The following is a 144,179-nucleotide window of genomic DNA, read 5'->3' on the forward strand; positions in this document are numbered from 1 at the left end:
AGCAAGATATCTTCAAGGTTCAATCATGTTGTCGCATGTATCCAAACCTCATTTCTTTTTCTGATGGAAAAATATTCCGTTGTATGTATAGAACACATAAGTTTATCCGTTCATCGGTTGACGGACACTTGGGTTGTTTGCACCTTCTGGCTATTGTCCACAGAACGACTTTTAATTACATTTTATTGTTCAGAATTTTGTGACAGGGCCACCATTCTCTTCACGGAAAACTGAAAGATGTAATTTTCTTTCAAGTAGACAAAGAGCATCCCCAACTACAACTGGAGTTTTATTAGTTAAAAAGAAATGAAGAAAGGTCATCAGGGAAGCCACTAGCAGCCTCTGCAACAGTCTACCCCTTTGCCAGCAAAAGTCTTTCCATATGTAGAACACACTCACCTTTCCCCAAAGGAAACAATCCCAAGAGACCCCCTGAGAGGGTAAGCATTCTGGACAATGTGTAGTCCTCTTCATCAGGTCTGGGTGTGTATTATTTTGGTCTAAACTAAAAGATAACATACTTGCTACCAGCACACCCATTATTCAACTGGGCAGATGGAACCAGATAACCATTAAGAGCTTCTTTTAAATGTAGAGACTGGGCTACACAGAGCATCCACAGGTTCATAGAAATTATCCAACCCAACTGAGCAGGAATAACAAAATTTCTCTTTCCTGGGAATGGAAGAAGTTTCCTGGCTAGCAAGGAGGAACTCCCTTATCTATTATTTTCCATCATCTTCTCTCTGCCCTCTGGAAGATTCTTCTTTGTCCATCTCTCTCCCTGGATCCATCTGAGGTGGAACTGGGAGAGAACAGCCTTCCTCTTGGGCTCAAGAATCTTTCAGGGGTTTACCTGTTTAGAGGTGTCATAGTCACAGGTTGCTACCCAAGTTTGGGTCATATTTGGCAAAATAGTTCCTCCAAAATCTAATAAGCTTCGAATATTTTCTGGAAGAGTATTCGTGGACAAACATCTCATCTATACATAATATGCAAGCACAAAAATCTGCGACACTAACCCCACATCACACTCCAGCCATACTAAGCTACCGTCATTCCCTCAAGCTCATCACGTACCAGGGCTTCGCATGTACTGGTCCAACCGCCTGCAACACAGTTTTCCCTCATCCTTACTTGGCTACTCGTCCTTAAGGGTTCAGTTAAAACGGAACTTCCTCTGTGAAGCCTTTCTTGATCACCCCCAGTGACATGAATTGTCCCTCACTTGCACCTCCCTAGCAGAGTACTTACCAGACCTCCATGATATTTTAGGTAGCATTCCCTAGAAGCAGAGCCTGAGGCAGGGAGTCAGGTACATGTAACTTCTAGAAGGAGTGATCTTTAGGAAAAACCTGTAAGGGAGTATGGGAACAAGCATAACGAAGGGCAGTGAGTCTCCACCTGTGACCTCCCAGAGGAGCAAGCAGCATTAGCTTTGCCAGGGACCTTGCTAGAAGTGAGAAACTCCCAGAACCAGCCTAGAAACTCTGGGAATGGAACAAGTAAGCTGTTGTTTAACCAGCCTTTTATTTTTTTTTTCGGTAGGCGGGCCTCTCACTGTTGTGGCCCCTCCCGTTGCAGAGCACAGGCTCCGGATGCGCAGGCTCAGCAGCCATGGCTCACGGGCCCAGCTGCTCCGCGGCATGTGGGATCTTCCCGGACCGGGGCACGAACCCATGACCCCTGCATCGGCAGGGGGACTCTCAACCACTGCGCCACCAGGGAAGCCCTTAACCAGCCTTTTAAGTGATGCTGATACACACTTAAGTTTGAGAACCACAGGGGAAGGGGCCAAAGTCAAATAAGGATGTGGTCCCAGGTAAAATCTAGCCTTGGCCTGATCCATGGAGGACTCTGGAGCATAAATTGCACCACAGAATTGTCCCTGCCTCTGGCAAGAGGGAGGATTTTTGCATCTCTGTATCAGCACTCATTGACAGTAGGCTGTCCCTTGGGAGAGGGATCCCTTGGGTGAGGCAGCTCCTATCAGCTGAGAGCAATTCTCCCAAGAAGGGGCAACCAAGGGCTGGCAGAGGGGGTGGGAAGGTTGGTGCTGCAAATACACCAACCTAGCAAAGGGGATCCAGGCATCTATGGGATACTAGCAGCATCTACTACAATTTTTCTTCATTTGTTCAATTATCTCTGTTCTCTCCATCAGACTGAGTGTTCCAAGTGATCAAGAACAATGTCTTGTAATTTAGATGTGAATTCTCTTGCTCTAGTTGGGGAGGTGGCAATAAACACACAGGCACATATACATACATGTGTACATATGTATATATGTACATAGGATGATGTCAGATATTGATAAATGCTATGGAGAAAAGCAAAGAAGAGGGAGAGGACAGAGAGAAGTACGAGGTGTTATTTTAGAGCGGTTAAAGAAGGATTCTCTGAGAAGGCGACATTTAGCCGAGATATGAATGAAGCGAGGGATTGAATCATGAGAAAGAACATCTGGGTAAATTCAAAATTATTTCAAAATAAATGTTTTCTTATGAGAAGGATATCTCAGGGGAGAGCATCCCAGGCACAGGGAATGGATGGATGAATCACAGGAAACACCTGGCATTTCTATACTGATAAGGCAGGAGGTGGCTGGAAAGATGGACAGGTGGCATGTTGCTTACTGTTTTCATTTATTTTTTAATTGACTTTAAACATTTATCAAAGTATATATGCACAAGATTTTTTAAAAAATCAAATAGGATCAAAGGGGCTGTCATGAAAAGCAGTTCCTCACCCCACTCCAGCCCCTCTCCCCAAAAGTTACCACAGTTAGCCATTTCTGTCTTAGTTTAACTTATTTCACTCCAAATACAGTTGTTGAATATTTATGGTTCCTCTACTGGTTATCTTTGTAACTTTCAATAACAAGCCTCTAGTGCTTCCATCAACTATAGACAGTATCTCTTGGCTGTTGTCTTTGTAATATCGGGATGTTGCATTCCTACCATTCCTCCCCTCCTTCAACCATCCAACTCCTATCACTGTTGTAGACAGTAGGGACCTAACTTTCAAGTATTTGGGTGTGACAGGGAGAATAGTGGATTTCGGTTACTGAAAGAAATTCAGTAAGGCTAAATTTTAAGTAATAAGATGAGGATATGTTTTATAACCATATTTCATTTTCAATGCTTTTTCTATAGGTTGAGTCTAAAAGTAGAAAACTAATAACTAGACTGTGTGAGAACACAGTCAAGGGGGAATTACGGGATGGCAAACAGTACACCCTCGGTCTGTGTCTGCTTGGTCTTCACCATCTCCTTAACTTACACTCATGTGGGTGACTTTACAGCAGAAAAGTTTTTCTCTTTCAACTTATGTTCCTTGGAAGAAGAGCATAGACAAAGGTGAAGCTGGTTCCCAGCCCAGTTCTACCTCTAGCAGAGACTCCAGTCTCTTCAGAGCCCTCCCATGTGGTCTCTCATTCATGATCATGTTTTACTGCTGAGTACCTGGGCATCATCAGAGTGGCTCCAAAAGTGAATCACATAGACTTTTCATAGCAGTCTTCTGAGATGTCTCGAACATTCCTCCTACTTTGAGAACTGTTCTCCCTCCCTCAACTCACAGAGGCTGGTCCCAATAGCCATGTCTATACTACACGACCCTATCTCTATGACCACAGCAGTATGGGCCAGGAAGTGGCACATGACACAATCAGTTTGTCTCCCCTGGAAATTTTAGATTGAGGCTAAAACTGCCCAGTTGAGTCTGGGTGGATCTCTTGGATAGAGGAGACATAAAACCTCAAAATCTAGCTTCCATCTTGAAGATCAACGAGTAGAGAAGGCAAAACAATCTTTTTCAACTAAAAATATGGAAAAAGGCAGAGATGAAAAATAGAGTGACTGTCAAGACTCCTGATGGCTTTTTTCCCCTTGTTTCAGCTCCTTGCTGAGGACTTTGCTTGAAGGTTTCTTGAAACAGCACCACATCCTTATACCAAAACCCCAATTTCTTAAACTAGCTCCAGTGAGTTTCCGCTATTTACAGCCAAAATGTACTAACAAAATATCCCCTACTATGTAATCGGCTCCTTGGGGGGTAGGAACTATATCTGTGTATTCTCCAAACTGCTAAGCAGAATGCTTTGTACATAGTAGGCACTCACACAGAGCATTTATTGAATTGAATCAGCTGCCGGTACTCCTTCCTAAATGACACAGCCACTTTCAGGGGCACTGATTCCTTCTGACATGAGGGTAGTTCCGACCTATGAGAGGATGAACAGAAAAAAGCACAAATCCACCTTGCCAGCTACTCTACTACCTAAGAATCCAATGGAGGAGGGGTGGAAAGTAGCCTTAATAAGAGAATCAAACATCAGTTTCAAACTGCTTAAGTGCCTCCCAGTCTCCTGCCACATTAGTAGGATCAAAGAAGGTCATCTGCAAACACAGAGAAAGAGCCTGGCTCCATCATTATAAGGCAAGATGTGCTTTCAATCTCTTGGGTCCCTTATGGATCTGGTGAAAGAGCCCTCTAGTGGTGAAAATGAGCAATTACATCTAGGCTTAGACGTCTATTCTACGCACACATGTACACACACCCACACATTCAATTGAATGAAAGGATGAGGTCACCCCCTAGTAACTGGGGAGGCATCATCAGGAACTAACTGACGGCTTCCCTGTCTCTGCACTTCCACTCCAGTCAGGTGTTCTGACTCTCTCCAGATGCAGGTTCAGGTCTTCCCATTCTCTGTGATCAGCTTTGGCCCTGGGCAGGGGTTGTAAAGGATAATCCTGCCAAACCAAGCCAGAGGCTCAGTATAAAGTTTCATTCTTGTTATGTTGATCCCTTTCTCTCCTTCAGAAAAATTGTCCACATCCTGACCCATGATTGTTGCCTTCATCTGCCTGAGTTCCTGACCCTTCTCCCCAACCCCACACTGTCTACCTGGATACCTGATTCCTTTCTTCTGGACCTTCTGGGAACCATACCTTGTCTACCTGGGCTTATATTACAGACCAAGGAGATAGAGCGGGGGCTGCTTTTGTTTTACTGTGCGTCTGGTGAATGGAGTGATTGGAGCACACTCTTCCAAAGCCCAAACCCATTGACTTTCCAATCACATGATCTTGTTTTGGGAAAAGACCTTTCTCACTCTTATCAGAAGAAGAGAAAAAACAAACAGATCCTGGAACAGCTGCTTTGGTCATTATTAATTACTTCATATTACTTAAGTTTCAGAGATGGGGAAAGAAAATTTCACTAATTTAGTAACCCTTCTCAGGAAAGACCAACTTCACCTCCATGTTACATATGGCCTTTTCCTTTTTTTAAAAAATAAAAGGACATTTACTGAGAAGCAATTTTTCTTTTCAGGAAAGAAAAAACAATAAGTAACTTACAGAAGGCCTTGTACATGTTCCCCCATTACCTCCTATCATTCTTCTGGGATATGACTAGCTGTGGTCTTGGCCCCAAGTTTATCTGTTCTATTTTGGTTATGTGGCAAAATTTCAGTATTTCTATTTCCTGCCCACAAATCAGTGTTTGTGATCCATGACACATGCATATGCAATTAAGTGCATAAACCTACACTACACCTATACTTAAGCATGTACACCCACAAATGCACACAGCTATGCATTTGCAGTAAACAGGCTTACTGCAGTTTGCTTGCAGCAAACTGCAAGCAGGTACAGACATATCTTTACATACCTGCTTCACTTCTACAACAAATTCCCAGTCACTCAGAACTCATAACTAAATTGAACATGGCACAGGTAAATATTCAAACACAGTCACATGATGGCTATATATTCAAACATACACATGCCTGCGCAGGTATATCTAACACCAAGAACCAAGCCTTTAAGTGAACTTGAGACCAAAAACAAACCAAAAAAAAAAAAAAAGTAAAAAGTAGCAGAGTCACCAAGCAGTTGTGAGCTGCATTTGAGAACTCTTCCATGCATTGCTGCTAACTCATTCACCTAGATAGAAGCTCTCAGATGAAGAGCCAGAGATGGCACCATTATCTTTTTTGTCCAGTTAAATAACATTCAAATATGACAGTTGGTTATGAACACATCTCGGGGACGGCAGAAACAACCCAAGCAGCCTCAATTCCAAACACCTGACCTCTGGGTATCTGTACCATCATGCCAAAGGAAAGAAAATAATGAGGGCATTCTGTGGACTGTCCTTAGTGTATTCGGTGTGCTCAGAATACATAGTAACAAAAAGCTAGTTAAATTAAATGCTGATCCTTTGCAACATTGCAACATTGGCTATTTCTAAGGAAGCATCTCACTAGCTTTCAGGTATGAACTGACATTTGCACTTTGGACTAACAAGGAAAGCAAACCCAACTTCATCTGCCTCCTGGTCTAACTTAGACAAGGATGTTAACAAATGAACATCCCAGGGACCTTTGAAGAGAATCTGACATTTTCAGCGACTCTCCATCCTTGAATCCATCACCACTGCCAACCCCAAAATGTAGGGTTGTTAAAATATATGTGTTTTCAGAGACCACAATCTCACACCCCCTCGGCCCAAATCCCTAATATATATACAAGAGAGTCTACACACTTCTAGCTCCTTCTGTCTTTTAGTAATACATGATCATATGTATATGAACAGTTCCGGGTCTGGTCTGAGCCCGTTGTCTCCAGTGTAAACCAGAGCTCCAGAGAAAGGAGGGTAGACATATTGGTTTATTTTCTGGGGAACCAAATTGAGACAGACTATCCACAGATGTGCCTATGACAACACTTTTTGCCCGCCCAAGTGAGCCATAGAACCGTCGCCCGGAATCGCCGGCCCCTTTAAGAAGACTCGGTCTTCCCCGATGGGCTCCAGCGGCGCCCGCAGCAAAAGGCAAACTTGCCTGGCTCCTTGGGGGTGGGGGTGTGGGGGGGAATGCCGCGTCGGGTGGGAGCGGCGGGAGCGCCAGAGTGCGCTGCGGGCTCCTTTCCCTTTCCCCTTTCCTTAACCCTTCCGGGAGCGGGAGAGGAGGATCAGGGTCGTGCTGCAGCTCTACGGAGCCGGGGCGCTGACTGCCCTGGTCTCCCGAAACTTTGCGCGGAGCGTGGGTTGACTAGGCAGAGCCGAGCAGGCTGGCTGGCCTGGGAAGGGCGGGGAGAAGACAGACCCTTCAGTACACCAGGTCTCTAGCCCGGGCGCTGGAAAGGCGGAGGGTGCAGCCGCAGCGGAGGAGCTGTCCCTTCAGCACCACGGGCTTAAAACTGGGCGTTAAGAAGGCGGAGGCGGGGCAACAGGCGGGGTGCTGTCCCTTCAGCACCGCAGACCTTTGCCCTCCAATGCAACCTCTCGGCCCCCGCCCCGGGACTGTCTTTTCTCCAGTTTGAGCGGGGGTGTCGGGAGCTGGCGGAGAGCTTTCCTGGGAGGCTGGGGAAGCAATGAACACTCTTCTCAGAGACTCGCCTCCCAGCAGCGCTATTTTTTGCCATCCGCCCTCACCCCCAGCACACGCGCTCGCACACACACGCACGCACGCACACACACACACACACAGACCTCTCTGGATTTCTTTGCCTTGAGTCTCCCGGGGCTGTGAGGAACCAGGCGCATCTCAAACCGAGCTGGCAGCTCCAGGCTCCAGAGCCATGCCCTGCACGGACCCTCATGCTCACCAAGCTCCTGAGGAATGAAAGGAACCCAGGGACCCTCAGAAGGCAGCAGTGATGTGGACCAACCTCCTGGAGCCTGCACCCTTCCGAGGGCCATAGGCGACCCAGGGAACTGGAGAGAGCTCCAGACAGGAAATCCCAGCTTTCCCAAAGTCCCTGTGGATGCTGACACAAGGAGACCTGAATTTTTGGAAGGGCCTGTCCTAGGTTACCCAGCTGCAGAGTGATTTTCCCCTCTGGCATTGAACCTCCCTCTCCAACCCCCAGCCATCTAGAGTACCATGAAGAAGTATGAGGATGTGTGACAGAGGAATCCAGATGTTGATCACTACTGTGGGAGCCTTCGCAGCTTTTAGTTTAATGACCATTGCAGTGGGCACGGACTACTGGTTATATTCCAGAGGTGTGTGCAGGACTAAATCTACAAGTGATAATGAAACCAGCAGGAAGAATGAAGAAGTAATGACCCATTCAGGGCTGTGGAGGACCTGCTGCCTAGAAGGTATTTACAAATTCCTCTCAATGGCCCTAAATAATCCAGTTTCTGATATTCTGCTATTCCAATGTGTCGTTGGGGAGATGGAGGCAGTGATGGGGAAAGAGAGATAGTTCAAATTATTGCCGAGAATGTGCAGACGTCCAGATTGTTCCAAGCAAGACTAATCCTGTGTGGGATAAAAGGGTTGGGTCTTGTTGATTGTTTTTGGTATAAGCTTCATGAGATGAGATTTTGTGGCACTCTAGGCAGCTTCTGCAGTGGAGAAAATGTCTTCAAATCTAAAATCTCTAGGTATATTGTGAACTGCTTTGCTTTGATCTCTGGCTTGAGATGGGGTCTTTGGCTCTGCTTAAGTTGCATTTCAGTGGGGGAGAGGTGAAGGAAGAGAAAAGGAGGGAAGGGGGAGGGGGAGAGAGAGAGAGAGAGAGAGAGAGAGATTCTGACCTAGCCTGGCACACTCTGCGCTATTTCCTTATTTCTCAACATAGTCTTATCAGTTTCTTCTGAGTTTGGTCTAACTAGACATTTTCATGAATTTCCATTGCCAACAAGTTCCAGACTAACATATATGAACCTCTAAACACACACACACACACACACACACACACACTTATTAATACATCTCCATTTGGGATCAAAAAACAAAACTGAAGCCTTGGTATTTGGTGTCCACCTGTCTTCTTCCCTAAAGCATCTGCAAACCCAGCAAATATATTTCTATGACATTTGCATAAGATTGATTCTCTGAGAATCACAGCATACCACTTCTCATTCAAAAAATTGAGGATTCATTCTAAATTATAATGAAGAGGACAGACCAATTTTAGAATGTCAAGCTCTTAGGTAGCCTGTCTCACTACTAAACTTGCTTTCAGTACACCAGGAGTCACTCCTAGCATCATTGGGCAATGCCTGCATGTCAGTAGGAGTAAACAGAAAAATAGAGAAGGAAACCAAATCTCTTTAGAGCCTATGTGCCTGAGGGAAGGCACTGGATTAGAGGGGCAGAAGGGAGTTTTCTCAGGCTTCTGAGGAATCTGTGAAGCTTGTCATAGTGATGAGCAAGGAAATCTGTGTTTCCTATGTGCTCTCCTCCCCTGCCTGCCATTGGTTCTCCATGCCTGCATTCCTACTGGCTGGCATTCGTCAGAGCTTCTTGAGAAGTTGCATTTATGTAAATTGCTTAGGAAATCATGCTATTACATCACTTGCTAGTGTAATGTTGCATCACTGCCTGGCCTTCCTCCCATGTTCTGACACTCTGAACAACTGCTCTCCTGACTGTAGCACTACTAGAGTTGATTCTCTTTCCATTGCAAATTTGCAACTGGTGGGAAGCCCAGGTAGGAAAAGACTACTTTAAATGCAACAAGGATTACTGTATTTGATGTCTGAAGACCTGGGTAATGCTGCAAACTATCTGTGTGACTTTGGCTAAGACATTTACCCATCCAACCCTCAGTATATTAGTCTGGTAAATAATTAATTTGGAATAGGTGGTCATGAATTAGCACTATGCAAAGCTCTTATTGTATACAAGGTACTGATGGAAATTCTTTTCTAAACATTGACAAAAATCTAATATCTGTAATTATTTGTGCTCAGATATGGTGAAGTCATTTACCTTAAGGAAATATCATAATTCCCTTTCCTATGTTAACAATAAAGAATTGAGTCATCTTTTATAAAGTTGAGATTTGGTGGATGTTTCGATGCTTACATGGTTCCAGGGTTGGCATAAAAAATCTGAGGTGCCTCCCAATCCAGAAATGGCACATACGTAGACCAAGTGTCAGTTATTCCCAATTCTTCTGCCCCCTTGACCTAAACCTGGGAATTCAAAACTAATCACCAATTTTGACCTCCCCTCTTAGGGCCTGAAATTCCTGAATCCTTGCTCAGAATTTCTCAACTGATGGTTTCTCTTTTCTCCAACATCATCTCCTACACCCACAGTTTGTACAAGGAATTGGAACCCCACCCAGGTATTCTGTGGGCTTAGTGGGAGAAGTGAGAATTTGAATCAAGAAGAAATTAGATTAATCTAAGATATGTTCTTGGTCAGGTGAATTCTTCTGAGAAAATTTCCTGCAGTCTCCATACAATTTGGCCCAGCTATTTTTTTTTTTTACATTTCGAAGTATTAATACAGTAAGATGCATAAACTTTAATGAATCACAATAAAATTTTAGCTATGTGTACACCCATATACTCAACACCTAGATAGGCCTGGCTGAAATCTGAAGCCAAGATTTTCCTTCATGTAATGAACATATCAAGTGTTCAAGGAATTTGCAGGAACCTCTGCTTTCTGCATGGGAAGACACATGCAGTAGGCAGCATCCATCCTCTGCTGGAATGAAGGTGTACAGCCATCTCCTGCTCAGTATGTCCTGTCTCCCAAAGCCTTAGCATCCTCATTTTTCTGGTCCTTTAAGTGTTAAAGGATAACTGGGGCGGTGGGGGCAGGCATCCATACTTTTTTAAGAGTCATGAGAAAATGTGGCTATTTCATACAAAAGAAGAGAATGCTCCAAAGGGACATGACAGCTGTCTGCAAATATCTGAAGGGCTGTCATATGGAAAAAAGATTCAAAATGCTCTATGTGGCCTCAAGGGGTTAGAAGTGGAGCTAGAAGAAAACAGGGTTTACCTCAATATAAGTAACTATCTAATATGGCATGGAGAGCTTTCAGAAGTTATGAGTTGTCTACCACCAAAGATATTCAAGTATAAGAAAACTACATCAGTTGTTTCCAGTCTTAACTAGTCAACAGAATCATATGGGGAGATTTAAAAAATAGATTATCAGGCCCCCACAACTAGGTTCTTTGCCTCCATGGGTCTGTGGTGGATCATTTGGAATCTTAATTTTCTAAAATTCCTCCAAGCAATTACAATATTAAAGCCAACACATGCTGAGCATTTACAATGGGTCTGGGAATGACCATGTGTGTTAGGAAGGATCACGTCTCTCAAGTGAGAGAAGAGATATTTCCAGTTTTCATTTCTATAACTCACCAGAAAGTCATTTATATTTAGCACTTATTATGTGCTAGGATTGTGCTAAGAATTTTGAAAAAATAACTTTCATCTTCAAAGGCGTTCAGTGATGCAGGTAAAAGTATTAGCCTCATTTTACAGATGAGAAAACTGAGGCCAGGAGAAGTTATATAACTTGCCCAAGGTCACATACCTAAACTCAGCAGACACTACTTCACCTAAGCCATGTTGCTTCACTGAACACTTGCTAGGGAGCATTAATTCATGCACTAGTGGATAGGTTGCTACTGGTACAAATATTAGCTTGTGAGAATGCCCTGACACATGGGTTTTTCCATTCAGAAGTCCCAGATCCCAGAACACTCAGCATGCCTGTGCAGCCTCTGCAGGGGGCAGGAGCCACCAGACAGGCAAAAACTCAGAGGCAGCAAAGGACACTCTTTGAATGAAAACACAATCGACCTATGTAGAGACACCCACAATGAGAAGCCAGAACGAATGCCTGACTCGTTAGCTGGAAAGCACGCAAGGCATTCACAAAGCAGTGCCCCTACCTGCTGCGTGCTTTCAATGGTGGTGCGTGAATTTGAATGAGAACATGTTCAATATGTGATTCTCTCATTAAGAAACCTCTTGAAGTCCTAGTTATAATCAAAGTGATGTGTTTAGATCATGGAAAGACCACTGGCCTAGTAGCAAGGAACCCTGGGTGCTAATCACATTTCTGTCACTGACAGCTATGTGAATTGTGTACGTTATTTCCTCCTTTGGACCTCAGTTTACCCAGTTCTAAAATGAGAGCTTCAGATAAGATTAGGAAGTAACAAATCCAAAGGTCCCTGTGGACTTGGCAGGTAATGTAAAGTGTGAAACAAACATTTCACAGTCCTCTTACCTCAGTTATATTGGGGTTGGGGAAGGAGTAAGAGTGTGTTTGAGAAGATATAAGGTAACTGAAACTTGGTCTCAGTGTGTGGGCAACAGAGAGTGGTGCGGACTGTGGCACATTGGAAACAATTACTGTGTGGCTTGAGTCGATCTTTACTCTGGGGAAATGTATACCAAACTTGGCCCAATATTCCAAATTTTAAAAAGCTAGATGTTAAATCTCCTGATTTTTAAAATGTGGGCAACTAGTTTAACTTTTTAAACATGCAGTGCCAGCCAAGCCAAACTCACTTTACGGCTGAATTTGACCCATGGGCTGCCTTTTGAGCCCAGAAAATTATCTAAAAGCCCCTTTAAATCCAAATTTCTGATATTTTCATTTTTGATTCCTGAATTGCTCTTTATTAGTCAATAATCACTTATTCAATTCATTAAAAAGTTGCCTACTAAGAAAAGAAAGCCCACTTAGGATTTTAGGACAGGGAACTTAAAATTATGAAAAAGAGGTTCAATAAACTGCTATTTCTGCTACAGATGGGCCTGGATGACATCAAACATCTGGCTGAAAAACTGAAAAAAAAATTAGCCAGTCATTAGAAATTCCCCCATATTTCCAAATCTCCAGATGGTTGACTTTTTCAGCCAGATGGGGTTCCAGCTTTATTTATGTGTTCAGAAGCCTTCAGGGAAGCTTCAAAGGCGCAGTTGAGGACAAGGCTGGGATAAGGACATAAGTATTTTCTATGTGCCAAGCCCATGCTAGGTGCTTTCACATATATTAACTCATAATTTTCACATCTCCTATCTGCCCCCAGCAGAATATAAACTCCATAAGTACAGGGATCCTTGTCTGTTTGGGGCACTACTATATCCCTAGAGCTTAGAAACAGTACCAAGTAGTCACTTCTGCTCCCCCTGTCCTAGATTTAATGCTGCACCTTCCCTTGGACGTGGGTGCAGAATGCATTAGAACACTCTAACTCTCTTCCCTACTCCTGACCTTCTCCTTATTCCTTTCTCTCCACTCTTCTACCTTGACCCTAAAGCCCATGAGGCAGATAGAAGAGAGAAATGGGCTGAAGTCTTAAGACAGGATGGGGGAGACTGACCATGACTGTGTTTGGGGGCAAGTCAGGATGGGGAAGGTGGCAGAGGTTGAGGTGTGAGCATGACTAATATTCAGCCAGAACATGTTTGTATAGCCATACAGTTTGTTAAAATGTTGAAATACTTCCCTCCCTGTTGATAAACAACAACTGGTCCAAGTCCCTCACCAAACCCCCACCACTAGCCCTAAGTCCTTCATGGAACCTCTCAAACATCCACTAGATCCACCAAGTAAGAGGTTAAAACCTGGCCCAGCAGGGCCATCAGGATCATGTTCCAGCCCTATGGAAGCATCCATTCTAATTGGCTCATCTCTGTCCTACTTGTGGTTAAATAGTTTTGAATCTTACTCTTAGTTGCGTCATCCTTGATGGAAAGCACTCCTCTTTTTTCTACCTCAAACCCAGCCTCCTGACCCTAGGATTCTACCCATCTTAGAAAGTAGATAGCTTGGAAATACTTTTTTTTTTTTTTGCTTAATTATTTGAGATGTTATCTCTGGATTGGAATAAAGGCAAATGACGGGCAATCCAAGGTTGGGTGACTAATGTAAGCTATTAGCATGGATGATTGGTGTGGGTAACCAGCACACATCAAGAAAAAATTAAAACAAGAATCAGGCAAAAAGATGAGTGTGTCCTTTTAATGTTTAATGTCATAGAGCAGTATCTAACAATCTTACTTAAGTGGTCATCTAATTCTCCGGGGGAATGTACCTTTGTTTGACTCAGCTTTTATTATAGATTCAGGCCCAGTTGTATAGTTAGATGTTTACTTGTCGAAAACTTGGGAAGATGCACATATATTTTTTAGTTCAGTAGAGGTACAAATGATTTCTGTTCATTAGAGGAGATAACGTCAAATGTTGTGGACTATTGCTCACCCTCTAGCACATTAATCAGTTTTATATATAACATAACGATATTATTTCAGATTTTCTTTTAAGATTTAATTTTATTTATCTTTGGCTACGTTAGGCCTTTGTTGCGTGGGCTTTCTCTAGCTGTGGCAAGTGGGGGCTACTCTTCGTTGCGGTGCGCAGGCTTCTCAGGCTTCTCTTGTTGCGGAGCACGGGCTCTAGGAGCGCGGGCTTCAGTAGTTGTGGCACGCGGGCTCAGCAGTTGTGGCTTGCAGGGTCTAGAGTGCAGACTCATTAGTTGTGGCGCATGGGCTTAGTTGCTCCGCGGCACGTAGGATCTTTCTGGACCAGGGCTCGAACCCATGTCCCCTGCACTGGCAGACGGATTCTTAACCACTGACTCACCAGGGAAGGCCCTCAGATATTTTTCTTTGAAAAAAAAGTACATAACATCTTCCTTTGAGCCAGCTTTGTCATTCTGCTGGTTCCCTCACTGATGAATAAAACTTGACGTAAGCTCGCTGTGTATTTTATGAGAATTATGTTTTTAACGATTTGAACATTATACTCCGACATGTGGAAGTACCTGCAATGAAAACCAATGTTTCTAAGGTTAAAAAAAGCCTACAAAACTCCAAGGTTGTTTTCCTTTTCCTTCATCCCATGACCCTGCCAGAGTCTACTTTTTCAGTGTAGGAGCAAATGGGCCTTTAACAATTTATGTGTGGCCACAAAGAATATCAGATAGTAGGACGGGCTTTGAGGTCAGGTGGAACTGGGTTCTTACCTGAATCTGCCATTTACTGTCTACAAGACTTTGGAAATTGCTAAACCTCTGAGCATGAGTTTCCTTACCTATACAACGAGGAAGCAAAAGTAGCAAGCACTTTCATCTCTTTCTGCCTTAGTTCTTAGTTGTGTCTTGTGGTTCCTTCGTTCCTTCGTACCTCTAAATAATATGTTGACCAGTAGTCCTTGATTCATGCATTTTAGACAAGGTCCCTTTGCTAAGACAAATGATAAGTCCACTTTCTTATGCCACTACCCTTTCTTCCACTACTTATAGTCCCTCAGTGAGTTTCCCTGTGGCTCCAAGAAGAATCATTCATAAAGACTGAGGGTGGCTGGAAGAGAGACCGGCATCTCATTCCTGGATTGGATATTAGCTTAGGCAGCACAACTGCTCATCTGCTCATGTGCATATTTTAGCAAGGAAGCTGGGAGGCAAGACCAGGGCTGAGAGAAGGAATGGCAGCAGGTCCGCCTGTTTAGAATGGAGAGGTCTCTGAGTTGAGTGGATCTATGGTGGATACTTGAGAGCTTGAGCCATTTTGTCAGTATCCCACCCAAGAGAGCAGCCTGTTAGGCAAGAAGACCCTAGACAGGGCTACATGATGTTCATGAAGGTGTTGTCTTTTTTTTTTTTTTTTTTTTTTTGTGGTACGCGGGCCTTTCCCTGTCGTGGCCTCTCCCGTTGCGGAGCACAGGCTCCGGACGCGCAGGCTCAGCGGCCATGGCTCACGGGCCCAGCCGCTCCGCGGCACGTGGGATCTTCCCGGACCGGGGCGTGAACCCGTGTCCCCTGCATCGGCAGGTGGACTCCCAACCACTGCGCCACCAGGGAAGCCCATGAAGGTGTTGTCTTGCACAGAGCTACCTGGCCTAGGGGTCAAGCAGGGGCTGAGAATCAGCTCATGCTCCGCTTCCCAAACCATGCATGTTGGTCCAGAACTGAGTCCACCCAAAGGGAGGAGAGCCTGTAAAAATGTTCACAGGGTACTGTATGGGCCAACTGCAGACCCAGCAGCATGGGGGCTGTGGGTTGCCAGTGATGGGAGCCAAGGTGGGATGGAAAAGACTGACCAGACTCAGGCACCTCACATCAGGAAGGAAGTTGCAGTGGGAAGACCCCACAGGGCCCTCCAATAACAAATGCATGTGCCTCCAGCGGAAAGTCAACATATAGACTCCTGTGTGCAGAGAAACTGACCATTAATGTCAGCTGGAGGAACAGTAGCAATGAACAGTAACGGTTTGCAACCTCACCCAGCTAAGTGAAGTGGCACTTCTGGCCTTTTTTTTCCTACTTGTTCTCTGCCACAACATATTAAAGGTATTCCCTTCTAAAAGAGGGAGGAGTAATAAATAAATAAATACAGTGAGAAAAATAAAATAAAAGAGGGAGGAGTAGGGATACAGCTTTGCAATCAGATATGCAATTGGAAGTTTTAACAACCAAAAGTGACTGTAAAGTTATGAAATCGGCCCAAAATATCATTAAGAAAACGAGGGATTGGACATAACACAGTTGAAAGCCAAAATAAAACAAGTGCCTGTTTATATACCACTTAGTTGAGACTTATCAATAAACGGATATATGTCATTATGTTTTGTCTCTAAAATTCTAAAAGTTGAAAATTTAATGATGTATGTGCACTGTGATATGTAATTACCTCTCAGGGGTTGGCAAACTACAGTCCATTGGCCAGATTTGGCCCATTGCCTGTTTTTGTGCAACCCACAAGCTGAGAATATATTGTACGTTTTCAAATGGTAGAAAAAATTAAATAACATCTCAAAATATTTCATGACACATAAAAATGATAAGAAATTCAAATTTCAGCATCTATAATTCTGAATGTTGTCAATTTAAAAACTATGGAAATTTGTTTTCTCTACTGTTGCATTAATATCTACATAGTATCCTTGATTTTGCTACTTGATCTGCAAAGACTAAAATATTTACTGTCTGGCCCTTTACAGAAAAAGTAAAGTTAGCCAATCCCTGCTATATCTCATTGCAGGAATCGATAATAACATTTTATTTCTAGAAGTACCCTTTGTTTTCCCAAGAATGTTGAATTGTTTTCTTTTTTTCTTATACCTTTTGCCTTTATCATAGACTCTTCAGATCAGGTATTCTGTTGGGTTCTCTTTTCTTTCCTGAAGAACTCTCACTTAGTTCTTTGCCCAGACAGTCCTTGTCCTCTTTCTGAGCCATGGAGAGGTTGAAAGAAAGTCAATGAGATCTTCCCCTCTGATGGTCTCTAGGGAAGGCAGCCCCTGGCCAGGTACACAGGGAACAATATCTGTTGGGGTAGACAAGAGAAGAAAGCTTTGGTAACCTGTGTTCTGATGACAATGAAAAAAAAAAGACCCTAGAGACAGATTGAAGGTAAACTCTATCAGACATGGTTACGGGGTGGGTGAGGGTGAAGAAATTGAGGTCCACAACAGGCGGCTGGTATTGGGAGTCTACTCAGAGGTACTCATCCATATAGTTCCACAGATGAGGTTCATATGATTATGAAACTTCATGAAAAATATGATGTGAATGGGCACTTTTATAGAAAGAGTCTCATCCTCCATAAGTGTTAAGAATCACTAATACAGAGTTTAGGACAGAGATGAAACCTGGGTTGACACTTAGGATCATCCAAGCATAGATGGTAATTGAAGACATGGAAGTACACAAGAAGTGCCACAGAAACCCCAATGACCACAAAGAGGGAAACTGACAGAACCCTAAGTAACATTAACATTATGGGGCAAGGAAGAGAGGAACCTGTGAAAACTGAAAAGAAAAAAAAAAGAAAACTAGAAACAAAAACAGAGATGAAGGAGGAGAAAGAATTCAGGATTTAAATACCATTTTGATGGTCTACTGAGGCTTGCTCTAAAATAATGCAGATGAACAGAAATGTCTGGCACTAGAAGCTCTCTGGCTTAAGACAGTTCCTTACAAGTAAGTTCCTTACATCATCTGTGGGCTACTTCCTGAGTTTGCACAAGAGGGCCTGCTTCCAGGGTAGATCTGCCCTTCCTCCTGGGATCGGTAAGCAGGTGAGATGATAATATGGATCCTGGGGGTTGCATCTAAGGAAGCTGCAGAAAGAGAGAATGGGTCATGAGAACCCTAGGAAGAGGTGCCAAGGAAATAGTAAAATAATAACTAGCTGACACTTAATGAACACCTTCTGTGTGCCATGCTACAATTACTGGGGCAGACTGCACGTTCATTTCTGGGCTAACTCCTGAGCATTTATTTATTTATTTAACAGACACATACTCTATGCCAAGCACTGTTCTACGTGAGCACTCGACAAACGTCATTTAATCCTTGTGCCTTATTCATAAGGTAGACATTATTATTATCCCCATTTTACAGATGAAGGAATGGGGACGCAGAGGGCATGTGGTTAGTAAGAGGCAGAGCTGGGTTTCCAGCCCTGCCCTATGCCGTCTCTCATTACTGTACTCTACTTGCTTGGATAAACACTAGTATAAAGAGATGCAACTGATTCTCATAATAGCCCAGTGTACAACTAGCAGGGCTGTTCCACCAATAAGGAGACTGAGGCTTAGAGAATTAAAGATCACCTGCTAGGTGGTGGCAGGGCTGGACTTGAACCAGAAGCTTCACCTTAATCACCACACACTGCACTGCCCAGGGCTGGTGGGCTGGGTTTTTCCAACCTGCCCACTCCTATATCCAGGAGAGTTTGATGTCAGTCACTGGCTCTGAACCATTCAACGACTGGAACTATTGTGAAAAATAATTAACCCAGCCTTTGTCAATTTTTATTCCACATCCAGAAAGCAAGGTCAAGGAAAAGATATGGTAAAGCTAGCAAGATTTAGACGTTATAGCAGTAGGTTGTGAAGAAACACCGCCTCTGGATCAAATGTAAATAAAAAGTAAAAGGCAACACCAATCATTTGGAAGAACAGTGTTTCTTTTCCAGAGTCTAACTAGACGCAGGTGAGCAGACTATTGGAGATTCTTGCATCTTCTACATTGGATTTGGGGTGTTTGCAAACTTGAGGGTGCCATTATGTTCGTGGCTGTCCCACTTCCTGAGGACTAGACTTGGGCGCATCATTCATTTGACTTCTTTGAGCTTTATACTCTGTGTCAGGCAGGAGTCAAGTTTTCTGGGTTGGATAATTCTCATACTTAGGGCTCTGCAGCCTGATTCTCATGCAGCAGCCAAGGCCAAAAACATCTTGGAAGAGCACCCAACCCACACGAGACATGGAATAGACGAGTGTACCACCACGTCTGGTTCTTAGCGACCTTGGGCCTGAGTAGGCTAGAAACGGGCAGCTGAGATGAGCTTGGGGCAGCATGACTTAACACCATCTATCCACATTTTAACCTGCATGTTGTAAGAACTACTATCACATATGTTTTGCCATCCAAATACTCTTTATCCGCCACATTTCCCTGAACCACTAATCTAGAACAAGAGCCTGGCACATAGTCGATTCTTAATAAATATACGTTGAATTTATTGCTTGTGAGTAGGTAATTTAATTACCTTGAGTTTCTCTTAGTGAATCCATGCTAATCCCTAACCATCATTGTTCTGCCATTATGTGCTTACAAACTACTTTTAAAATAATTTATCCTATAATCCCTGCCACAATGGATGGTAATTCAGCAGCCTGTATTTTGAGCAAGTATGACTTGAAGATCTCAACATTGTTTGTCCATCACTTTTTTTTCCATTTTTTTCCCCCTCAGAAATGATCCAGAGCAGTTTAACAGTCTCAGTTAAAAATTCCCTCAATACCCTGGGTGCAAACTTGGGGAAGGAAAAAAGAAAATACATGTTGTGTGGGATATATTGTGCACAGATCTGGCAGGCACTGTTTCTATCCTTTGTGCTTCGGATTCTGTATATATTTGGATACCTGCATGTTTAGGAAGTGGAATTTCCACCACTCTGTATTCCACAGCATATGGTATTCAGCATCATGCATAGCTGCCTTGGAATACAATAATACCTACCTGCTAAATTAAAGTGATTCAGAAACTCACGGGTAACTGTTGAGGTGCCTTCCATCACCTCATCTATTACAAAATTCTACTGTCACCTGTGGAAATTGATTTTGGCATTGAGCAGTTAATACAGATGCATATTTACAACAAATCATTTTGACCCTTTGCAAATCACAGGACAGCAGAACCAATTAGCTGTTTATCAGCTTAAAATGTCTTAAAACATGTACTATCAAGTAAGTCCTGGTTTTTCAAAATATTACTTTTCACCAAAGATGAATCTGGCTTGCAATCAAAATGCCCTAAGTGTTTAGAGAAAAATAAAAAGATCAAATCAAGAGGCAATGATGTTAATCTGAGTCAAAGTTCTGCTGCACAGCATAATAATTGCTCTTTTCTGCTGTTTTACTCTGTGGTGAGTGATGGCTTAGCTCTGAGCAGTGGGAAAATGGCAGGGGTTGGATTCTAAGAGATAATAAGGTCTGAACCAAGGAAAATTCAATCTGGGCCACCCCCAGCGATGATTTTCCAGTTGGAGTCCCTGGGGCTGAGCATAGGAAATGGAGAGTCCTAGCCCAAGACCATGGACTTTCTCCAAACTCTCTTAAAGTAGGCAGAAGTACTGGGGAGGGGAAGGAGGATGAAATTTTAAACAGTGTGGTCAAGTTTGGCTTCCCTGAGAAGGTGACATTTAACCCCAAATCTGAAAGAGGTAAAGAACCAAGCCAGGTGGGAAGAGCATTCCTTCCAGGCAGAAGGAACAGCAAGTACAAAGGCCCTGAGGTGGGGAGGTGCCTGGGGTGTTTAAGGAGCAAGGAAGCCAGTGAGGTTGAACAGGATGAGTAAGGAGGAAAAGAGAATAGGTGAGGGTGTTGAGGCCAAAAGGAAGCTGTAAGAACTTGGACTTAGAGTGAACTGGAAGCCTTTGGAAGAGTTTAATCCCAGGAATGACGTGTTCTTGAATTTGCCATGTCTGAGTCTTCTCCTCACCTGCATTATTTGCTGCTTGATAGAAAGAGCAGTTTGTCCTGTGACCTTCCTTGCTTCCCCCGGGCAAGAACTTCAGCCCTAATCGATAAAGATTTTGCCTCACCTTGCCCTCACGCTTCTCTAAGACTGGGCACAGTGGAATAGCATCTCTTCAGCACTGCCTTCCTTCTTCCCCTGAAAACAAGCCATGGTCCCTTACTGTCTTCAGTATTGTATTTCTCATTATGGGGAAATGGGGTTTAAATGAAAGGACAATGACGTGGAAGTTTCTAATGCTTACCAGATCTTACAAAGCTCTTGGAGTCATCATTCCTGTAGGGCAACCTCTTCCTGACTCACAGATTCACGCCCTTCTCCCTCTCAAGCTGGCATCTTCTTCCATGCTGGTCCCTCTTCTCAGTCTGGAGAGGCAATAGGAGCTGTGAAGTAAGTGGTTTGCACTTGAGGGGGGCTCCAACCTGGTCCTCCTGCTCTATGAGGGCTTATTTAGCACCTACTGTGTGCCAGACACTGTGCTAGGTGCCAAGGATTCAGCAGAGAATAAAGTAGACACGGTCCCATCTTTGGTAAGTTCACAATTATGTAGGGAAGAAGCTGAGTGCACCCAGGTGAACAGTGCAGAATGCTCCTGGTGCATAAGGCAGGGGGTCCTGGATTAGTCAGGGGGACTCATCATCACAGAAATGTTCTCTTAGGGCTTGTGCGTCCCCAAGGTGCCTGGCCTACAATAGGTGCTCAGAACACATTTGCCGAATGCACGAGGAGGGCTTATGTAGAGCACACAGAGGAGAACTGACCTCTCCCATGTGCTGGGGGCTGGAGTGGACATGAATTCAGAGCCCCTGGCTTCTTATCCTTAAGCAGAAGGGAAAGAGAACAGGAAAACAGCCTACCTCTAGAGATCCATGGAGACAAACTGAGTGATGACACATTTCTCTATCTTTTTTAAGTTTTTGAACTGTATTTTTGTTTTGTTTTACAGATAATCCTGGATATTTGATTTTTGTCACGTTTTTGAGTGGCATGTTTTTCCTACTGTATTTTCTTAATTAAAACTCTCTTAACATAAAAGTAATACAAAAACATATTCTTAATACCAACTTTTAAAGTAAAATAGACAAGGCAAGGTTTCATCCCCTAACCCCCAGAACCACTGCTACTCCCAGTTTGGTGAATCTCTAATATATATCATTTCCCTGTTTTTCTGCTCTACTCTGTCAAGGAGATTAGGAAGGGTATGTTTTTCTCTTCCAGGTCAAATTACTCATAATTTACTCAAAAGCTTTAAAAAAGTATCTTACAATTTATTAAGACATTTAATCATGCACACTATTTTTAAAAATCAAATCATATGGAAGGGCTTTTAATGACAAGCATCTACCTCAAGGGGGTTCACCCCTCCCTGCTCCAAATACTACTCCTCAGAGCAAGCTTTTTCTTTTTAGAATCATTTCTGATTCATTTCCTCTGGTGGTTACATCCACATCTCTAAATAATATGTTTATCTTCTATTTCTTGATTTATAAACTATTGACTTCCTGCCATAATAGGTGAGGATTTAGCTAACTCACTCCACCCTCTGTATTGATTACCTTTCCAATTTCTAAAAATAACATTAATCTTCATTTCTTTTTCGAACCACCTTGGGTAGAATGTCTTAGCTTCCCACTTTGTAGAATGAGGACGTCCACATACCCTCCCCCACCACACACACCTACCCATGTCTATTGGTTATATTTTTACTTCTTCATGGTCAAGATTCACTCCTTTTGCATTCTATTCTATAAATATGCTAATGTCTTCCATGCTGGAGCTATAGATTGATTCTGGAGTTTGAAAACCACTGAACATTATTATGATTATGTAGACGATGTTTGATGCAAAGCTAAGTTGTTTTCTAGGATTACATGTTTTCCTTTCTGGTTTCAACGTCATTGAAATCTCTGAGTCATTCAAAGATGGAGTCTCCTTTCTAACACTTAACTAGTTGTTCAGAATCCTGCCATGTATTTGCTTTGTACAGTTTTCATTTTTCCTGGTGTTTCTGATTGATTCAAAGGGTTTTTTAACAGGTCATTTAGAGCAAAATTAGGCTTTTTAAACATAAGCCCTGTGGTGGGGAAAGGAACCTTTTGGAAAAATCACTCCTCCCTCCCTTTTTGTCCTGCTTCCTCAGTGCAGTGTAGTAGTTAAGAACTCAGCCTATACAGTCAGATTGCTTGGCCTCAAATCCCAGGTCAACCACATAGAGTTGTGTGATTTTGGATGCATTACCTAATCTCTCTGTGTCTCAATTTCCTCATCTATAAAAAGGGGATTATTACTCATAAGGTTGTTATAGGGATTTAATGAGTTATTCTTTGCACAGCACTTAGAGCAGTGCCTGGCACACGTAAGTACTAATTTGGTGTTGGTTTTTACCATCTTCCTGTGATAAACAGACCAGACAGAATCTGCCAGCAGCAAGGATTCATCCTGGCCATGGGTACCACTGTTCTGTGAGTCCCCGAGAAGCTTCACAAGTCTTTGCTTCCCTGAGGCAAAGCCAGTGACATAGCTGATAGAGAACTTACCAGGAAACAAGATTCACGATCTTTGGTGATATATCTTCGGCCCGATTCCTTTCATACTCATTGATGAAGGTGGTCAAAACCTTAGGGAACATGTATTCTAGAATATCCCCCAGCTGAGCCACACTGGGGAACAATTGGCACTCAGTAAATAACTGTAGCAAGGGCATACTGAGTGCTTGTATGCATTATCTCACTTGGTCCTCTCAAGAGCCCTGTGGGGTATTATACCCATTTTACCGATGAGCAAATGGAACTCAGAGAAGTAACTGTCCAAATTCTCATAACCAGTGAGTGGTGGTAGAGGGAAGATTCAACCCCAGGTCTTTTAAATCTGAAAACTGATGTCCTTAATGCTGATGTCATAGCCCAGTGTTCTCAAAATGTGTTCTGTAAAGCCCAGGAGTAAGGGAAGCCTCCCAACACCACTTCATGGGGGTCTGCAAAGTCAAAACTATTAATAAGATGTGATTTGCCTTTTTCACTATGTTGGCACTTGCACAGATGATGCAAAAACAATGGTGGGTAACACTCCTGGAGCCTGAGCATGAATAACAGCAATGGAACCAAATGGTTCTAGCTCTCGTCGTATTCATCACCACCACCACTCACTCACAGTGAAAGAAAGCGCCAGTTTCACTTTGAAACATCCCTGGTGAAGCAGCAAAAAGGTATTAATTTTATTAAATCCTGAACTTTGTATGTAACAAAATGGGAAAGACACGTAAAGCACTTCCGTCGTAAACCAAAGGCCACCGTGGGTCTCCAGCAAAGGCACTCGTGCAACCGAGTTGCGAGCTGAACTAGCTGCTTTTTTCCCATGAAACGCCATATTTACTTGAAAGGACAACTGACAGGCAAATTATGGTTATTCAGGCTTGGGTATTTGGCAGACATTTTCTCGAAAATGAGCTAAGCGAGCCTGTCATTTCAACGGAACAACTGACAGTATTTATTGCCAAGGGAAAAATTCAAGGTTTCAAGTAAAAATTACAATTTGGCTCCTATCTGCCCCCATGAGTGAATGTAATTTTTTTTTTCTACTGTGTAATGTGCCAAGTTTGGAAGATCTGTATGACTCAGTTGATATTTTCCAAATGACCGATGCATGACGTTAAAAATGATCCCTGGGTAAAAGATTCATTCAAGATGCAGAATTAGAAAGAGCAAGGGATTTTAATGTACTAGAGCATAAAAAGTTAATGAATATGGTTTCAAACTCCACAATGCAATTGGCTGTTAAGAAACTACCGCTTGTCGAGTTTTGGTGTAATATCAAAGGAGACTATCCACAATTATCTTCAAAGGCTATTTAGATTCATCTATCTTTGTCAACCACATATTTGTATGAGGCTAGGTTTTCTTCATATACCTCAACAAAACATTTGGCAGCAGGTCAAATGCAGAAGCACATATGAGAATTTATCTGCCTTCTTATTAAGTCAGATGCTAAAGAGATTTGCAAAAATGTAAAGCCAAATGCCACTCTTCTCTCTTTTTTTTTTTTTAGAGAATATAGCTATTTTTCGCATAAATATGTTACATATGTTAACATGCTATCGGGTCTATCATTATTTTCAAATGATTTAAAAATAAATATTTAAAAATTTTTTGAGTTTTGTTTTCCAACAAAGTATTGTTAGATTTAACCCATAGAAACATCTCAATAATTTGCACAAGTGTAAAGGAGTCCTGAGACCCCAAAACTGGAGAATCTCTCTACAGCTGAATTTTCACTCTGTTGACAAACTTCAAGAGGTTGAGGAGAGAAACTAAAGAAGCCATTTTCATACTTCTATCAGAAGATTTCCTTCTAGTTCTGTCTTTTCTTCTCCACTGGGAGCTGAAACACAGTCCCTTGGTGGGTTCCCATCTCTCTGTTTTTGAGTTTTCTTTAGTTGCAGCTAAGCTCAGCCATTGTTCCCCCATCACTGGAATGTAAGAGGCAACGTGAGATTTCGGCAGGTGCTGAAAGAGGTGTCTTGGATTAAAATGCAGCCCTGCTGGTATCAAGTTTGACAGGACCTGAAGGATTCACCGTGTCCTGTGTCTTTGTTCACAAACACCGACAAAGCTTAGCTATGTCCCTACAAAGAGGTCGAAGCTCTGGATTTGTGGTGAGATTCCTTACATGTGAGACAAAGCAGAGGGTAGGGAAACTGAGCTGTGAGTCCTCACGTTTTTGGTGGATAGGGGTTTAAATTTACAAATTGTCTACCTTCTACCTCAAATGATCAGTTAGAGAGACTGAGTGTGAAGACGAAAAGTTTAGGGAATGGAAGGGACTATTGGGGCAGCCACTGAACAAACATTTCTCATGCCCAGTCCCCCTGCTAGGCACTGGGAAACAGAGAGAAATGGGAAATAGAAGGGAGGCTTGGGGATGCTGCCAGGAATGTCTGCTCCTGTTTGTGTGTTGTTGTCAGCCCCACATCTATCCCCCTTCTTCTGGTAACAGCACTCTGATTTTCTTTTTGGGTTACTATGTCACCCTATCACTCGATCCTCTGTCCATGTGGTTTGAGTGGAACTGACTCCAGTCTGGTCCTCAGGATGAGCAGGAATGACCTGGACAATTATCATAAGATATCAAGAATTTAGGCTAAGTGGTGGTTCTCAGTATGGGATAATTTTGCCCCCCATGGGACATTTGGCAACATCTGGCAACATTTTTGGCGGTCACAACTTGGTAGGGGCATTGGGGAGTACTCCTGGCATCTAGGAGCATCAGGGATGTTGCTAAACATTCTGCAATGCGCAGGAAAGCCACCGCAATGGAATTTTCTAGTCCCACATGTCAACAGAGCCGGGGTTGATAGCCCTGGTCGAAAGATAATGGGAAGCCATTGAAGGGTTTTAAGCAGAGGAGTGATGTGATCTGAACTGACGTTTTTAAAATTATAGTCAGGTGCCATGTGGAAACAGATTTGAGAGATGTAAGAGTGGAATAGGGAGATAAGCCGCAAGAGGAGGGTGGTGAGTGCTACTGCAATAATCTCAGTGAGAGACTCTAGAAGTTTGGAAAGAAGTTTGATTTGGAAATACCCATTTACAAATCATCAGTGGCAAAGGGTAGAGAATAAGAGAATGAGAACAAGAGCCTCCAATAAGGCTGTGAAAAAGAAGAGAATGGAACCAAAGACAGAGCCTTTGGAAGCATCCTTGTATGGCATGTAAAATAATGAAAATACCTAACATTGTCTGACAGTTTATGTACCAGCCACTATGCTAAGTCATTTACATGATCACATTTAACCCATTTAACAATGCTTATCTTCACCATTTTACAGATAAGAAAACTTAGGCACAGAGAGGTTAAGTAACTGGCCCAAAGTCACACAGCTAGCTAATGTGCAGAGACAGAATTTGAACTCAAATGATATGACTACCTAGTCTTTCCCCTTAACCACCATGCTGCATCCCTGGACTAAGAATTTTCCAAAATAAAAACTACAACTCTCACAAGAACTGAAGGATGAATGTGAGTCAGAGAAATGAAGGGATGAGGTAGTGTTCCAGGAAGAGAGAACAGCACATATGGATGCCTGGAGGCTGAAGTGAGCATGGCATAATAGGGGAGCTAAAACACTCAGTAATGGCTGTAGAAAAGTATACATTCATAGGTGGGGTGAGTGCAGAGAATGGCAGGGGCCAAGTCATGCAGATCCGTGGAAAGTGTGTTAGGTCAGACTTTATCCTGGGGCGCAACAGGAATCCTTTAGAAAGTTTAAAATGGTAGTTAAAAAATCTGACATGATAAAGTTTTCATTTTTGAGGCTCATTGCAGATGGAGTGTGGACTGTGGATGGGCGAATAGAAGAGGAATATTTGAAGACCAGTTGAGAGGCTTTAATGCAATAATCCAGGAGCAATGATGGATTCCCTTGTTAGGGAGATGGCCGTGCTGATGGAGACATTGGCCATCACTTTGGGAGGTGTGTAAAAGCTGGAATCCAGAGAAGTTCCTGTTTGTTGTTTGTCAAGGGTGAAGAAAAATAAAGTCAGGGGACTCTTGTGTTCCTGGCTTCACCTTTGGATGGGCAGTGATGCCTCTTACTGATGGAAAGTTTGTAGGGGGAGTTGGAGAGTTTGGTTTTGAACATGTTGAATTTCTAGCTTCTCATCTAATATTCAAGTGCGGGTGTTAAGAGGGCCATTGGATACACTGATCCAGAACTCGTAAGAGATGTCTTGTCTAATTGCTTCCCCATATATGTAGCTATGCTTTTTGATCAGAAAACAAACATGTACATTCCAAACTCTGTTAATTCTAATAGGGACACCTAGTGACAGGTCATTAGATGAGGTTTGGTGTGACAGATTAACTGATGTTAAAAGTCTGAACGCAACTTCAGGAGGTCACTGCCAGTCTAATTGGGCACAGATAGAGTTTACTGGGTCGTGGAAAGCAAGTTGTGCGTAACCATTGTTTCAGCCCCCCTCCTTCCATTTCTGACTTATCATCTGGTTTGGGGTGAACATTAAAGAATATTTTCATAAATGGTGACCTTTTGAAATTTGAAATGCTGGTTTCTGGTTCATTTCCATTCCAGCCCTGGGGCTGCTGCTTGAAGGTCATGAGCTGGAAGCTCTTGACTTGTCTCTAGCACTGTGCTCTCAACCAGAATTGGAAAAAGGCAGTGTGGTTTTTATCTTTTAAAGGCCCATCATTTGGATAAAGGATTGTCATTCATAATTGTGTGACCACACACTGAGGATGAAAAATGTATGAAGTGCAGAGTTTATGTTAACGAGACCCAATCTGTTCTGTTCTGGAGAATTGGGGAACATTTTGTTTGATGTCATAATAGTACAATAATACTGTTGTATCACCTAAAATTCATTCAATTGCAAGTGACAGAAAACCCAATTCTAGCTGACTTAAAGAATGAGAGAGAAAAAGAGATAGAGAGATAGAGATAGATGAGCGAGAGAGAGACTGAGTCTATTGGCTCACAAACCTGGACAGTAAAGGTATGACTTGATGTATCAAATTCACAAATACACTATTTCTCTCACCATTCTTTCCCCTGCTTCCTCTCTTGTTGACTCCATTTCAGAGTAATGGATGAGAGACTCGGAGATACAGATACTTAACAGCAGCTCTCAGGGCTATATGCTTCTCTGCTTGAGTTCAACAGAAGAATATAAGTTTCTTTCCCAGCAAATATAAGTCTCATAGTATTTCACTGGCTCTGATTAGGTCTATGTCTATTACTGAACCAATCACTGTAGATGAGGGGTCCCAAAGGGTGGACTGGCCTATGTGCTCCAACCTTGGAGTAGGAGAGGCATAGATCCCCAGAGATAATTATGATGATAAACAACAAGCATCAGTTACTACATGTCAGGCGCTGGCCTAAGCAGTATGCCTGCTTTTTCATTTGCTGCCTGGAACAAACTTTGGGGTAGGTACTGTTGTTATTACCCTTTTAATGATGAGGAAAGCCAAAATACAGTGAGGTTAAGTAACTTGCCCAAGGATCCACAGCTGGTAAATGACAAAACCAAGGTACAGAAAGGTGAAGGAACCTTCTCCAAGTCCCACAGATGGTAGATGACGAAGCCACAATGCAGCAAACCCAGGCAGCTTCTCACCACAGCCTGGGCTCCTAACCCCTGTGCTGTGACACCAGCCTAAATTAGAATAGGGTTACCAGATGTCCACTGTGGTTCAACATTTCACAGTTACAGAGGGCTTTCGTATATGATTTCATTTTCCCCTCACAGCTTTATGAATGAGTCAGGACCTGTGTGCATTATCCCCATTTTCTGATGAGAAAATTGAGGTTCAGGTTAATTGAGCGATTTGCTCTAGGTCAAACATCAAGTAAATAATGGAATGGGGACTAAAATCCTACATCCATCCTTTCTGACCCTGTAATAATGTAGCCTATGAGTTTATTAAATGTTTAAGAAGCCACATGGGCCTGGAGACTTGTATGGAGCCCAATGCAGGCTAGTCCTGTGCACTTTACCCCTCAGCTACCACCATGTTAATTTCCTTCTGTCTTTCATTGTTGGCAGATATGAGAATCTCAAGAACTTGGACACAAAGTTGCCCTCAATATTTAAACCACAAATTAAGCTATTTATGAAATAGTTCATCCACATTGGATTGAATTATGACCTTTTTCTTTGATTAAATTCACACACACACATAATAGATCTGTATCTGACTTTCTATTCTTTAATCTATACTTCTATTTCTGAGGTTCTGTCACACTTGTTTGAATTAATACCATAGGTTTTAAGATTCTTAATACCAGAAGTGCTTCCTTACTATGTGCTTCCTTAATATGCTTCTTTACCAACATGTTCTTAGTTCTTTTGATTTTCCTAGTGAATTTTCTGACCATTCTGTCAACTTGCCAGAGAAATGGAACATTAATAAAAGTTTAATTAATAGAGTTATTTGGGCACAATAGACATCTTCAGAATATTGAATCTTCCTCATTTAAAAACATAATAAATCTCCCGTGTATTAAGGTTTCCTTTTATGTCTTTTAGAAAACTTGGGCCATTTTCCTCATTCAAGCCTGTGCATTGATTGGGTGTATTATTTTTAGGTAGCTGTTATATTCCTGGTTGCTAATGTTAATGGGTATGTTTTCCAGGATATTTTCTATATATTTCGTATTACTGGTATGTGAGGAAGCTATCGATCTGTAATTATCTATTTATAAAAGCTGCTTGAACTTCCTTATTGGTGCCAGTTGCACAGTAATTAATTTCATTTGGTTTTCCAGGTAAAAAATCATATCATCTGCAAATAATAGATGGAACTGATTTTCTTCCTACTCTCTTTTCTTTGACTGAGCCTTAGAGAATGGTGGTCAACAGTGGTGGTGCTTAAAGACCACCTTTGCCTTGTTCCTAACTATAATTGTGATGCCTATGGACAGTGTTTCTCAAAGTGTGGTTACAGACCTAGGTATAAATCCCAGAACTTATGCAAACCCAGTAATCTTCATTTAAGAGAATATATTTATTTATTTGGCTGCGCCGGGTCTTAGTTGCGGCACGTGGGATCTTCGTTGCGGCATGCGGGATCTAGTTCCCTGACCAGGGACCAAACCCAGACCCCCTGCATTGAGAGTGTGGAGTCTTAGCCACTGGACCCCCAGAGAAGTCCCAGTAATCTGCATTTTAGCAAACTCCTAGGGTGATTCCTGCTCCCCTAATCCTCCTCTTCAGGATTTCACCAAGAAGCATGGTGTTTGCTATTGATTTAGAAAGGTTTTCTTTATCATGCTAGGAAGGTTTCTATCAATGTCTAGCTAACTAAGAATCTTAAGTGGGTATGGAGGTTTACATTTTTGGATATCTACCGAGATTTCACGCTTTTTCTTCTTTGGTTTGTTAATAGGATAAGATGTGTTAATACCTTTCATAGTACAAAGTATCTTTCATTTTTGTAATAAATCCTTTAGGGCTACATTTTATTTTTGATAATATAATGCTGATATAGGTCTGCTACTATGTAATTTAGGACTTTTCTCTATATTTTGTCAATAAAATTTATCTGTAGTCTGCCTTCGATATGCTATTTGTGTTGTTTTGATATCAGAGCTGTAGTAGCTTGATAAAATGATTTTCTCTGCTCTGAAATAGATTCAACAACATGGAAATTCTCATGTAAAACCCTCTGGGCCTGGGGCCTTTTGAAAATAGTTATTTGACAACTTCTTTCATGTATTATTTGTCTATAACAGGCCTTTTTCTGGAGTCGTTTTTGTTTCCTCGAAAATCATTCACTTCATAGGAACATATAAATGTTTTGGTATAGAGTTGAACAGTGTGATTGCTTAAAGATTATGTTCTTCCAAGTCTATCTTTTTTCTTCTCTATTTTATCATTTTGTCTCCAACTGCATTTATAGTTGGTGTTGTTTCTTCCAAGATTGTGCCATTGAGTTGTCTTTCAGTCTTTAATTTTTAAGCTTTGGGTTTTCATCTCTTTCTGGTTTTTTATGTATTTTTTAAGAAGCTGGGAAAAGCTATTTGAAGGCAGCTAGCCAAATGCATTTCAAGCAACATGTTTTTGCTCTTGGGACTTTTTAACCCAGATTTAAAGTTTCCTCTTGTTCAGGTTGGCAGGTTTTAATGCGAAGAAGTCCTTTTGGGGATCCCAACTCTCATCCAGCAAAGGCACTAGAGTTCCCAGCTAAGTTCCCTGCCAATGTGATTGACTAGCTTGCCACTGCAATTCTCACAGAGTCATGGATAAAACCATTGAAAAGGAAAAGTTCAAAACCGTAGCTCTGTGGTAAAGAATTAGCTAAGCAAAGTCATAATCAGGAGATGCGTCTGAGCATAAACTCACTTCAAGTGCAGCGAGCTCACTGAAAAGTAGAGCCCCTAATGCCGGCTGAGTAAACGTTACTCACTCATACATTTCACACTCACTGAGTATTTTCTCTGGGTAAGGAAGGCACCTTGCTGGTCTTAGACGTACAAAGCTGAAAAGATGTGGCCCCTTTCCTCAGGCGCTTAGGCTGTGAAGAAAATACTTTCTTAGTTATGTGATCTCACAGGGTTACCTCACACCATTACTTTTTTTCTTACATCTGCAAACACAAAGTTCCCTCTTCAAAAATTACAAGAGTAACGTGTTTACTGTAACCAGTGAAACTATCCAAAAACAGAAAAAGAAGTAATATACCCTGCTCAGTTCCCACCCTATCCCCACGCCGCCCTACTCCAAAGTAGCCAATGATAACAGCTAGCTGTGTTTTCTCCACATCTTCGTCACCCTCAAAACACACACATACATGCACAAGGGAGGGGACATCGTTTGATTTTAAAAACTGAATCACACTGGAGATGTTAGCCGCCACTTGCTTTTCTCCCTCATATATTATGGATATCATTCCAGGTCAATAGACACAGATCTAACCCGATCTTTTTAATAGCTAAATAATATTCCACAGAATGGAATCACTTCAGTGTATTCAACCAGTTCCCCATTGACGGGCATTCACCTTGTTTCCAGTTTTGTTTTGTTTTGGTTTTGGTCATTCTTATGCATATGCCCTTATGTGCTGGTGTTTTTATTTCTACTTTAGATTACCCAAAAGTGAGATTGCTGGGATCAATAGAGATAGGGCCTTATAATCTTAATAGATATTGACAGATTATTATCTTGATAGATTATAGCAAGGGGGGATTGGTTATCAGGTAATTATTAAAAATAAAAGACCGCCCACCCCCACACACAAATTCAAAGACTTTTGCTTTGAAAGGAGACTCTCTAGATTGGGTTGGATACACAAACAGCCCTGAGTTGTCTGTAGCACTGGCTGTTGCCATCTCCATGCCGGCCTTCAGGGGGCACTGCTCTGAGACCAGTCAAAACAACAACAATGCCGTTTACTGAGCATTTTCCATGTAATCAGCCAGTGCCTTAAGTGGACATCTTTCCTTTCACTCTCGCTGCCATGGAAGAGAGAGATACTGTTCATTACCATCCTCAATTTCCAGAAATGGAATCTGAGGCCTAGAAAGTTGAAGTCACTGACTCAAGGTCACACATCTAGTAGGTGGTGTAGCTGGGATCTGACTCTAGTTCTGCATGGCTCCAAGATCTGTGCTCTCAACCATGTGGGATTTCTTTCAAGCCATTGTTGAGACTGTTTTATCAGAGCCCCAAAATGACGTTTGTGAGCAAACGTTAAACAAAGTAAGCTTTGACATTCGCCTTGAACAGGCCAAGCCCTGCCTCCTGATGGGGATGAGGTACACAGCAGTGAGCCCGACATCCAGGTAGGGCTTCCTATTCAGAGGGAGCTGAGTGAGCAAGTGGGCTCCCAGAATACTAGGTGGACACGTTTGTTTGCCCTGCACACAACTCCAAAGCCAGCTTTCTGTTCCTCCTCTCTCTCTTCTCTCTTCTACCCTCCCGTCCCCACTCTCTTTCTTTTTCTTTCTCAAAACAGAAAACTGAAGCAACTAAAAGAAACTGGGAAACTTTGACCTCTCTCCATTCTCTCACGATAGCCAACAGATAGTCATGGTTAAAAGTATAGGCTCTGGAGTCAGAATGACCTGGTTTTGGAAACCAACCTGCTATCTACCCTTGAGCAAATTTTATGAGACTCTCGAAGTCTCCTGGTCTCCCGGGCAGCAGAACCATTCCACTCAGCACTATTTATATATATATAAATTTATTTATTTATTTTTGGCTGCATTGGGTCTTCGTTGCTGCGTGCAGCTTTCTCTAGTTGCGGCGAGCAGGGGCCACTCTTCATTGTGGTGCGTGGACTTCTCATTGCAATGGCTTCTCTTGTTGAGGAGCTCAGGCTCTGGGCACGTGGGCTTTAGTAGTTGTGGCACGTGGACTCAGTAGTTGTGGCATGCGGGCTCTCGAGCACAGGCTCAGTAGTTGTGGCGCATGGGCTTAGTTGCTCTGCGGCATGTGGGATCTCCCTGGGTCAGGGCTTTAACCCGTGTCCCCTGCATTGGCAGGTGGAATCTTAACCACTGCGTCACCAGGGAAGCCCCCACTCAGCATCTTGTCTTACCTGTTAGAGCATCATCTCACTGGGGACCGGTCAATGCCCATGCCTCTTGGTTTACAGGTCCTGAGGGAACCTGCCTTATGCTGGGCAGGTATTGATTCTCGATAATTAAATACAATGATGTTTTATAGTAAGGCTGAAGGCTAATAAGGGGAGAAGGAAAATGAATCCAACTTTGAGGACCTGTGTGTTGAGCACTGTCTTGGAACTTGATAAACACTAACTCAACTCTGTGAAATAGGCATCATCATTCCCATTGTATAAAGGAGAAAAATGAAACTTGGCAGAGTCAGGATCATCTTGCTAGGATTGCAGAGCTAGAAATGGTGGTGGCGGTGGTGGTGATGGTGATGATAGCTACTGTTTGTTGAACGTCGGCTATGAGTAGGTCCTATGTCAAGAGCTTGGTTTGTACTCTCATTTAATCCTAACAACAACCCAGCAGGTAGATCCTTTGATTATCCCCTTCTACAGATGAGAAAACTGAGGCCCCAAAAGGTTAAGTGACTTTTAAAGGGTGCCCAACTAGTAAGTGTGGGTGCTGGGATTTGAACCCAGGTCTTTCAGATTCCTTAGAAGCCCTTCCTTTGGTAGTGAAGTTATTCAAATTGAAACATTCAGCTTCTTGGACCATTTCCAAATGTAGTGTCATGCTGCTGTACAGAAGGCCAGGCCTTTGGAAGAAGGAACCAGATTCCATCCCACCCGTCTTCATCCCTTCATCTTCTGGGTTGTGTGGGCATCACTTTCATCACAAGATCCTGCATCCTGTCTCATGGCCACACGTACCATCTGTGCTTGGCACGGCCTGCTGCCTCCCTGGAACATCTGTGGCTCCCTACTACTGTGAGTGATTCTATTTTCCACACATCTCCAGCTCGTTAGACAGCAAGGCTCCTACTTGTTGTTGGATGTTTGCAATCTGAAGCTGAAACACTGCAAAATGATGATTGAGCTGATTCACACCAGGGGAGAGTCTGTGACACACAAACACACACACACATACACACACAGGCATGAGACACTTAATTAGTGGGGATTGAGCTGGTGGTACCTGGTGCAGTAACTTTGCCCACTGAGGGCCATCTGGCTCCTGGTGACAGCTGCTGAGCTGGAAGATTTTCATGCAGCAATGGTGGTCTTCCCTGGCCAGGGCTGCAGTCCAAATGTCCTCTGGGCCACCCAACTAGCTGAAGTGTCAGTGTCCTAGGGAAACACTCTGTCACCAAAGGGAGTGAGAAAGCTGAAACCAACAGCATCCACCCCAGCAGAACCGGGGCTCTGCAGAGAGGAAAGAGCCTCCCCTCTGAACGCATCTCAGAACTTCCTCAACATTCCTTCCAGAGTCTCCACTTCTGGTCACTGGCCAAATGCAATCTTTAAAAATACACATTTGGCAAGAATCTGAAAAAAATCCCTTCAAATTGTTATGTGATGGTGGGGAAAAGACACATTTTTTTTAAACTCTAAAAAAAGCGCCTTAGCATTTGTAGGCTTTTATAATTCTGAAACAGCTGAAATGCTAAAACTTTCAAGTTGGCAGGGTTGAAACTGAAATCTGCAAAGCCCGTTCAATTTGACAAGAGTGGGAGCCTTGCATTTCAGAGGGATTTGATGAAGCCTGTGGGCCTGAGCCATCAACACAATGGGTGGCCACCCACTCACAGGGAGCCCTTTGTGCCTGGGTCCTTGCCTCTCTTCCAGCTTCCTGCAGAACTCATTCTCAGGGGCTCTCTCAGCTCAGTCCACCAAGGCTGCCCCGCTGCCCTTGGAACAACTGGGAGCACAACATAGTGGTTAAGGATTCAGGCTGTGAAGCCAGACCACCTGGGTTTGCAGTACTGATCCCATGACCTATAAACTGTGGGACCTTATTCAAGTTACTTGATTCCTCTGTGCCTCAGTTTCCTCATCTGTAAAATGGGGACAATATCTATCTCATGGGATTGCTGTGGGGGCTGAACTATGTCTTGAAAATGCCTTAGAACAGTACCAAGCACGTGGGAAACATTAAATCATCCTGGCTATTATGTAGCAGAGAAAACTCAACCACAAAGAAAAATCTGGGATCGGGGCAAGAACAGTGGGAAGCCTGATGCTGGGGGATCAGAGAAGTTTAGCATCTAGCCAGTCAGGAGTGAGATTATGACAAACATCATCATAGATATAATCGAGACCTACTGTGTGTCAGACGCTCTATGGGGATTCATGTTTAACATACTTGTCGATTTATACTCATCGTCTTCCAGAAAGAATTTAAGGCAGTTTCTAGGTACACAAAATAAGAAAAGATAGGTCCAATTTTCTAACTGGACTAAGAAAGAAAACATGGGGACAGGACCGAGCCAAGAATGAGAGTAAAATGCATCTCATAACGAAATACGTTCTTGCCGAGGAGGTTCATAGGCTGCCTGTAAAGCAGGCTTCCTTGAAGCCCCTGGACTAGGGGAAGCTTGGTCAAGTGCGCGGCTGCTGCAGCACTCACGATGCAGGTGGACCCTAAGCAGACCTCTGGTCAGGTCTACCTGGGCTCCCAGACAGGCTCCAAGGCTTGTCTCTGAGCAAATTACTTAACCTCTCTGAGTTGGAGCTCCTTCACCTGTCATGGGATACTAATTGTAGTCATGGGGTTATTTTGAGGGTAAAATGAAATAATAGACATAAAGCATTTATCACAGTGCCAGCCACTTAGTAACTCTTAAAACTAAATAAATTTCAGAATATATAGATACATACCACTCTCTTTGGTACCAAGATCAGAAAGGACTATCTCTATCCCTAACATGGTATCTTCAACGTGGGCAGATGGAAAAGTCCCCAAAGCCACAGTGCACGGCACTGAGGAACACGATGGAAGGACAAGTTCAAGTTCTAGCTCTGCCACTACTGGTGGTGGGACCTTGGGCCCATCACTTCACTTTCCTGGGAGTCAGGTTCTACGTCTGTAAACGGGCAGAACACTAGTACCTCCCTTATATAGGGTTGTTATGGAAATTAAATGAGATGATAATTGATAAGGTATCTGGAAGGGTTTGGGCATGTAGGTAGCATTCTGTGGCCGTGTTGTTTGTTGCTGATGTTGACAGCACTGTGATTCATCTCTGCTGGTCTGACTTCATCCAGATGGACACTCAGAATACCCGGGAGGTGGGTGGTGGTCTGCATACCCTGCTGCCCTTGCTGGGTAGTCTCCTCTGTGTGATGACGCACTTAAAGACTGCATTTTTCAGGCCAACGTTCAGCTCTTTTATCTTGTCAATTGAGGACAAACCACACAGGCTTAAATAATCAAGTGAGGGGTAGAAGGATCCTTTAGGAGAAGACAAGGTGCCCTCTAAGGTCCTGGGCCTGAATAAGAGGCCATTTCAGTATCGTCCCTAGACCAGTCATGTTGGTGAAAGCCGGCTGCGCAGGGTTGAGTTATTATGGCTTCATGGTTAGGAGCATGGCTTTGGGGGTCAGACTGTTCTGGGTTCAAGATTTGCTTCTATCACTTACTGGCTGTGTGACCTGGGACAAGTTACTTAACCCCTCTGTGCCTCAGTTTCCTCATCTGTTAAACAAAAGGGGAGAGACAATAAGAGCACCAGCCCCACATGATTGTGATAGGATTAAGCGAATTGGTACCCGGAAGATGCGTTGAACAGGGGCACGCAGTAAAACCAGCCTAAGTGTTCGCTGTTCTTATCACGGAGTGAGCGGAAGGTGAGAACCTGAAGACGGTATGGGAGTGGAGGAAAGGGTTAAGGAGGTTGTATTTCTGAAGAGAGGCAGAGTGGACTTTCAGGGTGAGCCGACAGCCAGAGAGACTCGGGTAAACGAGGGGTGGCCATTGATGAGGTAAGGACATGGGGGCGACAGACCAGACGGGGCTCCTGGGCACAGGTGGAGCGGATAATCGGGTGCGCGGAGGTGGAAGGCATTCAGAATGAGCAAGGTGGTTGCTAAGTTTAGCGCTGGAAGGGAGGGATTTGAATATGCATGAACTGTCCTCCCGCGGTGCCCTTCGGCTGGGTTTTTCAATCAGCCTTCTTGCGGAGTCATGAATGGGGAAACAGAGTCAGCAGGAACCCCCGTGTGGAGGGCTTTCTGTGCGGGTTTCTCCTGGGTTCAGGCCACTGGCTTCCCGCCCCCTTTAGGAGACCAGAGAGGGACCTTCTTTCCCCTTGTCCAAGGAAACTAGGCGTTTAGGGACAGTGGATCAGCAGGGAGCTGGGCATGGATTCCTTTTTGACATAGACGAGGCCTGGTATTGGGTCGAAGCTTGTACACAACCAGAAATGGGGAAGGGTCCTGGCTCACTTCCTGGCATCATCCCTGGAGCTCACCCCCCAGTCCTTCCCGCCCCTCCTCCATCCCATCCCCTCCCCCGCCTCTCTCCTCTCCCCTTCTTCCTTTCTACCCCTCTTCTCCAGTTCCCTCTTTATCTCTCTCCCACAAATCTATATTCAGTTTCTGTCTTCCAAAAAGAAAAAGTGAGTAGGAGGACAAATTGTTTAAAAGCAACGCATCTATTTTAACAAAATGGTTTTTCCTTTGAGTCAGTCCTAAGAAATTTGGGTACAAGCTAAGCCAGGATGAACCAAACAATAATCCTGAAAAATGAAATGGATTGGGGAAAGATCCTAAACTCCCCAGACAGCATGGGGAACGGGGACGGGCAGAGAGGATGGCACCCTGGTGTGTTGGAGACAACCAAACCAAGGTGCTTGACCAGAAGACCAGAAAGTCAGCAGGGAGAGAGTAAAACATCTATTCAATCGTTTGGATGTCAAGTCCATCCTGTGTCAAACGTCCGGCTCTTGGAAACGTTTCGATGATTGCTTGTGTAGACCTGACTTTTAGATCTTGGCCACTCTGGATGTGGGACCCCATCCATGTCCAGAAGTCCTTGTCCACTGGATTTAAAGATTCTGGAGCTGTCAAGAAAATATTGAAGTCTTCTCTGTTGGAAAAGTCAGAATCTTAGCTCTAGTCTCAGCTCTGTCCCCCAGCTCTGTGCTATGGAATAAACCATGCCCTTTGGGGGCCTATTTCCTTCTTTACAAGATAGGATTAGACTAGATGACCTCAAGGGTACTCCAACTGTGACCTTCAGTCTTTGGTTCTCTTTGACCTTGTCACTCCACTTGACAGCCAGTGAAGAGTGTGGTCTTTGGAACCACATTGCCATCATTTGAATCTTGCCTTTATCCCTAGCAGCTGTGAATCTGTACAAGTTACTCTGAACTCTGAGTCCTCAGTTTCCTCATCTGTAAAATGGATAACAATAGGGTTGTTCACTCCACTTTTTTTCCCGACTCCACTCAACAGAGCATATCAGAAAGCAACTGAGAACAGAACCTGCTCTGATTTATAAAAGTAAAAAGTACATCACTTGCACATTTCAGAACTTACACTGTTATTGGTAATAAGATTCTTGTGATACCCTCTACAGTTGACAGGGAAATATTCTGCAGCCGAGATCTGGTGGATTCTCTGATCTGGTTCCACTTCAGTTTCTGCTTGAGAAAGCGGAGGACCAGAGAGGCACAACTATCTACCCAGCGTCAGCCAACAGATGTTTTTGTGTGCCTGCTCAAAGTGCCAAGGGAGATCTAGAAAGGGGAAGTCCTCTCTCACTCCTAAACCCTGCATCTGGTTCTGGGGTGTGTACTGGAAATATTATGGGGGGGGCAAAAAAACAAAAAACAAAACAAAACCCCTTGAATCAAGAGCTTTCCAATCCTCCTGCTTCTTATTCCCATCCATCTGATCTACAGCCTCGTCTTCCGCTGCAGGAATGTGTTCTCATAGAAAACTACGCTTGCCTTATCTCTCTTCTGAGAAAATTTGCTGCCTCTGAAAAGATGTATTCTTCCCACAAGTTTAGTGTTATGCACCTGATCGTAGATGCGGGAGCAAGAAGGCGAATCTAGTAGTAAAATTGCTTCCTTTGGCTTACCTGTAAACTCTTAACAGAGAGGAAGTACATCGGAGGAAGACACCAGAACATCTCCCCTCCAAGCAGCTGGGTCAGCATCCACTTGGCTTGGGAGCGAGCAATCCCCTGAATTAGTCAGTGTGAAGGGACGTAACACCATCCCTGCTGGCAGCAGAGCCACCTGTGCCAAAGCGGTTCCCAGCCGCTGTTCATTAATGCTGCCCACAGGCTGCAGGACAAGTCCGTCTGCCCTGACGGGCAGGAGGTCCAGGTTCCAGGGCACTGGAGGAGATAATTGTCTTTATAGCCAGGGGATGCTTGGCAAGGAGGTCAAGTGACTTTATACACTCCCCCAAAGTCTAGGTGGATGATGGTGATGAAACCATATTGTCCTTAACTCCTGGCAAAACAAACAAGTGAAAGATATTTTAGAAGCAGCATGCTCTAGTAGAGAGAACAATGCGGGGTCTGAGACCTGGGATCTTGCCAGTTATGAGTCCTATGCCGGTTTATCTGGCAAAATTAAATAAATGATTCTTGCCTTGCATATTTCCTAGGGCTGTTATGAGAATTAAATGAGATAGTAAGTATTAAAGGACTTGGGGAAATATATTGCACTTCTTCATTCATTCAAATGATGGATGCTGAATGTTCACTAGACGTCAGGAGCTGGGGATAGGGTGGCGCTAGGTGGTACCTGCTCTCACATGCAGGTGGAGGAAGGCGGGTGTGCCACATTGCAGTCTGAGCTGAGGAATGGTTTCTCTGGAATGCCCTCCAGAGGCCAAATCCTAGCCTTCCACCTGCCAGGTTAGCTGGAAGTCCAGTTTCTTTCCTTGGGTCTCTTCCTAAGTCTCCAGGTTGCTTCCTGGGCTCCAAATGTTCATTCAGCTTTCTCCAGACTTGCAGCCTGAACTGGAGCCCAGATATGCTCCCTGGAGGCTATGGTGTTTCACAGCTGCCACCCAAGACGCCAGCTTCAAAATGGACCTCCTCGCAGCCAAGCCACCCAGCCTGCTGCTGGGAGGGGGAAATCCCCTATAGAGTCTCAACTTGCTACTCCTGGCACTGACAGCAGCTAGATCAGAGTCTCCAGAGATGATGCAATTTCTACCCAGGCTGCTGTGATCCTTTAAGGTGTGAATAATAAAAAAAGCTGACTTTTATTGAGTGATTTAGCAGTTTATGAACTAGGTATTATTCCGAGCATATTTCATACAATAACACTTTGAATCCTTAAAACAACTCTAAGAGAGAAATAAGGATTATCCCCATTTTACAGGGGAGGAAATTGAGGCTTGGAGTGGCTAAGTAACCCTCCTAGGTCACAGCTCTAAGTGACAGAGCCAGGATTTGAACCAGAGCCATCACCTCTAACTACCAAGCTCTACTGGAGGAGCTAAGGAGGAGAATTTTGCATCACACCAAAATAAAACATACAGATCTTAGTTTCAAGTTCAAGTCTGCCCTCAGGATGGCAAGGTCAGGAGTGCTCCCCATGTCCACCAATTCCTGACTCTTTCCCGCTTGATGACCTCAGTCCTGGTCCTGTCTCCTCCCCGCCACCCCTGCCCTGCCCCCACCCCGCTCTGGGGTCACTTCCATCTAGGGGTCCTCTTGCCCTCCTGCACCATCAGCTGGGCCAGTTTGCACTGAACAGTGTTCCACAACTTCACGTCTTGGTCTCCTTCTGTGAATTTGTCCTCTGAACGTGCAGCTCTTCCAGAACTACAGATCAACTGTTTCTCTTGCAGAAAACAAAATTAAACCTCTTCCTCACCAGACACCCAGCTGTGCACAAAATATTAATCAATTACTTTTGAGATAAGAGCTGCAAAGGAGAAGCTCAGGGGACTGTGGTGATACTGCTGTTATCTCTGAAGACACTCCTCGACGATTCTCTGGAAATGGAGGCTGGGTTTGCTGGGGATGTGTGCTCATCCTGGTGAATGTTTCGAGATCTACAGTTTCCCCCATAACGTCTCTCTCTCCCCCCCCCCCGCTTAAGTGAAGTTATTAAAGCATTAACCCTCCTCATTCCTTGATGTATATGACAACTACTACTGTGCTATAAAACCAGAATTCTATGAATACCATTAGGGGAGGAGAGAGAGGCTGCTTTGTGCCTATGTGAGTCACAAAAGTCCCGAGGAGGTGATGCCTGGGCTAAAAAGGGCTTCGTGTCCTTCATCCAGAGGCTGTCCGTCGTTTGGGGTCTGCAAAGGGGCTTCGGACTTCAGACAGGGACAGGAGCTGAGTCCTGGATGCATGGGCAGTCACCTGGGAAGTGCTTGAAAGTGTTGACGCCTGCCTACTCCTCCACACCTGATTAAGCCAGAATCCTAAGCACCTGCTTGTTTGGAAGCTGCTCTGGGGATGGAAGTGGGCAGCTGGGATGAGGACTGCTGTGCTAGGGGAGTTAAGTCCTCCAAAAGCCAAAAGGACAATCCTCTCAATTCGAGCCGTAATCGAGGGAGGAGGCACACGTCTTCCGTTTACTCAGCAAGTGTATATTGAGAACCCACTAGGCACGGGGCAGGCTGCTGTGTCCCCTGCACTTGGCTGCCTGAGCAGACCTCTCTGAGGCTAAGGGCTCTTGAGAGTCGTCCAAGAAAGGAGCCCAGAGTGATGGACAGGGAGTGACTGTTGCAAGGTCTTTGGAAGGTTCTAGAGCCTCTCCACCCTGCCTGGGCCATTTTGCCCTGTTTCCCAGACATATTCAACCACAAAACTCTTGCACTGAAAAGATCTTGTGTTTTTCTAGTGGCGTTGAGAAAGCGAAAGACTGGATCTGACCCCATAGCCGCCTGACACCGTGGGCTGAGTGGGAGTCCACGGCCTGGGCCTGGAAGCCTGTAGTTTTTTACATATATAATTATACATATTTTATATATATATATATATATATATATAATTGTATTATATATATAAAGCGGCTTTTCTTTTTTACTATAGAAAACTTAGAAAATAAAATTTAGTTTGAAAGTCACAATAATTATCCCCATATTCTCATACCAGATATAACCCCCATTGAATATATATTTACATTTTCTACTCTATGTAGTTATCCCTTATTTTGAACCCAAATGGGATTATACTGTACATTTTTTGTAATGTACTATTCATTCACTAAAACATCATGATCACCTTTTCTATATCAACAAATGTTTTCCTGTATCATCTAATGACTGGATAGTATTTCATTGTATGATGTGCCATAACTTATTTAGTTAATCTCCTATTATTGGGTATTTAGTTTGCTTCCAATTAAAAGCAATAGACACACATACACATTGTGATGAATAAATTCTTGCACACATTCATCATAATTTCCTTATGATAGAGTTTCTAAAATGGAAATTACTGGGTCAAGAGACGAGCATATTTTTAAATACACTTTTTACTTAGAATTGTTTTAGATTTAGAGAAAAGCTGCAAAGACAGGACCGAGATTTCTTGTATACCCCACATTCAGTTTCCCCTGTGGTTAAGATCTCACATTACTATATTTGTTCCAACTAATGAACCAATATTGATACATTATTAACTAAATCCCATACTTTATTCTGATTTCCTTAGTTTTTACCTAGTGTCCCTTTTCTGTTCCTGGATCCCATCCAGGATGTCATATTATGTTTAGACATCACATCTCTTTAGGCTCCTCTAGGCTGTGACAGTTTTTCCTTGTTTTCGATATCTTGATAGTTTTGTGACGCATTAATTCTGTAGCATGTCCCTCAATTTGGCTTTGTCTGATGTTTTTCTCATGATCACATCAGGGATTACAGAGTTCTGAGAGGAAAACCACAAAAAGTGCCATTCTCGTCACATCACATCAAGGGTACATGTTGTCCACATGACATCACTGGATGTTGACCTTGATCACCAGGCTGAGGTTGTGTTTATCAGGTTCCTCCCCTGTAGAGTTGTTCCCCCACCTTCCGTACTGTGCTATTTGGAAGGAAGTTACTCTGCACACCCCATACTTAATGAGTGAGGGGTTATGCTGCCCTTCCTTGAGGGGACAGTATCTACATAAATTATTTGGACTTCTTCTGTATAAGAGAACTGTCCATTCTCCCCCATTCATTCATTCATTTATTCATTTATATCCATATGGACTCATAGACATTTTATACTTTGGATTATAATCCATTATGCCATTATTTATTTTGTTCCTCCAATTGTCCCAGCTTTGGCCATTGGGAGCTCTTTCACTTGGCTCCTGTGTCGTCTTGACGTTCCCCCATCGTTTGTATCTGAGAACTTCCTCATTTTCTGGCATACAGGATCCTCTGGGCTCATCTTGTATATTCCCTGACCTAGAAGCAGTCATTTTTCCAAGGATTGCTGATTCCTTTTACTGGAGAATGGGATTAGAAGCCAAGACTGGGTGTTGGTTATGCTCATTGCCGTTTATCCTAGGCCCTCTTGGCAGACAGGGCTTAGAAATGTATGTGTACATATTAAGCCATGTGTATGGACATATCTGTAATTATTTCTGTATTTATCTATCTGTATCTATATTAAGCTAAACATGAGTTCATAATCATGTCTCCAATTCTAATCCAGTATGACACGGTTTGCTCTAGCCTTCTGCCTTTTTGAAATTAGCTATGTATATTTTTTAATTGAAATATAGTTGACATACAATATTATGTTGATTTCAGGTGTACTACATAGTGATTTGACATTTGCATACATTGTGAAATAATCACAGTCTAGTACATCTGTCCCCATACAAAGTTAGTACAATATTTTTCACCATACCCTTTATGCTGTATATTACATCCCTGTGGCTTATTTTATAACTGGAGGTTTGTATCCCCTTCACCTATTTTGCCCACACCCACACCCCCTCTCCTCTGGAAAATACCCATTTGTCATCTGTATCTATGAGTCTGTTTCTTGTTTTGTTCTATTTATTTGTTTGTTTGTTTTTAAGATGTCACATATAAGTGAGATCATATAGTATTTCTTTCTCTATCTGACCCATTTCCTTAGCATAATACCCTCTAGATCCACCCATGTTGTACAAATAGCAAGATTTCATTTTTTTATATCTGACTAGTACCACATCTTTTTCTAAAATTTATTTTATTATTTTTTAACATCTTTATTGGAGTATAATGGCTTTACAATGGTGTGTTGGTTTCTGCTTTATAACAAAGTGAATCAGTTATACATATACGTATGTTCCCATATCTCTTCCCTCTTGTGTCTCCCTCCCTCCCACCCCTCTAGGTGGTCACAAACCACTGAGCTGATCTTCCTGTGCTAGGCGGCTGCTTCCCACTAGCTACCTATTTTACATTTGGTAGTGTATACATGTCCATGTCACTCTCTCACTTTGTCCCAGCTTACCCCTCCCCCTCCCCGTATCCTCAAGTCCATTCTCTAGTAGGTCTGTGTCTTTTTTTGTTTGTTTTGTTTTTTTGTTTTATTTTTTTTTGGTCTGCGTCTTTATTCCCATCTTGCCCCTAGGTTCTTCATGACCACTTTTTTTTTTTTTTGATTCCATATATATGTGTTAGCATACAGTATTTGTTTTTCTCTTTCTGACTTAATTCACTCTGTATGACAGACTCTAGGTCCATCCACCTCACTACAGATAACTCAATTTCATTTCTTTTTATGCCTGAGTAATATTCCATTGTATATATGTACCACATCTTCTTTATCCATTCATCTGTAGATGCACAGTTAGGTTGCTTCCATATCTGGGCTAGCTTAAAAAATGTTGCAATGAACATTGGTCTGCATGTATCCTTTGGAATTAGTGTTTTTCCTTTGAAGATAGCTATATTTTAAAGGCTTTTGATATATTTTGCCATACTGCCTTCCATGAACTTCTTTTTCGAGGGCTGGGGGAGAGGACAGGAGTTAGAGAAGTATACCCTGAACCTCTTTGCTGCCAATCAGGTTTTAATAAAGTTGATTGCACACACACACAGTATAGAATGATGCATGCTAAGATAACATTTCTTGTGCTATGTGAAGGACTGGCAGTCCTTTTTGATTGAAGAGATCAAAATCTGAAAGTACTTGTGTGCACAACTCACCCACTTTGAGAACCAGAGATCACTAACATCAGAGAAGCACTCCAGGTGGAAAGCTGTGGTTATTTCTACGCTTATTTCTCGCTTCGTAGAGTGCTGTTTTTGAGCCATGACCAAGATCTTTTGATCTGAGTGGCTTCCAAACTGCTTTTAAGTCCAGATAAAGAGTTAGTCTTTTATTCCTAACTTGTGGACCTGAGACCTCATGGGGCAAACAATGGACTATGGAATCTGTATAAAGGGTCACGATAACTCAGGTGCCTACAGAGCCAGGTGGGTTACACATGAGGGAAGGGGCACTGGCAAACTGGAAAACTCATGGCCTGTTGCAGAAATGTGGGCCCCTGGTTGTCAGGTCCTCTGATTTTTCTGAGGAAGCCAGAAATCTAGATTTTTGTGCGAACCCCTGCAGTTTTAAAATATTGGCTATGATTGGCGATCTTTCCAAAACGCTGTCAGAGCCAACCAAAATATGTCCTCTGGCATAATATGACCTTCAGGATCCCTGTTTGGGACTTTGGTATTGGACTCTCCTGTTCATAGGAAAACCATAACAACTCAATTATATGGGAATCCATGACCTTCTTTTCCTATTATAAAGGGGTCCCACCTACTACAAAGTTTGAATTACACTGGGTTACTGTGTCTTGAAAAAACGTTCACTTTTCTTTCTTTCCTGGGTCAATGAGTTTCCAGACAAGTTAGAATCCAGATTCTCTGGAGGGTGAGGGATTAAGACTGGAAGGTGGCAAACCATCAGCGGTAGGACAAACCAAGTCAACTTCTCCGTGCAGTGTTGCAGGAAGTGTGGCACCCCACTGCCCACCACGGTCACAACAAGTGTGTGGGCTGGGACGGACATCTGCCCGCCCTGCAAAGGTATATGCCTTGTCCCCTGTGGTCTTCATTGCTTCTTTTGCTTTTCTGACTGATGACTCTTTCAGGGCTATGGGAATTGGTTTGAAAGCATCCCGCAAGGCAGGGAATGGGGCTGGGGGAATTATTACCTATCCAGCAAGATTAAGCCTCCAAATGAAAACCGTACACCTTTTGTTCATCTTGGCAGGCAGACTATGTTCTTTCACCCAAGAGGACCCGTTTAGTTAGCAACAAAAGAGTGAAGATGCTCATGATCACTTTCTTAAATTTTCAAACAACTGCATGTTCTTCTGGTCCTCTGTACTTCCCTAAATCTGCACCTCCTTTCTACTCTCCGAGATCCCTGTGTTTGGGACATAGAGCTGGGTTTGAAAGTCATTACTTGGGTGAGTTATTCCTCATGGAATAGTTCTGAGTGTTTAGCGAGATGACATAGAGAGCGATTCTAGATTAAAGCATGGGACACTGTAAATTTTGAATCTCTTTCCTGCTCTCCTGATGCCCAGAATCCCTAGGGCTTCAAGCAACATGGAAAGCAAGAGAAGGCACCCAGCTCTCCCCGTTTTTCCCTCATCTCTTATCTTCCAGCTTCCACTCTTTTCTCCCTGCAATCTATTGTCTTCATTGTCACCTGAGTAATCTTTTGAAAACACCCATAAGGTCGAGCTCTCCTTCTGCTTAATATTCGTCACTAACTTCTATGATTCTTTAAAAAGAAGCCTCCCTAATCACAGCTCCAAACCTTGCCACTCAAAGTGTGGTCCTTAGACCAAGAGCATCAGCATCATCCAGGAATCTGTGAGAAATGCAGGTGCTGAACCCAATCTACTGAACCAGAGTCTGCATTTTCACAAGATCCTCTGATGATTGGGCTGCACATCAAAGCTGAAGAAGCTCTGGGCTTCCAGGTGCCACACTAGTGGTTTTCAACCCTGGCTGCACATTGAGTCACCTGGGGAGCTTTTAAACACACCCCTGCCTGGGCCCTACCTCAGTGTGGTGGGTTCCAGGCTCTGGTATTTTTAAAAAGCTCCCCAGGTGGTTATAAGGTACAACTGGAGGTAAAAAAACTGCTTTGCTTCTTCCGACCCTTCCTTGCCTCTCCAGCTTCATCCCTGCAACACCCCCCAGCCACATCCATCTTTTTTTTTTTTTTCATTCTCTAACAAATGCCCCAGTCACTAGCCCTCATGTTTCTGCTGCCTAGAAAGCTCTTCTCGTGGTCATCTTCTTCTTACCGTTTAAGCCTCTACTTAAACATCAACGTCTCAGGTCCCCTTCCCTGGCTAGTCCCACCACCCACTGGATCCGTACCCTACTGTCCTGTTCGATTGCCTTCATAGCATTTATCGCCATCTGCAGTTACTGTGCTTCTATATTTATTTGCCTGTGAAATGGCTGCTTTTGTTCATTAGAATTTCAGTTTCAGGAAGACCGAGACCTTGCAGGTTTTATTTACCATCAGGGCTGGATTCACGGTAAACTAAGCATGTGCTTTGGGCAAGAACATGTTGGATGGGGGAATGTGAAAGAGAGAAAAGCTTTTTTTTTTTTTTTTTTGCGGTACGCGGGCCTCTCACTGCTGTGGCCCCTCCCGTTGCGGAGCACAGGCTCCGGACGCGCAGGCTCAGCAGCCATGGCTCACGGGCCCAGCCGCTCCACGGCATGTGGGATCTTCCCGGACCGGGGCACGAACCCGTGTCCCCTGCATCGGCAGGCGGACTCTCAACCACTGCACCACCAGGGAAGCCCAGAAAAGCTTTTTTTAAATGAGATTTGATATTTCAAAAACTGACCAAAGTTAGTCATCATGGAAATAAAATTAGAATCTGCTATACTTCCTTATGCATATTTTAAGGCAGTTTAAAAAAATTTGCATGTGGGAAAAGGTACCAATCATCTTTTTAGTACTTAGAGCTTTAAAATTTTTAAACTTAGAAAAATTGAAGTGTAACATGCACACAGAGAAATGCATCCCAAACTCAATGAAATCTCTTAAACTGAACACTCCTGTGTAACCATCACCCGATCTGCTTCAGGAAGCTTCTCTCATACTCCTGGTCACGGCCAGCCCTGACTTCTAACAGCATAGACTGAGTTTTTGGAAAGTTGTAATCCAACATCGTCCTCTCTGTGGCCCCGTGACTAGAGCAGAGCCTGGCAAAAATACAGGACGATCAATCAGTGTTCGCTGAATAAACGAATCGGTTCATTGATTAATTACTTCCTCCTATCATCTCCATGCACACCCTTGCTGGGGAATCCAGAGAGCGTGGCTCTCAGAGGGTGAACCGTCTAATTTGAACAACGAAAAAAAATGCGATAGGCTCAGATCTGACCTCAATCACCTTTTGGACATCAGGCAATCGATGGCACATTTCCCAGGTCCAGTTGGTGTGAGTCTTTTGATGGAATCAGCGAGGCGGGTTTGCTTTGGTACCTCCCTCCCGGTGGTGCCTGCACCACTTCCCCTCAGCAAGAGTGGGAATTATCACACCGGTGGGCTTTTCTTGGAGTCACTGTGGTCACTGCCCTTTGGGTTTCTTTGCATTTGACTAGGGCTTATATTTCGCCCCATGGAAGCTCGGGGCTCCTCTTCTTGCTTGTGGGCTTTTCGTTTTTTCCCTCTGGCTGGTGAAGCAGCCATGCTGAGCAAGGTAAAAAGGTTGAATGGCAGTTTCAGAAGCAGAGAGGTACTAAGCCACGGTCTCCTGTGCAGCAGGCATGTGGGACAAAGAGAGGAGGGCGCTGGCACTGACCCCAAAAGACAGGAACCACCGGCAGTCCGTGGCCTCTTTCTCACCACTGCGCCCAGTAACTATTCCTTCTAGCCATTTGCTGCCCCCCTCCTCCACGCCACACCTTTGCCTATATGGCCAGGTACCACAGTGCCTTCAAAATTCAATTGTCCCTGGGCTTCCCTGGTGGCGCAGTGGTTGAGAGCCCACCTGCCGATGAAGGGGACACGGGTTCGTGCCCCGGTCCGGGAGGATCCCACATGCCGCAGAGCGGCTGGGCCCGTCAGCCATGGCCGCTGAGCCTGCGCGTCTGGAGCCTGTGCTCCGCAATGGGAGAGGCCACAACAGTGAGAGGCCCACGTACCGCAAAAAAAAAAAAAAAAACAACATTCAATTGTCCCCAACTGTGAGAGGTTTTCCTGGACACAGTCCTCCCCACTCCCAACTCCTGCCCCTCCCCCCCAAAAAAACCACACACACAAATTCCACAATTTGCATTAGATGTGATATCCTGCACTATCTCAGGCATAACAACACCTCTCATAACACTGCTAAGTCCCGTGCTAGAACTTTACCCTCACCCCAGCTCTATGAAGCCCCTCCTGGCCTCATCCCCATTTTACAAATGGGAAAAATGAGGCTCCTGGAGGTTGACTTACCCAAGGTGTCTCAGCTAGCAAGTGGCAAAGCCAAGACTGTCACCTCAGTCTGTTTGACCTGACTGACAGATGCTGGGGTCCCCTCATCTCCCAGCTGCTGGATTACACCTTCTGACACAGCCGGTTCAGAGCTGAGCCCCCCCTGGAAATTCCCCTCAGCATAAGAAGCTGCCTCAGCCGAGCTCACTTCCTTCCCAAGGGGCATCCCACATCCACTGGCTGCTCAAGGTAGAGGTACATAGGCCCCACCCCCTTGCTTTCATTCAGGACATCTCTAAATGCCGTCTCAGCTCCAGAGTCCCCGCGAGCTGAGGCCACATAACAACCGCGACAGAGTTCCATTCGCCCTCTGGCCGGTCCTGCTTCCCTCATTCCCCTACCACGTGGGGAATTGTTCCCAAGAGCCCATCTCAATAAACCTCTGGCATGCAAACCTCTAGGATCTGTGTCCTAGGAATACAAGCTAAGACAACTTCAGGTCACACACTAAACTCCGAACTCTTCTGTAAACTGTACCCTCAGTCTCCCCAACCCGGTACCCAGCAGACAGAGACAGGAAGACCACCCAAGCCTGCCTCTTCTCCATTCACCTCTTAGAAGAACTGGAGGTCCCCCATTCAACAAAATGGTTGTAGGGAACCATGTGAGCAGGGAAGAAATCCTGTCTGGTGTGTGATGGGAAGGGACTCTCAACCCCTGAGGACTCACTGCATTGTTTGCCTTTCTGACTCATGGCTCTACTTCTGGCAGTTGGTGGCATCTCCCTAAATAGGGGGTTGGGTGGAGAGGTCATGATCCCTCCAGCAGCCCCGGGCCTGCAATAGAAGGATCTCCTTTTGTTGGTCCAGGGGTGTGAGACCTGTCTTCTCTGATCTGCATCTTACTGCTTCATCTGCCTCCCCCGCTGCATGCTGAACTCTCCGGTTGGCCTTATTTGCATCTGAAACTCCTGGGTATCGGACAGGGCCTTTGACTTTGTGGACACTCAGAAAACTTTGCCTGAATGAACAGATGAGCCAGGGACCCAGGAGGAAGGTCGATAAAGGTGGAATGACCTCACAGGCTGGGGGGTAGATGGTGGATTGCCCCAATGCAGTCCTCGTACCATCGGTTATCACAGTCCCTGCCCCTCGGGAGCAGGCGCAGATCCTCGCCTCATTGCTTCGTGCCTGGGTGTGGCTGTTCCTGAAGCCATCTGCTCTGCCAGTGTCTGCAGCGGCCAGGGCAGAGGCGGTACGCCCACTTCCTTCCTTTGCACTTGAGAATCTGCACGGTCTGTACGACTTCGCTGGCTGGGCCCTTGTATCTTCCACTCCATCCATCATCTCTACCAGCTGTCCTTGCAGCTGGCCTGTGTTTTACCTCCGTCTAGATTCCCGCATCTCCTTGTCCAGGCCTGAACTCATTGTAAGCACTTAATCGATTAATATTATCTGTAGTAAAAAGCCAACAGTTCTGAAGCATTTACTAGGTGCCACTGGCCTAACTACCTTTCCTGAATGAGCCCGTTTAACCTTCACAACAGCTCTATGAGTTGTTCTCATGTTGCAGATGCAGAAGCTAAGGCACAGAGATGTCAAGCGACCTGCCTGAGGCCACACAGCTAATCAAGCAGTGGAGTCAGGCTCTGAGTGCAAGCGCTTAAGTACCACTTTATATCTCTCCAATGCGTACAAAGTTAGGGCATTTGGACAAAGAAAAAAGGACTAATGATAGGTAGGGTAAAAAAAAAAAAAAAGTCAGCAAACAAATGCTATTTAGTGCTAGGTACTTTTCTCATACTTTGTCTTTTTCTCCAAACCGCAGCACAGTGAGCTAGGAGAGGCTCAGAAAGTTTAAGTAACTTGCCCAAGGTCATCCCAGCAAGCGTCAGTCTGCATTCAAACCCAGGCCTCCTGACACCTGTTAGAGCAACTTCACTCTATAGAAACGAAATGTTTTCAGCATGCAAAAACCAGCAGATGAGCTTCTAGCTCGGGCTGTGACCTCCTGGTGGGCACGAATATTACTCATTTGTCTTGGTTTTGTACACACTTCCTAGCAAAATGCCTGTTGAATGAGCAGATGAATTACAGTTCACGTACTTTCATACAGGGGTGCCTGGTGCCTGATGGGGCTTGGTAGAAACAGTGGAAGGACATGCTGCATAAGTAATGATTTCTCCACAAAGCAGCGAGAATGATCTCCTTAAAGAGTAAATCAGATCATTCCCACCACAGGATGGCAGAGATAGCCTCTCTGAGGAGGTGACATTTGAGCTGAGACCTGAATCTCAGCTGAAGAGGAAGCCAGCCATGTAAGAATACAGGGGAGGGCTTCCCTGGTGGCGCAGTGGTTAAGAATCCACCTGCCAATGCTAGGGGACACGGGTTCGAACCCTGGTCCAGGAAGATCCCACATGCCGCAGAGCAACGAAGCCCGTGCGCCACAGCTACTGAGCCTGTGCTCTAGAGCCTGCGAGCCACAACTACTGAAGCCCGCGTACCTAGAGCCCGTGCTCTGCAACAATGAGAAGCCCACACACCACAACAAAGAGTAGCCCCCGCTCGCCACAACTAGAGAAAGCCCGCGTGCAGCAATGAAGACCCAATGCAGCCAAAAATAAACTTAAAAAAAGAAAAAAGAAAAAAAGAAATATGAAAAAGTAAAATACAGGGGAGATGTATTCCAGGCAAAGGGAATGACATGGTAATGGTGTGTTAAGGCCCTGGGGCAGCAAAGAGCTCAGTGTGTTTGTAGCTGGTGTGGCCGGAGCACAGTGACCAGTGGAGTAGCATGGTAGGAGATGAGGGCTGGGAGGTAGACAGAGACAAGATCACGGAGGGCATAAGTGGTGGGGACTTCAGATGTAGTTCTAAATGTGGTGCGAAACTATTGGAGGGCTTTAAAGCAGAGGGGTCACATGAAGTGGTTTTCTTTGTCAAATATCACTGTGGGAAAGAAATAAATGAGACTGGAAGCAGGGAGACCATTAGGAGGAGACATCCAGGTGAGAGGAGATGGTGGCTTGGACCAGTGTGAGGAAGAAGCGCTCCGAACAGTAACATGCTTTGGACATTGAGTTGACAGACGTTAACAAATTGGACATTTGAGAGTGAGGGCAAGATACCGAGAAGTCAACTATTCTGAGATAGGGAAGACCCAACAATGAAAATAGCTATCACTTAGACAGTGTTTACTATGTGCTGTTCTAATCTCTTACCATATAGTAATACCTCATTTCAGCTTCACAACAACCCTAGGAGGTAGGTAATGTTATCCCCATTTACAGATGGGGAAAACTGAGGTACAGAGCTTAAGCGATTTGCTAAGGTCACACAGCTAGTAGATGGGAGTGCTGGGATTTGAACCTGGGCTGTCTGGCTCCAGAATCCATGCACTGACATTTCACCATGTATTCTTCTCCTCAAAGAAGAATGTTCACAAAGCAGGGGACTTTCTGAACTCCCTATGTCCTGCTGTGAGCTGTCAGTACGTACAGATGAATAGCTATTCTTCTAGGGCTGTTAGAGTTCAAATGGAAGCAGACACTCCTCCCAGATATACTCCAGGTGATATCCTGGCAAGGCACAAAACCAGGGACTCCACAGGTTCTGCTTCCTGGCCAGCTCTCCAGCATAAACACAAAGGACCCAGTCCTTAGGGCATTTTCAGGCTGTTTCCCTTTTCTATGCTGGGAAGCAGGAAGCCAGCCACAGGACACTTGGGTTGTCTCCTTTAGCCACAATATGGGGCAAAAGTTAAGAGCAAAAACTCTACACAGAGACTCAAGGCACATTAGTTGACTTCTCTGTGTCTCAATTTTCCCATCTGTAAAATGGGGACAACGTTAGTATCCCATGAAGTTATAATGAGTTAATATATATAAATTTCTATTAAAAGGTGCTTGGCACATTTTAAGAGCTTTTTAAGTGTGTGCTAAAGAAGTAAAATGGTAGTGGGCGAGGGCACACTGGGGAGAAGTGATGCTTCTCTAAGCCAAGACCATCGTCCACAGACCTAGATGATCACTCATCATGTCTGTCCCTGGACTGACATATTTGGGGGTTGATTTGGAAAAATGTTAAAGTCAGCCTTCAACCAATCTGCTCTAAATATGAAATCAAAGTCAACAAGAAGGAATAGGGAGCTAAACATTGATGGCTGGGCCGGACTGTATTAGGCAGTAGGAAAATATGGTTTACACGATGAAACACAACCCCCTGGCCGGGAGGCTGCAGGTCTAAAACGGATCGGAGTGTGAACCCAGCTCAGTGTCTCTTCCCTCCCATCAAAACAACCTATGTCCCGCCCCAGCTTAGGTGAGTTGTGTAACGAAGGGGAGTACAGTGTACAAGTCCAGAGCTAGACTGGTTCAAAGCCCAGCCCTGCCACTTGTTAGCAATGTTTCCTTGCACAAGTCACTTACCTTCTCTGTGCCTCAGTTTTCTCATCTGTAAAAACTTGGGTGATAATAATAATATGTATCTTACAGTGTTGTAGTGAGGATTGAATGAAAGTATGCTTCTAGCACCCAGTAAGCCCTGAATAAATAGCAATCACAGCGTGTATAACGTTTTGTCTTTTTAAAAATAATAGTAGCTAAAACATTCGCTATTCTAAGAACTTTATATGAACTCATTTCTCATCATAACCCTCTGAGATAAATCCTATTTTTTTATTGAAATATAGTTGATTTACAGTGTTAATTTCTGATGTACAGCAAAGTGATTCAGTTATACATATTCATCCATTCTTTTTTAATATTCTTTTCTGTTATGGTTTATCATTGGATTTTTAAAATAATATTTATTTATTTATTTGGCTGCATCGGGTCTTAATTGCGGCATAAGGGATCTTTCATTGCGGTGCATGGGCTCTTCGTTGTGGCACACGGGCTTCTCTCTAGTTGTGGCATGCAGGCTCCAGAGCGTGCGGGCTCAGTAGTTGCAGCGTGCGGGCTTAGTTGTACTGCAGCATGTGGGATCTTAGTTCCCCGACCAGGGATCGAACCTGTGTCCCTTGCATTGGAAGGCAGATTCTTAACCACTGGACCACCAGGGAAGTCCCTATCATTGGATATTGAATATAGTTATCTGTGATATACAGTAGGACCTTGTTGTTTATCCATTCTGTATATAATAGCTTACATCTGCAAATCCCAACCTCCCACTCCATCCCTCCCCCACACCCCCTCCCCCTTGGCAACCACAAGTCTGTTCTCTATGTCTATGACTCTGTCTCTGTTTTGTAGATAAGTTAAGTTGTGTCATATTTTAGATTCCACATATAAGTGATATCATATGGTATTTGTCTTTCTCTTTCTGACTTACTTCACTTAGTATGATAATCTCTGGTTGCATCCATGTTGCTGCAAATGGCATTATTTCGTTCTTCTTATGGCTGAGTAGTATTCCATTGTATATCCACATCTTCTTTATCCATTCATCTGTTGATGGACATTTAGGTTGCTTCCATGTCTTGGCTATTGTGAATAGTGCTGCTATGGACATAGGGGTACATGTATCTTTTTGAATTTGACTTTTGTCTGGATAGATGCCCAGTAGTGGGATTGCTGGATCATATGGTAATTCTATTTTTAGTTTTCTGAGGAACCTCCATACTGTTTTCCATAGTGGCTGTACCAACTTACATTCCCACCAACAATGTAGGAGGGTTCCCTTTTGAGATAAATCCTGTTATTATCTCTGATTTACAGATGAGAAAAATGAGACTCAGAGAAGTTAAGCAACTTTGCCCAAGGTTACACAGCTTGAAATGTCAGGATCAGGATTTGAACCCAGGCACTCTGGCTCCAGAGTCAAAGCTCAGAACGCCACACTAAGAGGGTTTTTTGTTTCCTTTTGTTCTCTAGCGCATCTATTTCTTTAAAACTTTCATTTTTCTACACCTTTCAGGATTAGTTAAAAAAAGATGAAACTGGCCAAAAAGGTATATCTAGCATGTCTCAATGCCCTAAAACAGAGTTCTTCTCCAGATGTGCCTTGGGTTACCGGTGTGTAGAACAGGAGTAGATCCTTAATTTAACGGAACCAGTGCAAAATGAAAATTTTTTTCATTTTTCCAAAAATGTTAAGAATTTCAAGACAGTAAGAGCAGAGCATTCAACCAAGCATAGGACTCTTCTGAGCATGGGACACTGTGAGACCGTTCCCTTCCTCCACTCCTGAAGCTGGCCCTGGCCTGGATCCCCTCAGCCCTCAGGGCAGCCCAGTGGCCCTGGCTGAAACTTGATGCCTCAGGGCTGTGAGTGGCCTTGACCTTTTGCCCCAGGGCACCATGATGTGGAAAAGGTAGGAAGCCCTGCCCTCATGGATGAATCTAGAGAGCAGACTCTTCCTTGGTGTTAGCCAAAGCCCAGTTCTTTTCTGAGGATTTATTAGCCATCAAAATGTTCTGCCTGGGGCTTCCCTGGTGGCGCAGTGGTTGAGAGTCCGCCTGCCGATGCAGGGGACACGGGTTCGTGCCCTGGCCCAGGAAGATCCCACATGCCGCAAAGCGGCTGGGCCCATGAGCCATGGCCGCTGAGCCTGCGCGTCCGGAGCCTGTGCTCCGCAACGGGAGAGGCCACAACAGTGAGAGGCCCGCGTACCGCAAAAAAAAAAACAAAAAAAAAACAATCAGTGCCACCCAACCCAGATGGAAGGGGGGTTACCTAGCCCCTTCCTTCTACCTGGAGGCTACATTACAGCACACCAGCAGAGGCTCCCACACCCCCATGCCTCAGGGGGCACCTACCATGGCTAATGCCTGGAATCCTGACATGGTATTAAATAACATCTCACCACATGCGGAGAAAGTTATTTACTTTTCAATTCACAGTGTCTAGCTGGAATTTAATAACATCACTTTGTTTTTATTGTGTTTATTTTCTAAGTGGCCTTCTATTTATGGCCAGTGATACTAGCTTTCCGTTTACAGTCAAGTTATAAAGTCTCCTTTTAAATAAATTTGGGTTTTTAAAAAGCGAGTCGATTTAAAGAGACCTATCAGACAAATACTAAAAGCTGGTATAAATATACAGAGAAAGGCATGAAGGCTGGGGAACACGTGTTTTGCGGTAGCTGTACCCACAGACCTGTACTCAGATGCATTTTAGGAATCAGAATGTTTAGGATTTTAGAAAGGGACTAGGGTACATTTACCGTAGATGGCTTAACGCCTCTGGGCAGCACCCTGCTATCAGATGCATTAATCACTCTGCAGCAAAACTTCAAAATAGTTCCAACAGGCGAGATCCATAAAGACCACGGATACTTTCTCAAGTCAGCTCAGGTCAGGTTTTGCCATCAGCTGAGTCCATGTCATGACCTCACAGCTTTGTTCCCAAATAAATAACAAGGAACTTTCCTTTTTTTTTTTTGGAGCTTTTTGGATTTCAGAATTTTGGAAAACGGATTGCAAACCTTGGAAATAATACTCATGCGAATTCTAGCTGGGGGTTCATGAGTATTTCACCGTGTGACATACTTCCCCCTATGTGATCTCATTTAATCCTCATGACAACCCTCAGAGTTAAGGACTATGATTATATCCATTTTCCAGATGAGGAAACTGAGGCCTCGAGTGGTTAATTCACTTGCCAAAGTTACACAGCTAGTGTGATGGTGGGACCTGAACTGGAAGCCAGACTGGCTGGAGGAGGAGGGCAGAATGGCCTGGAACTCAGATGTATCCACCCCCACGGTCACCCCATGCCCTGCTGATGGCTCCCACTCTCCTACTAGGACTGAAGCTCTCACATCAGCATCACTCCTTAGCTAGGTGAGAAAAAGGAGCCACTGTCTCCAAATCCCCGGAGAAACAAGCCCAGCCAGCTCCTGAGAACAGCTCTATGACCTCATTAGCACCTCGAAGGAACCCTGGTCACTCTTGGGTACCTGCCAGAAGCTGCCAAGACAAGCTGTGAGCTTCATGGCCACAGTTTCTTTTAGCCTTCAGACCTGCCTCTCCTCATCAAACACACTCTCGATTGCCTCTTTTTCCCCTTTGGTTGCCATTTTTATTGAACACACAAGCCCCAGACAATGATCAGCTAATCATTTTCTTACATACTACCTCTGTTTTTTGGAGCGTTTTTAATCTGAAAAATATAGGGAAATGGAACCAAAAATGTAAAACTCATTCATAATCCACCTTAAGAAATAGAGTAAGAGGCAGAAGTTGTCCCCCCATTCTGCCACACAAATTCTGTCCCTCCCTACCCCACAGACGTAACCGCTGTTGAGAGTAACCATCTCAATATTTTACTATCCTTATTGAGACATATCTATGTCCCGATCTATATCCATGACTATTCTATGTTTAAATCAGTAGGTACATATTTAGCTATCAATCCACAAAATAACCTATATACAGTTGCTCAGGTGGTGCACTGCTCAACTCCTAGAGCCACTATTCAGATAAACTGCCTTATAATCCACTTACACTTATTTTTTGCCTTACAAAAATGAGATGACACCGTCCATATTAAACTGCTACTTTAAAAAAAATGCATTTGTTATGGACATCTTTCCTGGTCAACCCATATAGTCATAGAGTAAAGGCTGCCTGGTAGTCCATAGTATGGCTACACCTCAATGAATCCAACCCTTCCCATCTTGAGAGTCATCTAAGATATTTCCAAACTTTTTGGCTCTTACATAGTCCCTTTAATATTCATAGCAGCCCTCTGAGGAGGGCATCATTATACCCATTTTAAACTATGAAAACTAAAGCTCAGAGAGGTGGGATAACTTGTCCAAGGATGAACAGCTAGTAAGTGGCAGAGTCAGGATGCCATCCCAGGTCACTCTGACTCCATGTTTATGTAGAGCAGTTGATACTGAGCATGGGTCAAGGTCATCACCTCCACAAGGTTGTTATTGATAAATATCAACCCACAAACGGAGACCTGACCTCTACCTAGAAAGGCAAAGGGAAGAAAGCTAAAACTAACTTTTATTTAGCACCCAGTGTGTGTCCGGCACCTTGCTGGATGCTTTATATACATTTTTTTATTGAATTCCCCCAAAGACAAACAACAACAGTAAAGCCTTTTAGAAACATACTAGTGTCCTCACTTATAGAAAAATGAAGTTCAGGCCCAAGGTCACACAGGAAGTGGGGGAGCTCGATCCCAACGCAACTTCTTCCAACTTCTCTGCTTGTATTTCTAATGAGTACAGATCTCAGCCCACAAACCCAAGTCTGCATGAATACAGCTGTGTTTTTCTGAGAGTGAATTTAGTTTCTTAACTTCCTTCTGAAACCTGCTTCTTGTCCAGTTTTCCCATCTCGTTTCCTGATACCACTACTTACCCTGTTCGGACAGGCCCAAAACTTAGACAACCTTGATGCCTCTTTTCTCCCCCGACATCCAACATCCAAATCTTGTCAGCCTCTGCCTTCAAAAAGAGTCAGCCATAAGCTTCTCCCACCTCCCGACCTGCCTGCTTCACTAAAGCCACCATCATCCATCGCTCTCATCCCAGGACCGCAGGGCCCCAGCTTTCGAGCTTCTCCCTGTCAAGACCATTCTCCACTCAACAGCCTGAGGGGTCATTTTTTAAATGTCCATTGAGTCATATCACTCTCCCGCTTACCCTCCGTCCCCAAGGCCCCACCAGACTTGCAAGAAGGCCCCAGTGCTGTTCTGTGGCCCACAGCTCCCACCGGTCCCGTGGCCGCAGCCTCCATCTCCTTCTCCCTCCACACTCTCTTGTTCCCTACGGGGTCCTCCTCGTCCCTCGACAGCCCAGCTCACTCCCACCTCAGCGCTTCCTCTTCCCGCTGACTTAGGTGGGCCTGGTTCCTTCCGCATTCAGTCCTCAGGCCGCACATGCCCTTCAGAGACACCCTTGATGGCTCGTCACCCTCGGTGACTCCCGAGCCCCTCATCCTGCTTGAAATTCTTCAGAGCTCTGATCACTGTCTGAAATCAACTGTTCAATTGTCCTCCTTTCCCCCCAGAAGGGTCCCAGGGTGTTTGCTATGTCATGGAACAGTAGTCCCAGTGCCTAGGCTGGTGCCTGGAACCTAGCAGGTGGCTAATTGCTATTTCTTGAGTAACATGAATGAATTTTTGTTATGAGCCCTGCTCCACTGGGGGAGGAGTTCAATCTCAGCCAATCCCTTTCCTTGAAGGGCATCTAAGCTCAGAGGGGCAGAAGGAGTGGGGACGTCTGGTCTGGGTCAGCTTACGTGCATACTGGCGTCTGCTAAGGTTTTCTCATTCCCTGGGGCAGAAGAAAGTATGATGGGGAAAAGGGGTGGCGGCGGGGTGGAGAAGGGAGATCAGTTAATATACCAGAAGAGTCGGCGACCACACAGCTTTGTCCCACTTCACTCCTTCACACACTGGAGATCCAGCACACTCAGTAGTCCGGGCTCTCCCTGTCCTGAGTCCCAGCTGCTGGACCCCAGAGACGCACAAGCCTCGTCCACTCCAGCGAGCTCTGCTCTTGGGGAATGATGCTCAGTACTCTTCCTGTGCCCATGACCTCACTGATTCTCACAGCAAGCCTGAGAAGCAGGAAAGGTAGGGCTGGTGATCCTCATTTCACAAACGTGGATACCGAGACCGGAAATGGTTACGTGAGTTGCCCAGGTCTGCAACGCGGGCTTGGGGCAAACCTGAAGCTGGGAGACAGATGTGTTTTGCTCTGGGGTCACCCACTCTCTTCAGTGGGTAGCTTTTTAGACAGTTGCTGGAAGTTGAAACCACAGAGGGGTGATGAGTGTTCAAATCCTGATGACCTCATCTGAGACCCTGGATTCCGCCATGCCTGAATCAGATTTACCTCCTGGATGTATCAGTAACGGTTGAAAGTCAGTAACTGCTGATTGCCAATCCAGTCCTCTCAGCAGGAGGCACACTCATTCACTTATGCAAGAAATATTTACTGAGTGAAAGAAACAGAATCTGGATTCCTAAGGGTGAGACTCATACTTGGTGAAAGAAAAGGGTCCAAATGGGGCAAGGCTGAGGCTGTGAAATGATTGAGAACTCCCACACCCAAAGGAAGCTCTGTGGAGGAATTAGGGTCTGTGAGAGCCTAGAAAAAGGCTGGTTACTGAATCCTTTTCTGGTTAGTCATGAGGGAGCACACTGAGATTTTTGGAGTCAGAAGAACCTGCATTTAAGTTCTGAATCTGCCCCTCATGGGCTGTGTTAATTGGGTGAGATACTTACCCTCTCTGAGCTTCAATTTACACATTGTAATAGGGTGATAACAAGAGTGCTGTGGTGTGAGGGTGAAATTATGTGTAGCAAACACTGAGTACAGTCAGTTTTGGAAAGAGAGGCAGGGCAGGAGAGGGGTACATGCATGGACTCTGGAACCGGACTCTGGGTTTGAATCCTGAGTCTGCCACAGATTGGATGTGTCATCTTGGGCAAGTTACATATTTCTCTATGACTCAGTTTCCTCATCAATAAGATGAGTACCGGGCTTCCCTGGTGGCACAGTGGTTGAGAGTCTGCCTGCCGATGCAGGGGACATGGGTTCGTGCCCCGGTCCGGGAAGATCCCACATGCCGCGGAGCGGCTGGGCCCGTGAGCCATGGCCGCTGAGCCTGCGCGTCCGGAGCCTGTGCTCCGCAACGCAAGAGGCCACAGCAGTGAGAGGCCCGCGTACCGCAATAAAATAAAATAATAAGATGAGTACCTATCACATAGGGTTAGATCAAAAGTGCTTAGAACTGATTGACAAATAACAGGATTTTTAATATATTAATGTATAGTAGAGACTACTCTTCCAAGAAGGTGATCTTATATTTGTGAACACTCTTGATTGCAAATGACAGAAACCCATCTCCAATAATCATAGGCAGCCTGAGAAGCTACTGGCTTATGTAACTGAAACACCCAAGGGTTTACCTAATTCAGGCATGGTTGCATCCAGGGGTTCAAATAATGTCATCAAGATTCAGACCTTCAACCCCTCTCAGCAATACGTTTTCATCTCAGTTTCAACCTCAGGCTTGCCCTCTCCAAGAGGGGTCCTTGCCAAGCTCCAGTTCCAGCTTACTACCTTAGCAACACAGTGAGAAAGAACATTTTCCTTCCTGAACAGTTTTAGCCAAGGCTCCAGGACTATCCTCAATAGACCAGCTTGGTCACTTGCCCTTCCCTGAGACAATCACTCTGATCAGGGAGGTGGAATGTGTTGACTGGTCACATCTAGGTCATGGGCTCCCCCTTTAGCCAACCACAACAGCCAGGCCAATTTAGAATTTTGATTGGTCATCACATGTCCGCCTCTAAGCTAATAATGGCGTCACCCTTCTCCCCGCTCAACCCCGATACATGGACTGAAGTGAGGGAGAAATGATCTCCTACAATGGAATCAGGGTGCTGATACCAGAAGATAGGAAAATGGACAATCCTCAGGCAGGTAGAACAGATGTCCCCTCCAGAGTCCTGGTACAGATCAGTGACCTCAGCCTCCCTGATCACCAGAGAGACACACCAGGATCTCTCCCCCGCTGCCACTGGATCCTGAACCAACCTAGCTAGTGACAACTGACTGTAGGCTCCAGGCCTGAGGCTGGCTGGCCACAACCAGGGGACAGCACTGCCAGCTGAAGCGGGCACAGTTAATGTGTTGTGAGCTGCAGCATCCCCCTTGGAGAGAGATGGATGTATTTATGGAGTGGGCTTGGCTTGAGGACCCAAAGAGAAAAAGCCACAGACTTAGGAAGAGGGAAAAGGAAAGTGGGCAATTCAAAGGCTCAGGTTTCGAAAGGCTCTGGGATAAGAGGGTCTCAGGCAGTGAAGAGATGCTGACACAAGAAGCTTAGAGAAGACTTCAGACTTGGAGGAGATACTTAATACTCATCCCTTCATTTACTTATTTGTTTATTTAATGACCTACTGTGCGCCAGGCACTGGGAAGACAGCAGTAAACAAGGAGATGGATGGGGTTTCCCCGGTTGCGCAGTGATTAAGAATCTGCCTGCCAATGCAGGGGACATGGGTTCAAACCCTGGTTTGGGAAGATCCCACATGCCGCGGAGCAGCTAAGCCCATGCGCCACAACTACTAAGCTTGCGCTCTAGAGCCCGTGAGCCACAACTACTTAAGCCCACGCGCCTAGAGCCCATGTTCCACAACAAGAGAAGCCACTGCAATGAGAAGCTCACACACCACAATGAAGAGCAGTCCCGGCTCGCCGCAGCTAGAGAAAGCCCACGTGCAGCAACAAAGACCCAACACAGCCAAAAGTAATACACAAACAAACAAACAAACAAACAAATAAATAAATAAATAAAAAGAAGGAGATGCATTCTTGGAATTTATAGTAGCACAGAATAAACAGACATATAATTAAACCCATAATTAATTATTTATAATATGTCCCCCAAAAGAAAAGCATGCGGTGCTGTGAGAGCAAATAATTAGATGGCATCAGCCTCAGGATGCGTGGATGGTAAGATCTTAAGGAAAAGTAGGAATTAATCAAATGGGGAATGGATAGAGAAGCATGTATGAGGCAGAGAGAGTATAGATTCAAAGGTCCTGGGGCAGGTGAGAAAAGCAAAGCCAGTGCAAGAGGAGTGTGGGGAGAAGAATCTGGAGATGGGCAAGGTCCAGATCACAGAGGACTGCATAGCACTTTTGTCCTTATCCAACAGAAAGCCACCTTGTCTAAAATTCCCTCAGATACAACACACAACAAACAGACATTCGATAAATACTTATGAATCACCTACTATGTAGCAGGACTTGTAGAAGAGGTTTGAGACACAATGGTGCTTATATTCTAGTGAAGAAGTCAGAAATTAAACAAGGCAATAAATATAAAGAAGATAATAAGCACACTCACATATAATCATAAGCTTTGTGAAGGAAGTGACTGAAAGTGTTCGAGGCAGGTGGAGATCTAAACGCTAAGAACAAGACAGCTCCGTGAAGGGCCGGGAGAGAGTGGTCCAGGCAAAAAGCTGTGTTCCTCAATCTCCTGCACAGTAGAATCACCTGGGGGAGCTAAAAAGACTGAGCCTCACATCCAGAAATTCTGATTCTGCTGGTCTGCATTGGGGTCTAGGCACCAGTACTATTTTTTTTTAATATCTTTATTGGAGTATAATTGCTTTACAATGTTATGTTAGTTTCTGCTGTATAACAAAGTGAATCAGCTATAAGTATACATATATCCCCATATCCCCTCCCTCTTGCATTTCTCTCCCACCCTCCCTATCACACACCTCTAGGTGGCCACAAAGCACCGAGCTGATCTCCCTGTGCTATGCGGCTCCTTCCCACTAGCTATCTATTTTACATTTGGTAGTGTATGTATGTCCATGCCACTCTCTCACTTCATCCCAGCTTCCCCTTCTCCCCACTCCCCCCCCACCGTGTCCTCAAGTCTGTTCTCTACATCTGCGTCTTTATTCCTGCCCTGCCGCTAGGTTCATCAGTACCGTTTTTTTAGATTCCATATATGTGCGTTAGCATACGGTATTTGGTTTTCTCTTTCTGACTTACTTCACTCTGTATGATAGACTCTAGGTCCATCCACCTCACTGCAAATAACTCAATTTCGTTTCTTTTTATGGCTGAGTAATATTCCATTGTATATATGTGCCACATCTTCTTTATCCATTCGTCTGTCGACGTAGGCACCAGTACTATTTAAGAGCTTCTGGGTGATCTGGGGTCAGCCAGGAGTGAGAGCCCCTGGGCCAGACCTGGCTACTCAAAGTGTGGTCCACAGACCAGCAGTATCCGCACCACCTAGGAGCTGGTTAGAAATCCCAGAAGAGGCAGAATCTCAGCCCCTTTCCCAGACCTGCGGGTTTCAAATCTGCATTTTTACAAGGTGCCCATATTAAAGTTTGAGAATAGCTGGTCCAGAGTATAGTGAGAGGGAGGGGTGTGAGTAGGACAAGGTGGGACGGGAGAGATGAGAGGAGGTCAGATGGGTTTTACTCTAAGGGCCTGGTTTTATTCCAAGTACGGCACAGGTACACATATACCACACCCCAAAACACACACACAGGCAAACAGACATATCCACACTAGGCACCAGGCCCGTTTACCTTCTCTGCTTTTCTAAAATATATTTGTATCCACCTCTGATAACTCCAGATGCTCCCCTGGGGGTAGGTGGGGGCATCCCTACCCCATCTCTCTCTCTCTCTCTCTCTCTCTCACACACACACACACACACACACACACACACACACACACCTGCCCTTAGACTCATACCACCTAGAGATGCCCCCTGCCTCACCCCCATCATACTGCAACTCAGAAGGACTCTGGTGGGTGAGTGGGCAGTGAGAATGGGGGATTTGGAGGAAGAGGCCCCACATTCTTTCTCCTGCCCAGACAGGCAAGAGGCCTGGAGGGCACCTCAGATTCAGGGGAGAAACCATGACGTCCGCACAGGTTACAGGGAGGCAGCCAGGCTCTGTATCTTGCAGAACTAAATCCCAGGATGGTGTTTGCTCGAAACGCCAGAACTATTCCTGGATGTCAGGTGCAGTTAATGGTTGCCATGGCCACCACCCATGCTTAATGAATAGAAAAGAGTTAAAGATGCTGGATAAATGTCAGGGCCCAGGATGGATTTGCTTGGGAGCAAATCTGTTTGTGCTGGGCAGAGCTGCCCAGTGAAGGTTGAAATGAGCAGTCCAAGGTAGCTGGAAACAGATACAGGAGACTCTCTCTCCCCCTTCTCAGGTTAGTGGAGTCAGAATGGCACAAAACACCGAAAGTGTGGCCTTCTATATGGACAGTTTCAACATAGACTCCAGGTTTGTGGGTTTGATCCTGCAACATGTTCACAGAGATTGCAGTGGGGCAGAAACTGAGCCCAGGTCCCTCACGATTTAAAAGATGCCACTTTACAAAAAACAAAACTTTTCTGGATTATTTTTTTAATGAAGAAAGTGCCAAATTAGGGTTGAAAAAACAACCTTTTGTAAAGACGATGTCAAGAAAATGAGAAGATAAGCCACAGGCTGGGACAAAATATCTGCCAAAGATACATGTGATAAAGGGCTGTTACCCAAAATATATAAAGAACTCTTAAAAACCAACAATAAGAAAACAAAGAACCTGGTTTTAAAATGGGCCAAAGACCAAAACAGACATGTCATCAAAGAAGATATACGGATGGCAAATAAGCATATGAAAATATGCTTCACATCACATGTCTTCAGGCAAATTCAAATTAAAACAATGAGATACTACAAGTACCTATTAGAATGGCCAAAATCCAGAACGCTGTCAACACCAAATGCTGGCGAGGATGTGAAGCAGCAGGAACTCTCACGCATTTCTGGTGGGAATGCAAAATGGAACAGCCACTTTGGAGGATGCTTTGGTATATGTGTACCTGTGCTGCACTTGGAGTAAAACCAGGCCCTCAGAGTAAAGCCCATCTGACCTCCTCTCATCTCTCCCGTCCCACCTTGTCCTACTCACACCCCTCCCTCTCACTGTACTCTGGATCCCACACCTTGGTATTTACCCAAATACTCCTTGGTATTTATATCTACACAACAGCCTACACATGGATATTTATAGCAACTATATTCACAATTGCCAAGATCTGGAAGCAGCCAAGATGTCCTTCAGTAGGTGAGTGGATAAATAAACTGTAGCACATCCAATGGAATATTATTCAGTGCTAAAAAAAGTGAGCTATGAAGCCATGAAAAGACATGGAGGAATCTTAAATGCGTTTTACTAAGTGAAAGAAGCTAATCTCAAAAGGCCACATACTGTGTGATTCCAACTTTATGACATTCTGGGAAAGGCAAAACTACGGAGACAGTAAAAGGAACAGTGATTGCCAGGGGTTCAGTGGAGGGATGGATGAATAGGTGAAGCACAGAGGATATTTTTAAGGCAGTGAAACTACTCTGTGTGATACTATCATGATGGATACATATTGTTACATGTTTGTCCAAACCCATGGAATATACAACACCAAGAATGAACCATAATGTAAACTATGGATTTGAGTGATAACCATGTATCAATGTAAGTTCATCAGTTATAACAAAGGTACCACTCTGGTGGGGAGGCAGATAACGGGGAGGCTACGCATGTGTCGGGGGAGGAGGATATGGGAAATCTCTGGACCATCCCCTCAATTTTGCTGTAAACCTAAAACTGCTCTTAAAAGTAAAGTCTATTAAAAAATAACAATAACCTTTTGAGCCCCATACCTCCACCTGCTATGTACTGTAAGTGTGCCATTTACAGGCTGCTTACGGCAGTTAAAGAACAAATGAAGGGGTCCAGTAATGAGGAGTAGATTCCAAGTCACACAATGAATGTCCCTCAGGTCTGTCAGTGTGTCTCTGTGACCATGTGTGGCGCTGCCTTTGGGAACTGCTAGCGCCTGGGAATGTGAAGGCCAAGTCCAAAGAATGGGCTGCTCTGAGCTCACAGCCGGGGGCAGGGACTCAGGACTGTGTGATGCTCACTAGTTGAGGAAAAGTCTTGTATGGCCTCAACCTCAATCTTCTAAGAGGGAATCGCTCTCCACAAACCCTCCAAAACCCTGTCTGGACCTGTTCCCCAGCCAAGGTCTCACATACCCACAGAGGCCGAGTCATCTGTGTGTGTGACAGTGACCACGCGTCCATCTGGCTGCAGAATGTGGCTCTCAGACTCCGGTGCTCATCAGAATCCTGGAGGAGCTTGCTAAAAAGAAGCTTCTCAGACTCTCCCTAAATCACTAAGTCGTGTAGGGGGCTGATAAATGTGCTTTTTTTCCTAAGAGCCCAGGTGATTCTTATGCAGGTGGGTCCAACGTTTCCAGGCACCTCTGGAGGAAAAATGTCACCACTTACAAGCAGCAGAGATGAGGGGGCCGCAGCCTTCTCCCCAGAACCCCTGCCATGGCCACGGCTACCTGTGTGGTCTGGAAATGGATGGGCTCTCGATTCCTGCCAATGATTGCCGAGGCAGGATTAAGATGATTTTTAGAAGCACTAAAATGATTATGGTGGCCACCCCACCCTCATAGATAATCCGATACTAAAATAATAATACTAAGCTATTACATAAGAAAGATCAACACACTTCTGGAGTATTTTCTGTGCTATTTTAATGATCTTTTGTAAAAGTCAAATATCAATTAATTTCCAATTCTCATTTTTTTTCTCTCTCTCTCTGTACCCCTGCTTTCCTGGTACCCCAAACACGTGGCTTATTCTGCATAGTTGGTTAATCCTACACCAGCGCCTGTGAAGTTCCAGGTGCCAGGCTGGGTGCCAGGCTGCAAAGGAGATCTAGAACACAGAACTGGATAAAACTGCCCTCTTGGCTAGGATGGGCCGGGCTCTCGGCTCTGTGATCCAGGACCGGCTAGGACCTGGGCTTGGGGCTAGGCTGGTGTTCCAGTTGGGCCTGCAATCAACCAAATAATTAAGGACCAGGGAAAGATTTTACCCCAAACCGAGCAGAGGGGCTGATGAAGCAAAATGCCCAACACCAGGCTCTTCAAAATAAATCAGGCCTAGAACTGGGTGCAGAGAAGGACAGGTAGCACCCACAGTGCCCTGCTCTGAGCTCCACTTCCTGCACTTGGTTCTAAGGCAGGACACTCTCTCGATGGAGCATCTCTCTCTGGGTGGATGTGGCTGGACTCTGGCTGGACCGCCGTTCCTCCACCATCGGCAGTTACTTCTTCAGAAGGTTCAGGATGGCTTTCAGTGATTCCTCTGAAGATACTCTTCCCTTCCTGCTCCTCTGCAAGCCCCTGCCATCTTCGAAGAGATCTTCTAAAACTATAAATCAGATTGTGTTTCTCACATGTGTAAAGCCCTCCAAAAGCATGGACCACACGCCTTTCCAGCTTCCAGCCCTGGCCTGGAAGGGGCTCCATCATCTGGCTCCTTCGTGGAACTGGTCTTATCCTGCCTCCGTCTCACTCACTCTGCTCCCTGCACTCCCCTTGGTTCCAGAAACACACTAAGTATTATCTTTCCCTGGGGCCTTTGCACTTGTGGTGCCCTCTTCCTAGAAAGTTCTTCCCTCAAATCTTCCCTTGAGTGGCTTCATCTTGTCACTCAGGTCACCTTCTCAGAGAGGCCTTCCCTGTCCACCCAATCTCACAATTTCCCCCCACTGCCCCCAGGTCACTCTCTCTCTCTGGGGTTTATTATTTTCATGGCATTTATCACTATTTGAAATTACCTCTTCCTTTTTACAGAAACCTTTGTTTTGTTCATTTATTTGTTCACTCTCGGTCTCTCCCCCACTAGCATGTAACAGCCTTGAGATCCGGAACCTACACTGTTTCATTCACTGATGAATCCGACATGCCCAGGACACTGCTTAATGCAAAGCAGGCACCCCAGTAGACATCTGTTGAATAAGACTGAATTCAGGATGTGCACTGACAGCAGTTCAGGAACCTCAGAAGAGGACGCTTATTTCTCCTTACCTCACTCACTCCAATGGTGCTCTTATTAGGAGCCGTGGGCCGTAATTGCTGAAACCCCAAGTGCTTCGTCTTGCTCAGAGAGACCAAGTTTAGTTCAGGGTCCTCATTATCCGTGAATTCATTATCCAAATCCCTGCACACGTGCGATTGCACAGACAAGCCAGCAAACTCCATCTTAATGTGAATATGTGATTCATCACCTGACCATTTATAAAGCCAGTCTCTACTCAAACACACCTCCAACCCCACCCCACCCCCGTTTAATACCCTACATACAATTCATGGTCTTTGCCAGGCAGCCTCTCTCTGATTGCCAGCTCTTGTCAGCATGTGACCATACAATGCAAATAGGAGGCAAAAATGATTGCAAAGTGAGATTGCGTATCTTGCAAAATGCACAGGACTTCATGAGATGGATGTGAGGGGCGCTGAAGATCTGCTGGCGTGGTGTGACATGCCAGCCATGGGCGGCCGAGAGCTTGGCAGAGGGACACTGGTTAACAATGCGAGAAGAGCAAACCGACAAGAGTGATGATGTGATAGGCGCATCCAGTGATGTGAATGTTAAAGGATTAAGAGAAGCCCTTGAGAAAATGATGACATGCTCAAATATTTTTTGCAGAAATGACCCACTTTATGATCCTGCTCTGAAAGTCAGACTTTATAATCCAGCTGGGAAAGTGAAAGATTTCATATTGGACCATCATGTGATTTTATCAGACAAAGGATGCCCCCTCCCACCAAAAATCCACATAACTTACTTTTTGGTTCACCCTAGTGCATAGTAAGAAAAGATAAGACAAAATAAACATATTCTCATAAATGATCTTTTCATTTTCAAGATAAAGCTGGAAGTACATCTTTGAACTTTATTATTTGCTATGAAATAATGGTCCCTATTTTTGAATGAACTCCCCTAAAGGCTGTGGGTCTCAACCTTAGCTGAACAGTTAGACTCATCTGGGGAGCTCTGCAAACTCCTGATGCCCTGACTAATTAGTAAGAATCTCCAGGGATAGAACAGAGCATCGGTATTTTCCTACTGTGTCCCCAGCCCCCGTAATTCCCATTTGCAGCCCATGTTGAGAACCACCGTTTTAAGGTAACTTATGCTCTGTAATAAAGAGGATATTTAACACCAGGAAACCAAACATTCTTACAATCAGGTGGTGACTTTTGCTTTCTTAACACAAGTACGTCCGGGGCACAAACAAACTTGATGTTTGTTCTTCTTTCCTGATTTCTCAAGGCGGATTCACCACAATGGGGACTTAAAAGACCTGTATCGCTGGACCCAGAGCCCTGGTCTCCAGTGTGCCTTGGTTTTGATTCTGAGCTGGATTTCAGGGGCCTGGCATTTCAGCTGGACTCGTGGCTGAGATGAGGCCAAGCTCTGGGCACTGGTTTGGCTGTGTTTCTGGGCTGGACCAGGTTCTGGGCACTGATGCTGGGCTCGGTGGGCTGGTTAGGAGGATCCACCCTCACTCTGCGCACATGGTAACGGTCCAGAACTGCTCAGAAGTAATCCTTTGTCAGGTTGGGTGGTGCCACAGCCACCCAGTTGTGCCCAGGACCGTCAATGTGGGCTACTCACCGTCCATGGGAGGTGGATGGGGCTCCTCCTGAAGACCACTGAGAGGCTCTGCCAATGGGATCTCCTCCCATCAGAGGAGGGACATCCTGGGGACAGCTGCTCCCCATTCAGGGTCTCCCTTCAGGACCGCAAACTTGAAAAGGTTGGGCCTTGGATGGCTCTCTCATTTCCCCAGGTCTTTCTGCTCTGGGTCTAGTATTTCCTGACTTGAGGCCCAAACCCGTAAAGGCAGAGCTGTCTTTAGCTGACCCAGAAAAGCTCTGTCTGGCCCTCGCCCAAACTTGGTACAGCAGGTGGTCTAGGCCTATTCCTGCTGGGGTGTGCCAGCTCCTCAGGCTGCCTGCCTGGCCCAGCCCTGTATGGGTGCACACGCAAACGCACACACACATACACACACACGCACGCACGCACGCACACGCACATGCACACACACACACACGTCTACCCATGTGTAGATATGTCCATGTGAGGGTGGCAGGGAGGAGACACGATCTCCAGCTTCCCCCTGGCTGCCTCTCCCCCCACGCCCGAAACAGAGTTCGCAAATAACATTAAGAGCTGTCCCTGTTAACCCTCTTCTTGGTGCCCAGCGCTGTGTTAGTGCCACTTAGGGGATTTTGCTAAGATCTCAGGCTCTGAGGTTAGTTAGACAGACCTTAGTTTTAGGCCTCAGTTTCCCCATCTAGAAATGGATTGACTGAATTAACACACACACACACAATACTTACCATCGCTCTAAAGCACTTGACAAATATTAACTCTTCTAATCCTCATTAAACCCCACAGGGTTTCCCAGGTGGCGCAGTGGTTGAGAGTCCGCCTGCCGATGCAGGGGACACGGGTTCGTGCCCCGGTCCAGGAAGATCCCACATGCCGCGGAGCGGCTGGGTCCGTGAGCCATGGCCACTGAGCCTGCGTGTCCGGAGCCTGTGCTCCGCAATGAGAAAGGCCACGACAGTGAGAGGTCTGCGTACCGCAAAAAAAAAAAAAAAAAAAAAAAAAAATCCACGAGCTACATACCGTTAGTATTCTCCGTTTACAGATGAGGAAACTGAGACACACATAAGTTAAGTAACTTGTAGCTAATACGTGGCACAGCTGGCACTCACATGCAGGCAGTCTGGCTCCAGAATCCTTACTCCTCACCCCAGCCTACGACCAGTAGGAGTGCCTGCTCCATGGGGTGGTGAGCAGTACCCAGAGATCCCTTAACCCAATGCCTGGCCCAGAGTACATCTAAACAAACAGCAGATAATGTACCTACTTCTTTGAGAAATCCTAACATCTGCAGATTATTGATATTTTAACAGATGAGGAGACAAAGGCTCAAGTGAATGAATAACTCACCCAAGGTCACCCAACTAGTGAGTTAGTAAGTGGTGGAATAGAGATTCGAACTCAGGCCTGAGGGCTCCAAGCTTTGCTCCTACCACTGCACCATACGACCTCTCTCCAGGTCAAATATGTACATGCTGAAGAGGGGGAAGGCCCTGTTTTTCCAGATTGCAAGAATCTGACTTGTCTGTAAAAATTCACAGCAAAACAGCCTAATCCCCACTTTGTGACTGTTGATGGCCATTTCCCAGGATCAGGGTGGGTGCCCACAGTACTCGGATCTGAAAGGAAATACTCAGGATGGAGACTGAGCCACGGAATGTGGAAGCACCACCTTCCCTGGAGATACGGAACAAGGGCTTTAACAGTTAGAAACAAAAATGTCCTATTTTAGGGGCTCCCTCCCCACCCTGGCTTCCTCCCTTGCATGTCTGGAAGCCACTCAGGACCACGTAGGTCCTTTAGGTTACCCTGATCCTAAGGAAGAGATGGAGTTGACTTTGGTCCTTGTGCAACCCAACCTCCTAGACATTCCAGAGACCTCAGTGCTGAAGGGACAGCTAGAAGGGCAGCTGAGGGACCCGGTAACGCCACCGCAATAGGCCCTCTTCCACCCACTGGCCTCCCTTCTGTCCCCCAAACTAACCAAGCTCATTCCCAACTCCAGAGCCTGTGTGCTTGCAGTGCCCTTGGCCTAGAAAGCTCTTTCCCTGGCTCTTCACACAACTGACTGTTTCTTTTTATCATGTCTGAGCTCACCTGTCCCCCTGAACCACCTTGCCCCAAATTGCCCACCATCTCCCCCACCCAATGCACAGTCACCATCACATCATCTTGTGGGCTTCCTTCAGAGCACAGTTATCTTGTTCTTTTATTGACTATATAGACTCTCTTTTCCAGTGAGAATGTAAATTCTGAGGACCAGAATCTTCTCTGTCTTGGCCACTAGTCAATTCCTGGGACTTAAAACAACTCTGGTACACTGTGGGTGTCTGATAAATCTGGGGGAAGGGTGGAAGGAAGGAAGGAGGAGAAAAAGTTTGAATCAATCTTCACAGCCCAGTTCTCATATCTGCCCTACCCCAGGTACCCATCACCTGTCACCAGTGACCACTGGATCTGTCCCCCAGACCAACCACCACTGATCCTCTGAAAGCCCCGAACTACTACCCACCCCTCCAGATGGGGACTCACTCACTCCCATCACCTCACTCACTCCCTCTCATCACCTCACACACTATTCCACTCTGCCTGAAGGCACACACCTCCCTTACTCTGATTAACTTTTAATTAACCTTCAGATCTCAGCTTAGACATGATTTTATTCAGTTAACAAAAATCACTCTACGAAGTTATCAAGTGAGAGAATTTTTGGTGATGAGGGAAGTGCTTTTACTTTAATCTTATGCCATTCTGTATATACTGTTTGAATTTTCTAACTACATACATATATTCTTTTAATTTAACAGGGATTATCTGAATACGGGATAATGGACTGCTTCTTATTTTCCTTGTAATATTTCTCTTCTTTGAAAAAATATCCTAATAAATGTTCCTTTTAAATGTCAGTGCCACAATGACTTAATTATTACAGCTTTATTGTATGGTTTAATGTCTTAGAAGAAGCCAACTTCTTGAGTTCTTTCATTCACTCTACTATTTTTACCCTAGCAAATTGCCTCCAGCTTCCCAAATAGACTATTCTATCACCTGGAAAAATGATAATTTTACCCTATTGTTTTTTCTATTGCGTATAACTCTTAATTCTGTTTTATTTCTTCTTGCACTGGAGCTTGTAGAATCTTGGTACATCATAGAGGCAATAGTGGGTATTCATATCTCATTCTTGATTATAATGGGACTATTTCTAGGGTTTGACCTTTGAGAAGGATTGTTGGTTTAAAGGAGGTGCCTTCCTCGTAGGAAGGAAGTATCCTTCCGTTGTCTGAGCCAGAGAAGAACCGTCAGCACAATCTTCTCTGCCCAGGATGAAGTTTGTTGTCACCCCATAGCCAGTCTCTGTAATTACACCTCAACACTTCGGGAAATCTCTCCTGGCTCTACGTGCCGTTCCAAACCTCTTCCTGGGGTCCTGGAATCTGTGGATTCTCACAGCCTAGCGCTTCTACGTGCTCTACTGTGGGTTCCCATCACCTCTCACCAGTCACCACTGGATCTGTCCCCCAGACCAACCTCCACTGATCCTTCTCCTGGTTTACCACGTTCCTGGTTTCTGCTCCTCTCTGCCCCAGTGCCTTAGCCTCAACTCTGCTAGGACGGTGCTTATCTCTGTATCCTAACTTCATCCTTGCAGGGTACCTGTTTTCAGCATCTCTTTTGGCTCCAGCCTCTGCAGTTCATGGGCAAGTCCAATCCCATCCTTTTTTTCTTAGATTTACTGATGTGGGGAAGTACTGATGAGAAAATGTAAGTGAAAACAAGACCAGCAAGATCCTGATTTTATAAAACAATGTGTGTGTGGAAGCCTGGGGGTAGGGGGAGCAGTGGGGGGTGTGAGGGGAGCCTGGAAGGAAATATACAGAAATGCTAAATAGTGGTTATTTCTGGGAGCTGGCAATATGCTACTTATATGAATGGCCAAGTTCACTTTTTGATGAGTGTATGACTTGTGCCAGCAGCTTCATTTTCAGTGTGGAGTCTTCCTCAGGGAAATTCTTGATTCCCTTTCCTTTTTTTTTTTTTTTTTTGCGGTACGCGGGCCTCTCACTGTTGTGGTCTCTCCCATTGCGGAGCACAGGCTCCAGACGCGCAGGCTCAGCGGCCATGGCTCACAGGCCTAGCCGCTCCGCGGCATGTGGGATCTTCCCGGACCGGGGCATGAACCCGCGTCCCCTGCATCGGCAGGCAGACTCTCAACCACTGCACCACCAGCGAAGCCCTCCCTTTCCTTTTATATTGCTTTTTAAAATCTCACCATGGCACCAATGTGTCTCTTCTGGTCCTAAAATACCTACCAAAACCAATGGTAGGAATAGCTATAATTTATTGAGTTCTTACCACGTGCCAGGAACCGCACTAAGTGCCTTACGTCATTACCTGATTTTAACAGAGTTCTGTGGAAACTGCTGAGCATAGCACCAGGTGCTGTAACTACTACAGCTTCAATTAATTCTCATGACAACGCATGAAGTTATTATTGTTATTATCTTTATCCTGGAGAAGAAGAAGAAACTGAGGTTTGGAGAGGTCATTTTCCATAGGTTCCTCAAGTGACATAGGGCCTGGGGAGGTGGGGGCGACTTTGGCCAACTAGAGAGCTGGCACCCAGTCCAAAGGCGGGGGTTGCTGAGGCCCGGCTGCTAGGGATTGTTTTCCCATGGAAATGTGGGACAGAGAGTCCCATTTTTCAGGAGAAGCTGCAATCAGCATTCACGCGACATATCCTGAATTTTAAATTGCAGCAGCATATTTAATTTTTAAAAAATACAATAAAATACTACAAGTAAAAAACAGAACAAAACAAATACACTAAACAAACCATTCTGCAACCCAGATCTGCCACAGATGAGCATTATCTGCTTTAGAATCACCAGCTTGGAGCGCGTCCTCCAGTCCCAAGAAGGCCCAAATTCCTGTTCGCTTTCCGCTTTTGCCCTCCCAGAGTTTGTGCTACTTCCCAGGACTGAAATCTCCAGGACCGTGATCAGCAAAATTTTCCTTAGCCAGAGGGTCAACGTTTTTGGCTTTGCCGTCTCTGCCACAACTACTCAGCTCTGCCATTTGGCACGAAAACCATAAACAAATGGGCATGGTTGTGTTTCAATACAATTTTATTTATAGACACTGAAAGTTGAATTTCACATATTTTTTTACCTGTCATGAAACAGTATTCTTCTTTTGATTTTTTTCTAAACATCTACATAGGCAAAAACCAGCCGTAGCTTGTGGGCTATATAAAACAAGGTGGTGGGACACTTTAGACCATTTAAAATTCGTGACTGTTCCTCCAGGAGCTACTGGTGTTTGCTGGCTCCACATCCTAGTTTCAGGCTGCCTTAAGCCACCTTAGGTAAGGCCCATTTCACAAGCAGATGTGAGCACGTGTGTAGTTCCTTATCCCCACGTGGTTCTGACTGGTCTGTTTCAGTAGCTTTCACATTTAATCTTCAGCTGAACATTTCCTTCCTATGAAATCTTTCGTGGAGAATGTAAAACAGCTAATGATAGGTGGTCCCACAACCACCATCCTTGTCCTGCTCTGTGGCCCCTGATGCACATCATGGAAAAAGCACGGTGGATGGAAAAACCAACTGGTCCTGTTCATAGCAGTGGATGGACCGTGAAATTACCATAAAGCCATCTGGCAAAGGATTTTGCTTACAACTCTAAGATGTGTTGAAGAGAGTGCAATTCACAGAAGTGGCTATGAACTTGGCTTTGGAGTCTGGAAGACTTACCCTTGAGTGTGCCACTTATAGCTGTGTCCTTGCAGAAATCACTTACTTCAGATTTCCTCATCTGTAAAATAGGGCTCATCATACCAGGTACCTCCCCAGGCTGTCTTGAGAGCTAGAGAGGATAAAACATGTAAAGTGTTTAGAATGGCACGTGGTAGATGGTAAGTGCTTCACCTGTGTGACTTATTCTGATTTGTTACCCAGCCAGCTGGAAGGCGATGGGGCTTAAAAGCAAACAGGAATCTGTGAATGAAACTCTAAAATCCAAACAAGAAAAATGAAGGTCTTCTTTTAATGTTAGGGAAGGAGTTCTGAGCTTGTTTTTCTTCCAAGAATTTCCTTGAGTCTTCAAGCCTTCTCTCCAAGACCCTGCCCTCTTGGTTCTGAGTCCATTCTTTGCCTGGTAAGCAGAGAATCAGAACCAAGAGGATGGGCTCATATCAACCATTTATTGTGAAATGCCTCTGGTTTGGAGCCTATTTATAGTATGTGTTAAATACATGGCACTCTTTAAGACATGGAAGCAACCTAAATGTCCACTGACAGATGAATGGATGAAGAGGATGCGATATACACACACACACACACACACACACACACACACACACACACACACACTGGAATATTACTCAGCCATAAAAAAGAATGAAATAATGCCATTTTCAGCAACATGGATGAACCTAGAGATGATCATACTAAGTGAAGTAAGTCAGACAGAGAGAGACAAATACCATATGATATCACTTATATGTGGAATCTAAAATATGACGTAAGTGAACTTCCACAAAACAGAAACAGACTCACAGAACAGACTTGTGGTTGCCAAGGGTGGCGGGGTGCAGTATGGGAGGGATGGAGTGGGAGTTTGGGATTAGCAGATGCAAACTATTATATACAGAATGAATAAACAACAAGGTCCTAGTGTATAGCACAGGGAACTATATTCAATATCCTGTAATAAACCATAATAGAAAAGAATATGAAAAATTATGTATATATATGTATAACTGAATCATGTTGCTGTACAGCAGAAACTAACACAACATTGTAAATCAACTATGCTTCAATAAAATAAATTTTAAAAACTACATGGCACTCATTATTATGAGTTAATAATAGGCATAATAATAACGGCTACCTTCATATTGTAATGGTAAAGCCCATTCAAATATTGATTCTTCCCTTCACCAGCTGTGACAACTCTCTTTCCTCTGTGATCCTGCGTTGTCTTATCATCAAATATCAGTGTGAATAGTCCCTATCTCCTAAGGCAGTGAATGAGAGTAAATGAGAGAAGAATGTAGGTTTCAGCTCTGTGCCTAGCCCGCTAGAAGCACTTAAAAAGTGCTTGCCATTATCATGAAGTCCCTAGAGCTTTGCAAAAATTATCTCATCTTCATATATGGCCTTATTTAATTCTTATAGTAACTGCTCTAAAATATAAGCCCAGCTACGTGTGAACATAAACCTTGTCCACTGTCCACGACACCACCTTGCCCCTCACCTCCAGGCCGTCTCTGCCGGCAGAGACAAGAACAATAAGGCATAATTTCATGCTGTGTTGTGGTGAGAGGTTCTGAAATTGTTTGTCATTTATGAGAACTGGCAGAGCCATTAGCTGCCCCAGAGATTGGTTAATTGGCTAGTTAACAAACACCCACAACAAGTTAAGTCAGGCTGATGTCAAAGAAAGAAAAGGAAAGAAAATGCTGACAGTTTCCCCAGGGTGCACCCACCTGCGCAATTCTGTGCCCCCTGAAGGAGTGAGCCACACCGCAGAGCACAGCAAGCTGTGGTCCTGGGCGAGGGGAGCGGGGAAGGGGGTGGTCCTGTGTCAGATATGAGCATTATCCAATCAGGGAGAGTGGGTTACTCCAGAATCCATGCCTGGAATCCACACCAAGGAGTCAGCAGACCTTGATTGGAATTTTGGCTCTACTAGTTACCCGTATGACTTCAAGCAAAATTCTTATGGCCAGCTGCCTCAAGCTGCCTCATCTGTAAAATGGGAAGATAAATTTATATATATATATATATATATATAATATATAAAATATATATTATATACATAAGTATATATGAATATATGTGTGTATATATATATATTCCGCTTCCTTTTCCCCTTTCCTCTCACTAATTGGGAAAAAAAGAAAAAGATAAGACAAGACAGTTCTCATGATGAATCCTTATGCTTCATAGCTCTTTGCCCTTCTAAATAGATCCCAACATCATGCAAAATCTAGGAAGCAGAAAGTTTCCATCTTCGGCTTTATTTTTATTTTTTTCCTCTACCAATCTCCTTTTTGTGCCCTGAGAAAGATGCTGATGGGCCAACTGAGGCAGAGCCTGCAACAACCATCAAGCATCTTCACTGTGGGGGTGAGGATGCAGGCTGGGCCCCAGGGGCTCTTTCCACCCCTCCCCCGCCAGCTCAGGGCCACGTTTGTTTCCACAGGGGCTTTCCGAGGCGTGTGCAAGAAAATTGATCACTTCCCCGAAGATGCTGACTACGAACAGGACACGGCTGAGTATCTCCTGCGTAAGTTCCCCCTTCGCGGGTCCTCCCAGGGAGGGGTGGGCGAGGAGGGCTGCCCTGAGGTTGTCCATATGCCTCTGAGTTTGAGGCTCCCCAATACCCAGCCCCAGAAATGGATACGTGCAAAGAAGCTTCAGGAAAATCTTTGCTACTAGACAGAGACATTCAGGTGGTTCTGACATCTGAATCTCTTTCATTTCAATGAAATAGAAATAGGAAAAAAAAAAAAGGGAGCTGTGTCAAAACTGAAAAGTTCTTTTTAGTCTGCTTAGGAGGAAATCTAAGGATTTTCTTCAACCTGAATACAAGTTTTCACCTTCCCCAGAGGGCTGATTTGAGGTGCTAATGGGCTAAGTGCTAATGGGTGAGGTGCTAATGGGCGAGGTCCTAAGAGGCAAGGCCTGGGAGAATAAAAGCAAACCAAGGTTCACCCCTCTTCAGTTTCAATCTCATTGGGGCAGGACGAGTGTCTCCCTCTAGATTGTCCCAAGGTCAGTAACCCGGATATGACATGGAACTGTCACAAACGCAGCACGTAGGAGGCAACAGTGTGCTGGCTTAGAGCAAGGGCTCTGGATCCTGGTTGACTCGGGCTTTTGCTCCGGTGACGCCCTACTAGCTGGGCTGGACCTGGGCCAGGCTGCTTTACCTCTCATCTCTCACCTTTCTTCGTAGTCAGCAATAAAGATGATAATGTCATCCATCTGACAGGGTCATGAAAATTAAATAAGCTGGTGCACATTGCGCTCCGCCCGGGGCCAACATGTACTCACGAAGCCATACGTGTTGGCTCTCTTCTGGGGCATGGGATGAGCAATGGTCAAGGCCCAGTGGCAGCCACAGGCCTGACATTAATCCAGGCACAGAGAGAATTGGGGATTTAATGTAATTTAGATAGAATTTCTTCAACAGGGAGGTGTGTCAAGTTCACTCAAAAGAAAAGTTCTAAGGCATTGACTAATTTACTATTAGAGAGTGTTAAATGTAACATTTTTTTAAACTGCTGTTATACATAAAAACTTCAAGAAATTGTGCTATTCGGGTTATGCTTGTAACTCGTAACTCAAGAAGAGTGCTTTTACAATTAAAATCATTGTTAGCTCTACTCATGCTTGCTAGTCTACAGATGGGCAGTGGGTCTAAACATGAGCCTTTAATCGCATAACAATGTAAGTGGTGCGAGGGGTCAATTTGAAAGAAAGTCATTTCTAAGCTAATTTTTTTTTTCGGTACGTGGGCCTCTCACTGTTGTGGCCTCTCCCGTTGCGGAGCACAGTCTCCGGACGCGCAGGCCCAGCGGCCATGGCTCACAGTCCCAGCCACTCCGCAGCATGTGGGATCTTCCCGGACTGGGGCACGAACCTGCGTCCCCTGCATCGGCAGGTGCACTCCCAACCACTGCGCCACCAGGGAAGCCCTAAGCTAATTTTTAAAACATATTATTTCTCATTTTTCAGTCCTTATCCCTCTACTAGAATTTACCCAAATGCCAACTAGAACTTATATGAGCAGCTTAAAAGGATTTGATGTGGGAATAGAGGCCACGTTTAGAGAGGTAGCTTGACCAGTTTGGGGTAGATTACTTGAACCTCCTTTTGAGGATGATTTTAAAGTCATCTCCAGTGGGGTTTTACCAGAGTGACTGTAGTTTTTGTTTTTCTTTCCTATTTTGATGTTTGCCCTGTTGGGGACTAAACAGAACTGTGACCTCTATTTCACAACTTGCAAAACTGATTTTAATTTCTTCCAAGAGATCCATCGCTTTTCCGACAAAATATATTTCTCCCCTCTGGGAAGGCGGAGGTCCTCACCATCGGCCACAGAACCAAGTTAAGGAGGGACCTTCCTGAGCACACGAATTTCCTGCAGGGAACTTTGGAATCCCCGAGCCAGTCACGTGGCGCCAGGGTCACGTTCCTGCAGGGGTCTCCGGGCCCATCCAGCACACATGCTGCCAGTTGCTGTTGTGACCACACCCTGGTCGGGTGGGATTCTGCACATTGATTATTCTGCTATTTCCTCTTTCTCATGTGTGGTTAGGGAGGCTGAAGCTTAAACCTGTAGCAGAAGATTTAATCGGGGACTTTCCTAGTTGTCCCACTGAAGGGGGCCCGGGTTCGATCCCTGGTCGGGGAACTAAGATCCCACAAGCCCCGTGGCACAGCCGGAAAAAAAAAACCAAAAACAATCCAGGGTAAACTGAGTTAGGAGAAAATGGCAGCAGGGCATGTCCTGTGTGAGACCGACACCTGTAGCCTCAGTTTATAGAACCTGCTCTTATCTCACTTGTGGGGTAGAGGTGGGATCTGGCCACCAATTGGTTGCCAAGTGGTTCCTCTACCACATGGGAAACAATCATATTCCCATATCTCATAGCCACACATTTCAAATATACACAACCAACACAATTCAGTAGCTTCCAATGTTCAGATCATCTCCTTCGGGCATAATCATACTTTAATCATACTTTGAAACTAAAAAAAATTTTTAAAGGTGCTCTCCTTTAATCAATTGAACTCATCACATTGAATATTCGAGCAATTCCCATCAAGTACACAATGCAAATGATCGCTTTAAAGATTTGTGCACGCTTGAAATCACTGGGGACAGACCCACCCCTAATATTTGTGGGCCCTAGGGCCAAGGTTCACATGGAAACCCGTAGGTCATATGTGTAAATATTTAGAAGTTATAAATAAGCTATGGCCACCCAAGATCCCAGCGTCTACTTCCCAGGGATCCCCCCCCTTGACCTGGGGGCTAAATGAATCAGGGGGCCAGCCCTCCCTCCTGCAAGCCTGTGTGGGAGCAGGGAAGCACAGAGCAAGCCGGGCCTGGGCCAGGACTGTGACTGACTGGCCTGAAGCTAGGATGGGGACTGATTTAATCACGCTCCCAGGGGTCAGGGCAGCCAGGATTCCTCCCCCTACACCTCACTTCTCCCATCAAGGTTTCTAGGCAGTTTGAAGCCCCTTCCAAAACCTCCCCATTGCAGCAGGGACAGTTACTGGGACCCTGGTCTGCCCAGCCCCAATGGTGGGGGACTTGGGGTGGCCATCCTTAAGCAAAAGCTAGAACTCTTTCATTTTCTTCTCCTCATGAAGAGAACCTCACCCCTGTCTGCTTTCGTCGACCCCTCACTCCCGTTCTCTATCAGCCCTCCCAGGCAATCCCAGTAGGCTAAGTCAGCTACCAAAATTGCAGAAAACTTTTCCCACAAAAACAAACAAACAGGACTTCCCTGGTGGCGCAGTGGTTAAGAATCCACCTGCCAATGCAGAGGACACGGGTTTGAGCCCTGGTCTGGGAAGATCCCACATGCCTCGGAGCAACTAAGCCCGTGCGCCACAACTACTGAGCCCACGTGCCACAACTACAGGGCCCGCGTGCCTAGAGCCTGTGCTCCACAACAAGAGAAGCCACTGCAATAAGAAGCCCACGCACCGCGAGGAAGAGTAGCCCCCGCTCACCACAACCAGAGAAAGCCCACGCACAGCAACGAAGACCCAACGCAGCCAAATATATATATATAAATAAATAAATAAAAATGAAAAACAAACAAACAGACAAAAACAGTCCTGGTGTTGTGGAAACCAGTCCTCTGCATTCGGAGTGTGAGCACCGCCACGCAGTAGCAATAGGAAGGGCTGCAGCTGACCCCACAGGAAAACACACAATAAATGCAGGGACATAAAGCTCTGAACACTGAGCTTTGAACTTCCACGCCCAAGATGAACCAACCACCTTCCTGCTGCCCCACTGCTCACCCTGCACGCGTGCCGGGATTATAAAGATGCCACTGCCGGCTCACTGGCTAAGCACCAGGCATGGTGCTCAACAACGCTTTCTCTCACATCCCACCCCCAATTCTGTTGGCTTTACCTTCAGGATCTATCCTGAGTCCGACACCTCTCCCCACCAGTCTGCCACCCCAGTCCAAGGCACAGTCAGCTCAGGCCTGGGTTCTTACCATCCTTCAAGAGCCCCACACCTGGCTCCATGCTCTGCTCTCACTAGCTTAAAATTCTTCTTCTTCTTCTTTTTTTAATTTGCTTTTGACGGTCATCCTTTATTTTATTTTTTCTTCCAGTTTTATTGATATATAAGTGACATACAGCACTGTATAAGTTTAAGGTGTACAGCATAATGGTTTGACGTCCATACATCATGAAATGATTACCACAGTAAGTTTAGTGAACATCCATCACCTCGTACAGATACAACATTAAAGATATAGAAAAAAATGTTTTTCCCTTGTGATGAGGACCCAGGATTTACTCTCTTAATTTTCATATATAACATCCAGCTGTGTTAATTATATTTATCATGTTGTACATTATATCCCTCGTACTTATTCATCTTATAACTGGAATTTTGTGCCTTTTGACCGCCTTCCTCTAATTCCCCCTCCCCACAGCCCCACCTCTGGTAACCACAAATCTGATCTCTTTTTCTATGAGTCTGTTTGTTTGGTTTTGATGTGTATCTGATGTACAACACTACTACGTTGGTTTCCATTTCACAACATAGTGATTTGGTACCTCTCTACATTTCAAAATGATCACCAGGATAAGTCTAGTTACCATGCCATCTTGAAATCCTTAATACTTTTGGAACAAGAGGCCTTGCATTTTCATTCTGCACAGGGCCCTGCAAATTAGGTAGTGGGTCCTGCCTGTCATCTCTATTAGAATGTAAGCTCCATAAGGGCAGGACCTTAGCTCTTTTGTACCTCAATGGACACAGAATTTATCCAACTGATATTCCGGCCCAGGTGTTCCAGGAAATACTCTTATGCTGGCTGGGTAAATACTGGGATCCCCACCTGAAGGTCCCTCTGCCCCAGAACCTTCGGGCCTCTCTGTGATCCAGCAGCTGAAGAGTTAACATATGGGTCTCTAGGACACTGCTGCTCCAGCCCTCAGCCAGCATCCCCTTCCTCCCCTTAGAAGGGCAGCCTCTGCACCCTTGGGGTGGTTAAACATTTCCACGAGTACCCCAGGACACAGCACAGCACCTGGCATTTGGTAGGTGCCCGAAAATATTGTTGAATGAATAACTAAATTCATTTGTTTATTCAGTGACTAAATGGGTATCAAATGGGCACTGCCAGACTCAGTACTATGCAAATGTAGGCGTGTGCTGGGACAGACTCTGCGTTTCGGTGAACAGCTTGTGATCTAATGGGAGTCCCAGGATGCCCTGTTGGCTATATGATTTGCAGGGGCCAGTGCAAAATGAAAATCCTGGGCTCCTGGTTCAAAACGCAGGCAAAAAAAGCTATCTCCTTTCTTCTGCCATCTCTCTCTCCATCTGTCTTGGTGTCTTTTATTTGCTATGAAATGTCACACTCCCTCCGGCACGGGAACACTCAAGGGGTGAGTGCATACCCTCGCAGGTGCCTAGGGCTTTCAGCCAACCCTGGTTCTCCCAGCGTCCATGCCCAGGCCCCCACCACAAGCCAAGGGTGGCAGTGGTCTCTGGTTGGGGTGGGGAAGTGAGCAGCTGAGGACCCATCCCAAGGAGAACGGGAGGTGGGGAGGTGATGGGGGGTGGGATGCCACGTGAGTAGAGGCTCCAAGCCCAGGGCACATGCTCCATTGACCCATCAGAGTTACTAATAAAACACACATTCAAGATAAAGCTATTAAGAATTTCAGGATGGTGACTAAAGAGCATTAACCTCAAGCACAGGGCCCTGAGCGACCGAACTGGTCTCGCACCCATGTTAGATGCAGGCTCTGTCCTTCTGCTCACGGGCTGTCCTCCAACCAGGCACCCCCATGCCCGTGAAGGGGGGGATCCCGGGGCTGACCGGGTGCAGGGGGAACCCTCTCTCTTTCTCTCCGCAGGGGCTGTGAGGGCCTCCAGCGTCTTCCCCATCCTCAGTGTCACGCTGCTGTTCTTTGGCGGGCTCTGCGTGGCAGCCAGCGAGTTCCACCGCAGCAGACACAATGTCATCCTCAGCGCGGGCATCTTTTTTGTCTCTGCAGGTGAGCATCTGGTCTCAGCCCTGAGGGCATCACAGACACCAGACCCAAGGCAGGGCCACCAGGACAAAGCAATGCTATTCAGGGTTCCCTCCAGGGAAGGAACAAGAAAACGTTCAACTTGTGTGTTAAGAATGAGAACCAAAGACTTTAATTAGAACCAAAGATGCTGACATTCTAGCTGAGAATGCACGGAGGGGAGATGAGGAGAAGGTCAGCTTGGAGAGGCGGAGAATGACTAATGAGAGTGTGCATGTATATGTCTGCACATAGTGGGCAGGGGGCAGTATGGTGTGTGTAATGTGTGACCTGAGAGATGGCTTCAGTGTGTTTTAAAGGGGTCCATCTTTCTGTTCATTTGGACATCGTCATACACTATCCCTGGCCCTTTGAGACCTGTGTTTGCTGGTTTAAATGCTGTTCACAGCTCTTCAAGCGCACAAATCCTCAGACTGCTCAAAGCATCTCTGGGAACAAGGTAAAAGTCAGCAGCCCCAGATGCTCTCGGGGAAGACCTTATCATCGATAGCAGCCTTGACCGGAAGGTGGCACAGGGTGGCAAGGAGGACGAGGCAGTCCCCAGGAAGAGGTCCTATTTCTGCACCCTCTCTCCTCCCTTCATCTCCATCCCTCCTCCACCCTCCTCATCGTCCTCTCTTCCCTCTGGGTTTCCACTCCACCATCGCTTTACAATCTCTTCCCACCCCACCCCTCAATCAATGCCATCTGGATGAAATGCTTTAGAGACGCAAAGAACAAGGTGAAGGTGGGAGGGAGGGGAGCTTGACTCTTTGGTGATGACCTCCAAACTTTGACCCATAACGGCAGAATATTTACTGGGGTAGAAACAGTGGGGAAGAGTATAAAATGGTGGGTGGGAGGGGCTTACCCTCCTGGATTTGAATTCTGGCTCTACCTGTGGAGCCTTGGGAATGTCACCAAATCCCTATAACTTGGTTTCCTTGACTGTAAAATGGGAAATAATAATAGTACCTATTTTATAGGATTTTTGGAAGGAGGTTGAACATAAAAATCACAATATTATTTTCTAGCATTGGAAAAGCAACACAATATAGTTCCAAAGTTGGAAGCCCAGCATCCCAGCCTCCTCCAAGATATTGCTCAAGTTTCTTCCCTACTGTTTTCCCTTCTTTGGAATGGGAAAAGTGGATGGCATCCAGGTCTGAGTCTCTGGGAACCAACTCAAGCAACAGACCGGGGGAAAGCCGCCATCTTGTCAGGAGAATAAGATTAGCCCAAAGGTGATGCTCTGTGTGGACAGATGGTAACAGCTGGTAAACCCAGGGACCTGTGTTGCTTTGAGGCACGTTCTAGTTGCTGGTGGCCCCCTCCAGACCTCCTGGGCTCTGACTGACCCAGAGGATGCTGTGTTGTGCTGATATGAGGGTTTCCTAAACAGGAGAAGATCATTATTTTGTCCCCAAAGGGGATTGTTGAGGGAGAGTGTGTCACCAGCAACCTTCTTCTCACAAGGGGTGTTGTGAGAGATGGCAGGTAGATTAGACACATGGGAACCGGGGAACATGAGGGGCAGCAGCAAAGCCCTGAGGGGAAGCCAGAAGCTGGGGGTCTCATCCTAGCTATCCCCCTACCACTGGTCTCCCTGAGGACCCTGAAGAGCCTCAGTTTCTCCACCTACAAAGTGAAAATTTGGGAGGATTCAGCACTCCCTAAGGCTCTTTTTTGCTCAGTTATTCTAAGGTTCTGTGGTTTCAGGCAAGCAGCCAACAACCCTTTATTGAGTACCTACTATGTGCCAGGCACTAGGCATTATGCTCAAGACCATGGGCTCTGAAGCCAGGCTGCCTGGTGCAAATCATGGCTCTACCACTTCCCAGCTGGGTAACCTCGGGCAAGTCTCTTAACCACTCTGTGCCCCAGTTTCCTCATCTGAAAAATGGGGATAATAATGGCTCTACCATTTAAGGCTGTTCAGAGAATTAAATAGTTGGTATATGGAAAGAGCCTAGAACTGCATCTAGCCCGCAGTAACTGCTGGATGCATAATAACTGCTACTATATACATTGTACCATTTAATTCTCATGCTGATGCAATTCAACAAGTATGCACAGTGCTCTTGTTTGGGTCAGGCTCTGGGCAAGGAGAGGAGGCCATAGTAGTGAACAAACCTAGCCTAGGTCTGCCCTTAGGGAGCTTACGGTCTAATGGTTGGGAGAAAGTGATTACCCACTTAACATCTAGTTCTTCCTAAGCTTTTTTACTGAAATCTAAATCCACCCATGGCCAAGAGACAGTCCTGGATTCAAATCCCACCTCTGCCATTTCCCAGCTGTGTTGACTTGGAAGGTTATTTATCTTCTCTGTGTCCCAGTTTCCTCACCTGTAAAAGAGGGGTGTTTTTTTTTTTAAGCAGGCCTGTTGCAATGATTAATTGAGATCATGCACATAAAGACTTTGCACAGTGCCTGGTACATCATCAGTGCCCTAGAAATAAGTGGCAACTCACTTGGCTTGGCCGCTTGCTTTAACCTGGGCTGACATCCGAGCCTCTCCTTGAGCTTCTTTTGTTTTTTTCCCAGCAAGACTTCCTTTCAGGGCTTCTCAAACTTTGCCACCAAAATTTACCTGTGGGCAGAGGAGAGCGAAAACGGGGCCCTGGGAAGTCAGGGGGCATCACCAGAAGCCACCTTCCGTGAGCTGAAATGTCTCTGAAGACTGTCTCCCATTTATACTTAAAAATTCATGTGAATTCTGCTCTCTCCTCATTATATTCATGTTCATTTTAATATAAAAGAATGTGTCTTCCCTACTCATCTTCAAGCCAAATTGACACTCTAGAAAGAGGAGCCGTTTTTCAATCTGTGGCTTCCTGCAGCCTGACACAGGGCTGGCTGCATCAACTCCCATATTAAGAAATAGCTCAGTGATTAGAACTCGCTGCCTACCTGCTGAGGGCCTGCGCTGGGGAAGGCCAAGAGGAGACAGGGAAGAAACAGACCTTGGCCCTGCCCTCTAAGGGGTAAGTCCTAGATGGAATATGGCCAGAGATTGTATTCAAAATATGAATTCCCCTTAATGCATGAGCACCAGCCAATCAGAACGATAGCACTGGAGCAGAGTGGGGGTGGCCCTTGCTATGCCAAGCTTTAACCCTTTGGTTGCTGGACTCCAGGGAGACCTTGGGGACCCCCAGAAAGAGTATGGGGTCTTCAAGGAATGGAGAGGATACTCAGGAGGCCATTGGAAATGGTTATTTACCAACTGGTACTGGGAACTGTAATGAGGAACAGCTTCCATTTAGAACCACCCTACAGGTGGCCCAGATTTGGAGGCAAGGAGACACCAGGTGATGTACCAACCTCCCTGAGTCATTATTGGTATCAAGGCCCGGATGAAACCCTTAAAGCAAAGGACACAAAGAGACATTCTACCTTTGGAGCAATAATGTGAGAGAAGTAGTCACAGATGAGGGCAACCCCCAGGCCCTCAGTTTCTACTGTTTCTTCTTACTACTCCCTAGAGAATCAATTTCTCTCCAAGCGACTAGTCAGCTCTTTCCAGGGCTATTCCGTTGGCACAAGGGGGCTCTAAGTCGGCAGACCTTGTCTACTGGGGACGACAGCTTCATGTTCCCCAATTCTTGATGCTTGAACAACAGATAATCTAAAGCATTATCGTATGCCGTGCAGATAAAAAGACTTAGCTACTGCACCTTCCCCATTCGTTCCCCAAACTGCAGCTCCAGACCCATATATGTCCACTCAGCAACCACATTCCGACTCCCAATAAGCACTTCCAGCCCACCTCCTCTTCTCTAAGCCTATTCTCTCTGCTGCCTCTTATTTTAGCTCAAGATACCATCAACCTCCCCTTCATCCAAGCTAGAACCCTACTAGTAAGTCACTCTCAACTCCGCTGTCAATCACCTTTCATCTCCTGTTGTTCAGGACCCAGCTTAAATGTCACCTTGTCTTCAGAACAAGGGGGTTTACTCATTCTCTCTTTCTCTCTTTGCTCCTGAACCATTTCATATGTGTCTCTGGAAGAACACTTTACTATATTTTGCTATAATTCCATTTACATGGCAGTTTCTTCTGCTAATGGTGAGGAACTCAAGGGCAGGGATCTGCATCTCGTTCATTTTACCATCATCGTGACTTATTGCTGAAGATTAAGCTTTGAGGGAATGAATTGCTTGGAAAGTACATACATTCTGAATTCTACTGCACTTGCTGAAAGAGTAAGGTGAATTCTTTACCTGAACGCTTCCCACCCAGAATGGAGCGGCAGAATTCTTCATTTCCCGAGAGACAGACCCTGCAAGAAGAGCTCAGCAGCTGGATTTCCTGGCCATAAATCCATTCTCCTCTCTCCCTGTTGACTCCACATTTTTTTTTTAATAGATATTTCCAGCCTAAAAGTGACAGTTACCTCTGAGGTTCATAAAGGATGTATTTTTCTTTCCCCTTCTCTTAGGGTTAAGCAACATCATTGGCATCATAGTTTATATATCAGCCAATGCTGGAGACCCCGGGCAGCGTGACTCCAAAAAGAGCTACTCCTATGGCTGGTCCTTTTATTTCGGAGCCTTCTCTTTCATCATCGCGGAAATTGTAGGAGTAGTCGCTGTGCACATCTATATAGAAAAACATCAGCAGTTACGTGCCAAATCCCACTCGGAGCTCCTGAAGAAATCTACCTTTGCTCGCCTTCCACCCTACAGGTATAGATTCCGGAGGCGGTCAAGTTCCCGCTCCACAGAGCCCAGATCCCGAGACCTGTCCCCCATCAGCAAAGGCTTCCACACCATCCCCTCCACTGACATCTCAATGTTCACCCTTTCCCGGGACCCCTCAAAGATCACCATGGGGACCCTCCTCAACTCCGACCGGGACCATGCTTTTCTACAGTTCCACAATTCCACGCCCAAAGAGTTCAAAGAGTCGTTGCATAATAATCCGGCCAACAGGCGCACCACGCCCGTCTGAACTGACTTCTGCCCTCTGCCCTCCACCCCAGCACAGCCCGGTGGGAAGTGGACAGAGGTGTCTCTGAGGTTGCATGGCATGGTCCTCGTGATGGTATTACTTTTTACAAAGACTGAAACCAAATGGACTCAGCCCTCTCCCACAGTTCGCCCCTCTCCCTCCAGGTCCTAACCCCTCTGTCCCTCCCCGACTTTTCAAGCCAATCCCATGACGTCTCTCTCTGTGTATCTGTGCCAGATGTTTTCCTTTCTTCCTTCTTTACTGGAAGGACCTCCACATTCTTCCCTCCTTGGAAGAGGACTTCACTCAAAGTCACGGGTGGTGGCTGGTGGGGGGGGGGGGGGGGGATCTCCGAATCCCCAGATTTGTGCATAGTTGTCCCCATTGTCCACTCCAAATCCTCAGGACACCAACGGCCCAGGTGGCCCTGAGGGAGGCATTCACCTTTCTGTGTTAGAAAAACATGCCCAGAAATCAAAGATGTCAGAGCCCTGAAGCAGCTACTGTAATAAGCACTCACATATTAAAGGTTTTGCCTTGTCGTAACCAACAGAGCTGGGGTGCTTTGTTTCTTCTGGGTAATTCCTGCCCAAATTTACAAATTCATTTGCCCTGCCCTCAAACTGCCTCATGTATATGTTGGAAGCTGAGCTTTGCTCATCCACACTCTAGCCACTAGGAAGGATCCTCCTCTACCTCTGGAGGCCAGCAGGGTGCTCCTACCAATGTCAGAGTCTGTGTGTCTCTCACCTAAATCCCGGGAAGCTACTGGGGGCAAGCATGTGTTCAAAAATCTGGCTCTGGCACCCAGTAGCTCTAGGACCTTGGGAAAACCCACCCGACCTTCAAACCTCAGTCTCCTCGTCTGTAAAATGGAGCATGGTACAGTATTCTCCTCCACAGAGTTGTGAGGCTTAAATAAAACTTCATGTGTAAAGTGATTAGCGCACTGCAAATAATCAATATGTATATTTTTTAATTTTTGGATGAATTCTGGGTAGAGTGAGCATTATCTGAGTTTGGGCTGCCATAACAAATACTATAGATCAGGGTGGCTTAAACAATAGATATTTATTTCTCAGAGTTCTGGAGGCTGGGAAGTTTAAGATCAGGGTGCCAGCAGATTTGGTTCTGCTCTCTTCCTGACTTGCAGACAGCTGCCTTCTCACTGTGTCCTCACTTGGCAGAGCCACTAACTCCATCACGAGGGCCCCACCCTCATGACCTCATCTAACCTAATTACCTCCCAAAGGTCCCATCTCCAAATATCACCACATCAAGGGTTAGGGCTTCGATAAGTGAATTTGGATGGTGGGGAGGGACCCCATTCAGTCCTCAGCAAGCATGACTGCAGGAAGATAGAAGCCAAATGGGAGCTATTCTTTTTTGGGGGGAAGGGTGTACTTTGCCCAGGCTCTGAGAGGCATGGGGGCAGGGGGTTAGAAATTGGAAGGACATTTGGATATTTTGAAAAATTGATATCAGAAAGCATGAGAAGGGCTTCCCTGGTGAGTCAGTGGTTAAGAATCTGCCTGCCAATGCAAGGGACATGGGTTCGTGCCCTGGCCTGGGAAGATCCCACATGCTGCAGAGCAACTAAGCCCATGTACCACAACTACTGAGCCTGAGCTCTAGAGCCCACAAGCCACAACTACTGAGCCCGCGTGTCACAGCTACTGAAGCCCACGTGCCTAGAGCCCGTGCTCCGCAACAAGAGAAGCCATGACAATGAGAAGCCCGTGCACCACAACAAAGAGTAGCCCCCGCTCGTTGCAACTAGAGAAAGCCCGCGCACAGCAACAAAGACCCAACACAGCCAAAAATGAATGAATGAATGAATAAATAAATAAATAAATAAAAGCATGAGAAATGGATGTCACCTCTGCCCACAGTGACTCCTGGGGTGCTTGTGGCGCACGCCAGCTCGTCACACCTCCAAGGAGCTTCCCACTTCTGGGGTTCAGTCAGCTCAAGGGGGCAGAGTTATGGTCATAGGAGCTCATGCTTACCTGACACTGTTGGTACCTGGTTGTGTTCTACAGCCTTACACATATTGTACCATTTCATCCTCTAGAAATATCCCCATTTTACCAAGGAGGAAACTGAGGCCAGAGAGGGTATGTGATTGCCCACACTTCATCCCTGCTACAACCTCGAAGTCCTGGGAAGCCTGTCATGTGCCTGCACTCACACCCTCGGTGAATTTTATTGTAAAGCGCAGACGAGTAACAATTTGTTTTGTTTGACACTTGAGAATCATTGTATGCAAATTACACCCATACATCAAATTACCTCAATGAATCCTTAAGACAACCCCACATGTAGTAGGAATTATTATCCGCATTTTGGCAGGTGAGGAAATAGAGGCTCAAGAAGAGTATCTTAGGGGCTGGTGAACAGAGCCAGCATTTAGAGGCAAGCCTCTGCTTCCTAATTTGACTGATTTCCTCCCTCTGCCAGCATTTCCCAAATCTCAGTCATCTGAGTTCAACCATTGCAAAGTGTTTCACATCCACATACCACATTAACCATTATTTATTTGATGTTTCTCTTTAAATTGACTCATTTTTTACTTCAATAAATACATCTCGAAAGTGAACTTTATATCACTACTGTAAAAAAGAAAACTGGAATTGCTTGCCGTAAGCAAATGGTAACTGGGAAAATAAATACAGTAAAAACAACACAATCACACCATACTCTAGCTGCTGCTTGTTCTAAGCCGAAGGCCAGCTGCCTGCTCTTTGTAAAAAAGGATATAACCAAAACGTTAGAAAGATTAGTTAAGATACGCTGGCACCAAAGATGCTTGCTTTGGCTTAATCAGGAGAACCAGAAAGGGGAAAACCTTCTCACTAATACTTCTCTCTAATATTGCAGCTGTGTGTCACATCAAGTTATCTCACCCCACACTTTGGGAAAAGTGGCTCCAGGCACCCTTGGAGAGGGAAGGATCTGGGAGATGGAGTAAATAGGTGATGAATACTCTGAAGGGGAAGAAGCAACCTGCAGTCCTGGGAACTACGAGTTTGTCAAAAACAAGGCATCTGGGGAGTTGATCGGGGACGGGGAGAAAGGTCCCAGGGGCTTAACTAGCTGGGTGTCTGCTCTGGAGACCCAGTACGGAGCCTTCTGCAAAGGCCAGAGAGCAGGAGGAGGAAAGCAGGCACCTGACGCCTGGAAGGACCCCCGCACCTCTAGGTCTGCTCCCTGCAAGGTTTTGGTGCATGGGCCGTCAGAGTGGCTTTGCTTGAAGACCGATCAGCTGGACCCAGCTGGCTGACATCAAATAAATATTCATATCAACACTCGTGGTTCACAGCCAGGACCCCGGGCAATCCTGGTCATCCAAACCCCTGTGAAGAGTATTCACATTCACCAGGCTCCCACTGTGTGTGCCAAGCAATGTGCCAGGAACTTCTCTTATTTTGTCTCATTAATCCTAAAATTCGAGGTAGGTACTATTGTTAACCCATTGGATAGATGTTGAAACTTGCAAAGAGAAAGCAAAGCAGGTACTCCAACCTAATTCCAAAGCCTAGGCAATAGCCACTCACTAATCATCTCTGGTCACACTTCTCAAATCTCTTGCTCCATCGCTGAGTTCCCAACCTCCTTCTCCCCACAATGCAGCTCCCTTTCCCAGCCCACTCATTTCTGGAACAGCAGCGTCCTACGGCCAATCTCAAGAGACCAGAACCTTGGGGTTTCTCTTTTATACTTCTCTATTCTGCGGCCCCGAGAGCTGATCTTTAGCCAAGTTCTTCTCTACCTTTCGAGAGGGCATAACATTCAAGCAAGCAAACTCTGCAGCTGCACTGCCCAGATTTGAATCCCAACTTTGCATTTATCAGCCATGAGAACTTTCACAAGATAATCTCCCTGTGCCTCAACTTCCCCAGCTGTAAAATAGACACAAAAATAGTCCTCACTCCATAGGTTTGTGGTGAGGATTCAATGAACTTATTTTCATAAAGCATTTGGAACTGTACTTGAAACACAATAATCACCATATAAATGTTAGCTATTATTATTTAATACTGTTCACAGATTTACGTTTTTCCTCCTGGACCCTTTCCCTCTTGTTTTCCAGATTCTGTTGACACTCTTCTGCTCTAATCAAGCCAGTGTCCACATACTTATTCCCAATTCTTTAGCTTTGTCAATGAGTATTATCCCTGCCTGCAATGTTTTCCCTTGTCCTCTCCAAATTCTTGTCCATTCTTCAAGGCCAAGATTAAGCCTCATCCCTTCCATGAAGTCTGTAGTGATTTCTCGGGCCACATAATCTCTCACTTCGTGGCATTCATTCATTCACTCACTCACTCATTCATTCATTCATTCATCTAGCACTTATTACTGAGTACCTACTATGTGTCAGAAACAACCATAATCCCCACAGATATGACCACTGCCCTCATGGAACTCCCAGTCCAGTACTAAACAAGTACTAAAGTCCTAAACAAGTAAACACACACATCAACATCATTTACAACTGCGATCTGTGTCATAAAGGGAAGGTAGAGAGTAAAAAGTACACAGGCATGTAAACGGAGGGCTCTAATTTTGATGGAGAGTCAAGGAACAGGAGTTGGCATTTACAGTTATGTCTAAAGGTAGAGCTAACATTATCCAAATAAAAGAGGGACACATGGAGGGAGAAAAAACCCAAGCGTGTGCAAAGGCCCTGAGACTGGAAAGACCCCTCCTCCAAAAAAGTCAGTAAAGCTGGAGCACATACAGGAAGAGTAGCATCAGATGAGACTAAAACAAAAGCTGGATCCAGAGGATGTCAAATTACAGGCATGTTAAAGGTCTTGAATTTTGATCCTAAATACATTCAGAAGCCATTTAAGAGTTTTAATTAGGGATACATTAGAGACAATCTAATACGTATTTTCAGAAATTTTATATGATAGGTACCCAGTGAAATACTAGTTTCATAAATATTATCTTTAGAAGTACTTCTTTAAGAGCTTGTACATTGCCTGCTTTATCCACAATCTCTGGTAGGTGGACATGATCATGAATTGGACATGACCTTGCCCCCAGGCACAGCTGATTAGATCATAGATTGCACCTCATCTAAGGCTAGCCAACCCATTCATAGCGTGGCCAGTGGCCTGGGACTTGCGACTTGACTTAAAGGGGTAAACTGAGAAAAGAAAAAGGTAAACTGAGACAATCAGATGATCTCTGCTGGGAACTTTAACTAAGAGACACAGAAATCGGTTGCTGGTTGGCTAGGGGGAGCAAAACAGAAAAGATATAAGGAAGCCTTGGGACTAGGGCAGCAACAATAGGCCAAATGCAAGTTGAAGTTATTAAAAAAAAACGAAAAACTGTTTGGTCATGAGAAGACAACCCTGCAAAGCCTTCCCATTATACTTAAATAAAATCCAAATTTTTGCCCTGGTCTCCAAGGTCTTGCATTATAAAGATTATACTAACGGGAATTCCCTGGCAGTCCGGTGGTTAGGACTCTGCGCTTTCACTGCCGAGGGCATGGGTTCAATCCCTGATCAGGGAACTGAGATCCCATATGCCATGTGGCTAGGCCAAAAAATTAAATTAAAAATAAAAATCGTACTAACCTATCCATCTTCATTCCATGCCACCTTTTATCTCGTGGCCTACACTTCAGTCACATGTCCTCCCTTTTCAGTTCCTTGATCCAGCCAAACATATTTCTGCCTCAGGGCCTTTGCACCTGCTGTTCCCACTGCCTGAATTCTCTTCTTTTTATGTGGCTGTCCCCTTCTCATTCTTCAGGTCTGAGCTGACAAGTCACCTCTTCATTTACCAACTCTCAAAAGCAAATCCCCTGTTATTCTTTAGTATAGTCCATACTTATTCTCTTGATAGCTTGGAAGGGTGTAATATTTTATCTTTTGCTTGTTTGTTTACTTACTAGGAGATAAGTTCTGTGAGAGCGGTGTACTTGACTGTCTCGTTCTAGCTACTCATCTGGTAAGTGCTCAGCTATCCAAAGGAAGGAAAGAGAGAAGGAGAATGCATTAAGTACTATTTAGGAGAAAACAAATATCACAAAGAGAGGAAGAGAGTGGCTTCCTTGGGTTCTAATAGCTTCCCTGTCCCATTTCCTCCAGGCCCAGCTGTCCTGCAGGTGCAGTCCTCAGATCTCTGGGAGACTTTTTCCAAATTCCTTCAACAATCTCCCCTTGCCTTGAGCAAGCCTGAGTGAGTCTCTGTTCCTACTTACCAAATGAACATTGACTAGAACCTCTGAAGCTTCCAGAACTGGGGAACACCCAGCCATAGGGGAGCAGCTGAGTGTCCCTCTTAGGGACAGCAGGACAGCTGGACCAGAATGGTATTTAGTCAGGATGTTTATAGAAGGGAGATCAGAACCTCAAAGCCAGTTCAGTTCAGAAAGAGCCAAGACTGAGAAAGAACCAGGGACCAGAAACCAGGTGGCAGTGTCTGAGGGCTAGTAAATCATCAGCTTGAAATGAAAGCTACCATAAAGGCAATGGCAAGGCCAAGTTACTAGGCTGAAAGCAAGCAACTCCTGGAGGTTAGATTAAATTTGTGGAACGCTGATTCCCTCTTTGTAAATATAAAAAAACCCCAAAGAAACAAAAAACAGTTTTAAGATGGTGGTCTGGACTTCATGGGTCCTTCTCTCCCGCTTTAAGTAAGAACCTTTTGTCTGAAAGTAACACCCAATTCTAACTTAACTAGATTGTATTTATCAGGTAAATTAAGCTGTCATAACAAACCCCCAAATTTCTGGGGCTTAACCAAATAAACCTTTATTTCTTGCTCACACAGAGTCCAGTGTAGGTGTTTCTGGCTGAGTAACACTCCTGGATGGCTCTGCTCCAAGCTGTAACTCAGGGAACCAAGCTGCTTCTATCTTGTAGTTCTGCCATCTTGTGGCTTCAGGGTGGTCCTGATATCACCCACCTTGGTAGATGGGGGGAGGAGGACAGGTGAGGGGTGGTGATGAGGAAGTGAAGGATCATGCACCTAAACTTAATTACCTTGACCCAGAAGTAACCCATTCATTCCATTAGTAAGAGCAGTCACATGGTTCCATCTAGATTCCAGGGGAGGTGATGCTGAAAACATCATCCATGGCTGAAGAGTTGTTTCCTAGTAATATCTCTACATAACATAAGATATTCATTGATATTTGGCAAGTGACTAGTCATCTCTGCCATTCAACTTAAGTATGAAAAAATGTTTCCTCTGTAAAAAGAAATCTCAAGATAAAGGGGCTCACAGGTTAGTTAATTCAGCAGCTCAAAGATAAATCCAAGGACCCAAAGTCTTTCCATCCTTCCACGCTTCCATCCTCGGGCCAGTATCCATCATACCAAGATAAAATATCCCAGCATATCCAGATGCAACATCCAGCACAAAAGCTGCCTCTTTCCTGTGTTTTTTTTTTTTTTAATTTATTTTCTTGGCTGCGTCGGGTCTTAGTTGCGGCACGCAGGATCTTCGTTGAGGCGTGCAGGATCTTTTTTGTTGTGGTGTGGGGGCTCTTCATTGTGGTGCTCAGGCTTCTCTCTAGTTGTGGCGTGTGGATTTTCTCTCTCTAGTTGAGGTGCCCGGCTCCAGGGCACATGGGCTCTGTAGTTGTGGTTCGCAGGCTCCAGAGCATGTGGGCTCTGTAATTTGCAGCACGCGGGCTCTCTCATTGAGCCACGCAAGCTCAGTAGTTGTGGCGCACGCGGGCTTAGTTGCCCCGTGGCACGTGGGATCTTAGTTCCCCGACCAGGGATCAAACCTGCATCCCCTGCATTGGAAGGCAGATTCTTTACCACTGGACCACCGAGGAAGTCCCTCTTGCGTGTATTTAAGAGGGAAGAAACCTTTCTTAGAAGTTACTCCATTAGATTTTCCCCTTATTCTCTTTGGCCAGAATTAGGCTCCACGTCTACCACTAAGCCAGTCACCAATAAGGGGAATAAAATTACCATGAGGGACCCAGACCAGTGGTTCTCAGCCCTGGATGCACATTAGCACCATCTGGAGGAGGATTTTTTAAATATAAATGTCCAGGTGCCCCAGCAGAGATTCTTACTTAATTCGTCAGAAGGGAGGCTGAGCTTCACAAGTCACCAATGACAGTTTAAGGAACAAAGTCCATTCACATTATTGTTTGCTTGATCCATAGGTTGTTGATAAAAATTGGGAACTTAGAGTGATAAAGCAAATGGGACAAAGAGATAGCAACTGGGGAATCTGGATAAAGGGTATGGGAAGGAGCTCTTTCTTCATTCTTGACATTTTTTCTATAGGCTTGACGTTATATCAAAAAAGTTACCAGAAAGGGGGGACGGGATGGGAACTTACATATAAAAGCCAGGATTTGGGGCTTCTCTTGAAAATCAGAAAATCTGGGGAAACAGGGTCTATATTCCTGCAGAAGATAAAAAGTTGATCCGATAGTAGCGCCCAGACCTCTCAACAAGTACATCCAGGGCAAGGGCCTCGGCATCAGTGTCGTTAGCTGGAGCTCAGGTGAGTCTTAAAATCAGGCTTGGGAATCACTCTCTGGAATTCTTTCCATTTCTATTCATCTTCTTCTATCCTGTTCCATCCTCTTCCAACCTCTAAGTATAGCCTGGATTATTTTTTGCCAAACACAGCACCTTGCAGTTGCCCACACTGAAGTTCGTCCTTGGCAACTGCTCTGCCCACTCACGCAGCCTGGTGAGCTCTTCCTGCGATGTATCGCCAGAGGCTTGGCATTTCACTCCCTGGCATAGCTAAGTGTCATGGGCACATGCAGCACTCTCACCAGTTACTCCTCCAGATCAGTCAGGCAAATGTCAACGAAGACCAGGCCGGCACTGACACCCTGCTGTTTTCAATTAATTAATTAACTAACTCATAACAACCCAACCAAGTCTCCAGTGGCAAGCAAAAGAAGCTAACTTTGGTTACCAGAGGAATTTCGTGTAAGTCAGAGCTTCTCAACAGCGGTGTGATTGACATTGGAGGTTGGATAACTCTTTGCTGTGGAGCTGTCCTGTGCATGGTGGGATGTTTAGCAGCAGCCCTGGCTTCTACCCACCAGATGCCAGTAGCACAAGTGCCCTGCCCCCCCAAGTTGTGACAACCAAAAATGTCTCCAGACATTGCCGGAGGTTTGGGGTGGGGGAAGGAGGGATTAAAAGCCACTCTCAGTGGAAAGCTGAAGAACTAAGCCTTAGAAAAGATGGCAATCTTGAAACCTAGCATGACCAAGCCTTTCTGTGTCCCCCGTTCCTTGTTTGTAGGGAATAGACTCCAGTCTCCAAGACCTTCACTGAGTTCCGAAGGGCAGATTCGAATCGCTGCTAATCAGGGAAGGGAGGGGATGCGGAGACAAGGGAGGAACAGTCAAGAAACAACAGTGCAGCCTTGGGGCAGGGTCCTGGTTCCACCTCAAGGGATACACATAACAATATCTTTGAGGTCTTTACAGAACTAAAGCCCCCAACAAATGGAAGATGTTAGCATTCTTCATTCCAGACAAGACCACCCGAGGCCAGATTAAAGGAGTGCAGGCCCCCCACACACCCTAATCCTTATCAGCAACCCCACCCTTGAACCATTGCTATAAAACTCCTCACCAGATCCTCCCGGGTTGGGACACACAGTTTTTCAGGGCACAAGCCTGCTGTGTCCCCCTTTGCCTGGCAAAGAAATAAAGCTGTTCTTTTCTACTTCACCCAAAACTCTGTCTCTAAGATTCAATTCGGCACCAGTGCACAGAGGCTGAGTTTTTGGCATCAGTCTGAGACGTTGTAAGGTTCTAGACAGCAAGGCCTAATAGATGGTTGAGTTTGAATCCTGGCTCCACCATTTTTATTTGTGTGACTTTGGACAAGTTACTTAATCTCTCCATGCCTCAGTTTCCTCATCTGTAAAGGGAGATAATCAGGATAAAATGGGTTATAAGGTGGAAACAAATAACTCCCAAATATCAGTGGCTTAAAGTGCACGCTCTGTGTCCAATGTGGTCAGCTAGGATTTCACTCATGTTGCCCACTTTGGGGGACCCAAGCTGGTAGAGGGCCCCCCATCTGGACATTGCTGGTCAACATGACAAGGAGAAAAGAAAGAGGCAATAAACTGGCTCGTAAACATTTCTACCTGGAAATGATAGAAATCATTCCTGCTCATAATTCATTGATCAAAACAAGTCACATGGCTATACTGAATTTAAAGGGGATGGCAAAGTGAAAATCTGTCACGTGCCCAGAGAAAGGAGAAGAGGAAATATTGATTGATAAATAGCACTAATGCTGGACACTGACCTTGTAAATTTATTGGGAAGAGTAAACAAATTAATACATACAAAGTTCTCAGTACAGTGTCTGGCATCTATTAACTACTCAATAAATATTAGCTTATTATTACTGATTAATTCAGCCAGTGTTTATTGAGCACGGTGATGGTCAGTTTTATGTGAATATTGAAACCGAGACCCTGTGGGGCTCCCGGGCATAGAAGGCCTTTTTTGTCTTCCATTTCTTGTAGGCAAGACTCCAGCCTCCATGACCTTCCCTGAGTTCCAAAGGGCAGATTCCAACAGTTGCTAATCAAGGGAGAAGTAGCCAAGAAACCACCTGAGGTGAGATTAAAGGGACCCGAGAAGCCCACCAAGATTAGGAGACAACCACCTGAGACCCTGCACACACCCTAATCTTGTCAGCAACCCCACCCTTGAACCACTGTTATAAAACCCTTCATCAAAGCCTCTGGGGTTGGGACACACAGTTTTTCAAGGCAGGAGGCTGCTGTGGTCCCCTTTGCCTGGCAACGTAATAAAACTATCCTTTTCTACTTCACCCAAAACTCTGTCTCCGAGATTCGATTCAGCACTGTTGCACAGAGATCTGAGTTTCAGTAACAATATCCTAGTAGTCCCATCAAACACTCATCTAGGTATTGCTGTGAAGGAATTTTGCAGATGTGATTAACATCTACAGTAGACGTTAAATAAAAGGAATTGTTCTCAATAATCTGGGTGACCTGATGCAATCAGTTGAAGGGCCTTAAGAGTAGAATGGTTCTGCTTCCCTAAAGAAGAAGAAATTCTGGGGAATTCCCTGGCGGTCCAGTGGTTAGGACTCAGCGCTTTCACTGCCGGGGCCCAGGTTCACGGGGTTCAGTCCCTGATTGGGGAACTAAGATCCCACAAGCCACATGGCGTGGCCAAAAAAAAAAAGAAGAAATTCCGCCTGTGGGCAGTTGCACCACTTCCTGCCCAAGAGTTTCCAAGCTGCCCTTCCTAACAGCGCGTGCTATAGAGCTTAGATTTGCCCAGCCTGCCCCACAATCACATAAACCAATTCCTTGCCATCTCTTTACAGCCTTCCCCTCAATATCTTCCCACTCCCGCCTCCCCTCCTCCTCTACCACCTTGTTAAAAGACATTAGTGTTAGGTTTTATTCCCCACTTCTGTGATGACTCATTTCTGGTCTCTGACCCCTTTGTCCTGACTCCCCAGCCTCCCTGGTGGAAGTTTCCGGGTTTGTCCTCATCGCCCTGGTTCTTTCTGTCTCCTGCTACCACTTACCTCCTTAGAGATCTAGCAGTTTCTTCCCCTGTGTTGGGTGTCTTGAAGGCTAAAGAGCACAAATTTTGAACCACATGATGTTGGGGCCCAGGGCAGGCTGTCCCCGCAAACAGGCCTCAATCGTATATTGAATTAAAGTTAAGAAACAGCTGATGTAAGAAGGACAGTTTGACCCTCCTCTGTGTCTCTCTGGAAGCAGAAAATAAATTTCCCATGTGATACACACTACTATATATAAAATAGATAACCAACAAGGACCTACTGTATAGCTCAGGGAACTATACTCAATATTTTGTAATAACCTAAAAGGGAAAAGAATCTGAAAAAAAAAAGATATATATGTATGTATAGCTGAATCACTTTGCTGTACATCTGAAACTAACACAACATTGTAAATCAACTATACTTCAATAAAAATAAAGAAAGAAAAGCTTTTTTAAAAAAAGAAAGAAGAGAGCAGAGAATCCCCAAGTCAAAGCAAATCAATCAATCATTAAATTTCCCATGTGAAAATTCACTCCCTGCATCTGGAGATAAAAGGACACCCTTATTGTCAGAGAAAGGGAATTGGGGCGAGAAAACTGTCTAAACAAACATTGTTACTTCTTTAATTTGCTACCCCAAGCTCAAACTCTGTTTCGATTCTTCACTAATTAAGAACCCAAAGCCTAATTTTCTTTGTCCTGTCAATTCCTCATACATTTATCATTTCTTTGTCTACAAAGTATAAAAGCTGCTTGCTTTGGCCACTTCTTAGATCCCATTTCTACCAGGCCTCTTTAATTTGTGCACATAAATTAAAACTTGTTTCTTTTTCTCCTGTTCATCTTTGTGTCCATTTTATTAGTCCAGCCACAAGAACTCAAGAAGGGGAGAGGGATAAATTTCCCCCTCCCTGACAATGACCATGACCGCCTTGCCAGGTGGAGTTCTGTCTGCTGCCCTGGCCCCGCCTTCCCTATCTTTAAAGCAGACCCAGTTCAAGTTCAGGCTCTGTGACTTTAGGCAAGTTGCTTTCTATGCTTCAGTTTACTCAGCTGCTGAAGGGGATCAGGATATACCATCTCGAAATATGCTACTTTGGCATAACGATTATTTTGAGCTGAAGGCAATCAAGAAACCGCAGATGCAGGGAAAGCTCTTTATCCTCCCCCTTCCTGCCTAAAGGCAAGGCATAAATTTCCCTTTGTGAAGGTAAGGGGGAGGAAAGGGAAATTCCCTTTCCCCCTCCTTGATCCTGTACCAGGAAGAGGAACCAACTCTTGTCACTGGTGATGGCACCAACTTGAATTTGCATAAAGAAATTGAACTGAAATAACCCTTATCTTTCATTGTTCCTCCCATACATTTACCTTCCCACGATCTACTGCCCCTAGAAGCCCAAACCTTTTTCCTTTGTCTTGTCGCCTCTCTACAAATGTATTGCACTTTGTTAAAATGGTATATAAGACCGACCCACCTCTTTGAGTTTTTACTTCCTTTCTGAGAGATTCCCTTGTACACGTAAAAAAAATAAAATATTAACATCAAAAAAATTTGTATGTCTTGTAGGGGAGCAAAATTTGCCACCCCAAAATGTGTCTCTTCAGCATAAGGATTAATGATTGATTATTAGTTTTTTGGGTTTTTTGCTGCACCATGCAGCTTGTGGGATCTTAGTTCCCCAACCAGGGATTGAGCTAAGGCCCTCAACAGTGAAAGCTCGGAGTCCTAACCACCGGATTGCAGGGGAATTCCCTAGGTTGATTGTATGTAAGAAACAGAAGACTCAGGAAGAAACTTTGACCTCCCCCTTAGCTGCCTAAAGAATGTAGATAGAGGACCTGTTCTAGGAAGGGAGCTATCACCATAGATAAGTATAGTAAGACCTTAGGTGTGTAGACAGGGAGGAACATAACAGCATCTGATAAAATTCATCTGTGTCCCACTGCCTCTGCCTGGACCAGCAAACATTTATTTACCAAACATTTGCTTCTCCATCTCCATGTGAATTGCCTTCCTTACCTTTGAAGGCCCAGATCCCTACCCCTAACATCCTCTTCTGTCTTAAACTGAAGACTGTATTTAAGGTGAGGGTTTCAGTCATTTTAGTAAATTACTCAGTTTTCCTGGGTCCCTCCCTTTGTTTGGTTTTCTCCTATTAATCTGTCTCATGTCAGTTTAATTCTTAGACCAGCCAGAAGAACCTAGAAGGGAAGAGAAAAATGTATTCCTCCTTGACAGCCTCTTCTTCTGTTACCTGTATTTTGTTGGTTTAATTTGCATAGCCCCATCCACTCAATCGAATAGGGTAGAGGAAAAGTTTTTTCCTCCCCTATACTGCAAAATGCGAATCACAATAGAATCCACCTTACTGGGTACAGTAAGGACTAAACGAGGCAAATGCTTGTGTAGCACTTAACACATGACCAGCTCATAGTCAGTGCTTAATAAGTGAGAACTTGTTAGATAATTACCAATACTACTGTTGATGAAAAATCAATCAGTCAATCTAGAAAGAAATAGAACATTGTATTCCAGCCAAACTGAGGATCCAAGCTCAGTCATGTAACTTTTTGAGACAAAGGGATCGCTGTACATTAAATGATGTATTATTGACGGTTTACGCAATCTAGATCTACACGTATAATACAAAGCAAGTAGTGGGTCTTGGGTCGTCATGGCCCCTTACAAGGTCAAGAAAGGTTATCTCCTAAGGAGTTGTGACCCTTGGTGAGATTAAGAAGGAAATGTGATCTCCTTAGGAGGTCTGGTTAATGCAGGTGCACAATACACACCAAACAGGAGGGAGGAAGCCCAAATGGGCAAAAAAACATTTTATGTTTAAATTTTTCTCATCTTGCCATAAAACATGAATTTTATTTCATCATCAGCCCTCCGCACCTCCATCCCCAGCCCTGGTATGTTTGCCTCTTAAGGTCCCAGGACAATTTTGAGAAGGGAAAACAGCCGGGTCACAGAAACTTAACCAATTTTATTAACCACGAGGAAGCTGGTATTGACAAAAGATTAATCAGTTGATCTAAGAAAGAAATGGAAAATTTTTTATTCACGCCAAATTGAGGATTATAACCTGGGAAGAGCATCTTAGAAATCTCCAAGAACTGTTCTGCCCATTGAAAGTCAAGGCACAGTTATGTAAGTTTTTTGAGACAAAATGCTGTACATTAAATGACATATTATTGACAGTTTACACAATCCAGATGTAAGCATCATTGTGGCTCCTTATAAAATCCACAAGGACTGTTATCTTTTAAGGACTTGTCTTATTGGTGCTATGAGAATGTGGCTCCTTAGGGTTGAGCAGGTGTTTCTGCCGATGGGGGAGGTTTGCTCAGTGCATAATGTAGGCACACAACACACAGTAGGGGGAGAGAGGAGGCCAAAGGGCAGAGAAAACTTCTCATGTTTAAATTTTTCTTGTCTTGCCATAAAATATGAATTTTATTTCACACTGGCAATCTCCACTCCAAATACCTCTCAAGAAGGGGAACTTCTACAACCTAAATCTGATCATCTTTTCTTCAAACCTACCCTCTCCCATCACGTAACGAGACACTTCCTTTTATTTTTTTTTATTTTTCGGCCACACCGCGCGGCTTGTGGGATCTTGTTCCGCAACCAGGGAGTGAACTCGGGTCTACAGCAGTGAAAGCCTGAGTCTTAACCGCTGGACCACCAGGGAATTCCCAAGACACTTCCTTTTAGCAGGGAGCCCCAGGGAGCTGGCTTCTATTTCCCAAGGCTGAGCCACCCTCGGGCACCCCGTGGTCAACGTGTCCATATTGCCATCCCAGCTGTAGGAGATTCACAAGAAGTCTTGTGCTTTGAAGTGTCCCAGCTTACCTACATTTTACATATCGAGAGGGAAGAGGAGGGCTTCCCTGGTGGCGCAGTGGTTGAGAGTCTGCCTGCTAATGCAGGGGACACGGGTTCGTGCCCCGGTCCGGGAAGATCCCACACGCCGCGGAGCGGCTGGGCCCGTGAGCCATGGCCGCTGAGCCTGCGCGTCCGGAGCCTGTGCTCCGCAACGGGAGAGACCACAACAGTGAGAGGCCCGCGTACCGCAAAAAAAAAAAAAAGGGAAGAGGAAATCATTATTGGTAAGAAAGATAGGGGAAATAGCAGAGGGGGGATATTCTAAAGCAATTAGTTGGGACAACAGAAGGAACAAAAGGAAAGACATTATGCAAATGGTGGCCATTCCCTCCCTCAGAAGATAATGTCCCCTTTGAACACAAAGGAAGGCTTTTAAAGCAGCCCAGTTCATTCCAATTCTGTTCAAATATTCAGCTTCCTCATGATTAATATTAGGCCTGTGTAGCGTCAGGGCCCCGATACTTTAACACTTTCATATTCCCCAGTAATGATGTTAGTATTCACTCTATTGGATTTTAAATATTTCACAGAATTGGGCAGGAGTCAGTACAGTCATCAATCTTATATTTCTACAAAATAACTCAAAACTGGCATGAGCCCATACCTCTCCTCTTTTTTCGTAGGTTTCCCCTATATAGTCTTTTGAGGGCTACTAAATGGGGGGGAGGGGATCTTCGATAGGAATCCATTCTCTGATTTCAGTTACTTTAGGAGGAGAAAGCAAGGTGTTACTGAACTCAGGGCACCACTCAAAAGCCAATACTTGAGTATTGAGTGTTGGCTGGAAAGGAAAGTTGCTTTTTTCAGGAGGCTGGCAACCTAGGGAGAAGGTAGACTTGTGTCCAAAAACCATCTCCAAAAATTCTGCTCAACCATGAAAGCTTTTTTTTTTTTTTTTTTTTTTTTTTTTTTTGCGGTACGCGGGCGTCTCACTGCTGTGGCCTCTCCCGCTGCGGAGCACAGGCTCCAGACGCGCAGGCCCAGCGGCCACGGCTCGCGGGCCCAGCCGCTCCGCGGCATGTGGGATCCTCCCAGACCGGGGCACGAACCCGCGTCCCCTGCATCGGCAGGCGGACTCCAACCACTGCGCCACTAGGGAAGCCCCAACCATGAAAGCTTTTAAAAGGAGAATCATTTGGGGAGTGGGACAGAGTCTTCGACATCCTTCACTGTGTACAGACTTTCTTCTGATTGGTTGGTGACGAGGTAACAGGGTGGTGTTCCAGGAATCTTGCGCTCAGCCTGAAGTCACCATCCTCCACCTAGGTGGGGGCTTAGTTCCTGCAGAACTCAAAGGTATTTTGTTATGTATATTCCTTGAGGAGGAACCAGGACCCTGCATTTTTTTTTTAATTTTATTTTTGGCCTTGCCATGCGGGATGCAGGAATCTTAGTTCTCTGACCAGGGATCGAACCCATATCCCCTGCAGTGGAAGCACAGAGTCTTAACCACTGGACCACCAGGGAAGCCCCTGCACTACTGTTCTTGACTTCTCCTCCTTAGTTTCTGCATTCCCTCCCTTCCCTGATAAGCAACTGTTTGAATCTGCCCTTTTGGAACTCAGGGAAGGTCAAGGAGGCTGACCTACAAACAAGAAATGGGGGAACACTGAAAGGATATATACCCAGGAGAGCACCACAGGGTCCTGCTCCGTTTCAAAGGCACAGTGGAATTGGAAAATATCCCCTCTACCCTTGCATCCTTCCTCCATGGGACCAGCACTCTTCTTTCTCTCCACGTGGAGAAACCAGGAGAAACGGAAATCAGAGCTCATCCCTCCCATCATCAGAAGAGAGCAGAGGACAGCAGAGGTGTTACCAGAAGGGGGACCCCTTCCAGGGCCTGAGAGTGGGCTCTTGTCTAACACTTGGAAAGGAATTGTCAGAGGAAACATATGTACTGACAAAGCAAAAGACTTTATTAGGATGGGGCGCCCGGGCAGAGAGCAGTAGGATACAGGAACCCAGGAGAACCTCTCTGCCATGAAGCTTGTAGTCTCAGGGTTTATGGTGGTGGGGCTAGCTTTCTAGTTTGTCTCTGAACAATCATTTTGCCTGTGAAACTGAGCAGGACGCTATGGGGCTCCTGGGCATGGAAGTCTTTCTGTGTCCCCCATTTCTTGTTTGTAGGAAATAGGCTTCGGCCTCCATGACCTTCCCTGAGTTCCAAAGGGCAGTTTCAAACAGTTGCTAATCAGGGAAGGGAGGGGATGTAGAGACAAGGGAGGAGCAGCCTAGAAACAATAGTGCAGCCTTGGGGCAGCGTCCTGGTTCACCTCAAGGAACATACGTAACAGTATCTTTGAGCTCTTCTGCAGAATTAAAATCCCCAACAGGGATTTCTCAGGCAGTCCAGTGCTTAGGACTCTGTAGTTCCAATGCAGGGGACATGGGTTCAATCCCTGGTCTGGGAACTAAGATCCCACATGTTGTGCAGTGCAGCCAATAACTAGTAAATAAATAAATAAATAAATCCCCCAACAAATGGAAGATGTTAACTACCTAATGAAGCATTCTTCATCCCAGAGACAAGGTCACAGTTTGATAACCTTGAGAACAACAGAAGCTCATCAGGAGACCCCCTGAGGCCGGATTAAAGGATTGTAGGCCCTGCACACACCCAGATCCTTATCAGCAACCCTGCCCTTGAACCACTGCTATAAAACTCCTCACCAAATCCCCCTGGTTTGGGACACACAGTTTTGAGGGTATTAGCTGTGTCCTCCTTTGCCTGGCAAAGCAATAAAGCTATTGTTTTCTACTTGACCCAAAACTCTGTCTCTGAGATTTGATTCAACACTGGCGCACAGAGGCCAAGTTTCAGCATCACCCACACCCGTATTTGGTCCGATTTAAGGCCTTTCCTGATGGCGCGTGGCTCTCTCAGTCAGTCAAGTTTCCAGTGCAAGGGTTTCTGGGAGGTGGGCAGGATATATTATGGCCTGGCATCTCCCTCCCTCCTTTTGGCCCCTCCCGCATTCTTTTGGCTGACAGTAGCTTGTCAGTTCCATGTTCCTTATTGGGACCTCCTGTTGTGAGATGACTCGTGCAAGTGGTTATTATCCTGCCTGGCCAGGGCCAGGTAGTTTCAGTCAATGAATGGTTCCCTAATAGAGGGATAGCAAATTTTAAGGAAAGGACATTTGGTGACATTAGCAGGCTTCAGAGTGGGGAGGAAAATAGGAGAAGATTAGGGGACAGACAATGTCCATGTCCTGGTGTACCACCCACCTATTGTTGACACCCTTCCTTGACAGCCCACATTGCTGTCCATTACCGACCTCAGCTGTCACAATTGAAAGTCAAGGCAGCCCTTCGAGCAGTGACAGTTCCAAGGGAGATTTTCCACTTAGAGTCCCCTCAATCCATCCCCCAAGTTACCAGGCACCCAGGAAGTTCTGTGTTTTTATCCATCCCAGGGATTTACCCAAGAGTTGTTTACCTCCTTTGAGCCCTTAAGAGCTCTTCTTTCACTCTTCCAGGAAGATGGGGCGATTCACCCTTTAAAGGTACCTGGATTATTCCTAGAAGGTCCCACAGTCACCTGGAAGCTTCTCCTTAAAGACTGTGATTACTTCCACTTCCCAGAGAATAGAGCTTGATTTCCTCCAGAGGGGCCCAGAGCATCACAATACAAAGGCCCAAGAGTGATAGCATGACCTTCTGTTACCTCTCCCACTAGGGCAGAGAAAATGACCCTAATTTCTGGCATGGCATCTGCCACATACACCAGGGCTGAGTTCTCTTCAGAGACAGTCTTGGGTGTGTTAGGATTTCAGTTGCCTGGCAGGGAATTTACCCCATAGGTTTCACCCTCTCTGTGCCCTTCCAACAGGATAGAAACCAAGTCTTTCACTTGCCAGTGGGAGATAAACAACTAATGTGGAAACCAGACTGGGAGGGGAGAACAGATGTATGTTTTCTCAGGCCAAGCACAAATGCTTAAGTCTCAAGAAAGCATTCCTCTCCTTTGTCCACTAATACTCCCTTTATTTTTTTTTTATTTTTCTTTTTTGTGGTACGCGGGCCTCTCACTGTTGTGGCCTCTCCCGTTGAGGAGCACAGGCTCCGGACGCGCAGGCTCAGCGGCCATGGCTCACGGGCCCAGCCACTCCACGGCATGTGGGATCTTCCCGGACCAGGGCACGAACCCATGTGCCCTACATCGGCAGGTGGACTCTCAACCACTGAGCCACTAGGGAAGCCCCTCCCTTTATTTTATTATATTATGTATTATTATATACTAATTATATTTATATTAATTGTAATTATATTAGTTATTAGCTATAATATTATATAGTATTATTTTCCTTCTCTTCCTGGAGTCTGTCCAATATACCACATGCCCCTTCCTCAAGCATAGCTTACCCCCACCCCATGATAATAAAGCCCCATGAGACCCAGGCTGGTTTCATGTGTTACAAAATGTGCCATCTCAAGTGCCTCCTGAATATGAAGAGATTTCTCCCTGGCTCTGTATGCTGGTGGAAAGGGTGAGTTTTGATACTTTCTTCTAGTTTTTTCAGGTGGTAAGAAGGAAGAGTCCTGGTCCCATGGATGAGGGGTGCAGGGAAAGATGGCGGCAGTGGGTATTTCCACCCTAGGCAATGGCTTGTTAGCTCCTAAGGTAATTGAAATCAGATGTGAGGTTAATTTCCCGTTTGTAAACCACTCCCATTTAGGCTACCTGAAAAATGTGTTTGTCTCTTAAGAATTGACCTTGGACTTCCCTAGTGGCGCAATGGTTAAGAATCCGCCTGCCAATGCAGGGCACAAGGGTTCGAGCCCTGGTCCAGGAAGATCCCACATGCTGCAGAGCAGCTAAGCCCGTGTGCCACAACTACTGATCCTGCGCTCTAGAGCTCATGAGCCACAACTAATGAGCCCATGTGCCACAACTACTGGAGCCCGCGTGTCTAGAGCCTGTGCTCTGCAACAAGAGAAGCCACCGCCATGAGAAGCCCGCACACCGCAATTAAGAGTAGCTCCCACTGGCCACGATTAAAGAAAGCCCACGCGCAGCAACGAAGACCCAATGCCGCCAAAAATTAATTAATTAATTTTTAAAAAAGAATTGACCTTGACCTTATCCCTTGAGAAATAACAAATCAGGCCTTATTATGTTAAAGGCACAGCAAGCCCTCTTTTGACTTGGGTTTTATTACAGTGAAGCCACACGTTTATGGAAAGTGCCTCTACTTGTGCCTCTACTTACCCTCCAGATCGGTTATTCTCAATGCTGGCTAAACATTAAAACTACCTTAGGAGCTTAAAAAAAAAAGCAAAAAACCTATTCCCTATATAGAAACTCTAAACATACATTTGCCCTATATCCCAACAATTCCACTTCTAATTATATGCCTAAGAAAGATGAGTGCACTGACAAGTGTGTGTACACCAAAAGACACATAAAAAAGGTTTATAGGAGGTTTGTTATGATAGCCAAAAACTGAAAACAACCACATTTCTATCAGAAATAGAATGGATGCATACATTGTGGCACATTCCTCTGATGGAATGAATAACTGCTGACTCCCACAACGTGGATGAATCTCACGGACACTGTGTTTAGGGAAAGAAGCAAAGATCCAAAAGACCACGTGCTGCCTGGCCCCATTTCTATCTGTGAAGTTCAAGAACAGTCAAAATGAATCTCAGGTGATAGAAGTACCCTATCATGGGGGGGTGGGAGGAGTTACTGCCTCGGAGAGGCATGAAGGAGTTTTCTGGAGGGGCTGGAAAGTTCTATAGCTTCATCAGGATGTTGGTACATGGGTATAGATTTATGTAAAATTTCATTCTCCTGAAATCTTAAGATATGGGTAATCTCCTGTAATATACTATAGCTCACTACAAATTTTTATAAAATAAGCAAAACTTTATAAAATACAAAATACCTAAGCCAGGACCCTCCTTCCCTGAGAGTCTGATTCAACTGGCTTTGAAGGGGACTCAGACAAGGGGGTGTTTTAAGAGTCTCATGGGGATCATTTTCCCAGCTTTATTGGGATATAATTGACATATACATTGTATAAGTTTAAAGCTTACAACGTAATGATTTGATATACGTATATGTTGCAAAATGATTACCACAATAAGGTTAATTAACACATCCATCAACTTGTGAAATAAAATTCATATTTTATGGCAAGACAAAAAAATTTAAACATAAAAAATGTTCTCTGCTCTTTGGCCTCCTCTCTCCCTCTTACTGAGCATTGTGTATCTGCATTATGCATTAATCAGACCTTCCCACCAGCAGAAATACCTGCTCAACAATAAAGACCAGCATTCTCCTAGCACCAACAAGATAACTCCTTAAAAGGTAACGTTCCTTCTCGATCTTGTAAGGGGTCACATGACACTTAGATCTGGATTGTGTAAATTGTCAATAATACGTCATTTAATGTACAGCCCTCTGTCTCAAAAGACTTATATAACCATGCTTTGACCTCTAACAGGCAGAAAAGAGCTTTCTGCGACACTCTTCCCAGGTTATAATCCTCAATTTGGCTTGAATAAAATTTTCCATTTCTTTCTTAGATCGACAGATTAATTTTTCACCAACACCTCATACAGTTACAATTGTGTAATAGGGAATAACCTTTGTATACTATTACAAGTTAATCACTAACTTGTTGCCCATAAGCTATGGACAATTTACATAATGGCCCATCTCTGGGAACCCTGCGTCCCAGGTAATGAGCATTATGCTAAAATACCTTTGTTTACCTCACAGGAAACATCTTGACCAGGCCCACCTGTGAACAACTACAGGAAGGAAGAAATTAGCACATCCCATCTGGAAGTTGACTGCAACTAGGAAAAGTTTGACTTTACTCCCTCCCCTTTTAGTATAAAAGAAGCCTGAATTCTAACTCAGCCAAATGGTTCTTTGGGACACTAGTCCACCATCTTCTCAGTCTGCTGGCTTTCTGAATAAAGTTGCTATTCCTTGTCCCAACAACTCGTCTCTCGATTTATTGGCCTGTCACGCAGCGAGCAGTACGTACTTGGAGCTGCACGTACTTGGACTCGGTAACATGTGTGTATGTGTTTAAGAACTTTTAAGATCTTTTCTCTTAGCAACTTTCAAATAGACAATACAGTATTGTTAACCATAGTGACATACTGTACATTACACCAGAGGATTTTATACACAGCCTGCTTTGAGAATTCTGACCCATATAAGTGGGCCTATGCTCAGACAGATTTTCTCTGACCCTGTGGAGAACCCTTACAATCCTGGGGAGAAGTGGGGGAGCATTTTGGCCCATGCAGGAATCTGGTCTACTGGACTGAAGCCGTGGACTTGGCCTTAATGCCTAAGGAGAGTGTCTCACTCCTCTGTGTTTCAAATCTAATCATTTAGGCAAAGCAATGAAGGCAGATGAGACCTACCCCCAGGAAGCCAGCCCCAGAGGCATTTAACCTTTCTGTTATTGCATGGGAAAGAAGAAAGGCACTGAAAAGAGAAAAACCAGCGTACCAAGCTGCAGGTCTTGCCTCTCCAGTGATTCCCAACCTTGGCTGCCCAGTGGAATCATCTGGGGAGCTTTGAAAAATCCCAACACTCAGGCTGCACTCCAGACTCTCTGGGGGTGGCCCAGGCATGAGCATTTTGTAAAGCTCCCCAGATGATTCCACTGGGCAGCCAAGGTTGAGAACCACTATTCTTAGCCCTACAGCCATAGGCCACAGCCACACATTAAAGCACAGTGACCTTGGCCACTGTCCAAGAATATGACCCCACTCCATCAGCATTGCCTTCTCTTGGAGAGAGATGGGGACAGGAAGGAAGAGGGCCAGAGACCTCCTCCTCCTCTCACCAGCTCTGGGGAAGGTACTGTTCTAGGTGTCATGCAGCTGGAACATACAGACTCTTCCTCAAAAGCCCTGCAACCTCGCAGCTGGAGGACACAACCTCACCAGCCACTTAGTGGACGTGAACATTTTCCCATTGTGCCAGATTGTTCTATTAGCCTGATTGTACAGGGGTCCATGCTTCCCAGAATCACCTTCCCTGAGTGGTTCCAGGTTAGAGCTGACCAGAGTGAAGCAGCCCCCATTGAATGTTCATGGCAGTGAGAAACAGATGCTACTAGGTTCCAGTTTGCCCTGGCTCTGCTCTCTGCACGCCGCCTTCAGCCCTTCTCCTGAATGCTGGCTCTGCTGACCCACAGTGACACAATCACCACGGGATGCTTCACTGCAAATGCACAGAGGCAGCAGCTAAAGAACCAACAGCTTCCCATGGGTTTCTACACCAGCTCCTCTGTGGTCTCACTCCTACAGCTGGACATGGCCAGCTGCCGGGCTTCCTGACACTCTCTGACTCATTCACCTGTGTCCTTGCTTCAAGTGAGCACCTTTTCTGATCCCTCTATGCCCTTTTTTTGAACTTTTAATTTCCCAGTTCCTCCCACAGTTGGGTATGGTCAAATTCTTTTAATCCCTCATAACCTAACATTCATCATGGTTCTGCTTTTCTGATTCTACCCTGATGGACACACCGCAGAAGGGCAGGAGGGAGCCTTCCAGGATGTTGGAAATGTTCTATATCTTGATCTGGGCCGTGATTACACAGGGACTATATGTATATATTTTTTTAATTAATCAAACCTTATTCTTTTCCTTATTTTTTTTTTAATTGGAGTATAGTTAAACCTTATTCTTTTTAAAGATTTTTTGGATGTGGACCGTTTTCAAGTCTTTATTGAATTTGTTACAATATCGCTTCTGTTTTATGTTTTGGTAGTTTGGCCGCGAGGCATGTGGGATCTTAGCTCCCCTGATCAGGGATCGAACCTGCACCCCCTGCATTGGAAGGCGAAGTCCTAACCACTGGACCACCAGGGAAGTCCCTCAAACCTTATTGTTAAGGTTCAGTGAAAGCACAGCAATAGACTGAGTGCCAACCCATTCAGGCCTGGACCACAGACCCCCAGCCCCACGCCTGCCTGCTCACCTCCTCCCAGGCCCCAGCACATCTCTCTCTACTGCTGCCGTGGCTGCTGCCACTGCTGAATATGCAACAGTCCTTCTAAGGACTCCTCTGCCTGCTGGCTCTGACAATAACAGATCATGATTACAAATGGCTTTAGACTGAAGAAAGATCTTTGGTCTTCATTAAGGTTTATTTGTGACTGTTCCAATGGTGGTTTCTGAGGGAAGGGAAAGAATGCCGATGGTAATTAGGTCCTCCTAATTGCAGTAGTTGCTGATTGCCTGTATTAAAAACATTTGAGGAAGTGTAGCAATTAGAGCTTCGGGAAATATTTTAAAACAAAGTGAAAAGAGGCCTCAAAGTGCAAGGACACAGAGAGGCAGCCAGGAGCCCCTGCCCGGCTGGAGTAGACCCCGAGTAACCCTAGATGGCTGAGCCCCTCACCCCCGCACGATGGTTGTGACGGTCTCAGGAAAAAGAGACATGTTTCCTCCAGTCACCCTCCAGACGTGGCTATGAATCAGCTCATGGAGACACAACTTTACAAACAGGATAATAATGCCAGGCACATATTAATATACATATATGCGCATTAGCCTGCTAAATCCACACAACAAGCTACAGCACTGTTCCCATTAAAGATGAAGAAACTAAGGTCTTCACTGAAGGAGAAAGTAGAAAACTTTCCAAGGTCATGTACACAGCAGGTGGCAGACCCTGACTCAAGGCACATGCCCATAACCAATACATTATTCCATGTCTTTCTCATTCCCAAAGCCCTGGATCCCTCTCACCATCAGCACCCAGCAAGGCAAGCTTGCTTGTGAGTTCACACCACCCCCTCCCACCAACACTTTATCGTGTCTCCTTCCAGAACTATTTCCAAACACCAAACCAGCTAACAAGTCCTCTTGCTGTCTCTCAGCCCTCCACAGACCTGTCCAGGCCCCTCCCCACATGTTCCCTGAGAATGAGCTCTTGGAATTTCTGAACTCCCCTTCCCAGGAAGATCAGAGGTCCAAGGTCTTTCATCTGTCCCTGCATTTCTACCTCAAAGAATTCTAATCATGCTCATCAATCATCTTGAAAAGTCTCCAATCTGCCAACCAAACCCCTTTTCCTCTGGCATTGTGGTCCCCCGTTACGCTTAAACAGGAATGTAAGTAACATGAGGGAAGAGATTTGGGTCTGTTTCCTTTCCTGTTGTAACCCTGGCATTTAGAAGAGTGACTGGCACGTAGTAGGTGCTCAATAAACAGTCACCAAATGAATGAGCGCTTTTTTTAATCCAACCAGAAATACATCCTCTACATTTCTAAGCATCTCTTGGTATGTGGTGCTGTCTTAATTGTCAGAGATGTATCCCCGTGTTCCTTTTTATCCAACACTTTCTCTAGAATCATACCTTCATGCCTTTCAACCTAGCCCAGATGGATCCATATGGCCACTCTTTGAGCCCAGGAAGCATTTGTATTTCTAAAGTCTGACTTTTAAGATGATTACCTCTATGTCACTGCTCCGATGACACCCCAGACAAAGGTGTTCTCAAACTCACCTGTGTGGTGCCTTGAAGAGAAGGTGTTTTACCGCACATTGTACTATGTCCATCAGGAAACAAGATTAAAACTTTATTTCCACCTCTTAATTGGTACTGGAACCCCCAAAAGAAATACTGGTCCATTAAGTAAGGCTAATGGTTTACTCACCTCCTACTGACAGTGATGACAGGCTTGGTTAAGGGTTTTTACTAAGGGCCATTAAAGGGAAGACTGTGTGACAAGCTTCTGGGTTGCTTGGAAAGGAGAGACTGCACATAGATGCTGGGGGGGTGGGATGGGTGTAAAGCAGAGGAAGGTGAAGGTGAATGAGGACAGATTCGGGGAAGGGAGGCTGCTGGTAAAAGTGCAAGTAACATAGACCACATGACTCAGAAATGTTTTCAGACCCGAAATGTTTCATTGTTAATTTAAAAGAAACTCAATCCTTATTGATTAATATGCACCAGATGCCATTCTAAGCACTTTATGTGCATTGCTGCATTAATCCTCATGGCAATCCCACAGGGTAGGAATTATTATCATCCCCATTTTATGAATGAGGAATGAGAGGCCTAGAGAGGCAAAATAACTTGCTCAGAGTCCCCAAACTAGTCCATCTATTTCTACAGTACATATTCCTGAACACTATATATGGAGGTCAGGAGTGGGAGGCTAGTGGGCTTTACAGTGTCTGGAAGCTTCTCTCCCACACACCTGTCCCTTGATTCATTCTGCAAATAACTTGCTGACTGCCTACAATAAACCAATACCATGCTCCGTACTCAATATATAAGTAGCATGTTAGAAAGTTCCTTTGGAGATTGGCTATTATGACAAACTGAATATAAGCACCTATATCTCTATTACCCCCAAACCCATGAAACAAACTCACAAAGGCATGGGAAAGCAAGAAAGTGTCATCAGATGGTCAGAAATTTTAAGTCAAAGCTGAAGCTGGGAAGCAGACAACATGCACACTACAGATAAACAAAACTAGAAGGAACCATCACCCCAAAATTTGCAGGAGAATCTCCAGAGAAGGTAGGAATGTATGGAGAGGGACTCCAAGCTCAGAGTCAAGGGATACAGGAAGGAAGGGCAGGCCCAGGAGTACTTGTCAAGGTGATTAACTGGGGAGATAGAACAACTACGCCAGGCCTGTGAGAAGCTAACCAGGTAAGAACGCTGAGAAGTAAGATGAATTCTGAAAGTCTCATACGTGGATGTAAAACATCAAGAATAAAGAGAAAATCCTAAAAATTTCCAGAAAGAAGAAAAAGGTCACGTTAGATCATTGTTCCTTATCTTCCTCCCACCTGTTTTTATTTTTAAAGGAAGAAACTTTAGATTTTGAATATGTATGAGTACAGGATAAAGATGTAAAAGTTATAAGAGGGCATAATTCATATAGCAAGATCTCTGCTGAGGTGGATTAGGTTGAGAAATTCTTCTCTTCCACTAAAACAAGAGAGAAAATGCTAAGGATGGGTAGAGATGCAGCTGAGTTTCAGGGTAGATGGTCAGAAAATTGAGGGAGATCATGCCCTGGTAGCCTCTGTTCTTTTTATTTTGAATAATTACTATGTGCCAATCACTGTCCTTAACATATCATTCCTCACTTGAATCTCAAAACGAACCTACAGGGCTTCCCTGGTGGCGCAGCGGTTGAGAGTCCGCCTGCCGATGCAGGGGACGCAGGTTCGTGCCCCGGTCCGGGGGGATCCCATGTGCCGCGGAGCGGCTGGGCCCATGAGCCATGGCCGCTGAGCCTGCACGTCCGGAGCCTGTGCTCCGCAACGGGAGAGACCACAACAGTGAGAGGCCCGCGTACCGCAAGAAACAAAAACAAAAACAAAAACAAAAAAACAAACAAACAAAAAAAAACGAAACTACATACACAGACTGGGGAAAACCATAGTGCATATATCAAAGGAAGAGTATCCAAAATATATTTTAAACACCTATGAATTAACAATAAAAATCAAACAACTCAATTTTTTTTTAAGTCAGCAAAAGTCATGAACAAAATTCACAAAAGGAAACATACATTAACCAACAAGCACGTGAAATGGTGCTCAGCATCTTTAGCCATCAGGGCAATGCCAATGAAAACCACAGCAAGATACCACTTCAAACCTATCAGAGTGGTTAAAATCAGATGTCAACAAGAATATGGAGCAACTGGAATTCTCATACATTGCTGTGAGAATGCAGAGTGGTACAACCATTTTGAATTATTTGGAAGTTTCTTATAAAGTTAAAGATACATCTACTGTATGACCTAGCAATTCTGTGCCTAGGTATTTACCCAAGACAAATGAAAACATATATCTATTAAAAGGCATGCACACAATTGTTCATAGCAACCTGATTCATAATAGGGTCCCAAACTGGGAACAATTCAAAATGTCCATCAAGTGGAGGATGTATTACAAATTGTAGTATGTCCACACGATGGAATATTACTCAACAATATAAAGAAATAAACCATTGATACCCATAACAGCATGGATGAATCTCAAAAGCATTATGCTGAGTAAAAGAAGGTAGTCACAAAAGAGAACATACTATATGGTTGTACTTACATGAAACAGGCTAATCGAATCTATGATGATGGAAGAAATAGATGGACTAGAAGGGGGTACAAGTGAACTTTCTGGGGTGATGGAAATGCTTCATTTCTTATTTTCAGATGGTTGTTACACAAATGTATACAATAGTCAAAATTCATCAAACTGAACAGTTAAGGCCTGTACATTTTATTATATATACACATATATATATATAATGTTTTAATTAAAAAATATATTTTTAGGGACTTCCCGGGTGGTCCAGTGGTTAAGAATCCGCCTTCCAATGCAGGGGACGCAGGTTCGATCCCTGGTCGGGGAGCTAAGATCCCACATGCTGCCAGGCAACTAACCTGCGCACCACAACTACTGAGCCCGCGCACTCTAGAGCATGCACGCCACAACTAGAGAGCCCGTGAGCCAAAACGAAGATCTCACATGCTGCAACTAAGACTTGACAGAGCCAAATAAATAAATTTTTTTTAAAAAAAATACATTTTTAGGGGCTTCCCTGATGGCGCAGTGGTGGAGAGTCCACCTGCCGATGCAGGGGACACGGGTTCGTGCCCCGGTCCGGGAGGATCCCACATGCTGAGGAGCGGCTGGGCCCGTGAGCCATGGCCGCTAAGCCTGCGCGTGCGGAGCCTGTGCTCTGCAACGGGAGAGGCCACAACAGTGAGAGGCACGCGTACGGCAAAAAAAAAAAAAAAAATTTAAAAAACCCTGCAAGTTGGGTTTACAGGTAAAATATCAAGGCTCTTTACTTAGCCATAAAAAAGAACAAAATAATGTCATTTTCAGCAACATGGATGGACATAGAGATTGTTATACTGAGTGAAGTAAGTCAGACAAAGACAAATATCATGTGATATCACTCATATGTGGAATCTAGAAAAGGGTACAACGAACTTACCTACAAAACAGAAACAGAGTTACAGATGTAGAAAACAAACTTATGGCTACCGGGGATGAGGGGAGGTGGGGGAGGGATAAATTAGGAGATTGGGATTAACATATACACTCTGCTATATATAAAATAGATAACTAATAAGGACCTACTGTATAGCACAGGGAACTCTACTCAATACTCTGTAATGGACTATATGGGAAAAGAATCTAAAAAAGAGTGGATATATGTATATGTATAACTGATTCACTTTGCTGTACACCTGAAACTAACACAACATTGTAAACCAACTATGCTCTAATAAAAATTTTTTAAAAAATATCAAGGTTCAAAGAAGTCAAGATACCAGCCTACAATCACACAGAAAGTGAGTGGAGTGGTGGAGTTAGAATTCATAACCATATCTGACTGATTTCAAAGTCCATGAACTACACTAGAACTACTATATTCAACCATTCCAAAACTCTTCTGCTAAGGCAATTAGACAAGAGAAAAATAAAAGGAACCCAGACTGGAAAGGAAGTGCAACTATTTTTATTTGCAGAAAACATAGAAAATTCTTAGGAATACACACACACACACACACACACAAACAAAAACTATTAGAACTAACAAACAGATACATCAACATTGTACAATATAAGAGTAATATACAAAAATTAATTGTATTTCTATACAGTAGTAATGAACAATACAAAAATGAAATCAAGAAGTCATTCCCCTTATAATAGCCTCAACAAGAATAAAGTACTTAGAAATAAATTCAACAAAAGAAGTACAAGACTTGCACATTGCAGAACGTTGTTGCAAGAATTAAAGAAGACCTAAAGAAAAGGAAAGACATCCTACATTCATGGATCAGAAGACTTCATATTGTTAAGATGGCAATAGTCCCCAAACTGATCTACAGATGCAGCACAATCCCTATAAAATCTCAGCAATCTTTTTGCAGAAGTTGACAGGCTGACCTTAAAAATTCATATAGAAATTCAAGGAACTCAGAATAGCCAAAACAATCTTGAAAAAGAAGAACAAAGTTGGAAGACTCGTACCTCCTGATTTCAAATCTACTACAGTTACACTATGAAGACAGTGTGGTACTGTCAAGAGGGTGAACAGATGAATGCAATAGAATTGAGAGACTACAGAGATAAACCCTTACATTTGTAGTCAACTGATTTTCAACAAGGTTGCCAAGACAATTCAATGAGGAAAGAATAGTTTTTCAACAAATGATACTGGGACAACTGGATTACCACATGCAAAAGAACGAAGTTGGACCCTACCTCACACCACATACAAAAATAAACTCAAGATGAATCATACCTAAATGTAAGAGATAAAACTATAAAACCTCCAAAAGAAAACACTGGAGTAAATCTTCAAGACCTTGGATTAGGCAGTGGTTTCTTAGATATATGACACTAAAAGCAAAAGTGATAAGAAAAAAATAAATAAATTGGACATCATCAAAATTTAAAATTTTGTGCTTCAAAGGACAAAAAGCAAAAAGACAACCCTCAGACTGGGAGAAAATATTTGGAAATCATATATTTAATAAGGGACTTGTATCCAGATTATATAAAGAATTATTACAATTTAATAGTAATAAAAAAATAACCTAATTTTACAATGGACAAGGTGTGTAAGTTTGATAGGAAAAGATTAATCATTAGGTTTTGCAAATCAAAACCACAGTGAGATACCACTTCACACCTGCTAGGATGACTAAAATATAAAAGACAGACAATCACAAATGTTAGCAACAATGTGGAGAAACTGGAACCCTTATACATTGCTGATAGGATTGTAAAACAGTGCAGCCACTTTGGAAAACAGTCTGGTAGTTTCTCAAAAGTTACCATATGACCTAGCAAAGTTACCACTTTGAGTTACCATACGACTTAGCAAGGGTACTCTTAGAAATACACCCAAAAGAGTTGGAAGTATGTCCACACAAAAACGTGTACACAAATGTGCATAGCAGCATTATTCATAATAGCCCCAAATTGGAAACAACCCAAATGTCCATCAACTGATGAATGGAAAAGCCAAATATGTATTCATACGAAGGAATATTATTCACTCATGAGAAGGAATGAAGTACTGATACAAGCTACAGCACGAATGAACCTTGAAAACATCAGGCTAGTGAAAGAAGCTACACACAAAGACCACATATTATATGATTCCATTTACATGAAATGTCCAGATTAGGCAATCCTACCGCGACAGTAGATACAGAAAGTAGATTAGTGGTTGCCAGGGGTTGTGGGGAGGAGGGCAATGGGGATTAATTGCTAAAGGGTATGGGGCTTCTTTTGGGAGTTATAAAAATATTCTAAAATTAGATAGTGGTGATGGTTGTACAACTTTGTGAATATACTAAAAATCATTGAATTGTGTACTCTAAAGGGGTGAATTTTATGGCATATCAATTAAATCTCAATAAAACTGTTATTTTTAAAATTCATCTTCTGGAGAGGAGGGGAGAGTGGGCGTGGAATAGAGAGTATTGAGGGCTCCAAGTGAGTAATGAGGTTTGAAATCGACGGCAGTAGGTATGTAATAGGATTGCTGAGCCGTGATGAGGCTGTGTCTTAGATGAAATACCACAGAACTGTAATGGCACCCATGTACGTGGCTGGGAGAATTTCACCCCTGTACCGTCTAGTTTATAAGCCACAAGCTCAGAGGCCCCAGGCATTGGAGTGGGACCCCCAGAGTGGGCACCACGCCAGGCAGCATTCAGTAGGAAGAGCTACAAGATACCTGCAGCTCCTTCCTGCCCACATCCAAACACCCCGGCTTTCACACACAAGAAGAAGAAAGCTGAGGACTTGGCTCACTAGTGCTCAAGGAGAATTTCTGGAACAAAAATATCTCCTCAACCTGCTGCCTAAGCATCAGACAGGAGAAAGGATTAAAAAAAAATAAAAGGAAGGCATTTTCCTAGTAATTAAATCTGAATTATTCACAACCTGTTAGACACTTTTTTCCCTCTGATATAGAAGAATACATTTTCATTTCTCCCCCAAGTCCTAAATGCCTTTGCAATCCAGTTGAGGTGTTGACTGAGGGCTTTCATTTTAGATGGGGGCCCAAGGCTACACCCTCACCTGTGTCATCAACAGATCCTCCCCCAACTCCACCCCTGAGGTCAAAGGGGTTGGTTTTACCTAATGCCTTAATCCTTCTCCTCGATTAATTCCTCCAAGGCTTGTGTGTTGTGAGGGTTCTTTAAATTGTTTCATGTGACCTAGTTTCAACTAACTGAGGCGAAGTGGGAAATTTATTGACCAAGGTAACTAAATCTTGGGAAGATGAGGAAGCAACTGACTTCATTGACAATAAAACTGGGAACTCAGGTACTCCCTGCTCCTGTGTAGCACGCCATCTGCCCACCGACCCTCACATCCCCACCACACACACACAACTCCCTTTTGGGTGCGTGGTACTTTCTCTTTTTCAGACCTGTTTTCTCCATGAAGCTGAAAGCGTGGCAATCAGTGGTTGCCAAGCTCATATCTCCTCAGCTTCACCCCACTTCCCACAGTTTTAATTCAGAAAACTGCAAGGAGGGTTCTGATTTTCCTGGCTCAGCTCTGTAGCCGAAGGAACAGGGCAGGTCACGGTTGGCAATGCCCATTAAAAACCATATTGTTGGAATGGATGTAGAAGGAGTTCCCCTAAAGAAGGAAGGTGATGTTGCCAGTGAGAAAGGAGTCCAGGGCAAGCAAAGCTACAGATGGGCATGTCCATGGCAGCCAGATTCCCCAGCATGGTGGTAAGAACTTAGGATCTAGAGCCAGAACTCCTGGGTTTGAACACAGCTATATTATTTACAAACTATGTGATCTTGGGTTCAGTTTCCTTATAAAACAGGCATAGTATACTTACCTTATATGTAAGTATTCAAGGGATCTGAGAGAAACTCCATCCCTTGATGGGAAGAGCTGCAAAGTAGGGTGGCTGATTTTGAAATCTACCACAGTTGGAAACAGCTAAAATGGGATGCATCAGGTTGCAGGTGGTGAAACGTGGTAGGAAGGGGAAATGAAGTTAAGACTGAGGCTAGGAGTGGAGAGAACTGGTCGGTGACATCTGGAGTAACTGACCTCTAAGTTAAAGATAGGAGAGTAAGTTGAAATTGACCACATAAAAGAAGAGGGGGGAATGTTCTAGGAAGAGATGATTGCATACAGGGAGATGCAAAAGCGAGGAGCATCGAGGTTATGAAAAATAGTGCAACGTGGCTAGAGCATGAAATGCAAAGAGGGCAACAGGATGGCAACAGCTGGGCTCAGAAGTTAGCAGGGACCCTGCAACTGGCTCTTCCAAGTCACGCTAACAAATTAGGGCTTCATCCAAAAGCAATGGGGGGTTGAAGACAGTTTTAAGCAGGGGAGGAACATGATCAAATATATGATTTATGCAAATGAGATACTACTGAGATACACCTATTGGACCACCTGAAATTAAAACTACAGACAATAGTCAGTATTGGCAAGGATGTGGAGCAACTGGAATTGTCATACATTGAAATGCAAAATGGTGGAGCCACTTTGGAAAACAGTTTGGCAGTTCTCATAAAGTTAAACATATACTTACCATAGGACCCAGAAATCCCACTCCTATATATTTACCCAAGAGAAATGAAATCTTATATTCACACAAAAACCTGTATACAAATGTTTATAGCAGATCTGTTCATAATAACCAAAACTGAAAACAACCCAATGTCCTTCAGCTGTTGAATGGCTAAATAAACTGTGGTACATCCATACCATGGAATACTACTCAATAAAATGTAATGCACTACTGATACACACAACAATTTGAATGAATGTCATATGCAATAGGCCAAGTGCAAGAAGCCAGACTCAATAGGATTTGGTGAATTACAGTGACAGAAAGCCAAGGAGACAAAAGATTTGAGGACTGGTGAGAGTGTCATTAAGTAACTGATTGTGGGATCCAGGTAGGAAGCGAAGTTGTTTGGGAAAGACTGAAGGATGGAAAAGTCAAATAGGTCAAACAGCATGTATATTGGGATTGATTGGGTAGAATGGTTGGCAGGACAGAGGATGTCATCAAAATAGACTATTGGAGTTTGAACTTTCAGAGCTAGAACAAGGTGCATAGAAAAAGGGTGATGGGAGTTTTCCAAGTACCATGGTTAACTTTTGGTTTAAGGTGCCTTCTATGACAGAGTGAGATTCTTGAGGATTGGAAAGATTTCTGGTTCATCTTTGTAATCCTCTCATCCCAGGTGTCCATCACCTAGCTCAGTGGATGGAGGAAGAGAGTATCCAAGGTTTATCTCAACATGGACTTCATTACCAGGGGAGCTTTTTAAACTCCCCAAGCCCAGCTGCACCCAGACCACTTAACACAGCAGTACCTCTGTGGATGGGACCAAGGCAGCAATACTTTTTAAAGCTCCCTGGTTTATTCCAATGCATAACCAAGGTTAAGAATCACTGATCCCGCTGGTTCTCAACTCCGCCTGCATGTTAGAATCACCTGGAACACTTTTACAATGTACAGATGCCTGGGCCCCACCCCCAGAGATTTGGTGCTCGTTGGTCTGCAGTAGGACCCTTGTATCTATATATTTTTAAAGCTCTCCAGACACTTTGAATGTACAGTCAGGGTTGAGAACCACCAGCTTAGCACATGGAAAGCAGTTCAACAAATGATTATGGTGACTTCAATCACTACTTCCATCCTTGCCCTCTCTTCTGAGCCATACAGCTACCAACCCAACGACGTGCTGTGCATGGCCTCCTATGTGCATCCCAGGTGCCTCAAGCTCAATGTCCAACACTAAACTCAATCTCCTGATGCCCCTTGCAGGCCAATGAAGGACCTGAACCTTTTGCTGGGACAGGGAGGTTCTGGGAACTGGACCCAGGTTTGGGGAACTAATGTTATCCTGTGGCCACAAGCAGAGAATAAAGGGTAACTGCAGAGAGTTTGGGGGATGGCAGTAGGCTCGTAACTTAAGGTTCAAGAAGCTGAAGAATGAAATCCAGCTGGGATCAGAGGGTGTTGGATTGACAGGCAAAGATGCCAGAAAATGTTTACAAGTGAAGGACTTTCAGCCTCATAATATAGGCACTTTGTAAGTGCTCAATAAATGTTTGGTGAAAGAAACAAATGAACTGGAGGAACAGTCTGGAAACACAAGTGTGCAGAGGATGACAGACTTTACATGAAAAAGTTAGTGGCATTTGCTCTGCTAGGAGTTCTCCATTTCTGTGTGCAGAAGAATCTCTGGGAATTCTTCAACCATACTGGTCTCCTCCTTTTCCTTGATCACTCCAAGTGTTACTGAGTCCAAGCTCACTCTGCTCGCTGAATGACAGGCCAATAAATCAGGAGATGAGGTGTTGAGGCAAGGAATAATGACTTTATTCAGAAAGCTGGGTGTCCGAGAAGACAACAGACTAATGTCCTAGAGTACCATCTTATCGGGGTCTGGATGCTAGTTTCTTTTATAGAACAGAGAGGGGGAGGAGGTGAGGAAGTAAAGTAATAAGGCCATAAGTCTTGCAAAACATCTCCTGGTTTGCAGCCTCGGGGAGGGGATGTGTTAATTTCTTCTTTCTTGCAGCCATTCACAGGTGAACAGGGTCAGGATGCTTCCCTGTGAGCTGAGCAAAGGCACTTTAACATTTACACAGAGGGGCAGGGTTCCCAGAGGGAGGCCATTATGTATGCCAATACCTATAGACAACATCTTTTTAGTGATTATAGTAATAAAAAGCAATGGAGAGCAAAGGTTAAAAATAAAAGAAACGATTCAACATGGAGTCAGATTTTGTTCTTCCCTGTTACACAAGCAAACTCCTTCCTTGAGGCTGTTGTATTTGCTGTTCCCTCTGCCTGGAGCACTGTTCCTCCCAGATAGCCACATGTCTCACTATCTTCTTTCAGATCTTTACTCAAATTTCCCCTTCATACTTCCTACCCCCTATCCTGGCTTTATTCTTCTCCCTAGCACTTATTACTAACTAATATACTATATATTTTCCACACATGTCTTGTCTGTTTGGTGTTTCTTCATTAGTATAACCTCCATGCAAACAGGGGTTTTGTCTGTTTTGTTCCCTGGTATATCCAGAGCCTAGAACAGTGCCTGGCAGACAGCAGGCCCTCAATAGATGAAGGAATGAGTAGAGCAGTTCAAAGTTCAGACTCTACCCTAGAGATGATAACTCAGAAGGCCTGGATACGGTCCAGGAAAGTACACGTGTACCGGGCGGTTCTAAAGGAGATAGTTGGAGGCCACATGTGAAGAAACATTTCTTAGAGAAAGAAAACCTTGGTTTTTGTCTGTATACAAGACCCTTGACATCTGGGTAGAGAGCAGGAGGCTGAGGACTGAGGGGCTCAGGATCCCCGCCATCTTTCCTGTTTCTTTCCTGTGCTGAGACACGTCTCACATCTGGTGATTTGGCAGAGTGAAGCGAGTGTGTGCAGAAGGCAGAGATGTGGGTGGCCAGCTCCTTGGAGGACGCCTTACTGTCAGAGCCAAACTGCACTTCTGGGCAAAGTCCCAGGTGGAGGAAGCACGGTTCCTGCCATGGGACAGAGCCGTCAGGAAGCGGGAATCTGTACTTGGCAGGGACCAAGCTGGCACTGCACAGCAGCACTCCTTTTCCCAAAGTCCTGAGTGGACAGCCAGGTTCAGCAGTGCTGGTAAATGTTTAACAACAAGCTGAGGGGGAAAAAAATGCATGCGTGTCTATACAAACATAAGTTTATTATACATTTTGCAGATATAAAGAAGGGGCATCCCACAATTTGCAAATAATAGTGAAATATAAAATACTCTCCTATAAATTACACATAGCTGATTAATTCTTTCTCAAAATTTTATTGCAGTTAAAAACACGTAACATGAGGGCTTCCCTGGTGGCACAGTGGTTGAGAGTCCACCTGCCGATGCAGGGGACACGGGTTCGTGCCCCGGTCCAGGAAGATCCCACATGCCGTGCAGCGGCTGGGCCCGTGAGCCATGGCCGCTGAGCCTGCGCATCTGGAGCCTGTCCTCCGCAACGGGAGAGGCCACAACAGTGAGAGGCCCGCGTACCGCAAAAAAAGAAAAAAAAAAAACACGTGACATGAGATGTATCCTCTTAAATTTTTCAGTGTACAACACAGCATTGTTATTTCTGGGCACAACTGTTGTACAGCTGATCTCTAGAACTTACTCCTCTTGCAAAACTGAAATTTTATAGTTGTTGATTAAAAACTCTCCATCTAAAAGAAAAAAACAAAACTCTCCATCTCCTTTCCCGCTGGCCTCGGCAACCACAGTTCTATTCTTTGCTTGCATGACTTTAACTATTTTAGGTGCCTCATATAAGTGAGATCATAGAGTATTTGTCCTTCTGTGACTTGTTTATTTCACTTAGCATAATGTCCTCCAGGTTTATCCATGTTACTGCATATGGTAGGATTTGCTTCATTTTTAAGGCTGAATAATATTCCGTTATATATGCAGACCACATTTTCTTTATCCATTCATCCATTGATGCACATTTAGGTTGTTTCCACATCTTGGCTATTGTGACTAATACTGCAGTGAACATGGGTGATCATCCCTTTGAGATCCTGATTTCAGTTCTTTGGGATAAATACTAGAAATGGGATTGCTGGATCATATGGTAGTTCTATTTTTAATTTTTTGTGGTATTTTCATGCTGTTTTCCATAGCAGCTGAACCATTTATATTCCCACCAACAGTGTATGAGGGTTGCAATTTCTCCACAGCCTCACAAACACTTAACTGTCTTTTGATTTTTTGATAATAACCACCCTAACAAGAGTGAGGTAATATCTTTTTGTGGTTGTGATTTGCATTTAGGGAGATGATTATTGATATTGAGCATCTTTTCATATACCTATTGGTCATCTGTATGCCTTCTTTGGAAAAAAATGTATATTCAAATTCTTAACCCATTTTTTAATTGGGTTATTAGTTATTTTCTATTGGGTTGTAAGAGTTCCTTATATATTTTGGATATTAACCCCTTAAAAGATATATGGCTTGCAAATATTTTCTCCCATTCCATAGGTTACCTTTTCACTCTATTGATTGATTCCTTTACTGTGCAATTAATTCTTATGGAATGCTTTTGTTGAATTTTGCTGAAATCTTGTTATCTATAGTCAACTTACGGCTACAGTTCAATCACGATTTCACAATATTTTGTAGTATTCACAACGTAACCACTGTAGATGTGACACACTTTTATGTTTAATCTGCATTATTAAAATTTTTATCACTTTCTAAAGTATGGACGTCTAATCAACAAAACAAATCAATACTTGATTTGAAGCACTGGATGATTTCCGTGGTGCAAATACTCAACTGCAGCTGATTTCAAGCTATCAGTATGATGTCACTGAACAGAGTTGGGAGTTGGAAAGAGATGCCTGTTATGTAGTATTTTCACAGTATTTCTGTGACCGTATGCCAAGTACTGTATAGCATATATCTTATAGATAGATATACATATACGTATGTATGCATTTATATACTTCAAGAGTATAGAAAATAGTAAAATGTAAAATTATCTGGAAGCAGTGAGTTTTGAATACTTATTACCTTTTAAGATGTAATTTAGGGCTTCCCTGGTGGCGCAGTGGTTGAGAGTCTGCCTGCTGATGCAGGGGACACGGGTTCGCGCCCCGGTCCAGGAGGATCCCACATGCCGCGGAGCGGCTGGGGCCCGTGAGCCATGGCCGCTGAGCCTGTGCGTCTGGAGCCTGTGCTCCGCGAGGGGAGAGGCCACAACAGTGAGGGGTCCGCGTACCGCTAAAAAAAAAAAAATATGTAATTTAGTTAATCATAAGTTTATGTGACTGAATGTTTTAGATTTTTATTGAGGTAACGTTTGTTTATAACATTAGGTAAGTTTCATGTGTACAACATGATATTTCTACTTCTGTATGACGTATCATGTGTTCATCAAAATAAAAGTTTAGTTTCCATCTGTCACCATACAGTTGATCCCCTTTATCCATTTTGCCCTCCTTCTTCCCTGCCCCCTGCCCTTTCTCCTCTGGTAACCACTGCTTTGTATAACTTCATTTTTAATAAAGGCTGTACTTAACAGTCAGCTTGCAAAAATCCTGAACATTTAACCATCATCTCTTCTGAGCTCCAGTGCACACCAGACAGATTCAACACTGGGATGGAAACCCCAGTCACACAGTGAGAGGCTCCAGATCTTATGCACTTATAGGACCAGTGCAGGCTCACCTCAAAGCAGGCTAAGAGCCAGAGTGCACATTTGGAGGTTGGTAAATTGTATGGTCTGCAATATCCATATTCTTTCCATTCTATTTCTCACCCAGAGCTGGCCATTCCTAAGCCTAGATAATGGGCATGGGGTTAGGGGCCCTTGGACTGGGTTCAAACATCAATGACAAATAAGGAAGCAGAGAGATCTTACTTTACAAGAGATGTGCCATTTCCTTCAGGTGAAGTGAAAGGAAAACTCAATAAAATTGTTGCACACCCACGAGTTTCTTTTAGGGATTTAAAAGACCATTTTGTTCTAAAATTCAGGTTTTCTCAGGATCATCTATCAAGAGGAAAGATGGCTCCAGACTTTGGTATCTGGAGAACAAATGATTGCTTGGGATTTGAAAGAAGAACATCAGAAATTCAAGGATGAATGGAATTAGCTTGACAAACAGGTTTTAATCTCGCAGTCAGGACAGGAATCCTGGGCTTGGAAGAGGAAGTGGGAAGACGCCACCTGGATCTGCAGAGTATCAGCCCTACTCTGGTAAAAGAGAAAGGAACAAATGCACCTCACCAATCCACTTGAAAAAGCATAGGGAAGCACCCGAGGGGAAGGGGGCTAGAAATCCAGAGGAAGTAGCATTTAGTTCTGCTGCAGGAATAATGGTGGGTAAAAGAAAATACTTTTAGTACTTTCAGAATAGATAAAGTTTGCTGAAGAGTTAAAAGCTGAAGGACACTCAAGCAGCCCTAGGTAGAGGTCCATGTGGCAAGGAATCGAGGCCTCTTGCAAACAGCCAGTGCCAACTTTGCTGGCCGTGTGAATGAGGTGAGCCATCTTGGAAGTGGACCCTCCAGCCCCATCGAACCTTCAGATGGCAACACCTCCGGCTGACATCTCAACTGCAACCTCACGAGAGACCCCACACCAGAACCTCACAGCTAATCTGATCTCGAACTCTTGACTCACGGACACTTTTGAGATAAAAATGTTTACTGTTAATTTTTTTTTAAAGCTAAGGAAAAGTACGGTTGGAAGATATACTGTTCTTCCTGGGCTCCTGAGGGCACAGCAGATTTAGGCTGGAGAACTGGCGAGGGGTGTCTCCAGTTTGGACAACTATGGGAACAGGAGGCACCTTTGGAGCAGAATGCGTGGGCCCAGGGAGTTCTAGAATAAGAAACAGATGCATCAGGCATACTGGGGATCCTGGTGACAACGGACTAGTAAAGGGATACAAGTTTAAGACTGGGACTTTGAGGAGGGCAAAGCCAGGACATTTTATGGAAAAATTACCTTTTACAAATGCAAAGCATGGGAATCCCCTGGCGGTCCAATGGTTAGGACTCGGTGCTTTTTCACTGCTGTGGGCCCGGGTTTGATCCCTGGTTGGGGAACTAAAATCCCACAAGCCGCAAAACACAGCCAAAAAAAACCCCAAAAAGTATAAACGCAGGTGTGCTGGTTGTAAGAGAGGATGAGGGGTATGTTTCAAGCACCCCTCAATGAGGTCGGTCATGTGGCTTGGAGATCATTTCCTCCCAAACACTGCCCCCATTATCCTCTTATAGTGCATTTATCCCTGTTGAGTTTGATCTTTCTTTTTCCTCTGCTCTGCTTCTTGTCTGCCCCTCCCTGGTGCATGGCTGGTAATATGTGTTGGGTTCTGAGATATTAAGTGAGTGAGTGGATCAGTGCTTATATTGTGAACTGCCAGGGAGATCCTGTTTGCTTCCAGGATGTTTGTGCTTTGGACCAGAGCAGGGATTGTAATAGTCTTATTTGTCTTGTCCATTCTCTCAATCTGAACTGTGTAGCATAGTAATCAGCAACCATAGGTAGGTATTTAAATTGAAATGAATTAAAATTAAATGTAATTTAAAATTCAGTTTCTCAGTCTCACTAGCTCCATTTCAAGCACTTAACAGCATTATGCTCAATGTTCTATATCAGTGTTTCCCCACCTTTTTTTCACTATTGCTTCCTCTAAAAGCCTTTTTAGACTTTTTTTGCCTAGTTGCCACCCCCATGAAATTTTAATAACACAGATGTATTATATGTATTTATAATACATATATGTATATATGTGTTTCATATATAAAATCAGCAAGATTTTTTTGCCCCCCCACCAAACCAGGAACCAATTTTTGTCCCCTTGGAGGCAGTAACACCCTCATCAAGAATGCACATGCTACATGAAAAGCTGCTCAACATCACTAATTATTAGAGAAATGCAAATCAAAACTACAATGAGGTATCACCTCACACCAGTCAGAATGGGCATCATCAGAAAATCTACCAACAACAAATGCTGGAGAGGGTGTGGAGAAAAGGGAGCCCTCCTGCACTGTTGGGGGGAATGTAAATTGATACAGCCACTATGGAGAACAGTATGGAGGTTCCTTAAAAAACTAGAAATAGAATTACCATATGATCCAGCAATCCCACTACTGGGCATATACCCTGAGAAAACCACAATTCCAAAAGATACATGCACCCCAATGTTCACTGCAGCACTATTTACAATAGCCAGGTCATGGAAGCAACCTAAATGCCCATCGACAGACGAATGGATAAAGAAGATGTGGCACATATATACAATGGAATATTACTCAGCCATAAAAAGGAATGAAATTGGGTCATTTGTTGAGATGTGGATGGATCTAGAGACTGTCATACAGAGTGAAGTAAGTCAGAAACAGAAAAACAAATATCGTATATTAACGCATATATGTGGAACCTAGAAAAATGGTACAGATGAACTGGTTTGCAGGGCAGAAATTGAGACACAGATGTAGAGAACAAACGTATGGACACCAAGGGGGGGAAGCGGCGGGGGAGTGGGGGTGGGGGGGTGATGAATTGGGCGATTGGGATTGACATGTAGACACTGATGTGGATTAAATTGATGACTAATAACAACCTGCTGTATAAAAAAAAATGTGATCAAAAAAAAAAAAGAATGCACGTGCTATATGAAGCAGGGCCAAGATTAGGGTGAGGCACTTTATGTTCAAAATTTAAGGAAGCACTCACTCCCAGGATTGTGCAAGTGAAGGGTCAGCATCTGAAAGTAAGAGCTTCCTTAAAGCATGCACCCTACATGCCTCACTTGTCTCATTCTAGTTCCAGTCCTGATATGAGCATTTCCCTTGTGAAAATTAATAAAGAGAAACCTCAGCTACTATGGAGAACAGCATGAATGTTCCTTAAAAAACTAAAAATAGAGCTACCATATGATCCAGCAATCCCACTCCTGGGAATATATCCGGAGAAAACTGTAATTCAAAAAGATACACGCACTCCAATGTTCACTGCAGCACTGTTTACGATAGCCAGGACATGGAAGCAACCTAAATGTCCATCGATGGATGAATGGATAAAGATATGGTACATACATACAATGGAATATTACTCGGCCATAAAAAAGAATGTAATAATGTCTTTTGCAGCAACATGGATGGACCTAGAGATTGTCATACTGAGTGAAGTAAGTCAGACAGAGAAAGACAAATATCATATGATACCACTTACATGTGGAATCTAAAAAAAAATGGAACAAGTGAACTTATTTACAAAATGGAAATAGTCACAGATGTAGAGAACAAACTTATGGTTACCAAAGGGAAAAGAGGGGGAGGGATAAACTGGGAGATTGGGATTGACATATACACACAACTATATGTAAAAGAGATAACTAATAATAACCTACTGTATAGCACAGGGAACTCTATTCAATACTCTGTAATGACCTGTATGAGGAAACAATCTAAAAAAGAGTGGATATATGTAAACGTATAACTGATTCACTTTGCTGTACAGCAGAAACTAACACAACATTGTATACTCCAATAAAAATAAATAAATAATAGAAACCTATTACAATGGAGTCAGGAGACCAAAGGGGGAGCTCTCATGTATGTACCATTCCACATCAATACAGATCCCAACAGGAAGACATTTACCTTGCATCCCCTGCAGGAAGTGACACTACTTTACTACCACCAGCAGGAGGAAGAAAGATCTCCTTGCCTGGCAACAGGTCAGCCAATGAGAGACTGCCACAACTCAGCCAATGGAAAATCACTATACTTCAAGCCCCCAGCTTCCTCCAGTGGACATAACAGCCCCTCCCAACTTCCCCTTCTTGTATAAAAGAGTTTCCCCTCCTTTGCTTTACTAGACTTGCATGTGGTTCACCAAGTTGCAGGTCCCAAATTTCATTTCTTTGCTGTTGCCAAATAAACTTGTTTTGCTGGTAAAATAAGTGGCTATTTTCTTGTTTTAGGTTAACACCAGCATCACAGAATGTTCTATCAATCAGATTAGAAGTTTAGAAAAGTGGAACCAAGAGAGATGTGGAATTAGAGAAAATCCACTTGGAAGAGCTGTAGCTTGCTTAGTCCATGAGCAGCATGTCCGGGCTGTAGGTGAGTCATTCTCAACCCTGACTGCCCATTAGAATCACCCGATAAGTTTTCAAAATCCTGGTGCCTGGGCCCCACCTGAAGCAATTAAGTCTAGGTCTCTAGGACTGGGGCGTCTTAAGCTCCCAGGTGATTCCAGTGTGTGGCCTGGACTGAAAGTCCCTGCTGTGAGTGCAGAAGAATCCAAGTTCCAGCCAGTGAACCTGGGGTAGGCGGAGAGAGGGGGATTCCCTGCTGGCTTTTTTAAGTGGAAAAAGTAGAAAAGGAGCTTTAATTACTCTGTGGAAACAAGGGATTAAGTTGATAAAGAAAGATTCGGAGTGTGAAAAATGTGAAGTAGTGGCATGTCTAAGGATTTTACATCACAAGTGGTGCATGGTTTGGACTTTGTTTAGTATGTTAAACACTTGGGGGCCTGACTGGACACTATAACCGAACACCATTGAGATGATAATTAACCCAGAGAGGCTCCTAGGTCCAGTGGAGTGTGGCCTTGAGGTTAATTTATTAACTTCCTTTCTGACATTTCTCAGCAGCTTCTGGGGCCAATGCCAAAGAGATATTTGGAAAGGGCTCTTGTTAAATCCACTGGTCATTTTCCATTGGTTCCAGATGAATAGCTGGGAGAAATTTTCATGACTGAAGTCATGAGCATTACCTCCTCTGATAAGTGATCAAAACAACAGCACTCTTTGTTGTCCACAATCTGGTTGGCAAACTAACTCCAGCTAAAGGAGAACAAACTATGGAAGGGATATTTGAATTCTAAGTACCACCAACCATCACCCTCATCCCAGGCCAGCTCCAACACACAGATACACACACACACACACACACACACACACACACACACCTAAAGAGGATTAGTTTTATGCACTAAGACCTGGGTAGTGCAAGCCCCAGGGTGTTGGGGATGGTGTGTGTGTGTGTGTGTGTGTGTGTGTGTGTGTGTGTGTGTGTATTTTAGCGTGAAGCTGAGAAAGGCGAGAAGCTCTAGCATCCTCATGGTGCTTGTCTCTTTGGATTCCTATTTATGGGTTCCAATCTTGGTTCATTTCTCTTTGATCCCAGGTCACTGTGGGGTAGGAAAGGGTCCAAGGCTTCTTCTACGTAGAGAACCAAGGGGGTTTCAGAGTGGGATGGGGGAAAAGGAAGATTGAAGCTGTTTATTTAGGCTTTACCACTCAAGGCAAGTCATGCGTTCTAGGCTCACGTGCCCACCAGCCTAACTCAACAAGGGGATGACATTGGAGTCTTTGGCCAGAGCTGTCATTGTAATAATAACTAATTACCCTGGCATTTTCCTCTAGGGAGTGGCAAGGTTAATCTAGCGCTGTAGGCAAGAATTTAGGTGAAGGTTTATTTCTCAGCTTTCTCTTAATCATCTCCCCAGATACAGAACCAACAGGTATCAGTGGCCTTATATGCCTTAAGCTTGGAAGGGATTGTTAAGGAAATTAAGAGTTTGGACATTTACCCCGACGCCAGCTCCCCCAAAATCTCATCCGCCCCATCACCTAAGCTCAAAACCTTAAGTCATCCTAGATGCCTCCCTTTCTATCAGATGCTGTGTTTTGTTTTTTGTTTGTTTGTTTTGGGGTTTTTTTGGCCACGCTGTGCAGCTTGCATAATCTTAGTTCCCTGACCAGGGATCAAACCCACGCCCTCGGCAGTGAAAGCGTGGAGTCCTTACCACTGGACCGCCAGGGAATTCCCTCTATCAGATGCTTTAAAATATTTTGGTTATTACTTCCTAAATACCTCTCCCTTCTCCATTTTTCTGCATCTCCCTTAATGCCATATTACTTCCAGCTTCATATTACTTCATTTCTCTTCTGCACTCACAATAGTCTGTTTTATTTATTCTTTGAAACATTTTTAATTGTACAAAACATGAATATATTATCATTTTTTAAAAATGTGAACAATACAGATAATCAAAAATTCGAAATTTAACCATGGTAATCAGCTAGGAGTGTTTTGTATATCTTCTATGCATATCTACACAGAAAAATTTTTTTTACTATTTTTTGTATTTTTTTTAAAAAAAACATTAAGGGTGCCATAAATGGTTTTGCTATTTCCTTCTTCCACTTAATATGTCTTGGAGATTTGCCATGTCAGTATATTCAGAACCACCTTATTTGGACTGCTACATAGTGTTCCATGGTGTGACAGGCTCCCTCTAAGATGACCTGTTTCCTTGTATTCACAGCCTGGTATAATCTCCTCTGTGGATATACCATATTTTATGTAACAGTTCCCCTTGTCATATTTTTTTAAAACTGGGATCCTGTTCAAAGCAATCACTTAAGCTTCTTCCAGAAAATACTTTTTAAAACAGAAATCTAATCACGTTACTCTGCTTCAAAACTTCAGTGTGACGCAATTATGGAGATTCTAGGAAGATGACAAACTGGGTGAACATCCCCAGTCCCTCCCCTTTGTGATCTGTTTTTGCAGCAGCATAAATACCAAAATAAGAGTTCTGATGGAAACTGGACAGTGTGTGAGGCCAGGAGTTGTTCTGAGAGTTCCTCTTCCTGGGCTGAGGGAAAGATTTTATGGCTCCCTGAGAAGAGAGGTATGATAGACTCTGGGGTGCCCTGGGAGGTCCTTAGTGGGATTGCCCCATCGTGCTGACCCCAGTAGACTGAAATGAAAATATCTAGTTGTTCTGATTTTATCTCCGTTTGAGTGATTAAAAAAAAAAAACAAAACCATTTGGACCCAGAGGTTTGAGAGTCTAGCCACCACCTCCTGAAGCCCCTATGGAGGAAAGAGCATTTATGAGCTCATTTCCCACAAACACACAAAAAGGAAAGCTATTTTAAAATGATAAAAATTATTTACCCAAAACTAGTAGCAACTATAATGTAAAGCTGAAGTCATTTCTGTCAGAATCATCATTCCTGGCATCACTTTGGAGACCTTAACACCAATTATTAATTATTCTTAAATAAATAAATATTGAAAAAATAGACAAAAATTACATTATTTTCATGTGATATAATTGTATATTTAGGAAATCTAAAGGATTCTACCAAAACTATTTGAAGTAATTAAACTTTGGTAAGGTGAATGATAGTAGTTAAAAATACAAAAATAAATAAAATTTTCTTCATGCCAGCAATAAACAGTAAGACATGAAACATAACCTCAATTGTGGTGAATAGAATAACATCCTCCCCCAAAGATGTCCACATACTAATCTTCAAAACGTGTGAATATGTTGCATTAAATGACAGAAGGAACATTGCAGATGTGATTAAGTTAAGGACCTGGAAATGAAGTGGTTATTCAATTATCCAGGTGAGCCCAATGTAATCATGGCCCCTTATAAGAGGCAAGAAGAGTTAGGGAAGAGTAGGCGATCTGAAGATGAAAGCAGACATAGGAATGACTCAAGAGAGGAGCCATGAGCCAAGGAATGCAGGTGGCCTCTGACAGCAGGTAAAGGGAAGGAAATGGACCCCCTCCTAGAGCTTCCAGAAGGAACACAGCTCTGCTGACAGCAGATCTTATGACTTCTGACCTCCAGAACTGTAAGATAATACATTTGTGTTGTTTTAAGCCACTAAATTTGTGGTAATTTGTTACAGCAGCAATAGAAAACTAATACATCATTTATACCAGTGACAAGAATTGTAAAATGCCTATGAACAAATTATCCATAGAAAGTACATGATCTAGGGCTTCGCTGGTGGCACAGTGGTTAAGAATATGCCTGCCAATGCAGGGGACACGGTTTCGAGCCCTGGTCTGGGAAGATCCCACATGCCACGGAGCAACTAAGCCCGTGCGCCACAACTGCTGAGCCTGTGCTCTAGAGCCCGCGAACCACAACTACTGAGCCCGCATGCTGCAACTAATGAAGCCCACGCGTCTAGAGCCTGTGCTCCACAACAAGAGAAGCCACCACAATGAGAAGCCTGAGCACCGTAACAAAGAGTAGCCCCTGCTTGCTGCAACTAGAGAAAGCCCACGCGCAGCAACGAAGACCCAATGGCAGCCAAATAAATAAATAAATAAATAAGAAAGTACATGATCTACATGAAGAGAACTAAATTCTTATTGAAGGGAATAGACCTGAATAGCTGGAGAGAAATATTACATTCCTGGGTAGGAAAACTTGGTATTGATATCTTAAAATGTCCATCCTTCACAAACTAATATATAACTTTAAGGGAGTTGCAATCAGGATTGTCAATCTTTCACCAACTAATATATAATTTTGAGTTGTAATCAGAATTTTAGGTGGAAGACAAGGGGAGTAAGTAGCTAAAATTATTTTAAATTTTGAATGGAAAAAATAAGAATCTGAGAATAGCCAAGAAAATAAAGAAAAAGCATGAAGTGGTGGGAATTACCTTAACAGATACTAAAATTTATAAGAGAATTATTGAATGCAAAATAGCACCATACACTACATCAAAAGACAAATGGAGTTTTGATAGTGTACTATAGTTACATACGATGCTACCCTTGGCAGAAGTGGGGTGAAGGGTACATAGGACTCTGTACCATTTCACAACTTCATGTTAGTCTCTAAATATTTCCAAATAAAATGTTTTTTTAAAAAAAATACAAATGATAATCTGGGATAAAAGGGAACCTTTGTAAAACGTACAGATAAAGATTAACAATTACTAATATTCAAAGAGCTTTTACCAAATGATTAAAAAAAAAGACAACTGAATAGAAAAATAAGCAGGCAATTCACATATGGGAATGTACAAATTGTCGACAAACATAAGATGCTCAACGTCTGTAGAAGTCCAGGAAATGCAAATTAAACCAATGCAGCCTTTTTTTCACTCATTATATTTACCAAAATTTACAAGTGGAAGAGTGATACTGTCCAGTTCCGGCTGACGGCATTGAGGAATAGGAATTTCTACAACCTATTAGAAAAGTAATCTGGACACATCCATTATAAGTAAAAATGCAAACATCCATTGACCCAGATATCCTGCCTTTGAGAATCTGTTTTACTGAAATGAAAGGCCCAGTATACCCAGACTCATCTTGAGGAGGCATACTGCACTATTTTTGTAATGGCTGAAAACGGAAAACAACGTGTCCACCAGTAACAGAATGGTTGAAGAAATAAATGAGTTAAATCTAACTCATCTGGAGGGATGTCCATATATTGTTAAGGGAAAAAAGCAAGTTGCAGGATAAGTTGCAGCTGGCCTTCTGCAGCCTTGCGCTCTGCATTGGCAGATTCAACCAACCCTGAACTGAAGATATTTGGGGGAAAAAAATTTCAGAAAGTTCCAGAAAGCAAAACTTGAATTTGCCTCGCACAAGCAACTATTTACATAGCATTTACATTGTTTTAGGTATTATAAGTAATCTAGAGATGGTTTAAAGTATGTGGGAGAATGTGCATAGGTTATATGCAAATACTACACTATTTTACATAAGGAACTTGAACACCCTTGGATTTTGCTATCCACAGGAGCCCTAGAACAAATTCCCCCATACTAAGGGATGACTGTATATCTTTTTGGCAATCCAGGTGAGCTCAAATAAGCAAACCAGCCAACCCTCAAATACAGAAAGGTATGTCAGGATACCCTCCTGATTACTAGCCCTGGCTACCTCCCATATAGGAGAGAACCGAAATCGTGACCTTTTTTTTCTTTTACATCATTAACTCTTTAAAATAAGCATGTATCATTTGAATTCTTAAAAATCTAATAAAATTTAAAATGTCTCCCAATTACCCTGAAAGGGCAAACTCTTCAACTTGACGTATAAGGCCTCCATGGTCTAACCCCTGCCACTTCTTTGGCGTCATCTCCCTCCATATCCCTTCCACAGTCAATGTTTCAGCCACACCAAACTACAATACACTAACTACTTAGAGTTTCTTAAATATGACATCTGGGTCTTACCTCTGAACCTCTGCACACTTCTCCTGAAAAACTATTCTTTATCTTTTCCACCTGGTGAACTCTTACTCATTCTTCAAGACCCAGCTTAAATGACCCCACCCCACTCTGTTTGTACCTCAGTGACAACATTTGTACTTTATTGCAATTGTCTGTGTCTATATGTGTGTGCATATATGTTGTGTCATCCTTCACTGTGCTTGATTGGCATACAAAAAGTTTTTAATGCTTGTTGAATGAATTGAAATTAATCAAATTAGTGTTTTATAACGTCTGTGTTTTTTGACCTAACAAAAGCATCGTTCAGGCTATGTTTTAATGATGTGTTTTTGATGGGCCAATGTGGGTACAACATTTTATAAATAAGCTAATACAGTTTGATGGAATATTTTGTCAAAAGTTGAGACACTTGGGCTTCCCTGGTGGCGCAGTGGTTGAGAGTCCGCCTGCCGATACAGGAGACACGGGTTCGTGCCCCGGTCCGGGAGGATTCCACATGCCGCGGGGCGGCTGGGCCCGTGAGCCATGGCCGCTGGGCCTGTGCGTCCAGAGCCTGTGCTCCGCAACGGGAGAGGCCACAACAGTGAGAGGCCCGCGTACCGCAAAAAAAAAAAAAAAGTTGAGACACTTGCAATGACAATTTTCCAACAGCTAGAATTCATTTTTAATTTGGGATAAATTCCTGAATAGGGAATAAAATAAAAAAGAAGTAATCCCACTTCTTTTTCTTTCTCCCAAAGGATGTGTAAGATCAGTCTTGGGACTATTTGCACTTGGATCCATTCCCAGCCCTTCCCTTCCTCTCCTCTGCGTTGCAGAAGGGCTGACCCCTGAAGCCTGCATCTCCAGGCTCTTGTTCCTCCTGGCTGCCAGCTGAGCTCAGCTGATGTCCAGCCCTGGTGGGAGATTGGAGGGCAGAGAGAAGAGAGAAGCCAGGGTATTTCCCCCCCCCCGCCTCAATCAACTCCAGCTGCTCTGTGCCTCTAAGCCTCCATGGGACACTGCTGCCCTTATTCCTCTTCCATTGGGTGATCTGGTTACCCTGGGCCCCATTTATATGGCCTCCTCCCTTTGTCTCTACAGCCTCTGATAGTAGTGACTCCCTGCTGTTGCTAATCTCTGGATTACTCCATGTACCAGTTTGCTTTTGTTCTGAAACAAACTGCTTCAAAACTTAATGGCTGGACTTCCCTGGTGGTACAGTGGTTAAGAATCCGCCTGCCAATGCAGGGGACACGGGTTTGATCCCTGGTCCTGGGAGATCCCACAGCCACGGAGCAACTAAGCCCGGGCGCCACAGCTACTGAAGCCCGCATGCCTAGAGCCTGTGCTCTGCAGCAAGAGAAGCCACCGCAATGAAGAGTAGTCCCCGCTCACCACAACTAAAAAAGAAAGCCCATGCGCAGCAACGAAGACCCAACGCAGCCAAAAATTTTTTTAAAAAGTAATGGCTAAAACAACAACCATTATTTGTAGCTCACAAAGCATGAGGTAGCAATTTAGACTGGGATCAGCTGGGCAATTCTTCCGCCGGTCTTGGCTGGGCACACTCACACGGCCCAAATCAACACTGGGCTCCACTTTGGGAGCTGGCTGGCTGTCATCTGGGGCAATGGTGGGTCCATATGCCTCTCATCATCCAACAGCCTAGCCCAGATATATTCAGTTGGCAGCTGGCTCCAAGAAAGAGAAGGGAAATAGGAAAGACCTCTTGAGGCCCAAGCTTGGAACTTACACAATGTTGCTTTTTCCCAAAGCAAGTCGCGAGACCTGCCTTAATTCAATACGTAAAGAAATAGACTCCATTTCTAAATGGGAGAGAAAAAATTTCTGGCCATTTTTGAAATCAACCACACCTTACCATTACCTTCTCCATCACCTGTATAACCAAGCCCCTGCATAAATTTCCTCTGTGATAAGTACTGGAAGTCATTATAGTTTCCCTAGTTAGACTTGGTGTGTATGTTTGAATGTGCTTGAAAGATAAGGGTTAAGGAAAACAGGAAACATCTGTTCCTAATGGGCTCCCCTTGGATTTGAAGGTTTCTGTTATAAACGTCACCTGCCCAGGCTTCTTTATAATTAGTCAACATGACAATATAGATGAATCACAAATTCAACAGAGATGAACTGAGTGTCTACCGTGTGGCAGGCATGATGCTGGGCATGATGGGCCATGGCAGGAGTGGGGGACAGTACACAGAGTGAGTAAGGCGTGGTGCCTGCCTTACGGGAGCTAATATATGGTGTCTGAAGAGCCAGGCACACAGCAAGTGGTATACAGGTTTGGTAAGATGATGAGGATGCCCACTACAATGGTGATGCAGTTCATAATCTAGTGAGGGAGATAAATATTTAATGAGAGTTTTTTGGTCTGTCTCTACAACCTAGAAAGTAAGCTCCATGAAGGCTAAACTCTCATATATTGTCACACACCACTGTATCTCCATTGCCTAACAAAAGACCAGCACCCAATAACTGGTGAATAAATATGTATCAAGTGTAGGAGTGTGGGCTTCCCTGGTGGCGCAGTGGTTGAGAGTCCGCCTGCCGATGCAGGGGACGCAGGTTCGTGCCCCGGTCCGGGAAGATCCCACATGCCACGGAGCGGCTGGGCCCGTGAGCCATGGCCGCTGAGCCTGCGCGTCCGGAGCCTGTGCTCTGCAACGGGAGAGGCCAGAACAGTGAGAGGCCGGCGTACCGCAAAAAAAAAGTGTAGGAGTGAAAGGTGTATACACAATGCTAACAGAGCATAGACGAGAAAGAGGTTAATTCTGAGAACAGGGCAAACAATGCCAATCACAGGGGAAAGCTTCATAAAAACAGATGAGTTCTAAAATTTATAACTGAGATAGAGTACTCAAAATTTGGCAGCAGAGAAGGGGACTGAAAGGAAAAGCAAAGGACCAGCATGAAGAATATCAAGGAGAATTGGAGGGTGGGCTATCTCCCCTGCGGGTGACGGAGGGGCCCCCTCCTAGTCATCCCGGTGAAATCAGCCATGTGCACACCGCTGGGTGGAGGTCGTTGGCATTGTTTCTCTGAACCCATCTCACTGAGTATTCAGAAAGTGATCTGAGGCCTGAACTGCTCAGATTTGGCAAAGGATGACTCTACTGTCCTTCAGGCTGTTGTGAAGAGTCCCCGCCCACCCCCCCCACCCCCACCCCCCCACCCCCCGGTATAGCTGGGGGCAGCTCTGCGTGGATGGTTATAATGTGAATTTGGGCAAATTTCTCCTCCTGGTTTGGGTGTTTTTGAACATATGCCCAGAGGCTGCTGCAATAAATCCCTTTTTAGAATCTAAACAAACACACAGGGAATGGGGGGAAAAGCCAGAGGCAATGGAAATGCCTCCCGGGGGAGCTTGGTTGACAGGGAAGACATCTGGACCAGAGGAGGAAAGGGATCCTGGCAAGGGTCAGAGCGCTCAGTTCAAAGACCTTTACCTGGGCTTCCCTGGTGGCGCAGGGGTTGAGAGTCCGCCTGCCGATGCAGGAGACACGGGTTCGTGCCCTGGTCCGGGAAGATCCCACATGCCGCGGAGCGACTGGGCCCGTGAGCCATGGCCGCTGAACCTGCGCGTCCGGAGCCTGTGCTCCGCAATGGGAGAGGCCACAACAGTGAGAGGCCCGTGTAACGCAAAAAAAAAAAAAAAAAAAAAAAAGACCTTCACCAAGCCACCCTCTGCTTCTCCAGCAGGGAAATAAGCCAAACCACTCTTTTTTTTTTTTCTGTCTGGGACTCCAGAGAAGGCCAAATAAAGCTCCATACAGGACAGCTCTCTTTACCTAGGAGGAGAGCCTGCAACCCCTCCTTCTGTAGTAAATCAGACAGGACGTGAGATCATTTAGAGGAAGGGAAA

General features: G+C 44.5%; 1 protein-coding gene across 1 annotated transcript; it reads left to right on the forward strand.

Annotated features, from left to right (window-relative positions):
• Nucleotides 1-6,736: 6,736 nt before the first annotated feature.
• On the forward strand, nucleotides 6,737-90,883 carry CACNG3 (calcium voltage-gated channel auxiliary subunit gamma 3). The gene is made up of 4 exons (XM_029221142.1): nucleotides 6,737-8,118; nucleotides 79,291-79,374; nucleotides 85,224-85,364; nucleotides 89,821-90,883. The coding sequence occupies exons 1-4, from the start codon at nucleotides 7,908-7,910 to the stop codon at nucleotides 90,330-90,332; spliced, it is 948 nt and encodes a 315-aa protein (XP_029076975.1). The 5' UTR covers nucleotides 6,737-7,907; the 3' UTR covers nucleotides 90,333-90,883.
• The last annotated feature ends 53,296 nt before the right edge of the window (nucleotides 90,884-144,179 follow it).

The sequence above is a fragment of the Monodon monoceros genome, unplaced genomic scaffold, assembly GCF_005190385.1.
Source record: "Monodon monoceros isolate NGI ecotype Baffin Bay Population unplaced genomic scaffold, NGI_Narwhal_1 Super_Scaffold_13, whole genome shotgun sequence".
NCBI classification, from domain to species: domain Eukaryota; kingdom Metazoa; phylum Chordata; class Mammalia; order Artiodactyla; family Monodontidae; genus Monodon; species Monodon monoceros.

Excerpts from the sequence above, each read along its gene's own strand:
- CACNG3 (XM_029221142.1), top strand. The coding sequence starts at position 7,908 with ATGAGGATGTGTGACAGAGGAATCCAGATGTTGATCACTACTGTGGGA. Across the intron at positions 8,119-79,290 it reads GAGGACCTGCTGCCTAGAAG|GGGCTTTCCGAGGCGTGTGC; the intron begins GTATTTACAAAT and ends TTGTTTCCACAG. Across the intron at positions 85,365-89,820 it reads CATCTTTTTTGTCTCTGCAG|GGTTAAGCAACATCATTGGC; the intron begins GTGAGCATCTGG and ends CCCTTCTCTTAG.